General features: G+C 45.7%; 1 protein-coding gene across 2 annotated transcripts; it reads right to left on the bottom strand.

Annotated features, from left to right (window-relative positions):
* Positions 1–279: 279 nt before the first annotated feature.
* Positions 280–114,234, bottom strand: LOC143989684 (cytochrome P450 2F2-like). Of its 2 annotated transcripts, XM_077489952.1 has the most exons (9): positions 113,935–114,232; positions 83,058–83,220; positions 61,475–61,624; positions 53,783–53,943; positions 48,185–48,361; positions 40,563–40,710; positions 12,089–12,276; positions 6,756–6,897; positions 280–586 (listed from the first exon to the last, which is right to left on the bottom strand). In XM_077489952.1, the coding sequence occupies exons 1-9, from the start codon at positions 114,112–114,114 to the stop codon at positions 387–389; spliced, it is 1,509 nt and encodes a 502-aa protein (XP_077346078.1). In that variant the 5' UTR covers positions 114,115–114,232; the 3' UTR covers positions 280–386. The 2 variants fall into 2 exon arrangements, with proteins under 2 accessions (XP_077346078.1, XP_077346079.1); XM_077489953.1 differs by lacking the exon at positions 48,185–48,361 and having other exon boundaries at positions 113,935–114,234.
* Positions 114,235–121,896: the final 7,662 nt, after the last annotated feature.

Here is a 121,896-nt window from a genome sequence, read left to right as displayed (position 1 = left end):
GCTTAATCATATGATTAAGCACTACTGCTAGTGCGAAACGTCAGCTTTTTCTTTGTCTGCTGTGTTTGCTGAGTTTTTGATGTGATATTCCAATAAAGAAAGGTGTTTTTTCCGACGAGTGCGGCAGTCCAGAATCAATTTTTGTCTGTTGCTGTCGGCAATTGCCAGCACCTGTGGCTTCCGGGCCAAGAGAACAGTTCACATTCCGTATGTGTGCTCCTGGAGCGGTGGCACTTTTTCTTATCAACATTTTCTACTTATCAGAAGGACTACATACAATTTGCCACTCTTGTCCTACATTTTATTTTTTACCTAAACTTTTATAGCAATTTATATTATGTAACAACATAGACTGGGCATTCCAAGGTCTAAAATATAAGGATTATTCAAGCTCCTCCTTCTAATCTGCGAGAAACAAAGATGATCTTGTGAGCCGGAGGGATGTTTTCAGTGGCACTTTCTGTAGGGGAGATGTCGAGATCTTTGGGGTCCACTACGGATTTCAGGGTGAACTTTTGTAGGATAACGGTGAAGAAAAGGAAAAGCTGAATGCGCACCAGGCTCTCCGCAATGCAGGCTCTTTTTCCTACAATAAAGAAATCATACAAGATAAAGAGGCATAGCTAAGTACACAGATGAAATACCTAGAAGGGACCCACACTCACCGGACACTTTATAAGGTACACCTGTTCAATTGCTTGGTAACACAAATTGCTAATCAACCAATCACATGGTGGCAGCAACTCAATGCATCTAGGCATCTATACGTGGTGAAGACAACTTGCTGAAGTTCAAACATCGGAATGGAGAAGAATGGACGTGGCATTAGTTGGTGCCGGGGGGGCGGGGGGGGGCTGGTCTGAGTATTTCTGGGATTTTCACACACAACCATCTTGCGGGTTTACAGAGAATGGTGGGAAAAAGAGAAAATATCCAGGGAACGGCAGTCATGTGGAGGAAAATGCCTTGTTGAGGTCAGAGGAAAATTGGCAGACTGGTTCCATATGATAGAAAGGCAACAGTAACTCAAATAACCACTCGTTTCATCCAAGGTATGCAGAATACCATCTCTGAATGCACAACACATCCAACCTTGAATCAGATGGGCTACGGCAGCAAAAGACCACAACAGGGTGCCACTCTTGTCAGCTAAGAACAGGAAACCGAGGCTACAGTTCTCACAGGATCACCAAAATTGGACAATAGAAGATTGGAGAAACGTTGGATGGAAAGTCTGGATTTCAACTGCAACATTCAGATGGTCGGTCAGAATTTGGTGTAAACAACATGAAAGCATGGATCCATCCTGTCTTGTATCACTGGTTCAGGCTGGTGGTGGGGGTGTAATGGTGTGGGGAATGGGCACTCTTTGGGCCCCTTAGTAACAATTGAGCAATTTGCAGCCAAAGGACCAGACCACTTTTTGCGATTCGCCACTGCGTCGCTTTAACTGACAATTGCGTGGTCGTGCGACGTGAGTCCCAAACAAAATTGGTGTCCTTTTTTCCCCACAAATAGAGCTTTCTTTTGGTGGTGTTTGATCACCTCTGCGGTTTTTATTTTTTGCGCTATAAACAAAAATAGAGCTATAATAAATATCCCCAAAAAATATATAAAAAAGCATTTTTTTTCCTCAGTTTAGGCCGATACGTATTCTTCTACATATTTTTGGTAAAAAAAAATTGCAAGTAATGGCGGCGATCAGCGATTTTTATTGTGACTGCGACATTATGGCGGACACATCGGACATTTTTGACACATTTTTGGGACCATTGTCATTTATACAGCAATCAGTGCTATTTAAATGCACTGATTCCTGTGTAAATGACACTGGCAGTGAAGGAGTTAACCACTAGGGGGCGAGGAGTGGTTATGTGTGACGTTGTGTGTTTTTTTTTTATTGTAGGGGGGCGTGGCCTGGCATGTGACATCACTGATCGTCTTTCCCTATAACAGGGAACAGACGATCGGTGACAGGCACAGTAGGAAGCACGAGGAGAGGTTTGATTACACAGACCTCTCCTTGTTCTTCAGCTCTGTGACCCGATTGCAGGATACCAGTGGCGATGGGGTCCGCGGGTCCTGAGGCCACAGTGCTCAGGACCGGGTCTCGAGCGTGCCACTGGCGGTGGGCTCGCGACCCACGGCTGGGCACTTAAAGAGCAACGTACCTGTACGTGCTTGTGCCCAGCCGTGCCATTCTGCTGACATAAATGTGCAGGAGGCGGTCCTTAAGCGGTTAATCACCATGGCCTACCTGAGTATTGTTGCTGACCATGTCTATCCCTTTATGACTACAGTGTACCCATCTTCTGATGGCCACTTCCAGCAGGATAATGCACCATGTTAACAAAGCTCCAATCATCTCAGCACTGGACAATGAGGTCACTGTCCTCCAAATGCCTCCACACACACCAGATCTCATCCAATAGAGCACCTTTGGAATGTGGTGGGATGAGAGATTGACATCATGGATGTGCAGCCGACAAATCTGCAGCAACTGCATGATGCTATCATGTCACTATGGAGCAAAATCTCAGAGAAATGTTTCCAACAACTATGCCACCAAGAATGAAGGCAAAAGGGCGTCCAACCCACTACTAGCAAGGTGGGCCTAATAAAGGAGGTCCAACCCGCTACTAGCAAGGTGGGCTAATAAAGGGGGTCCAACCCACTACTAGCAAGGTGGGCCTAATAAAGGGGGTCCAACTCGCTACTAGCAAGGTGGGCTAATAAAGGTGGGCTAATAAAGGGGGCCCAACCTGCTACTAGCAAGATGGGCCTAATAAAGGAGGTCCAACCCGCTACTAGCAAGGTGGCCTAATAAAGGAGGTCCAACCCACTACTAGCAAGGTGGCCTTATAAAGGAGGTCCAACCCACTACTAGAAAGGTGGCCTAATAAAGGGGGTCCAACCCACTACTAGAAAGGTGGCCTAATAAAGGGGGTCCAACCTGCTACTAGCAAGTCGGCCTAATAAAGGAGGTCCAACCCACTACTAGCAAGGTGGCCTAATAAAGGAGGTCCAACCCACTAATAGTAAGGTGGCCTAATAAAGGAGGTCCAACCCACTACTAGCAAGGTGGCCTTATAAAGGAGGTCCAACCCACTACTAGAAAGGTGGCCTAATAAAGGGGGTCCAACCCACTACTAGAAAGGTGGCCTAATAAAGGGGGTCCAACCTGCTACTAGCAAGTCGGCCTAATAAAGGAGGTCCAACCCACTACTAGCAAGGTGGCCTAATAAAGGAGGTCCAACCCACTAATAGCAAGGTGGGCCTAATAAAGGGGGTCCAACCCGCTACTATCAAGGTGTACCTAATAAAGTGGCTGGTGAGTGTATATTCCAATAAAAAAGGATCATAATATTGTCAAAAATAAATGTGATATGTGTACCGACATCATGAATCCAAATAAAATGGAAAAAATGAAAATGAACCAAGACACACGTCTTATTTAGTAACACAGCACAACATTTGTATTCCGTTTAACCACTTGCTTACTGGGCACTTAAACACCCTTCCTGCCCAGACCAATTTTCAGCTTTCAGTGCTCTCACACTTTGAATGACAATTACTCAGTCATGCGACACTGTACCCAAATTAATTTTTTGTCCTTTTTTTCCCATAAATAGAGCTTTCTTTTGGTGGTATTTGATCACCTCTGGGGTTTTTATTTTTTGCGATATAAATGAAAAAAGACCAAAAATTTAGAAGAAAAACTTATATTTCTTTGTTTCTGTGACAAAATTATGCAAATTATTACTTTTTCTTCATACATTTTGGCCACAATTTGTACTTCTACATGTCTTTGGTAAAAATAACCCAAATTAGTGGATATTATTTGGTCTTTGTGAAACTTAGACAGTCTACAAGCTGTGGTGCGAATCGCACAAAATTGATCACATCTCATGTACTGGTGGCCTATCTCACTTCTTGTGACCCGAACAAGCCAGAAAAGTACAAATACCCCCCAAATGACCCCTTTTTGGAAAGTAGACATTCCAGGGTATTTAGTAAGAGGCATGATAAGCTTTTTAATGTTGTAATTTTTTTCCTACAATTCTTTGAAAAATTAAGATTTTTCATTTTTTTAATTTTTTTCCACAAAATTGTCATTGTAATAGGTTATTTCTCTCCCGTGGCATGTGTATACCACAAATGACACCCCCAAAAAATTCTGCTACTCCTCCTGAGTATAACGATACCACATGTGTGGGACTTTTTCACAGCCTGGCCACATAGAGAGGCCCAACATGCAGGGAGCGCCATCAGGTGTTCTAGGAGCATAAATTACACATCTAACTTGTTGACTACCTATTACACTTTTGAAGGCCCTGGAGCACCAGGACAATGACACGTGGCACTGATGACAGATGGCACTGATACGTGGCAATGATGGCACTTATATGTGGCACTGATGACACGTGGCACTGATGACAGATGGCACTAATATGTGGCACTGATGATAGATGGCACTTATACGTGGCACTTATACGTGGCACTGATGACACCTGGCACTAATACGTGGCACTGATGACAGATGGCACTAATACGTGGCACTGATACGTGGCACCGATGACAGATGGCACTAATACGTGGCACCGATGACGCGTGACACTGATGACAGATGGCACTGATAAGTGGCATTGATGACACGTGACACTGACAACAGATGGCACGTGACACTGACAGGTGGCACTGATGACAAATGGCACTGATACGTGGCACTGATGACAGATGGCACTAATATGTGGCACTGATGACAGATGGCACGTGGCACTGATGACAGATGGCACTGGGGACAAATGGCACTGACAACAGGTGGCACTGGGGACAAATGGCACTGACAACAGGTGGCACTGGGGACAGATGGCACTAACAGGTGGCACTGGAGTGGATGGCACTGGGGTGGATGGCACTGGGGTGGATGGCACTGGGGTGGATGGCACTGGGGGAGGATGGCACTGGGGGAGGATGGCACTGGGGTGGATGGCACTGGGGTGGATGGCACTGGGGGAGCATGGCACTGGGGGAGCATGGCACTGGGGGAGGATGGCACTGGGGCGGATGGCACTTTTTAAATTTTTTTAAATTTTTTTCACACTTACGGCGCTTCATCTCTCCCCTCTCACACGCTGTCTGTGTGAGGAGGGAGAGCAGCACTGCGAGATGATCTCATATATGAGATCATCTCACATTGGACACGCCGATCGCGCTGTAAATGGCCGCTGTGATTGGCCGTTTACAGCGATCTGTGTTTGCCTGTCTCCAGGGGACATGGCAAACACAGAACTTCCCTGATGCGCGCCTGCGGCGGCGCGCATTGCGGAAGTAAACATCAGGAAGTCCAGGGACGGCCTCCCGGACAAAAGCGCCTGCTCTACGGCCTTCATTCGGCTATAGGGCAGGCGCGAGGAGGTTAAAGATGGCTGCAATCGTGATCTCTGCCTTTTTGGCAAATAGTTGTTGTTATTGTTCAGTCGTTTAGTTGTGTCTGACTTTTCGCAACCTCATTGACCATAGTGCGCCAGGATTTTCTGTCCTCCACTGTCTCCTGGAGGTTAACTTCATGTTCATTGTTTCGATGATGCTATCTATCCATCTTGTTTTCTGTTGTCCTCTTCTCCTCTTTCCTTCTATGTTTCCTAGCATCACGGTCTTTTCCAATGAGTCCTCTCTTTACATTAGGCGGCCAAAAAATTTGAGTTTCAGCTTTAGGATCTGTCCTTCCAGTAAATATTCAGGGCTGATTTCCTTCAGGATTGATTGATTTGATCTTCTTGCCATCCAAGGGACTTTCATAAGTCTTCTCTCTCATAGTTCTAAAGCATAAATTTTTCGGCATTCAGCCTTCCTTATGGTCCAATTTTCACATCCATAGGTTGGACTTGATGGACTTGTGTCTTTTTCGACCTCACCTACTATGTAACTATGTAACTACTAGGCATACCATAGCTTTGACTATACGGAACTTTGTTGGTAGGGTGATGCCTCTGCTTTTTATAATGTTGTCTAGGTTTGACATTGCTTTCCTCCCAAGAAGCAAGCATCTCTTAATTTCATGGCTACAGTCACCGTCTGCCGTGATCTTGGAGCATAGGAAGGTACAATCTGTCAATTCTGTTTGCCGAGGAGTGATGGGACTGGTTGCCATGATCTTAATTTTCTTAATGTTCGATTTCAGGCCAGCTTTTGTTCACTCCTCTTTCACCTTCATTAAGAGACTGGTAAAACGTTCTTCTTCACTTCTTTTGAGGAATACAAGACTTCAAAAACCATACTACAGCTATTCCTCTAATCAAATGATTTATACCACACTTTCTCAACCTTTTCAACACAGAGGAACCCTTGAAATAACCTTTCGGTCTCAGGGAACCCTTGTTAAAAATGGCTATATCTACAATTCATGTTACATTGGTGTGATGGTCAATAGAAGAATGCTGTGGTCACATCTATGGTCTTGGGGAAGAATTTCCCCCTTATAGATAGCTTAAAAGATCATTGGTGTCACTGGGAACTTATCTGAGAGACAAAAATTTGTCACTGCTCAAGGAACCCCTAGCAACCATTGGAGGAACCCTAGAATTTCATGGAAACCTGGTTGAGAAACCCTGATTTATACACTAGCATAAAAACTACCCTTCCCCCCTCCTTATTTCTCGAAAAGCTAGGATGTCTAGAAGACAAAGCCATAATTTGGAGTAAATCTGGGACACACAAAATTCCTAAATACGCATTCTACAGCACTTTATTACCTGCAGCAAATGGTAGAAATGCCTTATTTTTCAGAAATTTCCCATTTTCATCCAAGAAATGCTTTATGTTGAATTCTCCGGGAGTTTCAAAATGTGTGGGATCCCGTAATGCCGTGGTCAACATGGGAAGCACATTGGTGCCCTGTAAATGAATGAAACAGGTATGTGACAGTGAGATGATAATACTAAATGTTTCTGTCAAACTTAATTTTAATGACAGTATACAGCGAGTATACAGATCTTCATGCATATAAAAGTTACAAGTGACTGCACATTTTCAGACAACACATGTCCTTCATCAAGCTTCATGTATACTACTAAATCTTTTACCCACATGTATAGCTCCATACACATACAGAGCATATGAGTTCACCCAGGTGTAGCCTTTCACCAATCTACTTGTTAGCCCTTCAATTAACCCATTCCATTATTATTACTATTATTAACTATAGGAATGGAATGGGTTAATTGAAGGGCTAACAAGTTGATTGGTGAAGGGATATACCTGTGTGAACTCTTATGCTCTGTATGTGTACGGAGCTATAAATGTGGGTAAAAGATTAAGTAGTATACATGCAGCTTGATAAAGGACATGTGTTGTCCGAAACTGAAAAAAAATCTAAAGAAAATACGGCACACTCTGAATATGACTAGTAAACAAACTCATATAGTGTTGAGTGGGAATAAACATAGAGTATAAATAGTATTAATGACCACAATGGGCTTTTACAGTCAGTAATGTCCATAAAGTATAAGGTAAAATAATAACAAAAATGAATTAAATGAATTAAAAAGAAACTGTCCATAGGAGGCTGCCAGTTCCGAGTAGAAATGTAAAAAGTGCTCTGAAAAAGACAAATAGAAGAGGAATGGCACCTTCTAAGTGGAGTAAAATGGTAAATTTAATACAATTTTAAAAATCAATACACTCACAAAAGTGGTTCATAGATGGGCATTGTAATAATTTCAGCATCCGCTAGTTGCCGTCAGAGAGGAGAGGCCATCAGCTGTAAATCCGGCAGAGGAATGGACGATGTGGTTGGACCCAGGCCCGGAAACACCGCTGGATACAATGTTTTTCCGGTGGTCGTGGAGCGCAAACACTAGGCACCAGCGCTGGCGGGGATCAGCGTCACTTCCGGGCGTCACTTCCAGCCACATGGGAAGCGGAGGGGTTGTTGGAATGGATGAATTTATCCTCCCACAACCCTATCGTTAGGGTTGTCGTAACTAGGGGCAAAATTTTCCCCCATCGCCGCGCCTTTGGTTTGGATATAGAACTGGCCGTTAAACTCAAAATAGTTGTGTGTGAGGCAGAATTCATGTATCTTCAACAGGAATTCTACCTGACGTGGATTTAGCTGGGAATCAGAGTCAGGGTAATGATTTACCGCGTGTAGACCCACTGTGTGGGGGATGGAGGTATAGAGCGATACTACATCAAGTGATAGCCAACGGTATGCTGGTTCCCAAGTGTAATTTTGTAGCGTCTCATGTAGATGTATGCTGTCTTTGATATATGAGGGAAGATTCCTAACAAGGAGTTGAAGAAAAAGATCCAAGTAGATGGAGAAATAACTGTTGATGCTCTCCATGGCAGCCACAATTGGTCTGCCTGGAGGGTTGAGGGGATCCTTGTGCACCTTGGGTGATAAAAGGTGATAAAAGTAGGGTCTCTTATAAAAGTCATGTATTAAAAAAGATGCCTCGGATTTGGTGATGATGCCATCTTTTTTTTAATATATTTTGCCGTTGTTTTCTTAATATATTTTATATTATTGATTATTTATTATTATTTGTATTTTTCCTTTCTTGTATTTTATGTATCCCAATACTCTTTTCCCCATCGCTCTATACTCATCATTACCATTAGCGTTGTCGTTTTCTATATAGAGCCCTTCTTGTTACTTCCTGTTTCTTATGCTGCTATGGTAACGATCACGTGACCTAGGGGGTATAAAAAGACTTGCTCTAAAATGGCCGCCATAAAGCTTGAAGAAGGGACACGCATGTCCCGAATGTGAGCTCCTCCCTGCTAACCCGGAAGTGATGCTGATCCCTGCCAGCACTGGTGCCTAGTGTTTGCGCTCCACGACCACCAGAAACATCGTATCCAGCGGTGTTTCCTGGCCTGGGACCATTCACATCATCCATTCCTCTGCCGGATTTACAGCTGATGGCCTCTCCTCTCTGACGGCGACTAGCGGATGCTGAAATTATTACAATGCCCATCTATGAACCACTTTTGTGAGTGTATTGATTTTTAACATTTTATTAAATTTACTGTTTTACTGCACTTAGAAGGCGCCGTTCCTCTTCTAGTTGTCCGAAACTGTGCAGTCACTTTTACATGAAAATTAAAGTAAAGGAATTCAACTTAAAGCAGGAGTCCGCCGGGAGTTCCGCCGTTTTTTTTTTAAAAGCCAGCAGCTACAAATACAGCAGCTGCTGACTTTTAAAATAAGGACACTTACCCGCCCAGCGCGCCCGCGATGTCGGCACCCGAAGCCGATCTCTCGATCGTCTCTCGGGTGCTGCTGCTGCCATCTTGGGTATGGGAATCAGGAAGTGGAGCCTTTCGGCTTCATTTCCCGGTTCCCTACTGCGCATGCGCAAGTCGCGCTGCGCAATAAGGATGGACCCGCTGCCTCTGGGATCAGTGTGTTTCCCAGCAGGCAGCGGGGGACGTAGATGTACGCCCCTTTCCGCAGAGAGCTATCCCGGAAGTGGGTGCAGTTACCTGGATTATCCAGGTAACTGCACCCCCCTCCCCCCTGAAAGGTGCCAATTGTGGCGCTGGAGGGGGGGGGGGGATTCCAATGAGCGGAAGGTCCACTTTAGGGTGGACCTCCGCTTTAAACTGAGATTGCATCTCAATTTTTTTGAGATATATATACACACACACACAGTATCTCATAAAAGTGAGTACACCCCTCACATTTTTGTAAATATTTTATTGTATCTTCATGTGACAACACTGAAGAATTGACACTTTGCTACAATGTAAAGTAGTGAGTGTACAGCTTGTATAACAGTGTAAATTTGCCGTCCCCTCAAAATAACTCAACACACAGCCATTAATGTCTAAACCGTTGGCAACATAAGTGAGTACACCCCTAAGTGAAAATGTCTAAATTGGGCCCAACGTGTCAATATTTTGTGTGGCCATCATTATTTTCCAGCACTGCCTTAACCGTCTTGGGCATGGAGATCACCAGAGCTTCACAGGTTGCCACCGGAGTCCTCTTCCAAACCTCCATGACGACATCACAGTGCTGGCAGATATTAGAGACCTTGCGCTCCTCCACCTTCCGTTTGAGGATGTCCCACAAATGCTCAAAAGGGTTTAGATCTGGAGACATGCTTGGCCAGTCCATCACCTTTACCCTCAGCTTCATTAGCAAGGCAGTGGTCATCTGGGAGGTGTGTTTGGGGTCATTATCATGTTGGAATACTGCCCTGCGGCCCAGTCTACGAAGGGAGGGGATCATGCTCTGCAGAATTATGTCACAGTACTTGTTGCCATTCATGGTTCCCTCAATGATCTGTAGCTCCCCAGTGCCGGCAGCATTCATGCAGCCCCAGACCATGACACTCCCACCACCATGTCTGACTGTAGGCAAGACACACTTGTCTTTGTACTCCTCACCTGGTTGCCGCCACACACGCTTGACACCATCTGAACCAAATACATTTATCCTGGTCTCATCAGACCACAGGACATGGTTCCAGTAATCCATCTCCTTAGTCTGCTTGTCTTCAGTAAACATCATCTTTAGAAGAGGCTTCCTTCTGGGATGACAGCCATGCAGACAAATTTGAGGTAGTGTATGGCGTATGGTCTGAGCACTGACAGGTTGACCACCCACCCTTTGAACCTCTGCAGCAATGCTGGCAGCACTCATACGTCTATTTCACAAAGACAACCTCTTTGTGAAGTGGCACTCAACTTCTTTGGTCGACCATGGCAAGGCCTGTTCTGAGTGGAACCTGTCTTGTTAAACAGCTGTATGGCCACCGTGCTGCAGCTCAATTTTTAGGATATTGTCAATTTTCTTATAGCCTAGACCAATGATGGCGAACCTTGGCACCCCAGATGTTTTGGAACTACATTTCCAATATTGCTCTTGCACTCTGCAGTGTAGTTGAGCATCATGGAAAATGTAGTTACAAAACATCTGGGGTGCCAAGGTTCATCATCACTGGCCTAGACCATCTTTATGTAGAGCAACAGATCCTCAGAGAGTTCTTTGCCATGAGGTGCCATGTTGAACTTCCAGTGACCAGTATGAAAGAGTGAGAGCGATAACACCAAATTTAACACACCTGCTCCCCATTCACACCTGAGACCTTTTAACACTAATGAGTCACATGACACCGGGGAGGGAAAATGGCTAATTGGGCCTAATTTGGACATTTTCACTTAGGGGGGAACTCACTTTTGTTGCCAGCGGTTTAGACATTAATGGCTGTGTTGAGTTATTTTGAGGGGACAGCAAATTTACACTGTTATACAAGCTGTACACTCACTACTTTACATTGTAGCAAAGTTTCATTTCTTCAGTGTTGTCACATGAAAAGATAGAAGAAAATATTTACAAAAATGTGAGGGGTGTACTCACTTTTGTGTGATACTGTATATATAGATTTATACGTATATTCTCCGTGCACGCAGGGCTGCTGATTGAAAGACTAGGTCCGACGGGATCAGTCCGTCAGACAATCCGATCGTGTGTGGGCTAGTATGACCATTTTTTATAAAAAAAAATCAGACGGACCTAGAAATAGAACATGTTTCAAATCTATCCGATGGACTCAAGTCCGACGGACTAAAAATCGGGAAAACCGTTTGTCTGTGTGCTAGTCCGACAGACCAAATACAACGCAAGGGAAGCTATTGGCTACTGGCTATTGCACTTCCTTGTTTAGTCCCATCTTACATCATCAAGTTCAAAATGAACGGACTTTCGAACGGACTTAGTCCATTCGTTTGTGGCCAAGTCCATTCATTCAGAAAATCTGTCGGACCTCCGCCGAAAGTCAGTCGGGAAGACCATCGGTCTGTCGAAAAGTCGGGTCGTGTGTACGTGGCATTACAATAGCGAATACTCATTTGTTGTTGCCACACAACTGGGTGGGCTTCGGGCGCAGTGCCACAAACAGAGATAAAATCCTGACAGAAATTGTACCTCTGCCCTACTGTTTCCAAAACTAAAATAAATGTCTGGAAATACGTTTTGCCAGTGTTGTTGAAAACCCCCTAAGGATATTCATATCCAGAAATTTAGAGATACATTATTTATAAGCAGTCCTCATTGATAACTTTCACTTACCTTAGGAATGTAATAACCATGGAACGTAATATCTCTGTCGGTAGCTCTGGGAAACCCCATTGGAAAGATGTCACTGTACCTCTGGATCTCATGAACAAGAGCGTTCATGTATGGCATCCGTCTCCGATCCTCTGCTCTAGGTTCTCGGGTTTGGCCAATCACTTGGTCGATTTCTTTATAAAGCTTATCTATAAAGTATCCAGAGAAGAACAGTACTGATTTGTCCTTTTTCTTTTCAAATAGTTTTTATTAAGGCACAAGTGTAATCAAGATGATACATCACATTACAATGTTCGAGTACAAGTCAAATAATACAAATGCATAGTACAGATTACAGTTTAACCACTTCAGCCCCGGAATGATTTGACCCCTTACTGACCAGGCCATTTTTTGTGATTCAGCACTGCGTTGCTTTAACTGACAATTGCGCAGTCATGCGACATTGAACCCAAACAAATTTGATGTCCTTTTATCAATGCTCATCAGTTTTTCATCGGTGCTCATCAGTTTTTCATCCATTTTTCATCAGTTTTCATCCACTTTTCATCTGTGCTCATCAGTTTTTCATGAGTGCTCATCAGTTTTTTTATCCATTTTTCATCAGTTTTTCATCCATTTTTAATCAGTTTATCATCCGTTTTTCATCATTGCTCATCAATTTTTCATCGATGCTCATCGGTTTTTCATCAGTGCTCATCAATTTTTTTATCCATTTTTCATCAGTTTTTCATTCATTTTTCATGGATGCTCATCAGTTTTTCATCAGTGATCATCAGTTTTTCATCAGTTTTTTAATCAGTTTTTTATCCATTTTTCATCACATTTTCATCCATTTTTCATCAGTTTTTCATCCATTTTTCATCTTTTTTATTTCAGTGCTCATCAGTTTTTCATCCATTTTTCATCAGTTTTCATCCATTTTTCCTCGGTGCTCATCAGTTTTTCATCCATTTTTCATCAGTGCTCATCAGTTTTTCATCCATTTTTCATCAGTGCTCATCAGTTTTTCATCCATTTTTCATCTTTTTTATTTCAGTGCTCATCAGTTTTTCATCCATTTTTCATCAGTTTTCATCCATTTTTCCTCGGTGCTCATCAGTTTTTCATCAGATTTTCATCCATTTTTCATCAGTGCTCATCAGTTTTTCATCCATTTTTCATGTATGGCATCCATCTCCGATCCTCTGCTCTAGGTTCTTGGGCTTGGCCAATCACTTGGTCGATTTCTTTATAAAGCTTATCTATAAAGTATCCAGAGAAGAATCGACAGAGCGATCCCCGCTGAGCAAGTGGATATCCATGGGGCGGATCATCACGGATCCGCCCCGTGTGAAAGAGGCCTTATCCATTTTTCATCAGTTTTTCATCCATTTTTCGGCCTCTTTCACACAGCCGATCCGTTCAGGTCCACCTGTCAGTTTTTTAGGCGGACCTGAACGGATGCTCCGTAGACCTCTATGGAGCGTCGGATGTCAGCAGTGACATGTCCGCTGACATCTGACCCGCTCCGATCCGAAAAAGTGTGACAGAGGAAAAACCTACTTTTCCATCCGTCTGAGGATTGGATCGAGTGAAGACGGACTCTGCGGTCCGTCTTCATCCGATCCCCCATAGGGGAGAGCGGCGCTCTGACGTGTCCATCCCTGCACAGTGTGCAGAAAATGGACCTGTCATCTTCCTGCTCAGCGGGGATCGACGGAGCCCGTGTGAAGGAGCCCTTCCTCAGTGCTCATCAGTTTTTCATTAGTGCTCATCAGTTTTTCATCCATTTTTTATCAGTGTTCATCAGTTTCCACAGTCAGTGATTATTTGGAGAGCCCTGTCATCTGCTGGTGTTGGTCCACTGTGTTTTATCAAGTCCAAAGTCAGCGCAGCCCTCTACCGGGAAATTCTAGAGCACTTCATGCTTCCCTCTGCTGACCAGCTTTATGGAGATGCTGATTTCATTCTCCAGCAGGACTTGGCACCTGCCCACACTGCAAAAAGTACCAATACCCGGTTTAATGATCATGGTATCATTGTGCTTGATTGGCCAGCAAACTTGTCTGACCTAAACCCCATAGAGAATCTGTGCGTCATTGTCAGGAGGAAGATAAGAGACATCAGACCCAACAATGCAGATGAGCTGAAGGCCGCTATCAAAGCAACCTGGGCTTCCATAAAACCTCAGCAGTGCCACAAGCTGATCGCCTCCATGCCAAGCCGCATTGATGCAGTAATTCATGCAAAAGGAGTCCCGACCAACTATTGAGTGCATACTATACTGTACATGGATAGACTTTTCACCAAGCCAACATTTCTGTATTAAAAAACAGAAAATTGTACCATACTTACCGTAATTTTCTTTTCCTGGTGCCTATCCATGGCAGCATACCTGTGACAAGCTCCGCCTTGGCTCCTCCCTCAGGACTAGTGAATATTATAAAAGAAATCGTTAGCACAGCCCCAGCATTCTCCGTAATATAGAATACCGAGGGTGGGATTGTATGCTGCCATGGATAGGCACCAGGAAAAGAAAATTACGGTAAGTATGGTACAATTTTCTGTTTTCCTGGTGCCTCCATGGCAGCATACCTGTGACAAATAACTAGCTAAAGATGGGTGGGATGATGCTTAGAAGTTTATTTTAAAGAAATTATTATTTATAAGAAGCAAAAGCTGATGTGACTGCCTATATGCCAAACTCCACTGATGAGAGAGCCCCTGGGTCCACCCTGTAATGTTTCGGAACGTATGTTGGGACGACCAAGTCGCTGCCCTACAAATAGTTTCAATTGACACATTCGCTCTTACCACCCAAGAGGCAGAAACCGCTCTGGTGGAGTGCGCCCTGACCGCCGAAGGGGGTTCCAGCCCATTTGTCTTGTACCCCTTGTGGATGAGTATAACGATCCATGAGTCAATCGTTCTTGCTGATGCCTCCTTGCCTTTGTTTTTTTTTTTTGTTTGTTTTTTTTTTTTTTTTTTTTGTTTTGTTTTCTTTTTTTTTTTTTATCCCAGGGAATTATAAACAGCCTGATGGATCCCCTGCAGATAGCATCTCAAAGTGGAGGCAATGTCCAGCTCATGAAAAGAGCCAGAGTCCTGTTCAGAAAATGTTGGGAGTGCCCAAGGTTCCGACATGTTCAAGGATGATGCAACCTTGGGAATAAATCCTCGCACTGTTCTGAGTTCTACTCTGACCGGATAGAATATCATGTGAATTTGATCTGTTCCTAAAGCTTGGGGCTTTGAAACCCGTCTGCCAGAGGTTATAGCTATCAGGAAGGCTAGCTTCAAGGTTAGATTCCAGAGTGATGCTGACTCCGAAGGGGCAGAAAGGTGGATTGGCTAAGGACGATAAGGATGATAGCAAGGTCCCAAGTGGGAAAGGATTGTTTTGTTGGCGGTCGGATCTTTTTGACAGCTTTGAAGAATTGGATTATTAAAGGATCCTCGGCCCATCTTCTACTGGTTGCTGCTGAAATCGCTGATACCTGTACCTTTAGTGTACCTCTTACAAGGCCTAGGTCTAGGCCTGCCTGCAAAAACTCAGGAATTTGAGAGGATGATGGGGAACCTGGATCACAGCTTCTGCCAAGCATGAAGGCCCTGAACTTGTTCCCCACTTTATCGTATATGCCGTTTGTGGGTGGTTTTCTTGCCTTGAGCAAGGTTGTGATCACTTTATTGGAACACCCTAGGGATTGGAACCTTTCTCTTTCAGCTGCCAGATGTGAAGGTCCAGCCTGCGGGGGCCTGGATGGGTATGACATCCTTGCGACAGGAGAAGAGGTATTATTGTAACCTTGACTGGAGGCCGGGTACTCAGATACATTGCTGTGGGGAATTGGCCGGTACGGTATGACCGCTATCACCGTCGTGGTTTCCGTCATAAGTCTTGACAAGAATCTTGGAATGAGAGGCCGTGGAGGGAAGGCATAGGCCCGGTTGCATGCCCAGGGGGCTGAGAGGGCATCTATTGTCTCCGCCTGGGGGTGAGGAAGCCTTGAAACGAACCTTGGGAGTTTGGTATTGAATGCTGTTGCAAATAGGCCTAGCTCAAGGGGACCCCACTAGTTCACTATCCAGTCAAAATCTCCGGGTGTAGAGACCATTCGTTGGCATCAATGAACCTGTGGAAAAGGCTGTTGGCCCTCGAGTTGAGATGACCGGGCAGATAGACTGCCCTCAGGTCCTTTAGATTCCTTTCTGCACAGAGAATTATGGGTTCCACCTCCTTCAGGAGGGACCTGCTGTGTGTCCGCCTTTGCCGGTGTACATAAGATACTGCAGCCCTGTTGTTCATTTGGAGGAGAACTGGTTTCCCTGTAATCTTGAACTCTAGGGATAGAAATGCGAGGTAGGCCATTCTTGACCTCCAGGACATTTGACACCAAGCCTGCTGTATGGAAGGACCGTCTTCCCTGCACTGAAATCTGATTGCAGTGTGCTCCCCAACCTGCTGCACTGGCATCGGTAGTAATTGTGATCCAGTCGACATGCCCTAATGGGCGCGGAATCAGAAGTGTCTGTTTCTTCATCCACCAACGTAGACTCCTGAGCATCAAGGTCGTCAAGTGTATGGTTTGGGATAGATACCGTCTGTTCCACAGTCTCAAGAACTCCAGCTGGAAATGTCTCAAATGCTAATGGGCCCAGGGGACCATAGGGATACATGACGACATCTGGCCTATCAGGCCCAAACAGTTTGAGACTGTCAGGTAGGATCTCGTACTCACTTTCTTCATTTGTTGAATAATGGATGTCACCTTCTGAGGTGGGGGAGCCACTGTTCTGTTCCTTTTATTGAACAGCGCACCCAAATAAACCATCTCCTAGGTTGGAGAAAGGTGACTTTTCTCCTGGTTTATCTTCCATCCGAATTCTGCTAGAGTTGTCAAAAGAATGTTCCTGTGTTCCCCTAACTGGGCTGGATCCTCCGCCAGGAGTAGAGTGTCGTCCAAGTAATGGCATACCTGAAGCCCCAATTCCCTCAGAGGGGTTATGATGGCAATCAGGGTCTTTGTGAAGACTGTTGGCGACGTGCTGAAGCCAAATGGATCTCAGATACTTCTGGAACTGGAGTATGGGTATACGCAGGTAAGCGTCCTGCAAGCCTATTGACAATAACCAGTCCCCTGGTTGGACTACATGAATAATCATCTGTAGTTACTCCAGTTTGAATTTTTCTAGGAAGATAAAGGGGTTTAGTCTCTTTAGGCCTATCACAGGTCTCCACCCTCCATTTCTCTTGGGGACTAGAATACAGGAGTAACAACCCGAAAAACTCTCTGATGGAGGCACTGGGACTACTGCTTGCTGTTCTTGCAAGGAGAGAAGAAATCGCTGTAGTGCCTCCGCTCTTTTTTTTTTTTTTTTTTTTTTTTTTTATTATTTGGAGGGAACCTTGACACCCTTTTCGGGGAGAAGAAGTCCTTGGGAGATTTGTCTAGGGACAACCAGAAATGGCTGTATTTGACTGTGGAGACTACCCAAGGATCCCTGCACTTTTGTTCCCAGATCTTTGAGAAGTGTTTTAACCTGGCCCCCATAGCTTGGGCTGGCCTGGCGTCCAAAGGATTTAGTGGAATCCTGTGGGGTAGGCACTGGTCTCTGCCTTCAGGTCTTGAGGAACGTAGACTGTGTGCTTTTCCAAGAGCATTGCCCTTGCGGAGCAACGAATTGAATCAATGGCGGCTTCACCAATAAAGTCTGCTGAGAGCTTCAGCTCATCCAAGGCCTTGATTACATCCTCCTTTGGGATTTCCTGTTGGCCTGCCGAATCTATATTATTAATCCAGACACGTAGTGCATTTGACACTGATGTCAGAGCTATCACAGATTTACAGGCGTTGCCTGCCATCTGGTAAGCCTTTTTGGATCCAGATCCATCCTCCTGTCCAGTGGGACCTTAAAGAAGATGAGTCTTCCAGGGGCAACGTGACATTCTTTGCCAACCTTACCACTGCTGCATCGACCACTGGAGAACCCTCCAGCATTGCGGAACTAGCCTCAGAGAGGGTATAACGTTCCCAACTGATTAATGGAGAATCTTTTCTCTGTCTTTTTCCACTCTTCTTCAATCACATCCCTGATCTCGTCCATGAGAGGGAAAAAGGATATCTGGCATTTGAGAAAGGGGAAGTACGATTTAGACTTTTAACCTCTGTGTTGGTCTCTTCCCAGCCGATCTCTTGTTTAACTGCCTGTACAGAAAGCTGTACCATGGCGAAAGCAAAGCCAGAGGCATCTAGGTCATCAGATGATTCCACTGAGATGGCATTCTCTTCCTGATGTTTTTAGAGGAAGATGCAAGGGTCGGACAAGAAATTCCACTTGTGGACGGCCCGGGAATGGGAGCCTCAGCCGTTTGCTCCTGAGGAGGAGATGCTGGCTGCGTCGGCATTGTAGCTACCAATTCCGCAGTGGAATCATTTACTGCTTTCTTAAGTAGGTCCGCCACTTGGAGACTTTCAGATTCTCTGTCCGCTGCATAGTCCCTGATGCAATTTCGACAGATCAGTTTGTCTGGAAGTGGGGTAGCCCCACAGGGCTGACATCTTGGAGATCTAGGTCTCGGGGAGCATAAATGACGGCGCTTTTGGGCCGATGCTTTCCCCTGGATGACCTGCTGTGACGAGAGTCATCATCGTCTCCATGTTGCCTTGAGGTCTTCTTAGACGTCTTCTGGTATACAGGACTGAAATACATAAAAGTACCAGCCACAGTGCACTCTTTTATCCATTTTTTGAAAAAGTGTATCGACTTACCTGGACGTAGGTCCTTACCTCAGGTGTAGAGTAGGATCTTGTGCGTGCGGCAAATGGCTCATACTAGACGGATTAGCAGAAGCAGCAGCTAAGAAAATAGTTTTAGAGAAGAAAGATCAACCCACCACGTCTTGACTTGGTAAAAGTGAAATTACCTCTATAAATAATGGGTTCTCTACCTTTGTCTTTTTTTTTTTTTTTTTAACCCAGATGAACATCTATTTAAATAATTTTTATTAATTTTGTTTATATAATAATTTAATATATTTATCTTAAATTATTTAATTAATCGCGCCCCTTTTTTTTTTTTTTTTACATTTATTTATTTATTTATTTATTTTAGCTAAAAGGAATGGGTATTTGCTCCCTGGAGCTCTCAGACGCAGTACTCCCTGCGGCCACAGGCGTCCCACTGAGGCCGACAGGGAGATAAATAGTGAAACAGGAGAGGCAGGGCACGCCTCTATCCTGTCCTTAATGTTTTAATGGCATAGTTGTCACCATGCCCTTATCCAAAATGGCCGCGGCGGCCCCCGGGAACTACTGCGCATGCGCCGACCGGCGGAACGGAAACCCGGAAGCCTCGCACCGCCGGCGCATGCGCAGAGCACCGCGGGGAACGCCGAGGGGGCGAATAAAGTGCCGGGGCTGACCGCGCGCGGCTCCTACGGAGCTAACAATGGCAGGGGCTAGGAGAGGGGTTTTTCCTCTAAAAGAAGCAACGAAAAATAAAAGAAAAAATGAGAGGTCAAAAGAAAGACAGAAATGGAAAGTTGAGGAGGGGAAGATAGAGAGGGAAGAAGAAAGAGAAAAGACGAAGGGGAGAAAGAGAAAAGCCAAAGATGTAAAACCTAAAAGGGGAAGGAAAGAAGGAGGGAAAAAAAGAAATGTAGAAATAGCTGCTGCCTCTGTTACCATGAACGAGCTGGTGCCTGATCAACTTGCAGATAAAGCTCTTACTTAAGAGACAAACTGCTTGTCCCAAAAGATCCTACAGAAGGGACTTCCAACCTTATAAGCGCGTTTAGCTGCCCAAGAGAAGGAACTGCGTCCGGGAGAGGCTTGAACCCGGACGGAAGCTGCCGAATGCAGAAGGTAAGGACGCCGACCAGGATTCACTGCCATGAGGTATGAGGAAAAAAAGGAGAATGCTGGGGCTGTGCTAACGATTTCTTTTATAATATTCACTAGTCCTGAGGGAGGAGCCAAGGCGGAGCTTGTCACAGGTATGCTGCCATGGAGGCACCAGGAAATCCTTTTTTTTATTGGTCTTGCATAATATTCAAATTAAATGGGATACTGAATTTGGGGTGTCACTAGCTGTAAGCCATAATCATCAAAATTAAAAGAAAGAAATATATCACTCTGTGTGTAACACATCTGTATAAAATATAGGACTTTCACTTTTTGAATTGAATTACTGAAATAAACTTTTTGATGATATTCTAATTTTATGAGATGAAGCTGTACCTTCCATATCTGAAACAATTATGTCTCTTAATCATCAATGCGATATGGAACGAAGATTTGCCCTAAAAAAACGTCACTTAGACTAAATTTGTCCAATCTTGGCCTAGATAGTTACAGAACCCCAGTTGTACAGTGTCCTTCTTATGGTTCACTTATAACTACAGAATACTCTGTTATATATTTAACATGGCTGGTATGTGTGGTTCCTTTCCACTCTCCTTCCCCTTCTCCTCCCCCTCCCATATCCCTCTTTCCTACATTGTTTCTGTCATTGAGTTCACGCTCCAGATACCAAACTGACATAAGTGCCTTTGTCTCACAAACTACTGTGTTCAATTTTTCTTCCTAGGGGCGTGGTTTGGCGCATGGAGAGATAGGACTTATAACTGAATGGCTCCCGCTCCTGTCTTTCTCTCATCACACAGCACCGCGGACAGAACTAATAAAAAAAAAAAGAACTCCCCCTGACTTACCCTATGAGCCGGAGAGGGTGCAGCAATACCCCCCACACGCCGGGGACCCAAAATCCGGGAGAAATAGGCAGTTATTTCCCTACGAAAGGGACTGGACTCCAGGATCATGCTGGCCTCCAAGATGGCGGTGACCCGCTCAGCGGCTGCACAGGCGGCACAAGCAGCATCACAGCATGCCCTTCTCACTCTCCCCGGTCCTCAGACCCGGATCCCATTCACCCCAGAAGCCCCTCTCCTTCCCCCCACAGCCCTGGGGAAAGCTGAGATATGGAGGCTTATATTAAAGCCCTCCCCACAAAGCAGGACATAGAATCCTACATCAGCAGGCTGAAGAGGTCCTACAGGAGAGGGATTAGTGACCTCCGCAAAGATATAGGCCACCGCATGGAGGACATTGAAAATACTCTGGAGGAGTCGGTCACCAGAATCTCAGAGCATAATAGTATTCTGCAAGAGCACACAAACCAAATCCAACAATTATTCTACGGTGTGGACGACCAAGAGAACAAAAGCCGTCGCAAAAACAGTCACATACGCGGATGTGGAAAATAAGGATCTTGCAGTGGCGGCTGCCGCCATGTTTAACCAACTATTGAACAAACCCAAATTTGACAGACTCCAGAGGTCACTAGGGCCCCGCAAACCAAATCCTGCTTTTCCCAGAGATGTCATATGCAGAATATATTTTTTCTTTTTTTTAAAGTTTAAACTTTTTTATTTTATTTGCTTTATATTCAAGTTTACAAATATTGCCACATAGTAATCACATACATTAATTCCCCTTACAAACAAATTACCCTTGTCCCCCCATCCCATCCTCCCTCCCCCTATCAACCCTCTCCCCCTCCCATTCCCTCCGCCAATAATATTCCATTCACAATTTATACAAAAGAAAAAAGAAAAATAACATCAAACTTAAACAAATTACTCATTCCCTTCTCCCATCCCCCTCCCCACCTCTCATTCATACCCACCTTCATCCATCACTCTCGTAACTTACTCACCCTTTACACACCCCACTTTCCCCATATTTTCACAAACTTCCCATAATTACCTCTTTTCCTATATATGTATTCCACCTTTTTTATGTTATCTTTCACCCTTTCCATCCATTCCTTTACTGTAGGCGCTTCCCTCCTCTGCCATTTACACGCAATTAATTTCCTCCCCTGAAAAAGGCATCTAATGACTGCTGTATGGATATCCCTTCGTACCTCCTCTTCTTCTATCAATCCCATTATACATATTTTAGCTTCTACTTCTAGTGATAACCCAAACACTTTATTAATTTCCCCTATTATTCATACCCAATATCTATATAATTTTGGGCATCGCCAAATCATATGTATTAAATCTCCTCTTCGGTCCCCACATCTTTGGCATTCTGCATCCTGTCTACACCCAAATCTATACAATTTAAGAGGAGTGTAATATACCCTATGGATTAAATACATTTGAGATATGCTATTTGATGGAGATAAAGAAACTTTCGCCCCCAATGCCAGAGCCTTTTCCCACTGTTCTACCGATATTGGGCCCACCTCTCTTTCCCATTTTGCTTTTTTTTCCTCCTCTATTACCCCTTCTTGTTCTGTTCCCTTTAGGTACCTATAGATCTCTGAAATACCTCCTTTCGATATATTATGACTTATAATTCTCCTGAGTGCAGGCATTTTACTCCATTCCAACTTCCTGTTTCTGAATTGTGCCTCTAGCGCATGTTTGATTTGTATATAATTAAGGAGGTAATAAACCGGTAACCCATATTCATCCCTTAGTTCCTGAAATGTTTTCAATCTCCCGTCCTTATATAATTGTACTAAGAAATGTATGCCGCTCCGATCCCATTCTACTAATCTCCCCATTTTCTTAATTTCCCCTAGATTTTTATTTTCCCATATTGGTGAGAATTCTGTATATCCTCTATACCCCAATATTACTTTTACCTCCTCCCAACACTTTACCATCAGTTGGACTGTGGGGCAGTTGGTCCTAAATGAGTCGGCTTCCACGGCTTCCGCGACCGTGTTATGTGGAGTATCCCTCCCCAGGGGTCCAGCCCCGCTTCCTGTCACTGCCACCAGGTTACCTCCCCTCATATACTGTAATTGGGCAGCCAGAAAGTAGTATCTCATATTAGGTAGTGCCATCCCACCCATTTCCCTTGGTCTCTGTAGTACTTGTAAGCTAATTCTTGCCACATTGTTCTTCCATATCACCTCTCTAAACAAACTTTCCATTTTTTTAAACCAATATTTTGGAATCCAAACCGGTGAGTTTTGTATAACATATAATATTTGAGGCATCCACACCATCTTAATTAAGTTGCACCTGCCAGCTACTGACAAGGGGAGGTTCTTCCATATTCTAGTTTTACGTTTTAATTTTGACATAAGTGGGACTAAGTTTCCTGCTATATACTGCCTTGGGTCTGCCGTCATATTCACTCCCAAGTACTTCATTTGTTTAACTATTTCTATTTGGGATACCTGTACTGACAGTGGAATTTCGAGGGGATCCACTGGTAGAAGGGCAGATTTTTCCCAGTTAATTTCAAGTCCGGAGAAATACCCAAATTCTTTTATCAGGGTCATTGCCGCCACTAGTGAAGGCCCCGTGTCCGCTAATAACAGCAATACATCGTCTGCATACAAGGCAACCTTTTCCTCCTCATTCCCTCTTTTAAACCCCCGAATATCCTTCGCCTCTCTCAAGGCTATTGCCAGAGGCTCCATCGAGAGGGTGAAAAGCAGGGGCGACAAAGGGCACCCCTGTCTTGTCCCCCTCTCCAAACGGAACTCCTCTGAACATTCCCCATTTATTCTCACTTTCGCCCTAGGGCCTGTATACAATACTCTTATCCATTGCATAAATCTCGGGCCGAATTGAAATTCCGCCAACACCCTCCTTAAATAATGCCACTCCTCACTATCGAAGGCTTTTTTTGCATCTAAGGACATAACTGCTCTATTCCCTTTATTTTCTGAAGGAATCTGAATGTTTAAATAAGTGCGTCTCACATTCATATTTGTGGACCGCCCTGGGATAAACCCAGTTTGGTCCTGATGTATTAGTTTTGATATTATGTTTTTTACCCTTGTTGCAAGTACTTTTGCCAAAATTTTTACATCTGAACACAATAACGATATAGGTCTATATGATGCGGTCTCCAATTGGTTTTTCCCTTCTTTTGCTAGGACCACCACTGTGGCCTCCATCATTGATTGCGGCAGCTGTCCCGCTTCAAAAGCACCATTGAACACCTGTAGGAGAGCCGGTAAAAGTATCTCCCCAAATTTTTTATAAATCTCTATCGGCAGTCCATCCGGACCTGGTGCTTTCTGATTTGTCATTTCTGCTGTTACTTTTTGCAGCTCCTCCAGGGTCAATGGTGCTTCCAAACCCTCCCTATCTTCCTCCGACAACCTAGGTAATGTTATTTTCCCAAAAAATTCCTGCATCTCCCCCTCTACTTCAGAGTTTGAAACTTTATATAGTTCCTCATAATATTTTCTAAACTCTTCCACTATTTCAGGTGTTGACTTCCTCATACCTCCCTCCCTGTCCAATATCGCCGGTATAATTGGGGACGAGCTATTTGATTTAGCAATCATTGACAATACCCTCCCCACTTGTTCCCCTTCGCAAAAGAAGGACTGCCTCTGAAACTGCCTTTTCCTCTCTTCTTTCTCCCATATAAGTCTTTTATATTCTACCTGATTTTTCTCCCATTCCTTGGAACTTTCTTCTGAGGGGGCCCTTATATACCTCTCTTCTGACCTCCTTATCCTTTCTTTTACTTCTGTTTCCTTTGCAGCCCCATTCTTCTTAATCTGCGATATCTTTTTTATTAGTTCCCCCCTTAAGAAGGCTTTCAAGGTATCCCACATTATTCCCAGGGACGTAGATCCCACATTTATACTCAAAAATTCTTTTAAGTTTCCTTTTACCTCTTCCATGTTATCCATTAGTTCTAACCAAAATGGGTTTATCTTCCATTCCCTTCTACTACATCCTCTCCCTATTGTCATTAAAAACGTTACCGGTGAATGATCCGAAATTCCCCTTGGCTCGTACTCCACTTTCTCCACCATCCCCAGCGCCTCTTCGTTACACAGCACCATATCGATCCTGGACAAGGTGGAGTACGTCTTAGAGTGACAAGAATACTGTCTTTTTAGGGGGTTCCACTTTCTCCATATATCCACAAAACCCGTTTCTTCACAGAATTGAAATAACAACCCATTGGGTCCCTCCCTACTACCGCCCTTCTGTGGGAACCTATCTATTTTTTGATCCATTATCATATTGAAGTCCCCTGCTATTATGACTGGGATTCCGGGCTTATCCTTTATAAACTTCAGCAGTTCATGTAATATTTCTGCATTAAATGGTGGTGGGATATACACAGTTGCAATCACACATACTCTATCTTCTATACCACAAAAAAGGAACACATATCTCCCTTTAACATCTACGATGCTCTGCCTGCAAGTTAGACCCGACCCAGGGTCTATTAAGACACTCACTCCCCTTGAGTAGGAAGTGTATGTAGAGTGATATTGAATCCTATATTTTCTGTGTCTTAGCACACTGATTGTATCACGGTCCAGGTGGGTCTCCTGTAAACAGAGCATCCCATAATTACCCATATTCCCCATGGAAAATAACGCACGTCTCTTCAGCTGTTCCTTCACCCCCCGTATATTCCAAGAACAAATTTTAACCTCTTTAGTGAAATTCCCTACCTTACTACTTACTCCCATATTTGAGACCTAAATCACAATATCGTACTTTTTATTCTCCATTCTACGTGCTTTCTCTGTGTTTTCACACGTGCTCTCCCCCTTGCTTAATTCTTTTTTCCCAGTGCTCCAAGATTTTAATCCCACACATATTTTGTATCTCATATTTACCATATTTCTTATACACATTTTACACACATTTTATATAAATTGAGCAATATTATTTCCTTGTGCCACTCTTAATTTCATTTTCTTGTGCCCTTTTACCTGACCAACATATTCAATACAATTTCACCCATCAACTCTGTACTTAAATAGATATATTTTTTTCCTTGTGCAATTAATAATCCTTTACCATGCCTACCTATATCCTTTCGTATCCTTTCAACCTCCTTTCTCTCACTATCATTCATCCATTCATACTCCCCATCCCTTTTTTCTTTCCCCTCCCCAACCCTCCCATGCCCCACTTGGGGCCCTTCTAAGGGGCTTCCAACATGACCGTTTTTACCTCCCAGGGTGATATATCCTCCCCACCTGCTCACCCTATCCACCCACTCCCATAACTCTTATTTCTATAACGAACAATAATCCAAATTTCTGCCAAAAAAAAAAAAAAAAAAAAAAGGGGGAAGGGGGGAAGGAGAGAGGGAAGGAGACAAACTAAGCAATATGGGGACGTTCCCTCTAAGTCCAGAAAAAAAAAAGAAAAAAATTGTCCATTTTCTTTCTGTTTTCATACTACAGCGTTTCCCTTTGTTGCAGCAGACATTTATTTTCCTCCAACCACGACTTAACTTCTTCTGGACTATTAAAAAATATGTTTTCCCCAAATGCTGATACCCTCAACTTTACCGGATAAAGCAATGCATAGTTCACTTTAAGACTCTGCAATTTCTTTTTGCACTCTATGAACTTAGCTCTCTGTCCTTGCAACTCTAGGGAAAAATCCGGATACAATGAAATCTTTATCCCATTATATTCAAAGTTACGCAGTTCTCTTGCTCTTTGAAGGATAGCAACTTTATCTCTATAGGACAGCAATTGGATGATTATGGGTCTAGGATAACTTCTTCCTTCCACCATCCTAAACGGAATTCTATACGCCCTTTCAATTGCAAAAAATCTTGATAGCTTCTCACTCCCTACTTTATCCTTTATCCATATTTCCATGAATTCAACAAGATTATTGCCTTCACTTTTCTCCGGGACACCTAAAACTCTGATATTTTTCCTGCGTATAATATTTTCCATATTATCCATTTTAGCCATACACAAATTTAACTGGCCCTTCATCATTTGCATCTCCTGTTTCAACGGGAGTACTTCATCCTCCACCTGGCTGACTCTCTCCTCCATATCTGATATACGGGCCGCAGTTTTCTGTACTTCATTTTTAAGATTTATCCCATCTTCTCTTATCTGCTTTAATTGGTCTGATACATCGTCCAATGATAATTTACATGTATTCACCGCAGAAAGAATTTCTTTTAGTGATGGTTCTTTACCTTTTGCCCAAATTTCTCCTTCTGTACTTATCTCAGTGTCCCATCCAGTCCCCCTCTCCAAGGAGAGATTACTCACGGACGCTTGTGCTTCCGATATTCCACCCATTACACCCGTAGTGTCCGAACGGACTGCCGCACATATTACTTTGTTTAAACTTGTCGGCTCTATTTCGGTCGTCAAACCCTGGCTTTTCCTTCCGACCGTTTGCACGGCTGCAGTACTCTGCGGCCGCCCCTCTCCGGTTTGCACGTTCTTTCTAGGTGTTTGGTTTGGGGTCTGGTTAGGCGTATGAGCATATTGCTCCAGTTTAGAAGCGGCGGCAGCAGCAGCAACGCCTGTCCGCCCGGTCGAGTGGCCAGCCTTATCTTTGGAACTACGTAGTGTTTGTGATCCATTATGTGTGGTCGCCTCCTCCACCCCCCTTTTCCTAGTCATACCTTCGGGTTTTACGTCTCTTCTACCGGGGGGGAGGTATCGCTCAATCCCTCCCTTCGCTTTGCGTCCCTCTCTCACAGGGATTCTTACGTGGGGATCGATGTACCTCTATGGGAGAGCTTCCTATGGCGACCTCCACATATCTCCACTGTCGCGCCGTTCGAACAACTGAGTGTACCGTTGATCTCGCTTTCGTGGCGTCACGGCTTCACAGCGTCCCCTCGTTTTCGGCTCCACAACGCTCGGCTTCTCCTTCCCTCCTCCTCCTCCACACTACCTTGGCAGCATTAGTCTCTGGAGCGAGCGGTAGGTCTGAGCCCACCGCGACCTCTCACCCTGACATCCGGTCACGCCCCAGCCCTCAGAATATATTTTTTCAATGTCAAAACAGACATCATGCAAGCAGCCCACTCTCAGGAAACCATCATGTTCAATGATTCCCCTGTCATGCTATTAACTGATTTGTCTAGACAGACCCTACTTATGCAGAAAGCCCTGAAACCAGTCACCGAGGCTTTACAAGCTAAGCAGATCAAGTATAGATGGGGATTCCCGTTCCAACTCTCCGCATCCCACAATGGCAAATTGGCTATCTTCTATACCCTCGGTGACCTTGCTAACTTTTTGGGGACCTTTGAACTGCCACAAATACAGGTCCTGCTCACACGCTTCCAAGTCTCTGGCTGGATGAAACCTTACACACCCAACCGGCCGGAGGGGGTTCTGTCCTATTCTACTTAGTTTTTTGACCTGGAACCCAGTAGAGGCAAGTGACCCCCTTTGTTGGTCATTCCTCCCAGAATCCAGGAACTGGATGGACGTGACAGCACATGCAACTATCCTAATGGCTAAGTTACAATGTTAACACATGTTATAAGATATAAATGTTAAATGTATTATAGTTGTTTAGGTATGTGTTGTCCTTGAACATTCAATCTTTTGACTAATTTTTTATATCCTCAATGGATATAACCTGGCATTACCTGTTTTTATATGTTTAGTTATGCTTTGGATGGGGGTGGGACACCCCAAGTCAGATTCACCATGTTCCCCACGGTAGGGTTTGCAGAGTCTTTACTGCCTCTGTATTTAGAGTTTACTCTAGTTCTACATTGTAGTGCCCATTAACTTTACCCCAAAATGAACACTAGAGGGAGCAGCCCTCCCACTGATAGAAGCAGAAGTTTAGACGTACACGACCAGAAAAATCACCACCCTGCTCCCTACGATACCCTCCCCAAGATGACATTGCACTAGAATAGCACATGGCTCAGCTAAAACTGCTACCAACCCGGTGCATGTATCCTTTCCCATTACTTCACCCTCTCTCAACCTTCAAACAAAATTCCATGGTTTTGTTTTCGGAAAGTCCGATCGCGTGTACGGGGCATAGGATAGGATAGGACCATGTTGAGATCTGGTTCTCAAATTTTCCGACAACAAAATCTGTTGTCGGAAATTCGGATCGTGTGTACACAATTCCGACACACAAAGTGCCACGCATGCTCGGTATCAAGCAGAAGAGCAGCACTGGCTATTGAACTTAATTTTTCTCAGCTCATCATACGTGTTATACACCACCGCATTCTTGACGTTCGGAATTTCCGACCAACTTTGTGTAACCGTGTGGATGCAAGACAAGTTTGTGCCAACATACATCGGAAAACATCCCATGGATTTTGTTGTTGGAAAATCCTATTGTGTGTACAGCGTATTAGAGTTTAAGATATCCTCGCTGAATTGCAGAGGATATAATACCCCTAAAAAATGCAGACAAATACTACACTTCCACAAGGCTAAAACACAGATACTTTTGCTTCATGAAACCCATTTTTGCTCTGATACAATTCCGCTTCTACCTGACAAACACTGGAACGAAGGGCGTCTCGTGGCCTTCCACAGTTCTTTTACCCCAGCAGTGCTCGATGCAGATATAGATCCTAAGGGGCGCTTTTTTGTTTTTGAAAGTGCAATACCAGCAGATGATTTTCACAACTGATAATGTTTATCTTCCTAACCAGGAGCAGCTCCACTTCCTTTCCTCTGTGACAGCCCGCCTGAAAGTCTTTAGGACCCACAATTTAATCCTAGGAGGTAATTTCAACGTCCCCCTCGTCCCGAGACTGGATTCCTCCACTGGCAAGTCACACATTGCCCCCACCACTCTATCTAAAGTATGCTCCACCCTAGTGGACCTTTCCCTGGTAGACACATGGAGACTACTACACCCCTCTGAGAGAGACTCCACATACTATTCCCCAGCACACAAGTCCTATAGTAGGATAGACTACCGTATATACTCGAGTATAAGCCGAGATTTTCAGCCTCTTTTTTGAGGCTGAAAGTGCCCCCCTCGGCTTATACTCGAGTCATCGCTGTCTGCCCGCTCGATCAGCGTGTCGAGCAGACAGACAGCGGCCATTCTATTCAAAAGCCGCGCCTCCGGCTCCGCCTTCGCCTGTGATAGGCGGAACACTGAATTTCCCAGCAGCCTGTGTTCCGCCTATCACGGACATCGTATCATCCTCGTACTACGGACGAGGATGATACGACGTCTGTGATAGGCGGAACACAGGCTGCTGGGAAATTCAGTGTTCCGCCTATCACAGGCGAAGGCGGCGGCGCAGCTTTTGAACTTTACAATGGCCGCCGACGAAGAGGGCACAGGACGGCACGGCACGGGACGGGACGGGACGGGGGCAAGGCAAGGCACGACACGGGACGGATGCAAGGAGGCAAGGCACGGCACGGGACGGAGGCAAGGAGGCAAGGCACGGGACGGAGGCTCGGGACAAAGGTAGGCTGGACACACACACACACACACACACACACACACACACACACACACACACACACACATGGATGGAGACACACACAGGGATGGATGGATGGATGGATGGAGACACACACACACAGGGATGGATGGATGGATGGATGGAGACACACACACACAGGGATGGATGGATGGATGGACACACACACACACAGGGATGGATGGACGGACACACAGGGATGGACGGACACACAGGGATGGACGGACACACAGGGATGGACGGACACACAGGGATGGACGGACACACACACAGGGATGGACAGGCATGTCTCACCCTCGGCTTATACACGAGTCAATAAGTTTGCCAGTTTTTTTGGGGGTAAATTGGGGGCCTCGGCTTATATTCGGGTCGGCCTATACTCGAGTATATACGGTACATTTTTCTCTCACAAACCCTACTGGACCTCAACCCCACTAGCAACATTGGTCTGAAACTATGGTCAGACCACGCTCCAATGCACATTACTCTTGGTAGACTACCCCAACGCACATGTAGATACACCTAGAGATTAAACGACAATCTACTCACCGACACTGTGTGCACTAGTGCGGTGTCTAAAGCCATCACAGACTTTGTCCAATCCCACGCTAGAGACAAGACCTCTGCCATGAATAAATGGTAAACCCTGAAGTGTGTGCTATGGGGGATCTTTATTCAACATGGCTCTAGATTGAAATGAGCTTGCACGGAAGACATAACTCACCTCTTCACTCTAATTACCTCTCTCGAAGCAATGCACAAGCACACACTAGACCCCAAGACATTAGTTGAAATGTTAAATGCAAGTCGAGATCTTTTACACCTCATCACAGAACGATCACTGACCGCACGAAATAAAGGGCACCATATCCACTATTCCCAGGGCGAATAAATGTGGGAAACATCTAGCCCAGGTCATACACCCCAGACAACACAGACAAAATATATCTCACATTTTCTCCCCAACCAATCAAAAACTGCATAAGAACTCGGAGATTGTCTCCGAATTCAAGGAATACTACTCCTCTCTTTGCAACCTTCCTCCACCCCAGGCACAGAGTTCTCTATCCATTCCTGTCACCTCAGACTTACAACTATACATACAGGACATAGCCCTGCCCAGGATTACCCCATCTGAAGTAGACAGCCTCAAACAACCTATCACCTCCTCAGACTTCCTGACCTTGATTAAAGGACTTAAGATTGGCAAAAGCCAAGGCCCGGACAGGTATACCCCCTGGTTCTATAAAACATTCACTGACCAGCTGGCACCAATTATGGTGCAAGCATTTGAGGAGGTGGATGAGAATCACCCACTCTCACCACAACTTCTCAGGCCCAGATAGTGGTATTGCCCAAACCTGGAAAAGACTATCCACAATGCAGCACTTACAGGCCCATATCTCTATTGAACGTTGATCTTAAACTCTTTTCAAAAATCATAGCAACCTGCCTAGCCCCCCTACTCCCATCCCTTGTTCACAGTGACCAGGTTGGTTTCATTTCGGGCTGGGAAGCTAGGGATAACACCAAAAAAACTTTGCATCTCATATCTTACGCTCAACGCCAGAATATCCCCATATGCCTCCTGGTGTGCAATGCAGAGAAAGCATTCGATAGAGTAAGTTGGCCCTTTCTATGAGCATCCCTACAACAGATAGGCCTAGGCCCAAAACTATTTAACAAGATAATGTCCCTATATACCAACCCCCTCCGCGAAAGTAGCAGCCAATGGGGAGTCCTCAGAGGCCTTTTAGATCAGGAACAGCGCAAGACAGGGGTGCCAGTTGTCCCCATTACTGTTTACTCTTACTGTCGAACATCTAGCTCAATCCATTTGTAGTAATGACACCCACCCCCTCAGCACACCGCAAGCTATCCCTATATGCAGACGACCTGCTTCTTTATGTCATGCAACCGCACATTAGTATCCCCGATTTACTGCAAGAGATTGACCGCTTCGGAGCACACAGCAATTTCAAATTAAATATTACCAAACCGGAAGCTCTGAATATTTCCCTCACCCGGACAACCATATCCCTAATGCAGCGAAAATTTCCATTTCACTGGCAATACTTAGGGACAGAGATCCCCAGGACTCTCACAACATATATGCCTTGAATTACAGTTCCTTGATGACTAAATTTTGGCGCTATCTATAATCTTGCCATCACCAAAAACTCTTGTGGTTTGGCTGAATGAATGTCCTTGAGATGGATATTCTCCCTAAATTATTATATCTATTTCAAACCCTTCCCATCCTTCTTCCCAATGCCTTTTTTCGTATGCTTCGCTCCCTAGTGGTCAAGTTCATCTGGCAACACCACCTCTCGAGACTTACAGTAAACATAAAATACTGTGTGCCCCCAAAATTAGAGCAGGCATTGGTCTCCCATGGTCATTGAGCAAGACATGGCACAAGTAGATCTTCAGGCTTTCTTATGGGGATATAATGCTAAATTATATCCCCTCTGATACTGGCAGAGCTCTTCACATGGTACAGCAAACAAACCACCTACACACTGTCCACAGACCCTAGCCCGTTATCCCCCCTATTTGATAATTCAGCACTCCTGGCCTACAACACTCGGGGACAATGTGGTTCCTATATGAGAGTGCAGTGGCCCACCGCAAGAAAGTTTGTCCACCCCACCACAGGCCAATTCTGACCGCAACCAGACCTACAAACCCCCAACTCAATTAACTTGCTCTCCATGTTGTCCTTGTCACAACATAGCAAGAAACTTCACCGTTCAGGACAGGTCCACAGACCACTCACGACATTTGAGGACATGTGTAGTCTCTCTCAGACCCCCAAACACCCTCTCTCTTTGATATATAAAGACATACAGTCCTATACCTACAACACACTCCCTAACTTCATGAAAAGGTGGTCCAGTGATCTGGGCGCGGAGATACCCCCGGAACAATGGTATACTATACTTCATTCACACTTACACACAAATCATCTATCGCTGGGTTCTCACAAGAGAAAAAGTACAAACTGCTATCTCGGTGGTACAGGGATCCAGTCCCGGTGAATAAAATGTAACACTCCAGATGTTTGCTGGCGCTGTAACAGAGGAAAAGGCTCTTACCTCCACTTGTGGTGGCAGTGTGACCAAGTTTGCCCTTTCTGGGCAAGATTTTTTACATATATAATAATTTTATACAATGTCTTTCTCATGCCCTCTTCTACGGTGGCTCACACACACAATAGTCAGTAAGGTTGAATAAAGACACCAGTCCATCCAGTTCAACCTGAGTGTCTACAATTGTCCCTATCCCTGTACATTGCACACTCACATCAGTCCCTACCCTCAAGGTGGTTATTTTATTGATTCTACCAGGCCCCATTAAATCACACAAAAAAAACCTCCTCAGATTCTTTTTATCTGCAGCCCACCATGCCATATCGCAACACTGGAAAACAGAAACCATCCCCCCCCCCCATTAACAGATGGATAGCCATCCTCAACGACACTATGCTCATGTAAGAGCTACAGGCAAAGATGGGGGACACATGGGATAAACACAAACAGCTATGGTACCTATGGCTTCACCACTCATCCTCAGACCTCCTCCTCAATAGTGATGGACGAACGTTTCGCCCGGCGGTCGTTTCGCGGCGAATTTCCGACTTTCGCCGTCCGCGGGTTCGAACGCCTTTTTCCGTCGTTCGCCCCGGCGGACTTACGTGTTTAATGTATACAAGAACTTTAACCTTTCGTGACACGTTTATCATGTGTTACAGGACAACCAATTGAGACATGACAGCTCATGGACACTTGGACATTCCCCCTAACCTATAAATACACCCGATCCGGTGGCCATTTTACATTCTTTCTTCTGTCACTGTAGGGAAAGGATCCTGTGTGGAGTAGGGACAGAGAAAACGCTAGCTATTTGGTACACAAAAGTTCTTTTCAGGACTGGTATAGGTGTTAGGTCAGCAGCCTGAGTTTCTTTTGTCAGTTTAGATAAAGGGACAGAGCGCTGTATGCTGCTATTTTAGGGACAGCTCAGCCAGATTAGTCTTTCTTCATCATCATCATCATCATCATCATTAGCTGTTACTATCAGGTCCACAAAAGAGCTATTCCAGCTAATCGTTCCAGCCTACTCTTTTTTGCCAATTTGTATAGGGACAGGCAGGAAGCAGTGTGTCAGGCAGTGAGGATAATTTTAAAGACTTGCTGTTACTATTAGTTCCACAAAGGTTCTTTTCAGGACTGGTATCAGTGGTACGGTAATAGGCTTGTACACGTATAATATTCTTTCTTCCAAATATAGAAAGAATATTATACTTGACTGCTGCCCTTCTGCTGCAGTCTGCTAATCATTCACAACTCACTTGTTCCACAAAGCTCTTTATCAGGACTGGTAACTTGGTCTGTCTAGGGTGCTACGGTACATAGGCTTGGGTGCGGTACAGTCTGCTGTTCTGTAAGGACCGCTATCGGTCCACAATACATAGGGTTGCCGTGCACTACTGCTGACCGCTGCCCTATACTGCAGCAGTCCTTCAGCGGTATAGGGACTGACGCACAGTCTGCTAAACACTAATACACAACCTGCTTGGTCCACAAAAGTTCTTATAAGGACTGGTAACTTGGTATAGGGTGCTACGGTACATAGGCCTGAGTGCGTTACAGTCTGCTGTTCTGTAAGGACCGCTATCGGTCCACAATACATAGGGTTGACGTGCACTACTGCTGACCGCTGCCCTATACTGCAGCAGTCCTTCAGCGGTATAGGGACTGACGCACAGTCTGCTAAACACTAACACACAACCTGCTTGGTCCACAAAAGTTTTTATAAGGACTGGTAACTTGGTATAGGGTGCTACGGTACATAGGCCTGAGTGCAGTACAGTCTGCTGTTCTGTAAGGACTGCTATCGGTCCACAATACATAGGGTTGCCGTGCACTACTGCTGACCGCTGCCCTATACTGCAGCAGTCCTTCAGCGGTATAGGGACTGACGCACAGTCTGCTAAACACTAATACACAACCTGCTTGGTCCACAAAAGTTCTTATAAGGACTGGTAACTTGGTATAGGGTGCTACGGTACATAGGCCTGAGTGCGTTACAGTCTGCTGTTCTGTAAGGACCGCTATCGGTCCACAATACATAGGGTTGACGTGCACTACTGTTGACCGCTGCCCTATACTGCAGCAGTCCTTCAGCGGTATAGGGACTGACGCACAGTCTGCTAAACACTAATACACAACCTGCTTGGTCCACAAAAGTTCTTATAAGGACTGGTAACTTGGTATAGGGTGCTACGGTACATAGGCCTGAGTGCGTTACAGTCTGCTGTTCTGTAAGGACCGCTATCGGTCCACAATACATAGGGTTGACGTGCACTACTGCTGACCGCTGCCCTATACTGCAGCAGTCCTTCAGCGGTATAGGGACTGACGCACAGTCTGCTAAACACTAACACACAACCTGCTTGGTCCACAAAAGTTTTTATAAGGACTGGTAACTTGGTATAGGGTGCTACGGTACATAGGCCTGAGTGCAGTACAGTCTGCTGTTCTGTAAGGACTGCTATCGGTCCACAATACATAGGGTTGACGTGCACTACTGCTGACCGCTGCCCTATACTGCAGCAGTCCTTCAGCGGTATAGGGACTGACGCACAGTCTGCTAAACACTAACACACAACCTGCTTGGTCCACAAAAGTTTTTATAAGGACTGGTAACTTGATATAGGGTGCTACGGTACATAGGCCTGAGTGCAGTACAGTCTGCTGTTCTGTAAGGACCGCTATCGGTCCACAATACATAGGGTTGCCGTGCACTACTGCTGACCGCTGCCCTATACTGCAGCAGTCCTTCATTGGTATAGGGACTGACGTACAGTCTGCTAATCACTAACACACAACCTGCTTGGTCCACAAAAGTTCTTATAAGGACTGGTAACTTGGTATAGGGTGCTACGGTACATAGGCCTGAGTGCGTTACAGTCTGCTGTTCTGTAAGGACCGCTATCGGTCCACAATACATAGGGTTGCCGTGCACTACTGCTGACCGCTGCCCTATACTGCAGCAGTCCTTCAGCGGTATAGGGACTGACGCACAGTCTGCTAAACACTAACACACAACCTGCTTGGTCCACAAAAGTTTTTATAAGGACTGGTAACTTGGTATAGGGTGCTACGGTACATAGGCCTGAGTGCAGTACAGTCTGCTGTTCTGTAAGGACCGCTATCGGTCCACAATACATAGGGTTGACGTGCACTACTGCTGACCGCTGCCCTATACTGCAGCAGTCCTTCAGCGGTATAGGGACTAAGAGTTTTGTCACAGGGTGATTTAAAAAATGACAGGCAGAGGAAGAGGCAGGCCCTTCCGCAGGGGTGGTAGGGGTAGGGCAGGAGCAACAGCCTTGAGCCAAAGTGGGAAGTTGCAGAAGGTGCGTTCAATTACTTTAAAGGACGCACCAGACTTGGTTGAGTGGCTCACTCAGCCTTATTCTTCTGCACCCTCCTCATCCTCTCGATCTGCACCCTCTTCTTCACTCTCTGCTATGTGCACCCCCAAAGACACTACCACCAACAACACCACCACCACCACATACCTTCCGCTTGAGTGCAAATGGGGGCCTTCATGCTCCAGTGTTTTAATAGGGACCCCCGTATAAAAAGCATGAGGGTCAAGGACCAGTACTGGGTGGCAACGTACTTAGATCCCCGGTACAAACACAAAATGGCGGAAATGTTACCGCCGTCGCAGAGGGCTGTCAGAATGCAGCACTTCCAGGCCTTGCTTCGAGAAATGCTGCATTCTGCTTTTGCGTGCGCTGGCAGAGGAGCAATTCCCACTCCCAGAGAAGGATTTGCGGGTACCAATCCAACAGCGCCTGCAAGAAGAGGCCGGTTTGAAGATGTGTTGGTGACTTCGGATATGAGGTCATTCTTTCAGCCGACCCATCGACAGGTGTCATCCGGATCCAGCATCAGGGAACGCCTAGACCGTCAGGTGTCCGACTACATTGGGTTAACGGCCGATGTGGACGCTCTGAGGAGTGATGAACCCCTAGACTACTGGGTGGGCAGGCTTGACCTCTGGCCAGAGCTTGCCCAATTTGCAATCGAACTGTTGGCTTGCCCCTCATCCAGTGTCCTGTCCGAAAGGACGTTCAGCGCAGCAGGGGGGATTGTGACCGATAAGCGTACTCGCCTAGCTCACGACAGTGTTAACTACCTCACATTTCTAAAAATGAATGAGGCATGGATCTCGGAGGAATTCAACACATGTGATCAGTAGACCATGTATATGTCTATAAACAATTTTTGGAATCAAGCACACAGACCTTCTTAATTCATTTGGCTCACTTCCCTGACCCAAAAAAGCACACCGTACTATATGCCCCTACCCTCCTCTTTGAAGAGGTTGAGCGGTGTCATATTTCTACTGGGGCTGCTTATTATGAGGGGTTCCCACCATCCCTGTGCTGTGCTGACTTCCTCCTGGGGGTTCTTATTATGAGGGGCTCCCACCATCCCTGTGCTGTGCTGACTTCCTCCTGGGGGTTCTTATTATGAGGGGATCACACCATCCCTGTGCTGTGCTGACTTCCTCCTGGGGCTGCTTACGGTGCTGCTGTCAGCGCTGTATGTCACGGAGCTGCTGTCAGCGCTGTATGTCACGGAGCTGCTGTCAGCGCTGTATGTCACGGAGCTGCTGTCAGCGCTGTATGTCACGGAGCTGCTGTCAGCGCTGTATGTCACGGAGCTGCTGTCAGCGCTGTATGTCACGGAGCTGCTGTCAGCGCTGTATGTCACGGAGCTGCTGTCAGCGCTGTATGTCACGGAGCTGCTGTCAGCGCTGTATGTCACGGAGCTGCTGTCAGCGCTGTATGTCACGGAGCTGCTGTCAGCGCTGTATGTCACGGAGCTGCTGTCAGCGCTGTATGTCACGGAGCTGCTGTCAGCGCTGTATGTCACGGAGCTGCTGTCAGCGCTGTATGTCACGGAGCTGCTGTCAGTGCTGTATGTCACGGAGCTGCTGTCAGCGCTGTATGTCACGGAGCTGCTGTCAGCGCTGTATGTCACGGAGCTGCTGTCAGCGCTGTATGTCACGGTGCTGCTGTCAGCGCTGTATGTCACGGAGCTGCTGTCAGCGCTGTATGTCACGGAGCTGCTGTCAGCGCTGTATGTCACGGAGCTGCTGTCAGCGCTGTATGTCACGGAGCTGCTGTCAGCGCTGTATGTCACGGTGCTGATGTCAGTGCTCTGTATTACGGTGCTGCTGTCAGTGCTCTGTATCTCCTGCACCCTCTTGTTTGCCTACCCTGGTCCCTGACCTTCCCTCTCCTCCATTGCCTTCATTAGCTCCATAGTCCTGAATTGTCAGAACAATTTCCCAAATAAAAAAAAAATGCTTGTAGTTATCGATCCCAAATTCACCTCATACATGTATTATGCTATTGTCCAGGTGGTGGGACTACGTGCTACCCCCTAATAATTACCCCGTGGCCGCAAATTCGACCTAAAGGTTTGCGAAATTCGCCTCCCATTGAAGTCAATGGAGCCCGCGGCGAACGGTCGTTTTCGCGAACGTTTGTGTCCGTTCACGTTTCGCGTTCGCGAAACGTCCCGTCGGAAGTTCGTCCATCACTACTCCTCAACAGAATTTCTGCCTGAGGAATAGGTACAATAATGCACAGAGATATGGGGTACGACTTTGCTTATCCCCATGTTGGGGACCAACGAAACACTAGAATCACCAATGAAGGTGGTCATGATACCCTTCCAAGGCTTAATGTATGGGAAATCAGGATGTTTCTAGACATACACTGCTGGGTTTCCCCTCCCCGTTCTCCCCCGCTCCCCTTTCTCCCCCCTCCCCGTTCTCCCCCCTCCCCCGTTCTCCCCCCTTCCCCCGTTTTCACCCTTTTTTTGCTCCTACTTCTATACCCCCTCTCATCTGACAGTCAGCTAATATGTTATATAATATATGCCGTGCCCTAAGTAAAATAGGCACTGTGTTGTATGGTATTGTGATACTAAGAATTGTTTTAAGCATTCATGTACATGTTCTACAATGTTTTGTATGTTGGGCAGTATGTATGAACCAAACCGCTTCACCCCCTCCCACTTTTTTCTTCATTCTGTATTGTATTCCCCCTTTTGTTCCTGTTATTTTTTCCTTTTTAAAATCAATAAAAACTATATTCAACCTTCATTTTTCTTCCTAATATTATGCAAAATCGCATAGGTACTACGGTATGGCTGTGCTACTTAACTAGCAGTGAACCTGTTTGTTTGTTGTTACTGTTTTCTCCCTTATTCTAAAAATTTCAATAAAGACTATTTGAAATAAAAAAAATAAAAAAATGTATTGATAGAAAGTATTTCAACATGCCACATACAGTAACTAAAATAAGCAGAAAGCATCTATCAACTTTGGACAACACCTCAGTTGCTAAGAACAGCTAGTGGATGCAAGCCAAATGACAACTTTGTCATGGGGGACCCCATAACACTAAGCCCTTGTACACACGGTCGGAGATTCAGACGGAATGTGTCCTATCGGACCGTTTTGTCGGATAATCCGACTGTGTGTGGTATGCATCGGACTGTTTCCGTCGGAAAATCCGTCGGACCCAATTTTCCAACTTGTTGGAATATTTTCCGACAAACTGGTCCGATCGGATATACTCCGATCATGTGTAGAGAATTCCGATCGGACAAAGTGCCACGCATGCTCAGATCAAATTCCTACATCAAAGCTCTTGGCTACTAGCCTGAACATAGTCCCGTCGTAACTAAATAACGTCATCACGTTCTGAACGATCGGATTTTCCGACAACTTCGTCCGACCGTGTGTATGCAACAGTTTCGGGCAAAATCCGTCAGACAAAATCCAACGGATTTGGTTGTTGGAATCTCCGATCGTGTGTATAAGGGCTTACATGTTGGCATGTTGCATGTGGCATGTTGAAATATCTCAACCTTGTTTCAGCGAACAGTCCGCTCGTGTGTAGGCTTGTTCATCAAACAAAGTTGCGCGCATGCTCAGAAAGGATTTTCACGCCGAAAGTTATAATGCAGTGTATAGGACGTCGTATTTTTCGTCCCGTCGTACGTGCCGTTCACGTCATCGCGCACGGTTTCAGCAAACTGTTCGTTCGTCGTGTGTGGCCATGTCCGTCCATGCTAATTTTGAACGGACTGTTTGCCGAAACTGTTTGACGGACAAAGTTGGGCGAACAGTCCGCGCGTGTGTACGCGGCCTTATTACTATGATGGCAGGTATTGTACCTTGTAGCTCGGGATGCTTCATCAGTATTAAGTATCCAAAATGTACCGTTCCTGCAGTACTTTCTGTTCCTCCTAAGAACATATCAAAGACTGACGCTTGCAGGTTGCTTACAGTAAATGGTGTTTTTACACCGGCATTATTTTCCTCCTGTAAAGGAAAATAGAGAGCGGGGAATGGAGAGAAAGTGATGGAGAGTTTTACCACTAGAATGTTTACATATTGTGCCGCCATTTATAAATTCGTACAATGCTAGGTCAGATCATGTACTTATGGAGCCCGCTAATATGTTGTCTGTGTCATGTGTTCATGGAAGTAGATGAAACCACAACTTGAATGGCATTAGTTTGTTTATTCAACAATTTTTCTGTACTATTTTTTATCCTTTATTGCAGTGGCAGCCACTCCACAAGGGGAGAAGGGGCGCCACCCCCCTAATCCATGTGCCCGCCCCCTAATCTACATGCAGGGCGCTGGACGCATGGATTTCAATCGTTTTTTGTTTTTTTGAAGCATGTGATGAAGCCTGAGGCTCTAATTGGCTTCACAAAAGTGTGGGATCTGGGCGCAGTGCTCTGATGAATACTGCACAAATACCCCATGAATGAAGGGCACCATGGTGGTGATGCCACCCAATGATGCTTACTGCCATTCAAACCAGAAAAAAAGGAAAGAAAAATCGCGCTACAGTAATGCAATATTCCTATGTACAATTACCAGAAAGATTAAAATGAAAAGAACATTCAATTCACAAGAAGGCTCAAGTTCTATTATATACCAAAAATATAATGAAAAATCTAATAAAACAGAAGAACCGCTCTCTTCCCAAAAACCCAACATGAATGGTCATAAACCTTCCCCTTGGGTCTAATATCTCAACCAAGGAGCTGTGTCAAATAATCATAGCATACAGAATGAAACAAAATTAGTAAAACTCAGACCCATTCAACTTTGTGATAAAGTGCAAATTTCAATAACCTGCTGTGATAGACATGTTCTACCGTAAATTTAAATTATAGATAATTTACATATAAAGTGAAATGAAAAAACCTGTGAAAAAAAAAAAAAACACTAAAGCCGCGTACACACGGGCGGACTGTCTGCCCAACTTAGTCCGCCGAAACACATTTCAGCGGACAGTCCGCTCGTGTGTGGGCTTCAGCGGACTTTTTCAGCGGACAGTCTGGCGGACTAAGTATTTCGGAATGTTGGAAATACTGTCCGTCGGACTCGCATTTCAGCGGACAGTCCGCCCGTGTGTGTGCCAGTCCGCCGTACTTTTGAAATGAGCGGACTTTTCCCGCCCGGAGAAAAGTCCGCTCATTTCGAGCGGGTATCCAGGTAGGCGGGGCCCGCGACGGAGACGTCGCGGGCCCCGCCGCCTGGTATGGACTTAAAGGGGAACCCCAACGCCGAAAAAAATCGGCGTGGGGGCCCCCCCCAAGTCCACAACAGACCCTTGTCCGAGCACGCTACCCGGCCGGCCAGGAGAGCGCCCCCCCTCCTGAGCCGTACCAGGCCGCGTGCCCTCAACATGGGGGGGGTACAATGTACCCCTACCCATTCACCTGTGGAAAAAAGTACAAAAAAAACACAACACAGGGTTAAAATATTTTATTGCACAGCTCCGGGGGTCTTCCGTCTTCGGGGGTCTTCTCGCCGGACTCCTCCGCTATCTTCTTGTAGCTCTTTTGCTAGCGGAGGAGTCCGGCTTTCTTCCGCGCCGCCGGCCTCTTCTCCCGACTTCGGGGGTCTTGTCCCCCTCTTCGGTTCTTCTGCCGGGCCACTGCGCCTTCTTATAGCTCTTTTACAGGCGGTGGCCCGGTCTTCTGTCGCCGCCGTCGCCTTCCGTTCTTCTTCTTCTTCTTCTTCTTCTTCTTCTTCTCCAGGAGATGTTGCCTCGACGATCTCTCCGGCCGGAATGCCAGAGCCGCGCTGCGCGGCCACTTATATAGTGACAATGGGGTGGTGTCACATGGCTTTATGTCACATGGGTTGGTCACATGGGTTGATGTCACATGGGGACTATGACATCGTAAGGGGGCGGGGTCACCATGTGACACCAACCCATGTGACATAAAGCCATGTGACACCGCCCCATTGTCCCTATATAAGTGGCCGCGCAGTGGGTCCCTGGCATTCCGGCCGGAGAGATCGTCGAGGCAACATCTCCTGGAGAAGAAGAAGAAGAAGAACTGAAGGCGAGGGCGGCGACAGAAGACCGGGCCACCGCCTGTAAAAGAGCTATAAGAAGGCGCGGTGGCCCGGCAGAAGAACCGAAGAGGGGGACAAGACCCCCGAAGTCGGGAGAAGAGGCCGGCGGCGCGGAAGAAAGCCAGACTCCTCCGCTAGCAAAAGAGCTACAAGAAGATAGCGGAGGAGTCCGGCGAGAAGACCACCGAAGACGGAAGACCCCCGGAGCTGTGCAATAAAATATTTTAACCCTGTGTTGTGTTTTTTTTGTACTTTTTTCCACAGGTGAATGGGTAGGGGTACATTGTACCCCATACTCATTCACATAGGGTGGGGGGCCGGTATCCGGGGGCCCCCTTATTAAAGGGGGCTCCCAGATTCCGATAAGCCCCCCGCCCGCAGACCCCGACAACCAATGGCCAGGGTTGTCGGGAAGAGGCCCTTGTCCTCATCAACATGGGGACAGGGTGCTTTGGGGTGGGGGGGCCGCGCGGCCCCCCCTTCCCCAAGGCACCCCCCCATGTTGAGGGCACGCGGCCTGGTACGGCTCAGGAGGGGGGGGCGCTCACTCGCCCCCCTTTCCTGGCCGGCCGGGTAGCGTGCTCGGACAAGGGTCTGTTGTGGACTTGGGGGGGACCCCCACGCCGATTTTTTTCGGCGTTGGGGTTGCCCTTTAAGTCCATTCCAGGCGGCGGGGTCAGTGACGTCTCCTTCGCGGGCCCCGCCTACCTGGACTCGAAATGAGCGGACTTTCCTCCGCGTGTGTGGGCGAGTCCGTTCATTTCAAAAGTAGGGCGGATAGTATGGCGGACTTAGTCCGCCGTATTAGTCCACTCAAAAAGTGCCGTGTGTGGGCAAGTCCCGTTCATTCGAAAGTATGACGGACTGTCCGTCGGATTGTCTGACGGACTTAGTTGGCCAGGGAGTCCGCCCGTGTGTACGCGGCTTTATGAAAAAAACACAAATAATCGAATAATTCATATACAATAGTCCTCAAAAGAGTCCATCTGTGAAAAAATCCAAAGTTGCAAAACACTGCGTGACGATTGGGTGATCAAAGAAAATATTTCTTTACTTCATATCCCTGTTTGTGAAGCGTGCAAAATTTCACCACCACCAAAAACCAAGATGGCTCCTTACCAGATACTGTGAATTGAATTGCATATAAAAAGCAAGGGAGACTGTGCACACTCCTCAATCCTTCAATAACAGCGGATCTTTCAAACTGCGGTTCAAAATTATAGATCCCAATTCATGTTTAGCCAATGGTCCACCATAAGAAAGGAAAAAAAAATGCTCTAATAGTGTAAAATCACTTATTTAATAAAGATTTTTTTTTTTAAATCACACTTACAAACATGCGGCAAGGTATGGCTATTCAAGTAGGTAGCGCCGGCTGTACGCACACCTCCACACGCCTATCCTTCTCCAAATTGTACAGATAAAAGTTTTCAAGGCAATATCAGCGTGTCACACCGCCCTACGCGTTTCGTGATATTTCACGTCGTCTCGGGGCACCCGTGCTTTTTATATGCAATTCAATTCACAGTATCTGGTAAGGAGCCATCTTGGTTTTTAGGTGGTGGTGAAATTTTGCACGCTTCACAAACAGGGATATGAAGTAAAGAACTATTTTCTTTGATCACCTAATCGTCACGCGGTGTTTTGCAGGTGGACTCTTTTGAGGATTATTGTATATGAATTATTAGTTTATTTGTGTTTTTTCATAAGTGTTTTTTTTTTTCACAGGTTTTTTCATTCAAACCAGAAGACTGAAGCAAAAAAGTAATACTGTGGGGGAATACCTCAGACTAAAGGCAGAGCTGTTTTGTATATGTTACCTGACTGGTTATTATGAAATGAACTGCCAATATCACTATATGCAGTGGGGAAAATGATTTGATCCCTTGCAGATTTTGTAAGTTTGCCACTTACAAAGAAATGAAGTGTCTATATTTTTTATCATGATACATCATAAAACACATGATTACAAATGTTAGCCCTTGTACACACGGTCGGAGATTCCGACGGAATGTGTCCTATCGGACCGTTTTGTCGGATAATCCAACTGTGTGTGGTCTTCATCGGACTGTTTCCGTCGGAGTATCCGACGGACCAAGTTTTCCAACTTGTCGGTAAAATTTTCCGACAACATGATCCGATCGGACCTTGTCCGATCATGTGTAGAGAATTCCGATCGGACAAAGTGCCACGCATGCTCAGATCAAATTCCTAGACCAAAGCTATTGGCTACTAGCCTGAACGTAGTCCCGTCATAACGAAATAACGTCATCACGTTCTGAACGATCGGATTTTTCGACAACTTTCTCCGACCGTGTGTATGCAACAGTTTCGGACAAAATCCGACGGAGTTGGTTGTCGGAATGTCCGACCGTGTGTACAAGGGCTTAAATTTGCAGTTCAGTGAGTAAAATAAGTATTTGGTCCTCTAGCAAAACTAGGCTTAGTACTTGGTTGAGAAACCCTTGTTGGCAAGCACAGGTTTCTTGTAGTTGATGACCACATCTCAGGAGGGATTTTGGTCCACTCTTCTTTACAGATCTTCTTGGCTGTCACTTGGCAACTCAAAGTTTCATCTCCCTCTGTAAATTTTCTATAGGATTAAGGTCTGGAGACTGGCTTTCGTTGTTTTGGTCATTGTCATGCTGGAAGACCCATCCATGACCCATCTTCGGTGTTCTGGCTGAGGGAAGAAGGTTCTCAGCCAAGATTTTACAATACATGGCCCCCGTCCATTGGCCCCTCAATGTGGCAAAGTCTGCCCGTAACCTTTAGCTGACAAATAGCGCCAAAGCATCATGTTTCCACCTCCATGCTTGACTGTAGGGATGATGTTCTTAGGGTCATGGCCATCATTTTTCTTCCTCCAAACACAGTGAGTCAAGTTAATGCCAAAGAACTCAATTTTGGTTTCATCTGATGACAGCACTTTCTCCCAATCCTTCTCTGAATCATTTAGATGTTCAATGGCAAACTTCAGTCCTGTGTCTTCGTGAGGAGTGGGACCTTGCGGGCGCTGCAGGATTTCAATCCATGGTGGCGTATTGTGTTATCAATGCTTGGTTTGGTGACCTGGGGGTCCTATTATTATTATTGTTATTATACACGATTTATATAGCGCCAACAGTTTACGCAGTGCTTTACAATGTATAGGGGGGACAACACAATTACAGTACAGTTCAATACAAAAGGTACGGGAGGGCCCTGCCCGTAGAGCTTACATTCTAAAGGGAGGGGATGGTACAAAAGTTAATAGCTGCAGAAAATGATTTGACGGGGGGTGGCTTGGGGACAGTTAGGTGGGTGTGGGATAGGCTTCCCTGAATAAATGAATTTTCAGGGGAATAAATGAATTTTTAGCTGCTACTAACAAAGCAAAGAATATTGTCAGGCATTAAAAAGGGAATTAATTCCAGAGATAAAAAGATAATTCTCCCGCTCTACAACACTCCGGTCCGGCCGCACCAGGAGTATGCTGTCCAGTTCTGGTCACCAGTCCTCAGGAAGGATGTACTGGAAATGGACTGAGTACAAAGAAGGGCAACAAAGCTAATAAAGTGTCTGGAGGATATTAGTTATGAGGAAAGGTTGTGAGCTCTGAACTTATTCTCTCTGGAGAAGAGACACTTGAGAGGGGATATGATTTCATTATATAAATACTGTACTGGTGACCCCACAATAGGGATAAAACTTTTTCGCAGAAGGGAGTTTAACAAGACACGTGGCCACTCATTAAAATTAGAAGAAAAGAGGTTTAACCTTAAACTACGTAGAGGGTTATTTACTGTATGAGCGGCAAGGATGTGGAATTCCCTTCCACAGGCGGTGGTCTCAGCTAGGGGCATCAATAGTTTCAAGGAACTATTAGATAAGCACCTGAACGACCACAACATACAGGGATATACAATGTAATACCGACATATAATCACACACATAGGTTGGACTTGATGAACTTGTGTCTTTTTTCAACCTCACCTACTATAACTATGTAACTATGACTGTGGTCCCAACTGCCCTAAGATCATTCACAAGCTCCTCCTGTGTAGTTCTGGGCTGATCCCTCACTTTTCTCATGATCATCCTCACTCCATGAGGCTAAATCTAGGATGGCGCTCCAGACCAAGGACGATTTATGGTTATTTTCTATTTCTTCCGTTTCCCAATTATCGCTCCAACAGTTGTCTCCTTCTCACCAAGTATCTTGCTGATGGTCTTGTAGCCCATTTCAGCCTTGTGCAGGTCTACAATTTTGTCCCTGATGTCCTTTGACAGCTCTTTGAATGGAAGAGAGAGATTCTGTGGATAGGTGTCTTTTATACACATAACGAGTTGTCGTTAGGAGCACCTTCTTACATTGAGAGGACTCATCTGTGTACCACATGTGCACCTACTGTAGCCAGTCTGTGGGAGACAGAATTATTGTTGGTTGGTAGGGGATCAAATACTTATTTAACTCAATGAACTGCAACTCAGTTTATTACATTTGTATCGTGTTTTTTTCTGGATTTTTGGTTGATATTCCATCTCTATCATATAAAATACACCTATGATAAAAATTATAGACCCTTCATTTCTTTGTAAGTGGGCAAATTTACGCAATCTGCAGGGGAGAAAACCATTATTTTCCCCACGGTATAAAGCAGCACTGAGCCCTTGTACACACGGTCGGAGAATCTGTCGGAATGTGTCCTATCGGACCGTGTTGTAGGATAATCCGCATACAGTAACTAAAATAAGCAGAAAGCATCTATCAACTTTGGACAACACCTCAGTTGCTAAGAACAGCTAGTGGATGCAAGCCAAATGACAACTTTGTCATGGGGGACCCCATAACACTAAGCCCTTGTACACACGGTCGGAGATTCAGACGGAATGTGTCCTATCGGACCGTTTTGCCGGATAATCTGACTGTGTGTGGTCTGCATCGGACTGTTTCCGTCGGAATATCCGACCAAATTTTCAAACTTGCTGGAAATATTTTCCGACAAACTGGTCCGATAGGACATACTCCGATCATGTGTAGAGAATTCCGATCGGACAAAGTGCCACGCATGCTCAGATCAAATTCGTACATCAAAGCTATTGGCTACTAGCCTGAACGTAGTCCCATCGTAAGGAAATTACGTCATCACGTTCTGAAAGATCGGATTTTTCGACAACTTTGTCCGACCGTGTGTATGCAACAGTTTCGGACAAAATCCGACGGACAAAATCCGACGGACAAAATCCGACGGATTTGGTTGTTTCAAAATGTCCGACCGTGTGTACAAGGGCTAAGAATGAGCCAAACAGCTAAATGCTGCCTTTGTTTGGCATTCCATCTTCATTTGTGATGGGCTGCCCCTCTTCACTGAGCTAGGTCACACCAAAATCTGGGCTGGTGAATTTATCCGTCAAGACGTTGTCTGACCTGTCTCATCCTGATGAGAAAACAATCAATATAATCTCGAGGACAGGCCGGATCCAGAGTATCCTGGTGAAGTCTGATGCTCTTCATCATTTCATCTTGAAGGGGCTCAAGAAGGGTAAAAATGTTTCTGTGTGGTCCTGGTAAAAAACTCATAATTGTTGGAAAAAAATCATACAGCTGTTGAGAGAGTTAGAAACACAAGTCAGTTAACTAGCAGAACACAAATTATACAAATCATACAATCATACAAAATTAAGATATAGCTAATGACAAAAGTTTTGTTTTTTGTTTTGGATGAAATGTGGAATGGTTCTAAAGCTAGCCTTGGATGAATGGAAATGCAGTGGATCCAGTGGGACCTGACCGAATTTCCATCCATCTATGGCCGACCCCGCTCGACAGAAGTCCATCTAACAATCAACTTCTGTAGAACGGGAATGTTGAAAAAGGTTTTTCAATCAGTGGCTGCAGACAATCGATGTATTCTGACATTGGAGGAGTTCTGCTGTCGGAATATAATGGCATGGAGTTCATCCATCCACCTGGGGGAATCCATTTGTTTTTTTCCAGTCCACTGGCTGGACAAACATAAAAAGATAATTCTATCGGCAGCCTAACTCCTTTCTCTTTCTGAGTCCTTTTCGGGAGATTTCTTTTCACTTTCTCTCCCAGAGCAAGGAAATGAGAAAAAAAATCTCCCCAACTTAACGGCTGTCACTTGAACAAATGTCACCATTGCAAGATTTCCCACTTCTCTTGCCTCATTGACCTTGACATTTTGAATTTCTTGTCACTTTCTGTCTCAGTGACAGTGGTCACAAGAAAATTAAAAAAAGGTGAAAGACAAGTAAGATAAGCTGAAATCAGCTATGCTGCTGTAGGGGGAAACAGTTAGTAACTGAGAAGAACTGTGTATTGAACAGTATGCAGTGAGAGAGATAACTTTGTTGAGCTTGTGGGCCCGTCCAGGTCAGGTGTCAATCCTTAGTTGGTAGCTTTTTGTCCTCTGGCTGAGGTGTGATTATGAACATCTACGTTGCTGCAAAGGTGGGACTTTATCCTTGGGAGGCTCTAAGATGATACCCCAGTCATGAAGAGGAAGCATGCCTTTCTGGAGATCGCTGAAGGCATGTGTAGTACCATTCTTGGTAATGAGGAGAGTCTCAGGGTAGCGCCACTTATACAAAATTTTATGATTGTGGAAGCCTTTGGTGATAAGGTCCAGATTCCTTCTGAGTTGTATTTGGAAAGGTCCGGGAAGAACTGCACTCCATCATATGGTCGGGGCAGCAGTGTTTTGATCCTGGCTTCTGACATCAATTTTTCTTTGATGTGGAAAAAAATGCACCCGCATGAACACGTTTTTCTGTACAGACGCTGCTAGGTAGGGAGGTTTTGCTATTCTGTGGATCCTATCAATAATGATATCTCTGGGAGATGCATCAGGTAGGTTGGTGTGTATGAGGTTTTTGGCATACTTAAGTAGGTCAGTCGGCTAGATAGATTTGGGGACCCCCGCAACTTGACGTTATTACCTCTTGAGCGGTCTTCTAAATCGGCCAGCTTGGCCCGGACCTATTCTTGTTCTTCTTTTACCTCCTCATAGGTATCAATTAGATCATTTACCGTTGTGCATTCCGTCATGCTTGTTTCAATGGTAGTGACTCTATGTCTCATAGAACGCATGTCTGTGAAGTATTTGTGAAACAGGGATGAGAGGACTGTCTCTGTTAAAAGGGACTGTTAAAAAGGACTGTTAAAAGATAAGCATATCTTTTAAGGTGGTGTCAATTACCAGCTGCCCTGTGATGGGGAAAGATGCCATGGAGGTATTCAAGGCCTGGTTGGATTGTAGATTGTAAAGGCCTGGGCCTTGATTAGAGCCTGAGGTGGCTGCGGAAATGGTGCATCCATCCGCATCCGGGCCCTGGCAGGGCTGCTTGTTAGGGGATCTGTACTTGGGTCTTCTGTGGGGAATATAGGTAACGCTGAGATGTCCATTTCTCCCTGGATATCATTGGGAAAGTCTGTGCATGCCTCTTGCGGTGCGTCCGGGCCACCGCCATCTTGGTTAACACTGACCTTGTCCTCCGGAGTGAACATGAAATTTGTCAAATTCTTGGGTTTGTAATCGCCCATCCGTTTATGGGACATTGTTGGCGAGGATGTTCTGCTGCTTTGGGGTGAGTATGGTAATGGATTGCTGCCTCTAACGGGACTTATTCGCTCCAGTGTTCTCCTCACTGATGAGCTGTAGAGCTAAGCGTCCATCTTCAGTGCTGGCAAGCCACGCCCCCAAAACGTTTTTCATAGTTTGTTATAAAATTTTGAAAACAGGTAATTTCTCTCCTTTACTGGTGGGCACTGATGAGGCTGCACCGATGGGCACAGATGAGGCTGCACTGATGGGCACAGATGAGGAGGCACTGATGAGGTGGCACTGATGAGGCAGCACTGATGGGCACTGATGAGACTGCAGTGATGGACACTGATGAGGCTGCACTGATGGGCACTGATGAAGAGGCTCTGATGGGCAATGATAGATGGCACTGACAGGCACTGAGGGGACTGATGTCCCTCTAACGCAGGGATGTCCAAACTTTTTTCAAAGAGGGCCAGATTTGATGAACTGAACATGCGCGAGGGCCGACCATTTTGCCTGACATTCTTTGAACCATTAAAATTCGGTCTAAGTGTGTTCGTCCAAGTGCTAATACACTGCCCAACAAGAATTCTCTTGCCTTTGTGGCTGTGTGTGATGAAGAGATGAACTCAAGTGTATTATTTGGATACACCGTATTTATTGGCTTATAACACACACAGGAGGATGTCCATGTTTGCCCTCCCGGCATTTTATGCCACCTTTTGGCTATAGCATGGGTGCCAAGTAGATAAGGTAAAAAAATGTTTAGGCATTAATTTTACAACCACTTTAAGAGCAGCAGTCTTAAGTCTAAAGGAGATGGTTGTTTAGGCTTCAGGACTACTTCTGCACCCAGCGCCAGGACAAGGTCATCTAGAGCCCAGGGAAAACATGTCAAATTGCACCCCCCCAAAATGTATGTTCATCAAGTGTTACCAAACCACCCCCCAAGAGTACTAATATGCATGCTCACTCCTTAAACATAAATTCCCCCTCCTCCCAGTACAAATCCCCCCAGTATAAATCGTTACCCTCTTCCCCCCAGATAAAATCTTCTCTCTCCCTATATGTCCCCATCACAACCCCCTCCAAAAAAAAATCCCATTCCTAGCACAAATCTTTTACCCCTCAAATTTCACCTCCAAGCACAAATCCTCTCCCCCAGTCCAAATCCCCTCCTTCCAGCACAAATCCCCTCCCCCAATCTCAGAGCTGAGTTATGGGGGATGTAGCCCACAAGGGTGTGATGCTTAATCAGGAAAAAACTGAATGGGGTTACAAATCCTGTTATGACTGTATGCCTGGATTGCAGGGGGATAGAGCATGGGAAAGCCTGCACTGCTGGAACACAGTTTGAGGTATAATAGAGGAGAGAGGTGCTGTGTGTGTATAGAGGACAGGTTGGACTGGCATAGAGCCCGCAGGACTACTTCTGCACCCAGTGCCAGGACAAGGTCATCTAGAGCCCAGGGCAAACATGTCAAATTGCTCCCCCCCAAAATGTGTGAGTATTATTTCGGTGTGAAACATGTCAGCGGCTGTGCAGTTAGTCTGTTTACCAGCTGTCAGGAAGGGCATGCCAGCACCCAAGATGGCTGCCGAAGAAGACGACCTGTTACCTCTTCATGTCAGGAAGGGCATGCCAGCACCCAAGATGGCTGCAGAAGAAGATGACCTATTACCTCTGCCCCTGTCAGGATGCCATTGGTGTGTACGCACCATGTGACAGCTTTTGCCGTCCAAACAGGCTATTTAAACTCAGCCAGTTCCCAGGCTCAGTGCTGTCTGCTCTACAGCGTTCCCTGTGTAACCTGCAATTAGCTACCTGACTTCTGTTCCTGTTGTGACCCGGCTTGCTTCCTGACGTTCCTGTTTCCTGCCTGCATCCGACCCCGGCTTGTCCCCCACTCCGCACCTGCCTGCTCCTTCTGCTACTCCGCTGCCAGCCTGTTGACGACCCGGCCTGTAATCTGATTCTGCTTCAGCCCCTGTTCCTGACGTGCCCGTTGTGTATGACCCAGCCTGCCTGTACTTGCCTTCTCTTCAGCCTTGAGGGTGCCACCATCCCTTCTGCTGCATCTGCACTCCTGCCTGTGGGGACCAGTTGTCTACTTGTTCCAGCTACCCGCCTACCACTGCTCTGGGATTTCTACAGACACCTCTACAGCCCGGCCGAGTGCTCCGAGCCAGCTCCAGGTTCAGCGATCCCACCAGGCACTCGTGCGACTCTGCATCTCGGTGCTTCCTGTCAGCTCTATCAGGGGCCCCAAGTCAGAGTTGTAAGAGAGGCCGTCCTCTGCATATCAGGCTCCATCACCAGGTACGTGACACCAGCCTAGATGCTATGATTTTAATTACATTTTTGAAATAAAGTTGAATAATTCGGAGTGCGGCTATCCAGCTACATCTTTTCTACTTTAGCACATATCTTTTACCCCTCAAATTTCCCCTCCAATCGCAAATCCTCCCCACTACAAATCCCTCCGTTCCAACACAAATTCCCCTCACCCCAAACCCCCATCTTAGCACACATCTCCCCCTCCTATCATACATAACCCCCAATCATCCCTACAAGCACAAATCTCCCCCCCCCCCCTGAAAAAAAAAATTCCCCTCTACCATATTACTTTTATAGCACAAATCCTCAAAAATCCCCCCTCCTAGCACAAATTTTCTTCCCCCCCATCCCAACACAAATCCCCCCAAATCACCACTCCTAGCACACCTCCCTAAATCTGCCCCCTAGAACAATTCTTGTCCCCTGCTGCCCCCCATATTCCCCTTCTCAACATTAATTCACTCTCCTCCAATCTCCTTGTGTCCCCCCCCACCTCACATGATACCACAGTGCCCATGGCAGCCTCCCCTCCTGCCCACCCCTTGTCCTGGCCCTGGCTGCACCTATCTAGAGAGCGCTGTTGCTGTGGTGACTGCTGTATGTGAGTGTCATGGACTGTGTATCCAGGAGAGGAGGAATCCACCAGACTGTGGGAGGAGGACCATGTACCTGTGGGAGGAGGACCATGTACCTGTGGGAGGAGGACCATGTACCTGTGGGAGGAGGACCATGTACCTGTGGGAGGAGGACCATGTACCTGTGGGAGGAGGACTATGTACTGCGGTTTGTGAGAGACTGTTTCACCATTAGATTTTCACAGACAATTCAGAAATATTGTTCACCATAATCCTTAGAATTTCACCCAGACCTGCTATTTGAATGGAATCCTGGACATAATAAATAGGTTTCATTACAGTCAGAATAGTAGCATTTCAGAATAGTCAGAATTCCATTCTTCAGGAAAAAAATTCCATCCTGCTCCTTTGCAATTTGACCCCAGTAATAATTAGAAAATTGAAAGAATATTCTGATAATGAAATGTTTGAACACAATTCTACTTGAGTATTGCCAGGATATACCATTGCCCATATCTCTGGACATAAAGTCATTTCCTCACCTGGCCCCAGATTGATGAAAGGATTTGGAAAGCGTCACTTGACTTCTGTAGGATTTCCATCCACTTCTTGTTATTGTAGTCATAGCGAGTTCCCATTAATATATTAGCAAGGATATTGGAGGAGGCACAGATCAAGGTGGTGCTGGGTTCAAATGGCTCCTCTAAATACATGAAAGCACAACGATATCGTGAAAAAAAAAGATCAGCGCTAGTTATAATTGGAGATGCTAGCAAATGAGAAAAAACACACCACCCTCTAGTGAAATATTAAAACAAAAATTGCACCGCTAATTAATCAACATACAAAACAACTGATAATCAGCAACATTCAGTTAAAAGAAAAGACAATCATGAATGTCCATATAACAATACGTGTTAACGACCTCCTTAAGTGAAAGCGTGGTAGAAATGGCCACTCACCAGACACAAATCAACATCTCGCATGGAAATCATACTGGAGGGGCCTAAGTGGATCTTCAGAGGGAGCCCACTGTCTCTGATCAGTGATTTTTGTCTCATTTCCTCCCATATAGTAAAATTCTAAAGAAAAAGCTCATAGTGTACGTAGCAAAGTCCCGGGGCCCCTAAAGCCCAATGGTGATCTCCAGAGTTAGGGACAGCTGACATCCTTCTGTGTGGAGTGGGTTACAAGGCATGGTGGGTGTAATGCAAGATGAACAGGTGGGCACCAGAAACTTTTTGAATGCAAAGAGATTTTTTGTCTCTTAAACAGAACTGTTGGAGAAAGGATTAGGGCCAGGACACCCTTAAGTAGATGCAATATTAATTGGCAAACTCCGAAACCTCTATAGGTAGACAGCTATACAGGTAAAGGCCTCCAGCCGGACACCACTTCTGTATAGGTAGGACTGCTGGCAACAATCTTGTACAGTAGCTGTTAGTAATGGTAAAGGTATTCAACTTTCGGCAACACTAACAGTTCTCTTTACCCCACACTCACTCACTGTGGGTCTTCACTCAACAAACTCCCAGTCTCTCTGACTAGACTTCAGATCCACTAATCACCGGATCCCCATGAGCTCTTTCACTGTAGCACTCATTATCTTCCTCAAGCATCCCCCCCGCTTCACTGCTGGGTCCCTGGCTTGGCACTCGCAGATACTCCTCAAGCTTTACCCCTGTAGACACGTTAGGTCCTGGCTTGGCCCTCCACAAGCGTCACCTCTGCTGTCCCGCTGGGTCCCACTTGTTCACCGTCCCCAGTTGGTGAGAAGTCTGCTCTGGTACCGGCCTCAGCTTACTCACAATGGTCTCCAGTAGTAAGGTGGATGGTCTCTTTGTGGTGACAGATTCCCCTCTACCTCCAACCATTTTTTTTTTTATACTATTACTCTTTTTGTCTCTCTGTGTGCTCTAATATCAGGTCCTGTGGTTCACCGCAGCTCCAGATAACCTTACCCTTATTGGGAAACAATGCAGATATTATCACAATATTTATCTAACACCCAAAACCAGTGATTGTTATATGTAGTTACTATAACTCTTCCCCCCCCCCTCCCCACCCTACTCTCCTAACACCCCCTCCCCCCTTCCCCCACCCTCTCCTATCTCTCCACCCCCCCTTTTTCTTTTTCCTTCCCGTCCTTTCCCCCCCTTCCCCCTCCCTTCCCCCCCCTCTTCCCCCTCCCTCTCTCTCTTTCCCCTTACCTCTTCCCTTTCCCCTCCTCCTCTTATCTCCTTTCCTCTTCTCCCACAAATTTTTCCTACTCCTCTCCCTTCCCACCACTCCCCTTCCCTATCCCCTTCCCTATCCCCTAATCATACTTATCCTATGTTGATGATGTTTAAAAGTTTTCTATGCAAGTTTTGGGGTCCACATGTTGTTCTTCCCCCGCGTTTTCATTGTTATCTGAGCCTATTGTTACACTTTTTTTAAGTGCCTTTCCCGTTAGCGGTGGAGAGCAGTCACTGCTCCCCCCCCCCCCTGCAGTGCACCCACTCTTCGATCCGTTCTGACCGCAGAGTCTGTGCACCTCTTTGTTGGGCGTTTTGTTCTGCGCTTTTTGCTCCTACATATACATGGTTTGGCTTACACAACGCTCCTTACACCTTTCCCCTCCATTCTCATCCTACTTCTTTTTCTCTTCTATACCTCTCCCTTGCTCTTCTGGTCGGTCGGCCCACGCAGCCCATGCATCTCATTATAATTCTCCCTCTCTTCCACACACATGACCCCTCTAAACATACTTTCCCTTAATGTTAAGGGACTTAACTCTCCTAATAAAAGAGTTAAGGCATTCCAAACCTTTGCATCCCTGAAAGCCAGCATTGTCACCCTCCAGGAAACCCACTTCGCAGTAAAACATACTCCTAAGTACTCCTAAGTACTTCAGCTCTCGTTATCCACCACCTCAGCCACCTCTAAACACAGAGGAGTGCTTCTGGCCTTCCACCACACACTCCCCTTCACTCCCACAACAGAGTTAAGACACCCGGAGGGCCGCTATATTGTCCTAGTAGGCCTGCTACAGGATGTGGAAACCACGATAGTGTCCTACTATGCCCCCAATAGCAACCCAAACCCCTTTTTCTCTCACCTCCTGCAAGTTATTAAACTACACTGCAAAGGCACACTTTTTATGTGTGGCGACTCTAACCTCACACTTCTTCCACATCTAGACAAATCCCCCTTATTCGCCACAACATCATACCCTCTCAGTCTAATTCCGCAAACAATGCAAAAAAGCTTCTCTCGTTGACACCTGGAGAGAATGCAATCCTGTAAAGAAAAATTTTACATTCTATTCCTTCCCACATAAATCCTTTTCTAGGATTGACCACATATTTGTACCAGTAGCATCCTTCCCGATAGTCATACAATCCACGATCTGCTCGATCACCTGGTCTGACCATTGCGCAGTTATCACAGCGGTTTCCTCACTGATTCCTCAATCCAAGGATAAAACCTGGTGTATGAATGAGTCACACCTAACCAACCAATCTTACTGTTTTGATATCCAACTAGCCCTTAAGGAATATTTGCAACACAACTCCACCCCCAAAATCTCCCCGATTCTCCTTTGGGAAGCGCACAAGCCTGTTATCAGAGGCAAATGTATCTCGGTCACTACCCACCTTAAAAAAGACATGCAACTGAAGATGCAACAATTGGAATCAGCTCACCACCAACAATTCCTCCAATTTCAAGTCTCCCCCACTGAATCAAATAGGGTGACCCTGTAAAAAAACGAAATTTAACTAGATCTCCTATTAGCTGAGTCAGCAGAAAAAGCCATACGCAGATCCAACCATACAATCTACACAAAGGCCAATAAACCTGATACATTTATGGCCCTGCACCTTCCGCGACCGGATAAGATTCACAAGCCTATCAGACTCAAGTTGGCTAACGACATCCACACCAGCAACCCTGTTAGGGTGCTCTCTGAATTTCGTAAGAGACTGGCTGCCTTATATGAAACCAAAACTGAGTTTCCATTACAACACGCTGAAATGCTGTTTCTTGACTTGCCAATACCTAATCTGTCTGAGTCAAACAAAGAGTCCATGGAGAGTCCAATCACGGTCGCGGAGGTCCCAGACACCATAAAATCCCTCAAACCCAACAAACGTCCTGGCCCAGATGGCCTCCCCAGCACCTATTATAAGAAATTTGCAGATATTTTAGCCCCTCTCCTTGTTAGATCCTTCCAAGCCCTCTTATGCCGCATACACACGAGCGAATTGTCTGGCGTACTTAGTCCGGCAAACAATCCGGCGGACTTTCTACCGAACGGACTTGGCCTCACATGGACACACAAAGTCCGGCGTTTGCTAGCGCGATGACGTACAGCACGTACGACGGGACTAGAAAAAGGAAGTTCAATAGCCAGTAGCCAATAGCTTTCTTTTTCGTACTTGCTTCTGAGCATGCGTCATTCTTAGTCCACTGGACTAGCACACTGACGAACGTATTGTCCGCTGAACACCAAGTCCGGCGGAAAGATTGGAGTGCAAAACTACTTTCTAAGTCCGCCGGACTTTACGCTGGAAAAGTCAGCTGAAGCCCACACGCGATCGAATTGTCCGCTGAAATGCGTTTCGGCGGACTAAGTACGCCGGACAATTTGATTGTGTGTACGTGGCATTACACCAACAAACCTTTGGCAGGGACACATTGACAGCCATAATCTCTATGATACCCAAACGCAATACAGACGATACCCTTTGGTCCAATTTTAGGCCCATCTCTCTACTTAACGTAGACGTAAAAATGTTTGCTAAAATCCTAGCACTGCTACTCAATCCAATTATAGGTAGACTGATTCACAAGGACCAAGTGGGGTTCATTCCCAAACGTCAGGCCAGTGATAACATCCGACGTATCATCCTCCTTCAACATGTGGCTAGATCACATAAGATACCCATGCATCTACTATCGCTTGATATTAGAAAAGCGTTTGATACTCTCTCCTGGTCCTATTTAAATTTCATCTTGAAACGTTGGGGCTTTGATCCCCACTTTCTCCAATGGATCAGTACCCTGTACACCAACCCTCGGGCTTTTGTGATATACTCGGGATTCCACTCCGAGTGCTTCCCAATACAGAGAGGAACTAGACAGGGCTGCCCCCTATCACCGTTGGTATTTGCCCTAGCGATTGAACCTCTAGCCGCACTGATCCGAACAAACACAAATATCTGTGGCCTGGAGATAGCATCAACAACACATAAATTATGCTCATTTGCCGATGCAGCCCTTCTGTTTATCAGTTTCCCGAACCTAATCCAACTCCTAGATAAATTCGCCCTGATTACAGGCCTTGAAGTTAACCAAGCGAAGTCTAAGGCCCGCAATGTGTCCCTGCCAAATTCCACACTAGACCAGCTTCAAGGTAATTTCCCGTTGCAGTGGTCCGCTTCCTCCCTACCCTATTTAGGAATAAAACTCACCAGCAGACCAGCAGACCTCTTTCATGCAAACTACCTCCCTATGCTGAACCACCTTTCATCCCTCTATGCATTTCATGGATAGGACGTATTGCAGCCGTCAAAATGACACTGCTTCCCAAACTCCTCTATTTATACAGAGTCCTCCCGATGGCGGTCCCCCCTTACTTCCACCGTATCATTCAAAACCAAGTGTTCAAATATATATGGAGTACTACGAGGCCCAGTGTCTCAAAACTCATTCTGCTCCACAGCAAATTGACTGGAGGCTTGGGGGTACCTAATTTCTTAAGGTATTATCAAGTGGCCCAATTAGCACAAATGACACTATACCACGCTAAAGATGAAATACCTATCTGGGTAAGCCTGGAAGCAATAGAGATTCACCCCATGCTTATATCCAATCTATTATGATTACCGACCTCCGCACCCTATACCGGCCCTATATCTTACCCCATAACTCTTCATTCACTAAGACTCCGGGATAGACTACGGACCCCATTTAAACAAATTTCTCCTCACTCCCCACTTCTGTCCTTTTTGGGTCACCCACTCTTTTACCCGGCCTTCTCCGAGCCATTATCATTTGAAGCATGGGCGTGTAGGGGCCTGAGTCGCATATGTGATCTAGTGTCTGGTAATTCCATTAAGACATTTCCTTCCCTCCAATCACTGGCACAACTCCCACATAGGGAGTGCTTCCGCTCCAAATATCCCACTTTTTGCAAACGGTCATAGGCTCTAAGTCTGACCTGGACTTTTTAACAATATTTGAGGGAGTGTGCGACTCGGACCCTCATGCCCCAGGCATCATATCCCGCCTCTAGTCTCATCTCACCTCCCTCCCAACCGCACTTCCACTCTATACACAACAATGGACCAAAGATCTTTCCATAGAACTGGATACGGATGACTGGGCTACTATTTCGTCCAACACTAAAATATCCTCTCAGAACATTGTCCCTCTCAAAGCTAGTTATAAAGTCCTTATGAGATGGTATCTGGACCCAGCCAGGATTGCCAAATTCTTACCATCATATTCACCAAATTGTTTCCAGAATTGTGGGGAAAGAGACACCCATATGCACATATGGTGGACCTGCCCAATAGTAAAATGCTTCTGGGCGACAATATTCCGAATGATCTCTAAACTGACTCGGGAAACCCTTGTCCTAGATCCGTCTCCAGCCCTCCTGAAAAGGTTCCCAAATGATTTCACCAAAGTGCAACAACGTCTCCTCCTACAACTCGCCACTGCAGTCAAGCAAACTATTGCTAAGGCGTGGAAAAGCCCAAACCTAAACATAATTGAAGTTAAAAATAGGGTCACCCAAGTGATGATTCATAGTAAAATTGAAGCTACTATCCTAGATAAAATCCCCCGTCACCTAAAAATCTGGTAACCATGGATTAATCATTTCTTACCACAAGACTTCGATAAACACTTAATGGTGCCGTGATCCCCATAATTTTCCCAAGGTTCTGGAACATAGACCAACAGATGCTCCGCGTGTTCCGTCTGACCTCTCTCCCTCTCTTCCTTCTCTCCTTCTTACTGTTGGTTCTCCCATCTGCCCCCTTACTGCTTCTTTTTCTCCCACTCACTCCTTTTCCTGCTTTTAATAAACCCCTTGGTGGCATGTATGAATACTATATACTGTTTGACTAACTTGATCTCTCCGACATCATGGAGTACCGCCCCTCTTTTGCACTTATCAGCATTTTGGGCCTTAGCCTATTGTTGTCAATACCAATGAAGCAAGCAATACCTTAAGTGAGCTCATGTGAATTGTTACTAGTTAACACTTTTCTGATACATCCATGTATACCTTCTGTACAAAAGCGTACTCTGTTCTTAATTATCGTCACACGCTAAACTGATGCCGTTTCTGTATACAACTTAATTGTTACCAATATAAATTATTTGAAAAGAAAAAAGAGAATTTTCCCAACCCTCACTCAGCAGCAGAAGAAAACCTCCGTTGCAACGGAATTTGGATCCGAAATTCGTCAACGAAATTTCATATTTCGTATTCAAATCGGAAGCATAGAAATTCGTATTTCGGTTGCTTCCGAATGTACGAATTTTCGGAAATTCGTACAAATTTTCGATTCACATGAAACAAACCGCACATGTCTAGTTTTTATCCCAGCCATAGTCTAGTGGGGAAAAGAGCAGACTGTAGCATATGAACTTGTAGGTGTTGGTATGCAAGCAGTGAAGACTTTGCAATGATTTACCTGGCAACAAATGTAAATATACAACTATTTCTGTGTAGTTTGGTGCTATAGCTGGTCAGCAAACATGCCTGTGCCAGACTATGGAGAATTACAACTAGAACACAGATGTGGGAAATGTCTATATGTAAATACCTGACCAACCAGAGTTTGGAAAAACCCTCTATTCCAGAGTTTCACAACCAGGGTTCCTGCAGAGGTATGCTAGGGGTTCCTTGTCCAAGTCATGCCTCTCTGATAAGTTCCCACTGACATCAATGCTCTTTTTAGCTATCCGTAAGGGGTAATCCTTCCCAATGACCACAACTGCAAGAAACATTCTTCCCACTACCCATCACACTAATGTATCAGTTGTAGATATAGTCGTTTATAGCAAAGGTACCCTGAGACCAGAAAGTTATTTCAAGGGTTCCTTTGTGTTGAAAAGGTTTGGAAAGGCTGCTCTATGCCAATAAAAACATTTAAAAATAAAAAACTGTTGTCATATCTAGATATATAGAAAATGGAAAAGTGAAGGAGGAAGGAAAAGTGATGTATACTCACCATTTAAGCTTCTGAAGTGCTCCACAATATGATGTGCTTCCTCCAGAATTGGGTCCTCTAAACTTTTCTTGCCCATTCCAAAACCCTTAAGAGTCTGGACGGAAAACTGTCTCAACTGTCTCCATGTATCTCCATTAGTAAATGATAAGCCTAAACAACAATAAGCATATAATACTAATAAAAATGTGTTAGGGACATCGTCAGTACAAAGTGGTCCTGTGATAAAAGAAATATATTAACTTCTGCTCGCCTCCATTTGAAAATGCTAATTTTCTCAGAGTGAGAGCACTAATTCCAGGACCATGGATCATGGTAAACTCTAAACTGATAACTTGTAAAAGCTTTTAAATTACCGTATTTATCGGCGTATAACAAGCACCCCAAGTTTAGGGGGGAATTTAAAAGAAAAAACTTTTAGGAGGGAAGTTTAAGGAAAAAAACTTACATTTAAATGCCCATCAATGCAGCCTTCCATTGCAGCCTTGTCAGTCATTTGCAGCCTTGTCAGTCATTTACAGCCTTCCATTGCAGCCTTGTCAGTCACTTGCAGCCTTGCATTTAGCCTCGTTAGTCATTTGCAGTCTTGCCATTAGTCTCGTCAGTCATTTTCAGTCTTTTCTGTGGCTTTGTAATTTAAAAATGGCACCGCCGAGATACAGAGCGGATGTCCTGTGTATCTCGGTGGCGCTCGGTAGTTCTCGTCGGCTTTCAGCTATTTTCGGCCTATTTTCGGCTATTTTAGGCCACAGTCGGCCGTTCTCAGCGGCTTTCAGCTTTCCGAAAGCCGCCGAATGGCCGAGTGCGGCCAAAAATAGCCGAGTGCGGCCGAAAATAGCCAAGAACGGCCGAAGATAGCTGGGAACGGCCGAGTGCGCCGAAAATACCCCCGAAGCCGCAGAGAGCAGCATGTTAAAAATTGTGGGGGATTGGCGTATAACACGCACCCCCACTTTCCCCCTGATTTTAGGAGGAAAAAAGCGTGTGTTATACGCCGATAAATACCTACCGTATTAAGTACCACAGTCTTTTTTTTTTGCAATTTCATGGATGCACGCGATATTAAGTCTTGACATGTTTGGTATCTATTTATTCAACAGAACCCCACCTTCTATATTTCATTAAAAAGTGGATAATATATATATATATATATATATATATATATATATATATATATATATATATATACAGTATATGTGTGTATATATATGTTTGTGGGCACTAAAAGTAATATTATACATTTTTTCTCGAAAAAATATGCATTTGATAAACCGCTGAGCAAAGATCGTGCAACCAAAAAAATTGCTACTGAAACCATTTTATTCTACAGGTCTTCTGCTTTCAGAAAATATATAATATTTGGGAGTTCTAAGTAATTTACTAGCAACAGAAAACAAAGTAAAAGTGACAGTCCCACCCTACCTATATACAGTGTATTACACCATACTGTAAATGTGCAGTCATTATTATGATGTATAGTGGCTGCAAACAAACAAATGTGTTCCCACAAGTCATAAATCACTGTGCATACAACGTGTATATTACATCCACATGCAAAAATAAATAATAGTGTCTTGTACCGCTTAAGATAAAGTTCAATAAACAAATAAATTCCATCTCTGTTATTTGTCATATTTATGACTTCATATTCATTCTTGACCACCTCATGTGCAAAAAAACATGTATCCGGATAAGCAATCCAGAGATTATAGTGAATACCTCCACCTTAATTTAGGGTGGCACAGTGGTGTAGTGGTTATCACTTTCACCTAGCAGCAAGAAGGGTTGCTGGTTCAAATCCCAACCACGACACTACCTGCCTGGAGTTTGCATGTTCTCCCTGTGCCTGTGTGGGTTTCCTCCGGGTACTCTGGTTTCCTCCCACACTCCAAAGACATGCAGGTAGGTTAATTGGCTTCTGTCCAAAATTGGCCCTAGTATATAAATGGGGACCTTGGATTGTGGGATCCTTGAGGGTAGGGACTGATGTGAGTGTGCAATGTACAGTGATGGGGACAATTGTAGACACTCAGGATGCACTGGTGTCTTTATTCAACCTTACTAACTATGTAAATTTATCCTCATGCGCTCACCTCATTTATGGATTCATGTTCAGGTCAGAAGCACTTTCCCCTTTTAGGGTCACTTTACCGTTTGGAAACAAAATTGATCTTCGATCTAAAAATGTATACCCTTTATGGTCTCAATATAGAATGAGATATTATTGCCTTTATTGATAATAGTTGAAGCACCCTTGGATTTCTACCTTAGCAGTTTTGCGATACTGCTTTCCATGTTTTTTCATCAAATTTTGACCAATTGTTGCCTGCTATAGAAGTTTATTTTTTCCTGCATTATATGTATGTATGTTGTTTTTCATGGAGAGGGGATTGGGTTATTTTTTTAAGATAAACATGTAGTAATAAGATTTTTTAAGAAACATTTTGGAATGATTTATAGGTGGAACTAAAACATCCATAAAAAGTGCTTATTATAATACATTTCAGCATTTAGGGGTTATTTTTCATGGGATTAGACCTGTGATGACACATTTTCGGGTGTGGAGATGTGAAAGTTCGGGAAAATGGACTTTAATGGCACATATAAAATTACCAAAATGTGTTTATTAGTGTACATGACAATATCACAATACATATAATACGCTTGGCATAAAAATAGGACTTAATGTGGTTCCCCTGGTGAAAGAACCAGATAATACTTCCTGTGTGACAATGTTGAAAATATGTCCACACATGGATATCCTCTCAATTTGGATTCCAATTGCCCACTTGTAGAATAAAAACACCTGTGCTCTATATGTTTCACGACCCGAGCCGTCGCTTCTTCAGGAGCTTAAAGGGATTGTAAAGCTTTGTTTTTTATTTTCTAAATGGGTTCCTTTAAGCTAGTGCATTGTTGGTTCACTTACCTTTTCCTTCGATTTCCCTTCTAAATGTTTTTTTACTTTGTCTGAATTTCTTACTTCCTGTTTCTTCTCAGTAAAGTTCACACCATCTTCCAAGCGGTGTTTAGTCAGCCAGAACAGCTTACTGAACCGATTTCTGAGGAGGAACAGGAAGTGAGAAATTCAGACAAAGAAAACAAAGAACAAAAACATTTAGAAGGGAAATCGAAGGAAAAGGTTAGTGAACCAACAATGCACTAGCTTAAAGAAACCTATTTAGAAAATAAAAAACAGACCTTTACAACCCCTTTAAATATTTATATTTAGAAAAATAAATATTAGTAACAATACACCATACAAAAAAAAAAAAAATATATATATAATATATATATATATTTATGGTCGAAGCCCTATGGCCGATACGGATATGAACCAATATACTTTACCATAGGATTAACAACATGAAATGGACCTGAAGTGTGCCCTGGTCTGATGGTCGGTATACCAAAATAAGGGGGCATACCCTTAGATTAGAAATTAATATTTTGTGAAGAGAAATGACTTTGAGAAATGCCCTGAAAAGGGGATGGGAGGGTGGGTGCCGCGCACCGGAAACCGACAAAGACCACAGGCGAGCGGGCTGGTTAAATACCCTCCGGGCTCCTCCCATAAATTCAGGCCACCATACTGGCCTTCCTACTTATGGTCGAAGCCCTATGGCCGATACGGATATGAACCAATATACTTTACCATAGGATTAACAACATGAAATGGACCTGAAGTGTGCCCTGGTCTGATGGTCGGTATACCAAAATAAGGGGGCAAAAACATTCAGGTAGGGGTGTAGTTTTATTCGTTTTAGCTTAATTAGATGAGCGAGTTTGGTGAATGCTTGTGCCACTTCCGCACGAGGATTGGGGATGTACTGGGCGAGGTAGGCAGGGTTCCAACTGCTTAGTCTCTCAATGACGTGACTTGGGACCCAGGCCAACATGCTGCCAAGGGTGCTCAAATACTAAAGAGTGACCACGTTATGGACTGGGGTCGAGGTGTAGGCTGCGTAGAAGGACCTAACCGAGAGCGGTCCTGACCTAGCTTCATCAACAAGATCAACCTCGGCCCAGTTGTCGGTGGTGAACGCCATGGCCTGTCCTGTCTTGACATGACCCCAGAGTCGAGAGGCTGTCATGACCGGGTATAGCTTGAAGAGGGAGGAAGTCCAGGTAAACCCGGGGTTTAGGAGTATCCCTGATGCCATGGTTCTGTAAGCCAGTGGTGGCCAAAAATTGCAGTGAAGCCTGTGGAGGCTGCGGCATCCGTCACTACCAGGGGTGACAGGGCATCGTAGATGGTATAAACATCGCTATACCAATCCATGCAGTAAGGAACCTTCCGACATAGATAGGACTGCTAATGCTACGGCATCTAAATTAAGGATCTAAGCGGGGTCCTGCGTCCGTGAGAGGGAGACCAGGAGGCGTGACATAAAGATTGACCCTGGGGAATGGCCCGTATTGTAGATTTTGACCATTCGTCAGGTGGTGTCTGTGTAGAACTTGGCTGCCAGTGCTACTAACGAAAAACTGGGTAGGCCGTGAAAACCACCAAGGGCCCGGTAGATGGCCGCTTGGACGACGAGACTGGGGAATGTGCAAGGATTTTATGTGTCCCTAAAGATGGCAGACGTGATGGGCGAGTGTATGCCGTTGGCTATGGGCTGATGCCTCTAGATGCCTCGTAGTGGGGATCTTACTGTATGGGCCGTAAAGACAGATGGCTCTCCGAGTCCTGTAATGATAAGAAATGCTGAACGCTGGCTAGGTATAGCCTGACTGTGTAACAAGAAGAAGCCAGTTGCGTGTGTCAACACGATCCCGGTGCAGGACGGAAGTTGAACTCAACTGTCCTAAGGGAGAGATGACAGACAGGGAACGGTGAATGGCTTGTAAGAAAAGCCACAGAAGACAAGTGGCCAATTAAGTGCTGCTGAAAACAACGTGTAGCCAGTTTGTGGGCCACTGAGAATGTGCTAGCAAAAGAATGATTGCAAGAAGTTATGCTAAGTCGTGAGCCTTGGCACGATTGCAAAAGTTGTGTTTAAACATGTGCTTGCGACAATGGCACGGGAGTTTGTCACTGGAGATGTGTTCGTAGTGACTCTGAGAAATTCGTGTTGCCGCATGTGCTTTGCGAAGACTGCAGGAGTTGTGCTTGAACGTGTGTTTGGATGCGTGCTTGCAACGATTGCAAGATGTAATGCCAAGATGCGTGCTTGCAACGATTGCAAGATGTTATGCTAGGACGCGTGCCTGCCTCGATTGCAAGGAGTTACACCAGGATACGTGCTTGCCATGATTGTAAGAAGTTATGCCAGGATGCGTGCCTGCAATGATTGCTTAGCTGTTATGCCAAGATGCGTGCTTGCAACGATTGCAAGATGTAATGCTAGGATGCGTGCCTGCAACGACTGCAAGGAGTTCCCCAGGATGCGTGCTTGCCATAGTTGTAAGGAGTCACGCCAGGATAGGTTCATTGCAGCGATTGCAAAGAGTTATGCCAGGATGTGAGCCTGCAACGATTGTAAGGAGTTATGCCAGGATGCGTGCCTGCAACGATAGCAAGGAGTTATGGTAGGATACATGGGTAGCCAGGTTGAAAAAGACAGAAGTCCATCCAGTCCAACCACAAATCAAATAAACAAAGTATCGCACAACCCAACATACCCAATTCTACACCCACAGCTGATCCAGAGGAAGGCAAAAAACCCCAGCAGAGCATGGCCCAATTTGCTACGGCAGGGGAAAAAATTCCTTCCTGATCCCTCGAGAGGCAATCGGATTTTTCCCTGGATCAACTTTACCTATAAACATAAGTACCCCGTTATATAATGTACATTTAGGAAAGTATCCAGGCTTTCCTAAAGCAATCTATTGAGCTAGTCAGAACTGCCTGCTAGCATTGATTGCAATAAGCTTGTGCCTGGACATCTGCTTGCAATGATTGCAAGAGTTCTATGCTTGAATGAGTGTTTGCAATGATTGCAAGAGGTCCATGCTTGAATGCGTGTTTGCCATGATTGCAAGAGGTCTATGCTCGAATGCGTGCTTGCAACGATTGCAAGAAGTCTATGCTCGAATGCGTGTTTGCAACGATTGCAAGAAGTCTATGCTTGTATGCGTGCTTGCAACGATTGCAAGAAGTCTATGCTAGGATGCGTGCTTGCAATGATTGCAAGAAGTCTATACTTGGATGCGTGCTTGCAACGATTGCAAGAAGTCTATGCTTGGATGCGTGCTTGCAACGATTGCAAGAAGTCTATGCTTGGATACGTGCTTGCAACGATTGCAAGAAGTCTATGCTTGGATGCGTGTTTGCAACGATTGCACGAAGTCTATGCTTGGATGCGTGCTTGCAACGATTGCACGAAGTCTATGCTTGGATGCGTGTTTGCAACGATTGCAAGACGTCCATGCTTGAACGCGCGCTTGCAACGACTACAAGAAGTCTGTGCCTGGAACATGTTTGCAATGATTGCAGGGAGCGTATGCTTGGGTGCGTGCTAGCAGTGATTTGCAAGAAGTTGTTTCTTGGATGTGTATGGAATGAATCCGATATGAATTGGTCGAACAAACCGAATCTTATATGAGCCGATCGCATGAAATTAATCTGACAAAATCCGTTTTAGAGTGTATGAATTTAATCTAATGTATAAGAGACTGTGGAGAGTACGGGATGAACCCGGTGCGAATCAATTTGCCGCTGGGGCAACTGGAATTGAAACGGGTTGTAGCGTGTATGAAAATGAAACTGACACGAATCTTTGTATCTATATGTAACAATCCTGATAGGAACCGATCGTAAGATGTATGAAAGGAAACCAAGATGCATTGGATTGTGCGACTATCAGGGGGAGTAGTAGTGAGGTGAAGGTTTTAACGAATGAATCGAGACCCTTGGCTGAAATTCGAAACACGAAGGATCGATCTATAGTGAGTGTCGGACTTGGAGGAATGACAGGCAACATGCGAACGATACCTGTAATGCTGACATGACGGGTGCAACCAATGTATTGTTGGTATGAGTGGATTAGACTCAAGTGACAAGAGTGCGCAGTGAATGAGTGAAATGTTTGCTGTGACATAGGCTGATTGCGATAACCGACGTTTCAGACGAAAAGTGATGAGATGAACTGTGGAGCATGTAACGAAATGCGACCGAGCCAATTCGGAACAAAACAATTGGAGCACACCGGAACAAATCGGTGCCTCACGGATGCGACTGACTCGAATCGGGGCACGGTATATGACGGTCAAATTAATGAAATATGTGTTTATGACAGAGGCATAAGTCGATCGTGCCGCGACTGCGACTGATGAGGAACCGGACCCTGGAGTATGCACTGAAATTAGGTTAAAGCACCGGGGCACACCGTAACGAATCGGTGCATAACGTATGCAACCGGATTCGAAACGGAGTGCGGTACGTGGCGGCGAAATTATTTTGATTGCCATGACAGAGGCACGAATCAATCATGCCGCTGTTGCGACTGACCGTTAACCATGTACGCTCTGGAGCATGTACTGAAATGTGGCTGAAATACCTGGGACGCACCGAGACGAATTAGCGCACGATGCGACTGGATTCGTATCGGAAGCGTGATACGTAACAGTGAACCGATTTCCCATGACAGAGACATGAATCAGCGAACCGAAACCTGCAACCAACAATGAATCATGACTCTGGAGCATGTACTGAAATGAGGCCGTAACAACTGGGGCACATCGGAACGAATCGGTGCATCATAGATGCGACTAGATTCGAATCAGAGCGCGGTAGGTGACAGTGAAATGAGTGACAAAAGTTTGCCATGACAGAGGCCCGAACCGGTCGTGCCGCGATTGCGACTGACAACGAACGGGACTCTGGAGCATGTACTGAAATGAGGCCGAAAAATACCTGGGGCCGTCCGGACGAATCGATGCACGGGGATGCGACCGGATTCGAACTGAACGTACTATGTGACAATGAAATGTTTCCCATGATAGAGCTACGAATCGGAGAGGACGCAACCTGCGACCGTCAACGACCGGGCTCTAGAGCATGTACCGAAATGAGGCCAACGCAACTGGGACACGTCGATCGAACCTGCGCGTTTTGAGAAAAGCGACTGGTTTCGATTCGAACGTAATAGGTGAGGTGAAATGACTCCCATGACAGAGACCCGGGTCGTTTTAACGACGAGCGGGCTCTGGAGCATGTACCGAAATGAGGCCGAGCAAGTAGGGGCACACCAGAACGAAACGGCGCATTTAGCGGATGCGACTGGTTTCGAATCGGAGCGCCGTGCGTGACAGAAATGAGTGAAATGATGAAATGACCTACGTGAGCCAGCTATGGCAGAGGAACGAGTCGTTGTGCCGTGAGACACGACTGGCAACGATTTTGACTGTGGAACACGGTAACGAGACTATATAACAAGTACTAAAACAGTGCAGTTTTTCCTACCAGCAATATCTACCGAAATGACACCCGTGAAATGAAGGGCGCTGCGAAATTGGAGCGTATTGAGTGATAACAACCGGTATCATAACGAACGATTCGATATTTCAGGTTTTAACGACACTAAAAATAGTACAGGAAGGTCAATCGAGACCCTTACCTGCGGCAGTCGAGCTGGCGACGTTGTACAGAGCCGGCGACGTTGTACAAACGAACGGGAAAGAAAACCACGAGAGAGACGTTTTGTCCAGATGGAAACGAAACACGAGCCGTCGGCCTAGTGACGTAGTGCCGCGCACCGGAAACCGACAAAGACCACAGGCGAGCGGGCTGGTTAAATACCCTCCGGGCTCCTCCCATAAATTCAGGCCACCATACTGGCCTTCCTACATATATATATATATATATATATATATATATATATATATATATATATATATATATTTTTTTTATATATATATATATCAAGGTAAAGGTGAATATAGCTACAGAGGCACATTCACTGTATATGGAAAATGTATCTAAAACTCACTTGCGCCATGGATATCAGAAGGCAAAACACCCCAGATCAGCCACCAGGGCCTCTACAAACAAGAAGCAGCCAGAATTAGCACATTGGTAAGGGTGTGGGGACATACAAGGTAACTGAAAAAAATATAAAAAGGAATATATAATTAGGGTAAATAACTCAGAGCGTGGTGGTATGTGGATATATGCTTGAATTGCCCCTCCCAACACTCACATATGAAAGGCACTTTGATTGATAATTATCACAGATGCTTATAGTGGACTTATTTAAGGCCTTCCATGCCTATAGAAGGACAGAAAAAAGGGGGAGAGCAAGTTCCCCAATTAAGTTCAATTACCAACATCAGAAGTATAAAAAGCCAATAAAAAAATTAAAATAAAAATAAAATATAAATATAAAAGTAAACAAATATCCCAAAAAATAATAAAGATAAAAATAAAAAGCATTTATGTAGGGAAAACAATCCGCCAGTTTAAACAATGGATCTACGGTCACATATACTAATCACAATATGCCAAAATTATCACCCAGTTAACCGACACCTGCGTTTATACCACAAATTTAACACTGCCTTTGTGCAATTTTTAATACTAGAAGTGGTACCTCAGGACCCACGTGGCGGCAACTGGGACAAACAAATTCTCCAAAAAGAGACTCTATGGATCAAGCATCTGGAAGCTACCAAATCACCAGGAATCAATGAGGTTTTATCCTATAGACCATTTATTTAAATGGAGACTGGTAATGTTCCAGCTACCTGCACTCAGCTCCAGGTCTTTGGCATACAACCTATATTGTTGGGAGGGCCAATTCAAGCATATATCCACATACCACCACACTCTGAGCTATTTACCCTTATATATATATTGTTTTTTATATTTTTTTCCGTTAGCTTGTTTGTCCCCACACCCTGACCAATGTGCTAATTGTGGCTGCTTCTTGTTGGTGGAGGCGCTGGTGGCTGATCTGGGGTGTTTTGCCTTCTGATATCCATGGCGCAAGTGAGTTTTAGATTTTGTACATTTTCCATATACAGTGAATGTGCCTCTGTAACTATATTTACCTTTACCTTGATAATTTTTTTTTTTTTACTAAAAATATTTTTCTAAATAGAAATATTCAAGCTCCTGAGGAAGCGATGGCTCGGGTCGGAAGCGGCAGCTCGGGTCGTGAAACATGTAGAGCACAGGTGTTTTTATTCTACAAGTGGAACCCAGTATGGAGAGGATATCCATGTGTGGACATATTTTCAACATTCTCACACGGGAAGTATTATCCGGTTCTTTCACCAGGGGCACCACATTGTCACAATCCGCAACCTACCTGTACCAACCGCAGGGGTCCTTGCATGAGCAGCATGTCAGTCCTTGGCACTCTTGTTGGTGGCCTGTGTCCTGTGGCACCCCGTGTGACTATATTAAGGCCTCTAGCACATAGCTGATGACATCCTCATATCAAGATGGCAGCACCAAAGTGCTTTCTGTTATAGACAGCAATTGCATCCCTTCCACCATACCCTCCGGAGGTCACTTCCTGTTTAATCACTATAAAACTGAGAGGTTCCAGAGAGAGTGCTAAGTTGTTTTAGAGCTGCCCACACTGTGTACCTGTTCCTTGCCATGTGATATTTTGTTACCTGACTTTTGCTACGTTTATTGACTCTTTGCTGCCTGCCCTGGCCTTCTGCTACATTTGAGTAGTGGACTTTCCTGTTTGTACCATGTTTTTGGAAGCTGTGCTGGATTCCCCTCCTGAGTATCCTTATCCAAGGTGTGTAGCCCTGCTATTGGGCTCCCCATACCCAAACACTGACACACATTGATTCCTATTTTTATGTCAAATGTATTATTTGTATTGTGATATTGTCATATATGCACACCAATAAACAAATTTTGTTAATTTTGTGCCTTTAAAGTCCATTTTTCCAAACTTTCACATCTCCATATCTTGTGGGACTTAGCATATTTATATTTTGAGTGTCCTATTGCTACCTACAGGAACCACAAACCATATTTTCACATTTTCAGGTGTTATACACTTCTTAACCACTAGGGGCCTTCATATAGCCCAACTATGGTTAATATTTTTTTTCTTTTATTTAATTTAATTGTTTTTTTTGTTTGTTTTTTTAGCTGAAGATTACATTTTTACGATGGTACTCCATTTACTCCAATTTTTAGTTTTTTTTATATTAAAATTAAATTTTATCAGATGTGGTGGTGAGCGGGGTTTCCCAAGCAGCTGCCCAATCCATTAACCACGATTGTAAACACAGCCTCATGGAGTCTCTAGGTAACTGTCTATTTGCATAATTTGTGATCTTTCAATTCAGGAGCCTGGTGACGGATTTACGCCCTAATCCCCTGTCACGTCTGATGAAACGCATTGGGAGGAGACAGCACATATGTCACCACGCATGCACGCTGATTATCACCCATCTTTGATTTGGGAATCACAGAAATTGTTTGTATACAGTGCTGTTTTACCCTTTGCATTTTCGTAAGTGCAATTTTAATTAATAAATCTATTTATTTATTGGTACTGCACTATGGGAAGCGTGCTTATTTCTGATGATGCCCAGTGGGAGGGGCAAAACGTGTCAAGCTAAGGAGAATCTGTGAAGGCTGTTTGGATGCCAAGGCGTCACTTTCTGCACAATTTTAAGATTTTGATGCAAGTGTAATGATTTTAAACCTTTTTATTTAAATCTCGCAGTATTACACTATATGTCCCCTTTCCTTCATTGGTCCAAACTTTGTTACAATGGCTGCTGAACGTGCAAAGTGTGTAGGACCCTGTCCTACACACTGACCTACACTGTGGAGGAAAGGAGATTCTATTCCCTGAAGGCACGATACACCGACCTACTCGGTGGACGGGAGACACCATCTTGATACACAGGCCTATATATCATCTTCATCTGGTGAGTGGGGACCCAGGAGGGGAGCACAGGAAGTCACCAGAAATATACTCCAATGTGTCACCAACCCTGTATCTCACATCTGATGAACTTTATTAATTGCACTTTATCTGCACTATTTTGGCACAGGAAGTCACCAGAAATATATCCCAATGTGTCACTAATCTGATGAACTTCATTGATTGCACTTTATCTGTACTATATTGTCACTGAGCACTTTATTTTGTCATTCATGATATTATGTTACACATGTTGATGTTTGTACACATGCATATTAGTAGTTCATAGGTGCAGCGCTGAGTTTAAATTCTTTTGTCACGTGTTATGAATGTAGTGTTATCATAGCAAGAATTATAGATATTGTGTGAAACTTTATTATGGGGTGGCTTATCTGTATGCTGGTAGTATAGATAACCAACCCCAGTCCTTCAGACTATTTACGACAGGGCATTTGCGACATGATTCCATTAACCATTTGCCACACGTTGTTACATCCATGGACATCCTCAGGTTTCAGTGGTTATACTGTGATGAGGCATTGCACCTACAGGCATCATCCGAGTATCATTCTTTTCAGCCGGCGATTCTGAGTAGGGCAGAAGTGATCTGAGTGGCTAATTCACTTAATCACTTCCCTTTAAGATCACTTCTGCAGGTGGCGGAAGGGGGCTCCACCCCCCTCCTGCGACATCCGCTGCGTCTTCCAGGCTCTCTGGTGCCATTGAGGAGCCTGGGAGCAATGCGGCCGGTGACAATGGCTGCCCTGTATAGAGAGAGAGGACCTTCTTTCTTTGCAAGCCTGGAAACCGGGAGCGAAAAGTAGCTAGCTACTTCCGGTTCTGCCCCTTTGTTTACCTGACCACTGGCGGCCAGGAGAGCAGCCGCTCAGAACGATCTGTGTTTGATTGACTGCATCAGAGGCAAGAGTCTAATGGGTCTCTCCATAAAGAGGACCTGTCACAAGGGATATTGTTTATGCCCTGTCATAGCAATAAAGTTAGTACAAAAAAAAGTGTAAAAAAAAAAAAATTTGTATAAAATATTTTTTTTTTTAAAGTGCTTACATGCAAATGTGAACGAATACTTTACTGCCGCATGCTTATGTAAATGGTGATCGCACCACACATGAGGTATTGTCATGAATGTCATAGCGAGAGCAAAAATTCTAGCATCAGACATCCTTTGTAACTCTAAACGGGTAACCTGTAAAGACGTTTAAAGCTTTTCCTATGCAGAATTTTAAGCTCCGTAATTTGCCGCCATTCCACAGGCAGATGCAATTTTGAAGCGCGGCATGTTAGGTATTTATTTACTCAACGTAGCATAATCTTTCACCTTATGCAAAAAATAAAAAATTGGGCTAACTCTACTGTTTGTTTTTTTTTTTAGTTCATGGAATGTTTTTTCTTCACAAAAAATTGCGTTTGGAAAAAAAAACTGCACAAATACCGTGTGACATACAAAATTGCAATGACTGCCATTTTATTCTTTAGGGCAGGGATATGCAATTAGTGGACCTCCAGCTGTTGCAGAACTACAAGTCCCATCATGCCTATGCGTCTGGGTGTCATGCTTGTGGCTGTCAGAGTCTTGCTATGTCTCATGGGACTTGTAGTTCTGCAACAGCTGGAGGTCCGCTAATTGCATATCCCTGCTTTAGAAAAAAAATATATATAATGGGTTATCCAACTTGGGTCTGGTTTCTGACAATTGAGCTGTAAACTAGAATTGTTTTATTTTCAAGGGTTTTTCAGTCTAGTTAGTGGGTTTACATTTGGTTTTAAATTTAAATATAAATAATTTGGTCACTGACTTGCGTATTTTGGAGGGCACTGCATTCAGTATGACTTTCTAACCCCCCCCCCCCCCAGTTTGGAATTCATGAGACCTCATTATCTCTCCATTAAGGATGGTCCCGATGTTTGAGTAGAACGTACGACTACCAGACCCTTACCCGAGCATGCAGCCTGGCAGGTCAGGAACGTGGAGGGGACGAGCGAGCACCCCCCCCCCCACCTGAACCATACCAGACAATGCCCTCAACATTGGGGGTAGTTGCTTTTGGGCAGGGGGGGCTCGGCCCCCACGCCCCCCTGCCCCAAAGCACCTTGTTCCCATGTTGATGGGGACAATGGCCTCTTCCTGAAAACCCTAGGCTGTGGTTGTTGGTAGGCTGTGGTTGTTGGGGCCTATGAGCTGGGGACTTATCAGAATCTGGAAGCTCCATTGTACAGGGGGGCATCTAGATCCCGTCCCCCCACCTATGGGAATGAATATCGGGTACATCGTACCCCTGCTCATTCACCAAAAAGTGTTAAAAAGTAAAAATGACAAGAAACAGTTTTTGACAAAACCTTTATTAAAAAAATAAAAAAATTGTGTGCCTCAATGCCGTCAATCACGCTGCCCGCTGGCTTGAAAAATATGGAAAAAAATGCTTTCTCTGGTGGTAGGCTCGCCGCCGTATGCCCACTCTGCACTTTGACCGTTCTTATATAGGCAAGGGGTGGGGCCACCCGTCTACATTACTCTATGGCATCGCCCCATCTAAATCAAGTGAGAAGGGCCTGGTATGCATGGAGGGGACTCCACGCTGTTTTTTTTAATCTGTATTGTCGGGAGCCGGCAATACATTGTAGCCGCAAGCAAGTTTAAATGGCATTTTTTTCCTTTACAAATGTCAGTTTTGCTGCAGCATGTTCTATACATCATACAGATGCACCACTTTACAGGCAGACCAAAGGGACCCCCCAGGCACGATATTTAAAATAATTTATCATTACTGTTTTACTTTAAGCAATATTAAAATCACTGCTTTTTTAAACATTTTTTTTGCATTGATACATGTCCCCCAGGGCAATCCTTAGGCCCCCATATCCTTTTTATGGCCAATAACTTGCATATAAGCCTTTAAAATTTGGATTTTTCATGTTTGTGTCCCATAGACTTTAATAGGGTTTGCATGTTCGGTAGAACTTTTTCCCTGTTCGAGATGTTCTGGTGAGAACCGAACAGGGGGTGTTTGGCTCATCCCTACTCTCCATCTGAAATTTATACACACGGACATAGTGGGAATTCTCTTTAACCAGTTGCCTACCTTTGGCGTCTCATAAATCTCCTACTCTGTACACAAGGCGTCTCCTGTATGTCCTGCAGTTTCTTATCTCCTCTACTCCCTTTAGTGCACAGCCATGTGAGACCTGGTGTCTGTAGAAATCCAAGTCACAATCCATTCAGAAGTCTTCCTCATTGAATGATCACTCTGACAAGTCAATCACAGTGAGCATTCAGTTTAACATTTGTAAGGAAAAAACAAAAGTAACACACTAAGCAGTCTTATCTTCTATCCCTGACAGACAGATCTGTGAGTGAGAGAGATGCAGTTAAAGCCTTGTACTCACAATCAGATTTTCCGCAGACAAAGTGTCCGGCTTTTGTCTGAAGGGTGTATGCCTGGATTTTGTCTTGCATACAAACGTTACACAAATGTCGGCCAACAAACACGATCGTAGAGATGTACTAGACGTACTATGAGCTGATAAAGAGGAAGTTCAAGTGTCAGGCACCACCCTTTATGCTCTTTCTGCTAATTTTTCATAATCGTGACCAATTATGTCATATGCCTTTGCTGCGGGAGCTCCAGGAGAATAAGCCAGGTGATTTTTCTAAATTATCCCTGGATGACAGACCCCTGCTTTCACCAACTCTTGGCACTGTTGACTCCCTATATTAAGAAGCAGGACACATGTATGAGGCTTTTGTTTAATTTTTTGGTTGAATAATAATGATTTGATTTGTAATGTTTTCTATATGTTTGGTTGCATAGAATGCACTTTTTGGTTAAGTTCTATTGGCAGATAGCATGTCTGATTTTATTTGTTTTCTTTTTTTTTAATGCACAATAAAAAAAATTGTGGAGAATAATACTTGGCTATGTGTTTTACTTCAAATGACAGTTTGGGAGTAGGCAGTTAAATTTTAAAAAATGCACTGTAAAATTAACAAGGGACACCAACATAGTTGTATCTTTGATCTTAAAAAATACAGGATAATGGTGTTGTGGTAATTTGCCCAAATAAAAATAATAAGCATAATAATAATATTCTTGATATCACTAGAAAAATAAAGCCTTTGAAAATACGTTTGGCAGAACTCCATCAGTATCACCAGCAAAGCAGCTTCATTATTATCCCATTAAAGAAGAAAATTGTGCGCTGCATTTGGAGATTTCATAATTTGCCGCACCAAAGACCGACCGCGTCTGGCTCGTCTTTGCTTCCGAGCACGCGTGTTTGTACTTTTGTGTGACGGACTTGTGTACACACGCTCGGAAAAACCGACAACCGACATTTGTCCGCCGAAAATTTACTAGCCTGCCATCCAACATTTGTTGGCGGAAAGTTGGCCAACAATTGTCTGATGGAGCGTACTAGTGGTTGGATTTTAGGCAAACAGTCTGGCATCACACAATTCCCGGACGAAAATCCGATCGTGTGTATGAGGCTTAACACAGAGGAATGTTTATTGTGTGCACATGGAGTTAGTTAACTCTTAATTAACCAGGACATGCTCTTATTTTACTACTTAACCCATTCATTTCAGTAGATCACCCTGTATAAGAAGCACTATTCAACCGTTTCATCCCCTGTCCCATGTTTCTATTTTAAATTATTTGTTGGAAAAAAAATATATAAAGGCCATATATACATTCTTATCTTTAAGGATTTACTGTTAAATAATATGTGGTTTAGGATATATCGGTTTTATTTGAAATCAGTAAGAACTCTAACCGCTTAACCACTTCAGCTCCGGACCAATAAACACCTTAAGGACCAGAGGTCTTTTTGCAATTTCGCACTGCGCTGCTTTAACTGGTAATTGCGCGGTCATGCAATATTGCACCCAAACGAAATTTGCGTCCTTTTCTTCCCACAAATAGAGCTTTCTTTTGATGGTATTTGATTGCCTCTGCGATTTTTTTTTTTTGCGATATAAATGGAAAAAGAGCGAAAATTTTGAAAAAAAAAGATATTTTCTTCTTTTTGTTATAAGAAAAATCGAATAAACTAAATTTTAGTCATACATTGAGGGCAAAATTTATTCAGCCACATGTCTTTAGTAAAAAAAATGTCAATAAGCGTATATTTTTTGGTTTGCGCAAAAGTTATAGCGTCTACAAACTAGAGTACATTTTCTGGAATTTACACAGCTTTTAATTTATGACTGCCGATCTCATTTCTTGAGGTGCTAAAATGGCAGGGCAGTACAAATCCCCCCCAAATGACCCCATTTTGGAAAGTAGACACCCCAAGGAAATTGCTGATGGGTATGTTGAGCCCATTGAATATTTATTTTTTTTGTCCTAAGGGATTGAATAATGACAAAAAAAAAATAAAAAAATTTTTTTTACAAAAAGTTGTCACTAAATGATATATTGCTCACACATGCCATGGTTATATGTGGAATTGCACCCCAAAATATATTCCGCTACTTCTCCCGAGTATGGAGATACCACGTGTGTGGGACTTTTTGGGAGTCTAGTCGCGCACGGCACCCCGAAAACCAATCACCACCTTCAGGATTTCTAAGGGTGCAAATTTTTGATTTAACTCCTCACTACCTATCACAGTTTCGAAGGCCATAAAATGCCAAAATAGCACAAAACCCCCCAAAATGACCCCATTTTGGAAAGTAGACACCCCAAGCTATTTACTGAGAGGCATGTTGAGTCCATGGAATATTTTATATTTTGCCACAAGTTGCGGGAATATTACAAACTTTTTTTTTTTTGCACCAAGTTGTCACTAAATGATATATTGCTCACACATGCTATGGGCATATGTGAAATGACACCCCAAAATACATTCTGCTGCTTCTCCCGAGTACGGGGATACCACATGTGTGGGACTTTTTGGGAGTCTAGTCGCGCACGGCACCCCGAAAACCAATCACCACCTTCAGGATTTCTAAGGGTGCAAATTTTTGATTTAACTCCTCACTACCTATCACAGTTTCGAAGGCCATAAAATGCCAAAATAGCACAAAACCCCCCCAAATGACCCCATTTTGGAAAGTAGACACCCCAAGCTATTTACTGAGAGGCATGTTGAGTCCATGGAATATTTTATATTTTGCCAAAAGTTGCGGGAATATTACAACTTTTTTTTTTTTTTGCACAAAGTTGTCACTAAATGATATATTGCTCACACATGCTATGGGCAGAAGTCAAATTACACCCCAAAATAAATTCTGCTGCTTCTCCCGAGTACGGGGATACCACATGTGGGGGACTTTTTGGGAGCCTAGCCACGTACGGGACCCCGAAAACCAAGCACTGCCTTCCGGATTTGAATATAAAATGCTATAAAAAACAAACTAACCAGAGTCACCCGTAACACTTATACGGTGATCAGTGGTGAAAGGGTTAACTAGGGGCAATCAGGGGTTTCAAATTTTTATTAGGTAGTATATGGGGGTCCCTGGCGCTATATAAAAACCTGACGGGGAACCTAAATAACTAACTGGCTAACCAGCGTCACCAGTGACACTTATACTGTGATCGCTGGTGAAAGGGGGTGAAAGGGTTAACTAGCAGCAATCAGGGGGTTAAAACCATTATTGGGTAGTATATCGGGGTACCTAGCGCTATAAAAACCTGGCGGTGAACCTAAAAAAATAACTAGCTACCTAGCGACACTAGCGACACTGATGCAGCGTTCAGAAAAATTATCGCTTAGTGACACTGGCAAAAGGGGGTGAAAGGGTTAACTAGCGGCAATCAGGGGGTTAAAACCATTATTGGGTAGTATATCGGGGTACCTAGCGATATAAAAACCTGGCGGTGAACCTAAAAAAATAACTAGCTACCTAGCGACACATGCAGCGATCAGAAAAACGATCGCTTAGTGACACTGGCAAAAGGGGGTGAAAGGGTTAACTAGCGGCAATCAGGGGGTTAAAAACATTATTGGGTAGTATATCGGGGTACCTAGCGATATAAAAACCTGGCGGTGAACCTAAAAAAATAACTAGCTACCTAGCGACACTAGCGACACATGCAGCGATCAGAAAAATGATCGCTTAGTGACACTGGCAAAAGGGGGTGAAAGGGTTAACTCTAGGGGCAATCAGGGGGTTAAATCTTTATTGGGGGGTGATAGGGGGCTACCCTGGACCTAACACTAACTGTCCTGACAGTTTTTACTGTCACAACTGACACTGAATGCATTGATCAGTAAAGAAATGATCAATGCAATCAGTGACACTGTGACTGGGGGGGGGAGGGGGGGCGGGGGGGGGGATCGGGGGGCGATCGGGGGGGGGATCGAGGGGGGTTTGTGTGCCTGTGTGTACCTACATGTCAGTGTAGTGTTGGTGCACACTTACTTTTACTCTTCTCCTCGTAGTCCGGTCAAAAAGACCGCCCCGAGGAGAATGACATCACTTCCTCCTTCCTGTGTAAACAATACACAGGGGAGGAAGCTTCTCATTGGCCAGGAGCGATCCAGAGGGGGTGGCCGAAAACCAACGGCCATCCCCTCATCACGGAGCGCTCCTGGACCGAATCGGACCGCCGTAAACAGCGGGAGGGGGTCCGATCGGACCCCCCACCCGCTGGAAGGCAATCACGTAGATGTACGTGATTGTGCCTGCCTGTGCCATTGTGCTGACGTACAATGGCAATACGGCGGTCCTCAAGTGGTTAAGGACCACCCCACCTACATTTACTGCGGCAGGGCGAACCTTAAGTGCAAAATCACGTACCTGTACTTGATATTTTTCATGGGCTCTGGGGTGCGTACGCCCAACGGAGCCCCCTTCTCCCACTGTGATTGGACACAGTGGTAACCAATCAGCAGATCACCGTTCTGTGAAAGGGGGAGATGGAGATCTTGTGTTTCTGCTAAGCAACCACCCCCCCCCCCCCCACAAAGTTAGCAAGCACTCCCAGGGAACACATTTTTAGCCTTTGATCGCCCCTGATCTTAACCCCTTCCCTGCCAGTGTTATTAGTACAGTGACAGTGCATACAGTATTGTAGCACTGATCACTGTATTAATGTGACTAGTCCCCAAAAAGAGTCACAATGTCACACTCCTGCTAAAAATCGCTGATTGCTGCCATTGCTAGTAAAAAAAAAAAAAAGTAAATAGAAAGTCCATAAATCTATCCCATAATTTGTAGACGCTATAACTTTTGCGCAAACCAATCAATGTACGCTTATTGGGGATTTTTTTTTTTTTTACCAAAAAACATCTAGTAAGATACATATTGGCCTAAATTGGTGAAGGAATTAGGTTTTTTACATTTTTTATTGTATGTTTTATAGCAAAAAGTTTTCAAATTTGTTTTTGTTTGGTTTTTTTGTTTATAGCGCAAAAAATAAAAACCGCAGAGGTGATCAAATACCAACAAAAGAAAGCTTTATTTGTGGGGGAATAAATACATCAATTTTATTTGTGTGCAGCATTACACGACCGCGCAATGGTCAGTTAAAGCGACGCAGTGCCGTATCGCAAAAATGAAATGTATGCAAAAAAAAAAAAAAAAACTTTAACCCCTTAACCCCCGGAAGGATTTCCACCCATTAATGACCAGGCTATTTTTTGCGATATGCCACTTTGTTACTTTAACTGACAATTGCGTGGGCGTGCGGCATTGTAACCAAATAAAATGGATGTACTCTCCCCCCCCCCCCCCCCCCCCCACACACAAATAGAGCTTTCTTTTGGTGGTATTTGATTTGGGCTATGAACAAAAAAAGACTGACAATATAAAAAAAAGAACAATATTTTTTACTTTTTGCTATAATACAAATGCAAAGAAATATACAAAAAAAACAAATGTATTCATCAGTTTAGGCCGATGTGTATTCTTCTGCATATTTTTGGTAACAAAAAAAATCCCAATAAGCGTATATTGATTGGTCTGAACAAAAATTAGAGCGTCTACAAAATAGGGGATAGAGTTATGGCTTTTTTTTTTTTTTTTTTTTTTACTAGTAATGGCGGCGAGCAGTGATTTTTAGCAGAACTGCGACATTGTGGCAGACAAATCTGACTTTTGGGGACCAGTCACACTAATATAGTGATCAGTGCTAAAAATATGCACTGTTATTGTACCAATGGCAGGGAAGGGGTTAACATCAGGGGCGATTAAAGGGGTTGAATGTGTTCCCTCACATCAGAAGATTGCAGAATCCACTAATGCTGCGTACACACGACCAGACTTTTCGACAGCAAAGGTCCGATGGAACGAATCCGTCGGACAATTCACTCATGTGTGGGCTCTATTGGACCTTTGCTGTCCAAAATTCGGACGGACTTTAGAAATAGAACATGTTTCAAATTTTTCTGCCGGACCCAGTTCCTATGGAAAAATCAGATCGTCTGTACGCTAGTCCAACGGACGAAAACCGACGCTAGGGCAGCTATTGGCTACTGGCTATGAACTTCCTTATTCTAGTCCGGTTGTACGTCATCACGTTTGAATCCGTCGGACTTTGGTGTGATTGTGTGTGGCTAAGTCCGTAGTTTGGAAAGTCCGTCGGAACTCCGCAGAAAGTCCGTCGAAACTCCGCAGAAAGTCCGTCGGAACTCCGCAGAAAGTCCGTCGGGAAGACCGTCGGACCCAGTCCACCAAAAAGTCCGGTCGTGTGTACGTGGCATAAGAGAGCTCCTATACAAAACTTTCCCATTTACTCAGAAGGTATTTTTGAAGTGTTGCTTCTCACCTTGAAACTTGAAAAGACATTCAGAAAAGGGTACAGATCCTCGATTGAGGAAAGTATCACCAGAATCGGTGAACACTTCCTTTATGGCTTGATACCCGGTAACAACGACAGTAGGCCTTGAACCAATGTAAACAGTGCAGATGGGACCATACATTTTGGATATCTGTAGATGAAGAATAAACATTTTCATTTGATCGATTACTTAGGGATGTACATTTTGTATTCTGCTCCTTATTAACCACGTCCCGCCCTGGCCTATAGCAAAACGACGACCAGGTGGGGGATGAGTTATCCTGAGTGGGAGTCATATGACGTCAAGCAGGATAAGCCGCTGGTGGCGATCGCACACCTCCCAACATTTTGAGATGGGAATGAGGGACACCTACCAGCAAATGTATATGGGCATAGGACATGCCCCTGCCATGCCCTCTTAAAGGGGAAATAAAAAAAAAAGGTTAATTAAATCCACAAGGGTTATTGTTAGCACTAATATTCCTTTATATTGGCTTTTATTAAAAAATGCAGCAATTTAGAATTTGGATGAAAGGTTTAGCGCTGGGAAACACTTTTTGAAAGATAAAAAAAGTGCATTTTATATACAACTATATGGATCAGACCAAAATGAGGGACAAATGAGGAGGACAGAGGGACATTGCTCCAAATCAGGGACAGTCCCTCCAAATCAGGGACAGTCCCTCCAAATCAGGGACAGTCCCTCCAAATCAGGGACAGTTGGGAGCTATGGCGATCGGTTGTGCGGTGAGTCGCTCTGACACACCACATCTCTGATCTTGGTAAAGAGCCAATGACGTAGGCTCTTTACCATGTGACCAGATGTTTCCAATCACACCTGGTCACATGGTGCAGTTTATCGGCTTTTACTCTATTCACATTGACAAGGCGCAGTAGAGGAGAGACGATCATGTGCCCCTCTGACGGGGGGGGTCTGTACTGATAATTAATCAGCACATCGATTATCAATGCAGACCCATCAAGGATGCCCACAAGTTCCCATCAGGGATACCAACCCGTGCCCACCAGTGATTTAAATCAGTGCCCACCAGGGATGCCAATCAATGCCCATCAGTAATGCCTGTCGGTGCTTCCTCATAAGTGCTGCCTATCAGTGCCCATCATTGCTGCCTATCAGTGCCCATCATTGCAACCCATCAGTGCTGCCTATCCATGCTCATCAGTGCCCATCATTGCTCATCAGGGCCCATCATTGCTCATCAGTGCCCACCAGTTCCGCCTATCAGTGCCCATCAGTGCTGCATATCAGTGCTGCCTCATAGGTTCCCATCAGTGCTGTCTCATCAGTGCCCATCAGTGCTGCATATCAGTGCTGCCTCATCAGTGCCCATCAGTGCTGTCTCATCAGTTCCCATCAGTGCTGTATATCAGTGCTGTCTCAACAGTTCCCATCAGTACTATCTCATCAGTGCCCATCTGTGTTATCTCATCAGTGCTGTCTCATCAGTGGCCATCAGTGCTGTATATCAGTGCTGTCTCATCAGTGCCCATCAGTGCTGCATATCAGTGTTGTCTCATCAGTTTTGATCAGTGCTGTCTCATCAGTGCCCATCAGTGCTGCATATCAGTTCTGTCTCATCAGTGCTGTCTCATCAGTGAAGGGGAAAATGACTTATTTTCAAAATTGTATAACAGAAACAAAGAAAAACTTTTCTTCTTTTTGCAATTTTTGGTCTTTTTTTATTTGTTTTGCAAAAAATAAACCCCACAGTGGTGAATAAATACACCAGAAGAAAGTTCTATCCCTGTGGAAAAAAATCTAAAAATGTCACATGGGTACAGTGTTGTAGGACCGTGCAATTGTCATTCAAAGTGTGAGAGCGCTGAAAGATGAAAATTGGTCTGGGCGGGAAGGGGGTGAAAGTGTCCGGTATTGAAGGGGTTAAATAAGGTCCTCTATCAATTAAACGTCTATTTATTTTGAATGGTTATTAAAGTGTATCCCTAGGCAAAAAAAATCTCAATCTGTAGGCTGTGCTGTACATTCCATATTCCACACTGTCCCATACTGTACACTGTGTTGTAAAGTAATTTATTAGGCAGCTCTGGGGGTCTTCTTCCGTCTTCGACCACGCCCCATACCTATATAAGTCGCCGTGCACATTGCAAAAGACATTACAGCGGAAGAGAGCCTTGTGTCAACATATGAAGAAGAAAGAAGAGGGAAGAGAGAAGAGGGAAGAAGGATGGAGAAGACCGGGCTCCTCTGCTAGTAAAAGAGCTGGAAGAAGATAGCGGAGGAGCCAGAAGAAGAACCGGAGAGCGGAGACGACGCCGGAGAGCAGGAGAAGAGGCCAGACACCGGGAGAAGAGGCCGAACAGAGCGGAAAAGTCGGAAGAAGACCCCCAAAGTCAGAAGACCACCCCAGGAGCTGATTAATAAATGACTTTAAAAACCTGTGTTGTGTGTTTTTTTTATTGACACTTTTTCCCCCCAGGTGAATGGGTAGGGGTACGATGTACCCCATACTCATTCACATAGGGTGGGGGGCCGGAATCTGGGGGCCCCCTTATTAAAGGGGGTACCCGGATTCCGATAAGCCCCCCACCCGCAGACGCCAACAACCAACGGCCAGGGTTGTCGGGAAGAGGCGCTTGTCCTCATCAACATTGGGACAAGGTGCCTTGGGGTGGAGGGGCCGCAGGGCACCCCCCTTCCCCAAAGAACCCACCCCCCATGTTGAGAGCATGCGGTCTGGTACAGTTCAGGAGGGGGGCGCTCACTCTTCCCCACTCCCTTTCCTGACCAGCCGGGCTGCGTGCTCGGATAAGGGTCTGGTATGGATTTTGGGGGGACCCTCATGCCGTTTTTTCGGCGTAGGGGGGTTCCCCTTAAAATCCATACCAGACCTAAGGGCCTGGTATGCTCCTGGAGGGGGAACCCATGCCGGGTTTTTATTTAAGATTTGGTGTGGAGTTCCCCTCGAGAGCTGATTATTCTCTGATTGGCCACAGCTAAAGTCGCCTGGCCTGGGGCAACTTAAAGTCGTGTTGTAAATTGCCCAGAGTCGTGTTGAAGTTGCTCCAAGTCGCGCTGTTATTCATACTCAAGACGTGTCCAAGTTGCCTCCAAAAGTCATGCTGGAAGTCGTGTTGCCCCTGTGTGAATGGACTCTCAGGGCTGGGCTCAGCCCTTCCTTCTCTGAGCTGGCTGCTCAGCTGTCGGTTAATTTCCAGCTCCTATCTCTCCACAGTGACTCACCTGTTGATGATATTCTGCTCGTCAGTCCTGCCTACTTAAACTGTCCAGTCCAGATAATCTCTGCCTTCTCCTTGGTCACATCTCTAGAGACACTCTCCTGTGTTCCTCTTAAAAGACTTGCTTGGCTGACATTCCTTCTGGCTCCAGATCATGCTTGCTGTTCTACTATGCTGTTCTCTGGCTCCCTGATGTTTTGGCTTGTCTGACTATCTGTTTCGGTTCCTGAACTCTGGCTATGTTTTGACTATGTTTACTCTGTTTGCCTTTTTATTATTATTATTATTATTATTATTAAGCAAGTGTGATTTAACTGTACTTCTGATTCATGGTTTCTGACAGTCAGAGACTGCAGACATAATACAGGAGATGGTCAGAGACTGCAGACATGATACAGGAGATGATCAGAGACTGCAGACATGATACAGGAGATGGTCAGAGACTGCAGACATGATACAGGAGATGGTCAGAGACTGCAGACATGATACAGGAGATGGTCAGAGACTGCAGACATAATACAGGAGATGGTCAGAGACTGCAGACATGATACAGGAGATGGTCAGAGACTGCAGACATAATACAGGAGATGGTCAGAGACTGCAGACATGATGCAGGAGATGGTCAGAGACTGCAGACATGATACAGGAGATGGTCAGAGACTGCAGACATGATACAGGAAATGGTCAGAGACTGCAGACATGATACAGGAGATGGTCAGAGACTGCAGACATGATACAGGAGATGGTCAGAGACTGCAGACATGATACAGGAGATGGTCAGAGACTGCGGAAATGATACAAGAGATCAATGCAGCCTCCCTAGTGCCCATCAAATGCAGCCTACCAGTGCCCACCAATTGCAGACTTATCAGTGCTCACCAATTGCACCCTCCAATTGCAGACATATCAGTGCCCAGCAATTGTAGCCTACCAATGCCCACCAATTGTAGCTTACCAATGCCCACCAATTGTAGCCTACCAGTGCCCATCAATTGCAGACTTATCAGAGCCCACCAATTGCAGACTTATCAGAGCCCACCAATTGCAGACTTATCAGAGCCCACCAATTGCAGACTTATTAGAGCCCACCAATTGCAGACTTATCAGTGCCTACCAATTGCAGACTTATCCATGCCCACCAATTGCACACTTATCAGTAACCCACCAATTGTAGCCCACTAATGCACACCAATTGCACCCTATCAGTGTCTCCAGATGGATCACACAGAGCAGCGATCTCCTGCTGTCATGGAGCTTGGCTCCTATGTCACACTGATTGAACTTCATGGCATTAGATCAGTGTGCCGTCTATCACAGGAGCCCAATCTAGAAGGCGGGACTTTGTTACAGCGCCGCCGGGCATTTCAGAATGTTCCGTGCGGTGTGTGTGACCAGGGCTGGTGCAAGGATTTTTGTCTACACAGGCAAAGGTGTATTTTGGTGCCCCCCCTCCCCCACTGTCCTCCCACCACACCCTCCCTTCCACAATGAAATTTCCTTTCTTTACATCAAAGTCCCCAACATTTCCACCTTACAATCAAGGTTCTCATAGCCCCTCTTATATCAGAGTCAGCAGAGTTCACAGATCGCAGCAAAGGGCCAATCACAGCGGCCCTTTCCCATGTGATCAGCTGTGTCCAATCACCGACATCAGTACCCATCAATGCCGCCTTATCAATCCCACCTATCAGTGCCCACCAGTGCAGTCTGTCAGAGCACATCAGTGAAGGGGTTTGCAAAATTTTATAATAGAAACAAAGAAAAACTTTTTTTTTAAACATTCAGTTTTTTTACTTTGTTTTGCAAAAAATAACCCCCCAAGATGATCAAATACCACCAAAAGAAAGCTCTGTTTGTGGGGAAAAAAATGATAAAAATGTCATTTGGGTCCAGTGTTGCAATTGTCCCTCAAAGTGTGAGAGCGCTGATGTGTGAAAATTGGCCGGGGCTTGAAGCGGGGTGTAAGTGCCCGGTATTGAAGGGGTTAATACATGTACCTTCCAAAGTGCTAGCACAATAAGTAATATACATAAAACCTACATTTCATACAAAAAGTTCAATAAAATTGTGCAGATCCACTGCCTATACACGACCCCCTGAACGTACGACAGGACAGTTGTCTTCTGCTGGATATTTGCAGCCTCTATGCTCAAAGAGCAACACTGCAGGTAGAGGAGCTTTCCCCCGAGAGCGACCTTTCACCACCCCGTCTGCCAGGGGCACTGCTAGGTGGCAAAAGGACCAGGGTGGTGTAGGAGTTTTTGGCTGGGCGGTGTGGTTGTGTGGGGAGGGGGGGTAAGCTCACTTGCTGGTTGCTGCCTGGCTTACCAGTGCCCATCAATACTGACCACTAAACTCACCTGCCTGACGCACTGACCTACCTACCTCACATACATACACTGACCTACCTACAGTACCTCACATACATACACTGACCATTACACTGACCTACCTACCTGACATACATACACTGACCTACCTACAGTACCTCACATACATACACTGACCATTACACTGACCTACCTACCTGACATACATACACTGACCATTACACTAACCAACCTACAGTGGGGAAAAACAGTATTTAGTCAGCCACCAATTGTGCACGTTCTCCCACTTAAAAAGATGAGAGAGGCCTGTAATTGTCATCGTAGGTATACCTCAACTATGAGAGACAAAAGGTGGAAACAAATCCAGACAATCGCATTGTCTGTCTGATTTTTGAAAGAATTTATTTGCAAATTTTGGTGGAAAATAAGTATTTGGTCTCCTACAAACAAGCAAGATTTCTGGCTCTCACATACCTGTATCTTCTTCTATAAGAGGCTCCTCTCTCCTCCACTCATTACCTGTAATAATGGCACCTGTTTGAACTTGTTATCAGTATAAAAGACACCTGTCCACAACATCGAACAGTCACACTCCAAACTCCACTATGGTGAAGACCAAAGAGCTGTTGAAGGACACCAGAAACAAAAAATTGTAGACGTGCACCAGGCTGGGAAGACTGAATCTGCAATAGGCAAGCAGCTTGGTGTGAAGAAATCAACCATGGGAGCAATAATTAGAAAATGGAAGACATACAAGACCACTGATGATCTCCCTTGATCTGGGGCTCCACGCAAGATCTCACCCCGTGGGGTCAAAATGATCACAAGAACGGTGAGCAAAAATCCCAGAACCACACGGGGGGACCTAGTGAATGACCAGCAGAGAGCTGGGACCAACGTAACAAAGGCTACCATCAGTAACACACTACGCCGCCAGGGACTCAGATCCTGCAGTGCCAGATGTGTACCCCTGCTTAAGCCAGTACATGTCTGGGCCCGTCTGAGGTTTGCTAGAGAGCATTTGGATGATCCAGAAGAGGATTGGGAGAATGTCATATGGTCAGATGAAACCAAAGTTGAACTGTTTGGTAGAAACACAACTTGACGTGTTTGGAGGAGAGAGAATGCTGAGTTGCAAACAAAGAACACCATACCTACTGTGAAGCATGGGGGTGGCAACATCATGCTTTGGGGCTGTTTCTCTGCAAAGTGAACAGGATGACTGAACCATGTACATGAAAGAATGAATGGAGCCATGTATTGTGAGATTTTGAGTGCAAACCTCCTCCCATCAGCAAGGGCATTGAAGATGAAACGTGGCTGGGTCTTTCAGCATGACAATGATCCCAAACACACCGCCCGGGCAATGAAGGAGTGGCTTTGTAAGAAGCATTTCAAGGTCCTGGAGTGGCCTAGCCAGTCTCCAGATCTCAACCCCATAGAAAACCTTTGGAGGGAGTTGAAGGTCCGTGTTGCCCAGCAACAGCCCCAAAACATCACTGCTCTAGAGGAGGTCTGCATGGAGGACATGGAGGCCAACACACCAGCAACAGTGTGTGACAACCTTGTGAAGACTTACAGAAAACGTTTGACCCCTGTCATTGCCAACAAAGGATATATAACAAAGTATTTGTCAGGGCTGGCTTAGCCCTTCCTCCTCTGGGCTGGCCACTCAGCTGTCTGCTAATTGCCAGCTATCTTCTCTCTCCACAGTTACCAGCTGTTTCCGATGATGCCCGTCTGGCCTGCCTATATAAAGTCTTCCAGCTCATTTCTCCTTTGCCTTCACGTTTGGTCACATCACTAGGAACCATCTCCTGCTGTTGTTTCAAGACTGGCTTGCTAACATCCCTCCTGGCTTCCATTCTGCTTGCAGTTGCTCTCCTTGGATCTCTGACGTCTGGACTGGCTGATTACCCGATCTGGTTTATGAACTTTGGACTGGCTGACTACTCGATCTGGCTACTGGACTCTGGCTATGCTTGACTACGCTTTTTTCTATTTACCTTTTTATTTTTATTATTAATAAACAAGTGTGATTTGATTGTACTTCTGTCTCAGTCTGATTTCATGGTTCCTGACAGTATTGAGATGAACTGTTGATATTGACCAAATACTTATTTTCCACCATAATTTGCAAATAAATTCTTTAAAAAATCAGACAATGTGATTGTCTGGATTTGTTTCCACATTTTGTCTCTCATAGTTGAGGTATACCTATGATGACAATTACAGGCCTCTCTCATCTTTTTAGTGGCTGACTAAATACTTTTTTGCCCCACTGTACCTGACATACATACACTGACGATTACACTGACCTACCTACCTGACATACATACACTGACCATTACACTGACCTACCTACCTAACATACACACATACACTGACCTACCTAACTGACATACATACACTGACCGACCTACCTGACATATATACACTAACCTACCTGACATGCACTGCTCTACCTGACATACATACACTGACCTACGTACATGACATACATACATACACTGACCTAATTACATCACATATATACACTGACCTACCTGACATACATACACTGACCTACCTACCTGTCATACATACACTGACCTACCTACCTGACATATCTACATACACCAACCTACCTTCCTGACATACATACATACACTGACCTACCTACCTGACATATTACCTACCTGACATACATACATACACCAACCTACCTACCTGACATAATACCTACCGGAAATACATACACTGACCTACAGTAGCTACGGCGGCACTCAGGATAAGATCGATCCCTGCTCGGTGCCACCGGTGGGGTGGGGGCGTGCCTGATCCCTGCTCCGGTACTAGGTATAGGTATTCCGCACACTGCTCCATCCGGTGTGGTACCAGGTACTCCCGGGTGAATGGGGGGGGTTAAGAGGTCACATTTTTTGGTAAGTAGATGGTATGTGCTTTGTCTTGGTGATGACTAGGGATGAGCTTGGTGTTCGAGTCGAACGCATGTTCGACTCGAACACCGGCTGTTCGCCCGTTCAGCGAAGCCAGAACTCTGTGGGCCATTCACGCCAAATTCGTGTGGCGCTCACGGCCCACAATGCACTGCGCCATTGCAGTCCATTGCTGGCTCATGATTGGCCAAGCATGCACTGTGACCCCCGCATGCTTGGCCAATCACAGCGCCGGCAGCGAGGAGAGCCATGATTGGCCACAGGCAGGATGCCTATGGCCAATTATAGCTCATGCTGTTTAATACACGCCCCACACATAAGGCCGCCGGCTGCAGGAGTTAGTGGGTGTTGTGTGCCTTCAGCGCAGTATACACCTGTATCTACCCTTCATTGCTGTTCTCTAATTGAGCCATCTGCAGGAGTTAGTTGGTGTTGTGTGCCTCCAGCGCAGTATACACCTGTAGCTACCTATATTGCTGTTCTCTAATTGAGCCATCTGCAGGAGTTAGTGGGTGTTGTGTGCTTCCAGCGCAGTATACACCTGTATCTACCTATATTGCTGTTCTCTAAATGAGCCATCTGCAGGAGTTAGTTGGGGTTGTCTGCCTCCAGCGCAGTGTACACCTGTATCTACCTATATTGCTGTTCTCTAATTGTGTCATCTGCCGCGGAGTTAGTGGGTGTCGTGTGCTTCCAGTGCAGTATACACCTGTATCTACCTATATTGCTGTTCTCTAATTTAAGCCATCTGCAGGAGTTAGCGGGTGTTGTGTGCTTCTAGCGCAGTATACACCTGTATCTACCTATATTGCTGTTCTCTAATTAAGCCATCTGCAGGAGTTAGTGGGTGTTTTGTGCCTCCAGCACAGCACAATATACACCTGTATCTACCCTTTATTGCTGGTGTTCTCTAATACAGCCATCTGCAGGAGTTAGTGGGTGTTGTGTGTCTCCAGCGCAGTATACACCTGTATCTACCTATATTGCTGTTCTCTAATTGAGCCATCTGCAGGAGTTAGTGGGTGTTGTGTGCCTCCAGCACAGCACAATATACATCTGTATCTACCCTTTATTGCTGGTGTTCTCTAATACAGCCATCTGCAAGAGTTAGTGGGTGTTGTGTGCCTCCAGCACAGCACAATATACACCTGTATCTACCCTTTATTGCTGGTTTTCTATAATAAAGGCAACTGCAGGAGTTAGTGGGTGTTGTGTGCCTCCAGCACAGCACAGTATACACCTGTATCTACCCTTTATTGCTGGTGTTCTCTCATACAGGCATCTGCAGTAGTTAGTGGGTGTTGTGTGCCTCCAGCCCAGTATACACCTGTATCTACCCTTTATTGCTGGTGTTCTACCGTACAGGCATCTGCAGGAGTTACTGGGTGTAAACACTACACTACCCAATTGCTGGTTTTCCCATCTCCCTGCAGGCCATTACCATGTCTAGAAGGCCAACAAAGAGAGGCAGACAGGCACGAGCCAATAAAAGAAGGCAAGCAGGCTCTGTGTCTAGAGACAACAGTGCTGCTCGTGGACGCGGTGCATCGTCATTAGCACGTGGCCATGGGACACGCTTGTCCTTATTTTCGGCAGCTGGACGTGTTGTGCTGCATCATGCCGAAGACTTGGTAGAGTGGATGACCAAGCCCTCTTCATTCTCCTCATCCTCTCTCACCCAGGCTCAGGGTACTAGCAAAGCAGCTGCCAACGCATCCTCTTCCCTCGTCTCAATGTCATCATCAGTCACTCCTTCCCTAGACCCACCATGTCCTCCTGAGGAGTCCCCCGAACTGTTTGAGCACAGTGTTGGGTACATGCTCCAGGAGGATGCCCAGTGTTTTGTAGGCTCTGATGATGATACTCAGCTAGAGGAAGGCAGTAGCGTGAGCGCAGAGAGAGGGGATGCTCAAGAAGGACAGCAATCTGGCAGTCATGTTCCACAAGCTGCAGCATACTGCCAGGTTTGCTCCAGTGATGAAGAGGGAGGGGATGATGAGGTCACTGTCAGAAACCATGAAACATACTGAGACAGATGTACAATCAAATCACACTTGTTTATTAATAAAAATAAAAAGGAAAATAGAAAAAAGCGTAGTCAAGTATAGCCAGAGTCCAGTAGCCAGATCAGGTAGTCAGCCAGTGCAAAGTTCATTAACCAGATCAGGTAATCAGCCAGGCCAGAAGTCAGTGATCCAAGGAGAGCAACTGCAAGCAGGAGAAGAAGCCAGGAGGGATGTTAGCAAGCCAGTCTTGAAACAAACAGCAGGAGATGGTTCCTTGTGATGTGACCAACGCAAAGGCAAAGGAAAGAGTGAGCTGGAAGGCTTTAAATAGGCAGGTCAGACGAGCATCAATCGGGAACAGCTGGTAACTGTGGAGAGAGAAGAGAGCTGGCCAGCCCAGAGGAGGAAGGGCTAAGCCAGCCCTGACAATAGCCCCCCTCAATGACCCCTCTCCCACGAGATTGTATGCCCCTCTCGGGTCAAGCTGTGTGAAAACCGTTGCTCCCTTGAGGCGGTCAAATAACTCTGTAATCAATGGAATCGGGTAGGCATTCTTAATCGTGACATGATTGAGACCCCTATAATCTATACAAGGTCTCAGTTCACCGCTCTTCTTTTTCACAAAGATGAAACCAGCACCAGCAGGAGACGAGGACTTGCGGATGAAACCTTGAGAAAGTGCATTAGCAACATACTCCTCCATGGCCTTATCCTCCAAGACCGACAAAGGGTAAACCCGGCCACGAGGAGGTATGACACCAGGTTGAAGGTCAATTGCGCAATCATAAGGCCGGTGTGGAGGCAAACTACCGGCTTGACCTTTATCAAAGACATCGCCAAAATCACGGTACTCTTTCGGCAGGGAGGTGAGTGAAGCGGTGCACAAGACCTTGGATACCTTCAGGAAGCATGTCTCACTGCATAGTGGTGACCAGGAGAGAACCTCAGCACGGAGCCAATCAAAAGAGGGGTTATGACCAAGGATAACCAATAACCAGCGGAAATCTGGGTGAGGAAATAACTTCGAATTGGGTTATCTCATGGTGAAGAGCCCCTAAGGCCGTGGACAACGGAACCGTCTCATAAGTCACATGGGCAGGCTGTAAAGGTCTCCCGTCAAGAGCCTCAATGGCAAGTGGAGTGTCACACAGCTGCAGCGGAATCGAGTGCTGCAAAACAAATGCAGCATCAATGAACAGGCCTGCAGCTTCAGAGTCGATTAGAGCCTGTATCTCGATGGACGACTTAGCCAAAGAAAGGGTGACCAAAACCAGGGGCTTATCCTTCTGGATAACTGGGGACGAAACAACGCCACCTAAGGTCTGTCCATGACAGGACCTCAAGGTTCGGGCGTTCCCTGCACGGGTAGGACAAGACTTCAAAAAATGACTTGCCTGGTCACAATAAAGGCACAATCTCAACCTCCTCCTAAAGGCTCTCTCATCCGCAGAGAGACGTGTGAAGCCCAGGTGCATGGGTTCATCTTCACTGACCAACTCGGTACCAGGAGGCATGGGAGGTGAGGGTGGCATGGGTGGGACTACAAAGCTCGGAGGCAAATGGAGGATACAGGAGGCTTCCACAAGTGCTCCTTAAGAGAAAGTCTTTCTCTGAGTCTGGAGTCAATGAGGATGGCAAACGACAAAGCTCTCCAGCTCAGTGGGTATATCTCGGGCTGCTATCTCATCCTTGATGGAATCCGAGAGACCATGAGAAAAAGCAGCCACGAGGGCCTCATTGTTCCAAGCAACCTCTGCTGCCAGAGTACAGAATTCAATGGCGTAGTCTGCAACAGTTCTCGTACTCTGCTTTAAAGGAGGCCACAAACTGAGGGTAACTCAAGACAACAGGTTTTTGCGTCTCCCATAGAGAGTTAGCCCAGGCCAAGGCTCTCTCAGAAAGCAAAGATATCACGAAACCTACTTTGCTTCTGTCCGTGGGAAACACCTGGGGCAGCATTTCGAAGTATATCTCAACCTGTTTGAGAAACCCTCTTTATTGAACTGGATCGCCCCCAAATCGCTGGGGAAGCGGAGCAGAACCAGACATACCTCTTATAGAGGTAATACTCCAGGCGGGTGCCTGCACAGAGACTGGTGCAGCAGCAAGGATGGCCTGTGACTCAGGTTATACCGGAGCAGCCACCGTGGGGGATTCCAGGTGAGCAGTGCAATTCGGGAGTGTTTGTAATGCCAAGGCAAACTGATCCATGCAGTGATCTTGCTCATCCAATCTGGAAAAAATATTACCAACAAGTGGATTGACTGTATCTTCTGAATTCATGGCCTTCGCGTACTGTCAGAAACCATGAGACAGACGTACAATCAAATCACACTTGTTTATTAATAAAAATAAAAAGGAAAATAGAAAAAAGCATAGTGAAGCATAGCCAGAGTCCAGTAGCCAGATCGGGTAGTCAGCCAGTCCAAAGTTCATTAACCAGATCGGGTAATAAGCCAGGCCAGAAGTCAGGGATCGAAGGAGAGCAACTGCAAGCAGAAGAAGAAGCCAGGAGGGATGTCAGCAAGCCAGTCTTGAAACAAACAGCAGGAGATGGTTCCTTGTGATGTGACCAACGTGAAGGCAAAGGAAAGAATGAGCTGGAAGGCTTTAAATAGGCAGGTCAGAAGAGCATCATCGGGAACAGCTGGTAACTGTGGAAAGAGAAGAGAGCTGGCAATTAGCCGACAGCTGAGCGGCCAGCCCAGAGGAGGAAGGGCTAAGCCAGCCCTGACAGTCACTGACTCCACGTGGGTGCCTGGTAGCAGAGAGGAGGAGGATGAGGAGGAGGCACATCTCCAATGAGGCAGGATGCACTCCGGGGGCCAGCTTAGGGGTAGCACACTGACCGAATCACACCGCAGAGCTCCGCCTTTTCCTAAAAGTTCTTTGGTGTGGGCCTTTTTTGAGACAAGTGCATCAGATCGCACCGCTGCTATTTGCAACATATGTCTCAAGCGTATCTCGCGTGGCCAAAACATCAGCCGTTTGGGCACCACATGCTTAACCAGACATGTTGACCTGCCATGCAGCTCATTGGCAAGCTTACCTCAAAGATTCCCACCAAAGAACAAAGCGGACCTCTCCTTGCTCCTCTTCAGCTGGGATCTCCAACCCCACTAGACCTTCAGTCTTCTCTGAAACCTGCACTGAGAGGTATGAAGGTGTAGAATTACGTGTGTCACAGCCAAGTGCTTGCGGGCACTCTGCTAGCAGTACACCCACGTCCGATTGTAGCAGGCAAATTTCCCTGCCTCAGCTGCTGGACCGTAGAAAGAAGTTCACTCCCATCCATCCACATGCCCAGCGGTTGAATGCTAGCTTGGCTAAATTGCTAGCACTTCAACTGCTGCCTTTTCAGTTGGTTGACTCTGCCCCCTTCCGTGAGTTTGTGCAATGTGCGGTTCCTCAGTGGAAGGTCCCCAAACGCCACTTTTTCTCGCAGAAGGCAATTCCGGCTCTCTACCAGCATGTGGAAGGCAATGTCCTTGCCTCGCTGGACAGGGCGGTAGGCGGTAAGTTGCATATTACGGCTGACTCATGGTCCAGCAGGCATGGACAGGGACGTTACCTGTCTTTCACGGCCCATTGGGTCACTCTTCTGGCAGCTGGGAAGGATGCAGGACAAGGTGCAGTAGTGTTGGAGGTTGTTCCGCCACCACGCCTCCAAAATGCTACTACTAGTTGTGACACACCTCTCTCCTCCCCCCCTCCTCTTCTTCTTCCTCCATGGCCTCTTCCAGTGCTCTGTCCTTGGAACCAGCGGTGCTCTGTAGGCGTTCAAGGGGCTACGCAAGTACACAGGCAAAACGATGCCATGCTGTGCTTGCGCTGGTTTGTTTGGGGGAGAGGAGCCACACTGGGGCAGATATTTTGTCAGCTGTGCAGGGGCAGACTGACAGGTGGTTGACGCCACACCAGCTTAAGCCAGGAATGGTGGTTTGCGACAATGGCACTAACCTCCTCTCCGCCCTCCGACAGGGACAACTGACCCATGTGCCCTGTGTGGCTCACGTCCTTAACCTGGTGGTGCAGCGGTTCTTGGGCAGGTACCTGGGCTTACAGGATGTCGTCAAGCAGGCCAGGAAAATCTGTGTGCATTTTCGCCAATCATTTAATACCAGTGCTCGGCTGGCTGAGCTCCAAAAGGAGTTGAACCTGCCCAAGAACCGCCTTATATGTGACATGCCCACCAGGTGGAACTCAACGTTGGCCATGCTGCAGCGGCTGCACATGCAGCAGAGGGCCATCAATGAGTACCTGTGCGACTACGGCACCAGGACAGGGTTAGGGGAGCTCGGTTTTTTCTCACCACGCCAGTGGGGCATGATCAGGGATGCATGCACTGTCCTGTCACTGTTTGAGGAGGCCACAAAGATGGTGAGCAGTGACAGTGCATGCATCAGTGACACTGTACCTCTTGTCCACCTGTTGGAGCATACGCTGCGTGGAATAATGGACAGGGCACTTGAGGCAGAACAGAGGCAGGAAGAGGAGGACTTCCTTGCCTCTCAAGGCCCCCTTTATCCAGACAGTGTTCCTGCTGTCCCACCCATCACACAGGAAGAGGACGAGGACGAGGAGGAGGATGATTGTGTCAGCATGGAGGTGGAGGCTGGCACTCAGCATCAGCAGCAGTAGTCTTGTAGGGATGAATTACAGTCCCAAGAAACCCATGGACTTGTATGTGGCTGGGAGGAGGTAGCTGCGGATCATGTTGTCTTTAGTGACCCAGAGGACTCTGGACCGAATGCCTCAGCTAACCTACGCTGCATGGCCTCCCTGATCCTGCAAAGCCTGCGGAAGGATCCTCGTATTCTTCGGATCAAGGAGAGGGTCCATTACTGGCTGGCCACTCTCCTTGATCCATGGTACAAGGGTAAGGTTGCGGACCTTATCTTGCTGTCGCAGAGGGAGCAGAGGATGAGACATCTCCGGGAGGCCTTGCAGAAAGGTCTGTGCAACGCGTTCCCAGAGACTGGGAGGTTACAAATTCCTGGTCCTGGACAACGTGTTGCTGAGGCTTCGGCCAGAAGGAGCGGTGGAGAAGGTGGCCATCTGACCGATGCATTCAGACAAGTTTTTAGTCCGCAGCCCCAAGGTATGATCGGTTCCAGCAACCATCGCCAGCGTCTGATTTACATGGTGCAGGAATACCTAGGGGCAAGGTCAGACTTGGACACTTTTCCCACCAAAAATCCTCTGGCTTACTGGGTCTTGAGGATGGATCACTGGCCAGAGCTTGCACAGTATGCAGTTGAGCTACTGGCCTGTCCTGCATACAGCGTTCTTTCGGGAACACACCTTCAGTGCTGCTGGTGGCTTTGTAACCGATCACAGGGTGCGTCTGTCCACCGACTCGGTTGATCGACTGACCTTCATAAAGATGAATCAGTTTTTTTTTAAATATCACATCCCTTCAAGACTGCATATGCTGATGCTGAGTGACTGTCTTGTTAAATTGACTGTCTATCCTCTTCCTCCTCCGCTGATATCTTGGAAGAACATTTTTGGTTCTGGGTGATGCCACCAGCCCAATTGTTCTGCCCCTGTTTAACAGGGGCGTGTAATTACAATTTTTGATGCAATGCTTTGCAGCAGGGCTCATTCCTGCACTCCAAATAGAGTATATGGGAGAGGTTGCAGTGTCGTGGCACCAGCACCAGTGCCTAAGGCCCAGTTTTTCAGCCCCTGTTTAACAGGGGCATGTAATTACAATTTTTGATGCAATGCTTTAAAGCAGGGCTAATTTCTGCACCCCCAACTAGAGTATATGGTAGAGGTTGCAGTGTTATGGCACCAGCAAGCTGTGCCTAAGGCCCAATTTTTCAGCCCCTGTTTAACTAATATTTCACAGCAGGGCCCGTTCCTGTGCCCACCGAGAGTAACTGTGAGGACTTATAGTGTTGTGGCACCAGCACCACAACCACCAAAGGCCCAATTTTTCTACCACTGTTCAACAATGGCATGTAATTACAATTCTTGATATAATCGTTCACAGCAGGGCGCTCCAGGGCCCACCAAGAGTCACTTTGAGGGCTTACAGTGTTGTGGCAACACCAACACCTTGTTCCGCCATTTCTGCAGAGTATATAGGGCAGGCCCCTACTTTCAAACATCCAACTTACAAACGTCTCCTACTTGCAAACGGAAGGAGACAACAGGAAGTGAGATGAAAAAAGATGGACGGCAAAACAAATTATACAGGGGTGATAACCCTTCCCTATGTTTTCCAAAAAGCTTAAAAATAGATTTTTTGACTGGAGCTACAGTTTAAAAATGTACCAGTTCAAAATTACAAACAGATTCTACTTAACACAACAAACCTACACAGTCCCTGTCTAGAGAAGCCCGGCGCCGAGAGGGTTAACAACCCATAGGCAGAGGGCTGTCATGACTGTGAAAAGGTGACAGTCATTGGCAGATAGGGGTTTTAAGTGTAAGGCCGCGTACACACGCGCGGACTGTTCGCCCAACCTTGTCCGCTGAACAGTGTTTGGGCGGACAGTCCGCTCGTGTGTGGGGCTTCAGCGGACAGTTTCAGCGGACAGTTGGACGAACAAGGTCTTACGGAAATTCCGAAAAACTGTCCGCTGAAACAAGGTTTCAGCGGACTGTTCGCTCGTGTGTAGGCTTGTTCGGCCAACTAAGTCTCGCGCATGCTCAGAAAGGATTTCCACGTCGGAAGGTTGCATTGCAGTGTATAGGACGTCGTATTTTTCATCCCGTCGTACGTGCCGTTCACGTCATCGCGCACGGTTTCAGCGGACTGTTCGTTCGTCGTGTGTGGCCATGTCCGTCCATGCTAAGTTTGAGCGGACTGTTTGCCGAAACTGTTGGACGGACAAAGTTGGGCGAACAGTCCGCGCGTGTGTACGCGGCCTTAGGGGAACAGGGATTGGCTAGGAGTTGAGGCAGGGAGGGGTTTAGCAGAGGAAAGTGTAAACCCCTCCCTCCCATAGGCAGCAGATCGCCAAGAAAGTTTCCTCCCTCCCTGGGAATGGTAGTAGTAGTGCAGGTTGTGTCTTTCTCTTTGTGTGTTGTGTGTCTGTTTTGTGTTTCAGGTCAAGATGGAAGTCGTGGCAGTGGCTGGTGTCTTGGTCTTTGCAGGTGAAGGAAAAGAGTTCGAAATGCAGAGTCAGGACCTGGCGGTGGTATGGGTCCTGAGGATGGTAACCCAGTTGACTAAGGTTAGTTGGAAAATGGAATGGGGATACTGCGGTAAGTGGGCGTCTTTGAGTCAGCATGTCAGCTTGAGGCCTAATAACCCACGGCAGAGGGACCGCAGTGTCTATATTTGGTTACAGATGGTTTTCTGATTGGTGGACCTGCAAAGACCAACACTAGGTGGAGCTGATAGTAGTCAGGAATGTGGTGTGTTATGTGTTTTCTATGTTATTTGTTTACGTTATTTAAAAGAGATATATATATTTTTGAGATTTTATATGGTTTTTGTTAATAATAATACAGTTAAAGGCTGCTACGGCCTATTTTACTCCAAAAAGTGGTATGGTCTTTATTTTAGAGGTGATAAGAAAGGGGAGTGTTTATAGGTTGTAGCATGACGCATATATGTTGTACATGAGTCATGTTTCACCGCCTGTATACTGCTGTTCTGAGTATATAGGGCCTGGGGGCCCCACGCCTTTCCTTTTTATAATATGGGTTCGGGGTTCCGCTTAATATCCGTACAAGACCCAAAGGGGCTGGTAATGGGCAGGGGGTGGCTACCCATGCCATTTTTCTCAATATTGCCGGAACCAGATATTACATTAAAACAGCAAGCAGTTTTAAATGACTTTTTTTCCGTTAAATGTCATTTTGTGCAGGGACTGTTCTAAACACGGGAAACACGTGGTACTTCACAGGCATACTATAGACACCCCCCAGGCATGATCTTTAAAGCAATCTTTCACTTTTTTTTTCACTTTAATCGTCATTAAAATCAGTGCTCCCGAAAAAACGACCGTTTTTAAAAACATTTTAGGCATTGACCCATGTCCCCTGGGGCAGGACCCGGGTCCCTAAACCCTTTTTAGGACAATATCTTGCATATTAGCCATTAAAATTAGCACTTTTTATTTCGAACGTTCGAGTCCCATAGACTTCAATGGGGTTCTAAAGTTCGCACAAATTTTCGGTCCGTTCGAAAGTTCTGGTGCGAACAGAACCAGGGGGGTATTCGGCTCATCCCTAGTGATGACACAATGAAGTTGGTGCAAACAGCTTGCAGTGGATCTGTACAAGTTTATGACGGCACAATTTTATTGAACTTGCTGTATGACATGTATGCTTTATGCATATTATTTATTGCACTATGACTTTGGAATGTAGCTGTATTTATTAGTCTTGATATCTATCACATGGCACTTTCTGCTCCTATTACACCACTGCTCTGATCTCAGGTCCCCCTGTCATGTTTTCAGTTGGACCCGATCAGACCCTCCATTCTCCTCTATGGAGTGCTGGGTGTAAATGGATATGTGTCAGTTTACATCCAATCTGATCCAATCCACCGAATGGAAGGGGATCCGTTCCCCTCTGTCTGGGCCGGATGGGATCAGAGGGCAGGTAAAAGAGAAGTAAAGAAAAGACAAGAGCACTTTTTGCGATTCGGCACTGCGTCGCTTTAACTGATAATTGCGCGGTCGTGCGACGTTGTACCCAAACAAAATTTATGTCCTTTTTTTCCCACAAATAGAGCTTTCTTTTGGTGGTATTTGATCACCTCTGCAGTTTTTATTTTTTGCGTTATAAACAAAAAAAGACCAACAATTTTGAAAAAAAGTTATTATTTTTTACTTTTTGCTATAATAAATATCCCCAAAAAATATTTAAAAAAACATTTTTTTCCTCAGTTTAGGCCGATACGTATTCTACATATTTTTGGTAAAAAAATTGCAATAAGCGATTATTGATTGGTTTGTACAAAAGTTATCGTATCTAGAAAGTAGGGGATAGATTTATGGACTTTTTATTATAAATTTTTTTTTCACTAGTAATGGCGGCGATCTGCGATTTTTATCAGGACTGCAATATTGCGGTGGACACATCGGACACTTTTGACACTATTTTGGGACCATTTTCTTTTATACAGCGATCAGTGCTATAAAAATGCACTGATTACTGCAGGGGTGCCCAACCACTGGCCCGTGGAGCCCTCTGATGTGGCCCGTCACATCTTGCTCTGAGGTGGCGAGTCGGCAAGCCCAGATTGCGGGTTCCCGATCCGCCATCTCCGAGCATCTCCGATACAGGAAGCAGAGCCGATGCTTCCTGTATAGAGCCGGCTCCTTCACAGGCGGAGTGATACCAAATGTACTGCGTCTGTGACAGGAAGCATCAGCTCTGCTCTCTACTGCAGCCACATGCTTCTGTCACAATTATGCTCAGAGATGCCGGGTCGGGACACAGGAAACCGCGATCTGGGACAGTAGCCAGCAGTAATCACCAGCAGTACCAGTCATCAGTACCAGTACCAGCCACCCGTACCAGTCATCAGTACCGGTACCAGCCATAAGTACCAGTACCAGCCATAAGTACCAGTACCAGCCATCAGTACCAGTACCAGCCATCAGAGCCAGTACCAGCCATCAGAACCAGTACCAGTCATCCGAACCAGTACCAGTCATCAGAACCAGTACCAGTCATCAGAACCAGTACCAGCCATCAGAACCAGTACCAACCAGCAGTACCAGTAATCAGTACCAGCATTACCAGTACCCAACAGTAGTACCAGTACCCACCAGCAGTACTAGCCAGCAGTACCAGTCAGCAGTACCCACCAGCAGTACCAGTACCAGGAAGCAGTACCCACCAACATTACCAGTACCAGCCAGCAGTACCAGTACCTACCAGCAGTCCCAGTACCCACCAGCAGTACCAGTACCAGCCAGCAGTACCAGTATCTACCAGCAGTGCCAGTACCCACCAGCAGTACCAGTACCAGCCAGCAGTACTAGTACCCACCAGCAGTACCATTCCCCACCAGCAGTACCAGTACCAGCCAGCAGGACCAGTACCCACTAGCAGTACCAGTCAGCAGTACCAGTACCCACCAGCAGTACCAGTCAGCAGTACCAGTACCCACCAGCAATACTAGTACCCACCAGAAGTAGCAGTCAGCAGTACCAGTACCCACCAGCAGTACCAGTACCAACTAGCAGTACTAGTACCCACCAGCAGTATCAGTCATCAGTACCAGTACCCACCAGCAGTACCAGTCAGCAATACCAGCACCCACCAGCAGTACCAGCCAGCAGTACCAGTCAGCAGTACCAGTACCCACCAGCAGTACCAGCCAGCAGTACCAGTACCCACCAGCAGTACCAGTGTCCACCAGCAGTACCAGTCAGCAGTACCAGTATCCACCAGCAGTACTATTACCCACCAGCAGTACCAGTCAGCAGTACCAGTACCCACCAGCAGTACCAGTACCCACCAGCAGTACCAGTCAGCAGTACCAGTACCAGCCAGCAGTACCAGTACCCACCAGCAGTAGTAGTACCCACCAGCAGTACCAGTCAGCAGTACCAGTCCCACCAGCAGTACTAGTACCCACCAGCAGTACCAGTCAGCAGTACCAGTACCCACAAGCAGTACCAGTACCAACCAGCAGTACTAGTAGCCACCAGCAGTACCAGTCAACAGTACCAGTACCCAACAGCAGTACCAGTACCAGCCAGCAGTATCAGTCAGCAGTACCAGTACCAGCCAGCAGTATCAGTCAGCAGTACCAGTACCCACCAGCAGTACCAGTCAGCAGTACCAGTGTCCACCAGCAGTACCAGTCAGCAGTACCAGTACCCACCAGCAGTACCAGCCAGCAGTACCAGTACCCACCAGCAGTACCAGTACCCACCAGCAGTACCAGTGTCCACCAGCAGTACCAGTCAGCAGTACCAGTATCCACCAGCAGTACAAGCCAGCAGTACCAGTACCCACCGGCAGTACTGTTACCCACCAGCAGTACCAGTCAGCAGTACCAGTACCCACCAGCAGTACCAGTACCCACCAGCAGTACCAGTCAGCAGTACCAGTACCAGCCAGCAGTACCAGTACCCACCAGCAGTAGTAGTACCCACCAGCAGTACCAGTCAGCAGTACCAGTCCCACCAGCAGTACTAGTACCCACCAGCAGTACCAGTCAGCAGTACCAGTACCCACAAGCAGTACCAGTACCAACCAGCAGTACTAGTAGCCACCAGCAGTCCAGTCAACAGTACCAGTACCCAACAGCAGTACCAGTACCAGCCAGCAGTATCAGTCAGCAGTACCAGTACCCACCAGCAGTACCAGTCAGCAGTACCAGTGTCCACCAGCAGTATCAGTCAGCAGTACCAGTGTCCACCAGCAGTACCAGTATCCACCAGCAGTACCAGTATCCACCAGCAGTACCAGTCAGCAGTACCAGTACCCAACAGCAGTACCAGTATCCACCAGCAGTACCAGTCAGCAGTACCAGTACCCAACAGCAGTACCAGCCCTGGAGGACAGCCAGCAACCAACTGCAGGAATCCTGGGGAAGAAGTGAAGATCAAGGTCAGTTGAGATGCAGGTAAACCGCTGTGCATCAGTGAAAGCAGCCTTAGGCCCCTTTCACACGATAAGTCTGACTGGGTCCGCCTGTCTGTTTTTCAAGTGGACTCAAACGGACCCTCCATTCACCTATATAGAGCAGATGTAAACGGACTTGTGTCTGTTTACACCCACCTATCTTACCTATCTTCTTGAAAGAAAGGGGGATCTGTCCCCTTCTGTCTGGGTGATTCGGAGGGCCCTCAGGGTAGAGTGGGCTTCTTCCATGTCTGCTCTACATATGCAGAGTGGACACAGACTTGCCATCCGCCCGCTACGCTCATTGTGGCCCACGACTGGTTTCCAAGTCGCTAAAGTAGCCTTCGCTCCTCAAAAGGTTGGGCACCCCTGGCTTACTGTATAAATGTCACTGGCAGGGAAGGGGTTAACAATAGGGGACGATCAAGGGGTTAACTGTGATTCTAACTGTAGGGGGAGGGGACTCACAAGGGGAGGAGATTGATCGGTGTTCCTCTGTACTGGGAACACACGATCGGTCTCTTCTCCCCTGACAGGACGTGGATCTGTTTGTTTACACTCACAGATCCACGTCCCGGCTCTGGTACTGGCAATTGTGGGTGCCCGGCGGACATTGCGGCCGCCAGGCACGAGCGCCCCCTAGACGGCCCGGGAAGCCCAGGACGTCATATGACGCCCGCCCAGGATGTGGGATCCCTCCTGCGGACGTCATTTGACAATAGCCGGGATGTGAAGTGGTTAATTATTACATCGCATGATGTATTTTGCACAGTGGTGTAGTGGTTAGCACTTTCACCTAGCAGCTAATAGAGTTGCTGGTTCAAATCCCGACCATGACACCATCTGCCTGGAGTTTGCATGTTCTCCCTGTGCCTGCGTGGGTTTCCTCCCACACTCCAAAGACATGCTGGTGGCAAAAAACACCCCCGAGGCAATTCAGTTTGCATAGCTAGCACTATACAAGTCACTCAATCATTCACGTGCCAATATGTTGTTTTAGCGCCACGCAATAAAGGACCAGTGTTCTGCTCGCTCTGCTCAACAGGGAATCAGTGGGCAGATCCCAAGATAAGCAAGTGGATAGGAAGCAGATTTTGCCCCTCTGTAATTTCACTTTTTCCCCTTGTTGTGTCCCTACGTTCCCACCTATTGTCCATGTGTTCACCCCGTGGCGTACATGTCAGCTGTCTGCACAAAGCCCCAAGTACAAGGTGTACCTTCCAAGTTCCACTGAGGCTGCAGGGATCCCTCTGTCTCTGCACTGATCCCACTCCTGTGCCCGCTGGTACCTCCCCCCCTGGTCTTACTTGGCCCCTCCCCCTCATCTCATGTGCCACCTAGGGTTGCCACTTTTTCTTCAAGTCAAACCCTTTAGCAGTGCACAGCAACTTTTATTTTTTAGCATACACTATAGGTTTGTATCAGAACTTGGACACCTTTGGGCGCTCCAAAGAAAATAGTAATGTGATGTGCATAGTGCCCACTTACCCATCTGTCAGGCCCTGTTCCAAACCACTTTCCTGTCTGAACGTTGTGTCCAGGTTTCAGGTGGAATGAAACCTGGACACATGATTTAAAACCCAGGCGAATCCCGGACAGGTGGCAACTTTAATGCCCCCCACTTCAGCGGCGATTGTCATCTTTGTGCTGGACTGGTGGGTGGGAACCGTTGTTAATTGAAGGGGCTGGAGCTTACGGTCTGGAGGGAGAGAAGAAGTGAGTGTTCGGAAAAAAAGTCCGTCTTATGCCTGTTACCTGGGAGGGAGGAAGAGTAGAAGGGGCTCATGTTCATATCACCCAGCAGGGGGGCTGTGCTTCCTCTCACGGTGCGCCCAGTTGTACCTGTGCTGAGCTAGATAAAGATGAGAGTGGGGGTCGGTGGCAGCGTAAATTTTCTTCAGGGCTTCAGGGACAGTCACCCCCCCTCCCCCCCGGCTTCAGATCCCTTCCCCCCTCCTGGTGCCCTAAGGCAGCTGCCTTACTAGAGACTGTGTGTGGCACACAGAGAGGAGGAGGGAGGGGAGCAGTCTGCCACTTTGTCACCTCCTCTCTGCGGCACCTGGGTGCGGTGCACACCGCGCACCCGCCCAGGATCGGCCCTGTCCCATTCTATACCCTGTGCTGTACATTCCTTTATTTATACTACCTCAGCTTGTAGTGTACTGCCTGTGCTGACTGATCTGCTACTATCTGGCCTTGATTTAGGCATATTTTATGTTACAATCAATGCCAAGTACTGTATTGTCACAGGTGACACGATCAGATATCAAAGAGAGATGTCACTGGGTGGCCCCATCCAATTTTTGCTATGGCATCCCATGATCTGTTGTTAGGCCCCTGATTCTAACCTAAACTTAAAAAAAAAAAATGGAATATACACACACTATTTTGAAAACTGTAGCATCAATGTATGTTCCATATTTATATGGTGCTGAGATATTATGTAGTATAAAGTATATATTTAATAAGTTCTACTAGTTCAACCTCAACATACATTTAAGCGTGTGCTGGGATTGCATTACACAGGTCCAGCACCTCCAGCACTGGCATGTATGTACTAGCAATAGGTGCTTGGGTATGCTGGAAAATCTATTGATTCTGGCTGATGGATCTATTTTTACTGCGGGGGGAGGGGGGGGTCTATGGTCTATTATAGCTAGCAGGTAATCTATTGTTGCAGAGGGGGTCTTTATAGGGGGTTTAATTGTTGTTGACTGCTGGGTGATCATTTGTTGCAGGGGTTCTATCATTGCTTGTGGGGGGGGGTCTATGTTTTTGGGGTGGGTCTAATGTTGCTGGGGGTCTACTCTTGAGGGGGTGGGGGTCTATTGTTGCTGGAGGTGGGGCATTTTGTACTTGAGGGGTATTTTGTTGCTGGCTTGCTTGCGGTTGCAAGGGGATCTATTGTTGCTGGTGGGGGATTTATTGTTTATGGGGGATCTACTGTTGAAGGGTGGGGAGTATATTGTTGCTGACCACTTTAAAGGGATTTATTGTCGCTAGGGGGGTGTACTTTGTATCCGGGAGTCTATTTTTGCTGGCTGCAAGTGATCTTTTTATTGCCATCATTGTTATCATTAACAAATGCCATACAAATTACTTGGCAGCACAGTTGATACTGTATTCCCTAAAAGGGGCAACTCTGGGTGGTGGATAGGGGGTAGAGACAAGGGATGGTGCTTGGACAGTGGCAGCTGGCAAATTTTGGGGGGCGCAAAACATTTTTGAAAAAAAAAATCAATTACAGCCACTGTGCCATCAAACGCTGCCACTGTGCCATCAATCGCAGCCACTGTGCCATCAAACGCAGCCACTGTGCCATAAAATGCTGCCACTGTGCCATCAATTGCAGCCACTGTGCCATCAAACGCAGCCACTGTGCCATAAAATGCTGCCACTGTGCCATCAATTGCAGACACTGTGCCATCAAAAGCTGCCACTGTGCCATCAATTGCCACCACTGTGCCCATCAATGGCAGCCACTGTGCCCATCAAACACTGCCACTGTACCCATCAAACACTGCCAGTGTGCCCACCAAATGCTACCAGTGTGCCCAACAAATGCCGCCAGTGCGCCTATCAAACGCCACCAGTGTGCCCATCAAATGCTACCAGTGTGCCCATCAAACGCTGCTAGTGTGCCAATTAAATGCTACCAGCATGCCCATTAAATGCTACCAGAATGCCTATCAAATGCTGCCAGTGTGCCCTTGAATGCTGCCAGTGTGACCCCCCCCGCCCATTCACAGTCTGCCCGGCATTTACCCTGTCTTGGTGGGGCAGCGGGCGACGAGCGGGGTCCTCCATGCATCTCCTGCCGTCCTCATCTCCTGTACTCTCCTTCTGATAGGTGACCAATAGCGGCGCCTGTCATTTCAGCCAATCAGGTGACAGGTAACATACCCAAGCACCTGATTGGCGGAGAGGCGGTTCAGTGTTAGGAAAGCGAATATTCATTCGCTTTCCTAACCCAGCTGAGTGAACTGTGCATGGTGCTCGCTGTTTACCTTTTTTGACGCCTATTAGAGCCTATGGCTCTAATCAGGTGCTCTAATCAGGTGCTTCAAAAAAATACCCCGCCTCTGTAATTCATGTGCCCTGTGCCCGAAAAGGGGCCCGGATGCCTGAATGGCAGTGGCAGCCATGGATAGATTCATGCCATGTATGAATCTATCCATTGAGCATAGAGGGGTGACTGGAGAGAGAGGGGGGGCGGCACTCGTGCGCCCTTATAAACGCACCGCCGCTGCGCTTGGAGGTTTGCAGGAGGCAGAGACAGGGAGTGACTAGAAGGAGGGGGAGTATTTATGGGGTAGAGCTGCATAATCAATCGCAATCTTAATCCAGTTTTTCCACGATTCAAGTAACAAGAGCATCCAGCAATGTTTATCAACAACATTGCTAAAACATTGTATCTTTCTGTTCATTTACAGATCAAAGGGATGAACTTCGCCCTGCAAATAAAGTTAGTTTAAAGCAAATTTGTCAAGTAAAAAAAATTTTTTTTTCTTTTTTTTTTTTATTAAATTTTTCTTTTGTTTAACCACTTGCTTACTGGGCACATAAACACCCCTCCTGCCCAGACCAATTTTCAGCTTTCGGTGCTCTCACACTTTGAATGACAATTACTCAGTCATGCAACACTGTACTCAAATGAATTTTTTGTCCTTTTTTTCCCACAAATAGAGCTTTCTTTTGGTGGTATTTGATCACCTCTGGGGTTTTTATTTTTTGCGCTATAAATGAAAAAAGACCGAAAATTTTGAAAAAAAAAAAAGCATATTTCTTTGTTTCTGTGACAAAATTATGCAAATTTATTAATTTTTCTTCATAAATTTTGGCCACAATTTATACTGCTACATATCGTTGGTAAAAATAACCCAAATTAGTGGATATTATTTGGTCTTTGTGAAAGTTAGAGAGTCTACAAACTGTGGTGCGAATCACACAAAATTGATCACATCTGATGTACTGGTGGCCTATCTCATTTCTTGCGACCCGAACAAGTCAGAAAAGTACAAATACCCCCCAAATGACCCCTTTTTGGAAAGTAGACATTCCAAGGTATTTAGTAAGAGGCATGGTGAGCTTTTTGATGTTGTCATTTTTTCCCCACAATTCTTTGCAAAATTGCGATTTTTTATTTTTTAAATATTTCTCCACAAAATTGTCATTGTAATAGGTTATTTCTCTCACATGGCATGTGTATACCACAAATGACACCCCCAAAAAAATTATGCTACTCCTCCTGAGTATTTCAATACCACATGTGTGGGACTTTTTCACAGCCTGGCCACATAGAGAGGCCCAACATGCAGGTAGCGCCATCATGTGTTCTAGGAGCATAAATTACACATCTAACTTGTTGACAACCTATTACACTTTTGAAGGCCCTGGAGCACCAGGACAATGACACGTGACACTGATGACAGATGGCACTGATACGTGGCACTGATGACACTTATACGTGGCACTGATGACACGTGGCACTGATGACAGATGGCACTAATATGTGGCACTGATCACAGATGGCACTTATACATGGCACTGATGACAGATGGCACTTATACGTGGCACTGATGACACGTGGCATTAATACGTGGCACTGATGACAGATGGCACTAATACGTGGCACTAATACGGGGCACCGATGACAGATGGTACTAATACGTGGCACAGATGACGCGTGACACTGATGACAGATGGCACTGATAAGTGGCATTGATGACACGTGACACTGACAACAGATGGCACGTGACACTGACAGGTGGCACTGATGACAAATGGCACTGATACGTGGCACTGATGAGAGATGGCACTAATATGTGGCACTGATGACACGTGGCACTGATGACAGATGGCACTTATACGTGGCACTGATGACAGATGGCACTGACAACAGGTGGCACTGGGGACAGATAGCACTAACAGGTGGCACTGGGGACAGATAGCACTAACAGGTGGCACTGGGGGCAGGTAGCACTGGGGAGGATGGCACTGGGAAGGATGGCACTGGGGCGGGTGGCACTGGAGGAGGATGGCACTGCGGCGGATGGCACTTTTTTTTACTTATTTTTTTTTATCAGTGCAGCCTATTAGTGCCCATAATTGCCGCCTCATCAGTAAAGGAGAAAAATTACTTATTTACAAATTTTACTGACAGAAACAAAGAAAAACTTTATTTTTTAACATTTCCGGCCTTTTTTTTTTTTTTTTAGTAAAGAAATAAAAATCCCAGCAGTGATGAAATACCACCAAAAGAAAGCTCTGTTTGTGTGAAGAAAATAATAATTGTCATTCAAAGTGTGAGAGCGCTGAAAGCTGGCCTGGGCAGGAAGGGGTTAAAAGTGCCCGGTAGATAAGTGGTTAGTGGTCATTTTTTTAAAAATTTCTTTACACATTACATTATTTGTTATGACATTTCTTTAAATTTGATTGAAGCAAAGAGTATTATGTCCTATTTTACTGCCATTTTTGTTTGACAACCTAATTTTCAGGGGTTGTAAATCTTAAAAATAAAAACATTCTTCAGAATTGTGAGATAATTTTGATCTTTAGTCTAAGCAAAAGAATCACGTTTCTAATTTATTTTCCAGAATGGTTCAGCTCTATCACAGTGAGAGTCCTCTCCTCCACCTCTGATCCTGTGTAAATTTATTTTTTGCCTCAGAACAGTAATGGGGTTCTGAGGGTTAATTACATAGGTTAAACTTTGACATCAGTTTGGCTGGGCTGTATTAGAAGTTCTGCTTGGTCAGGTCAGGTGTACAGTGAGGTACGCATGACAAGCTAGAACCAGGCCTGGTTGGACGGTTTGGGTATCAGCCTTCTCTGAACCAATCAGCGGGTGTGCCGGGCCTTGCTGAGGAGTCTGGGAAGGGCTACTTAAGGTGTTGAGGTCACGTGATTAGTGAGAGGAGTTCGAGAGGCCCGTGTGGTCTGGCCTTGGTTTCCAGGACCGGGGTAGCCCCGCGAGGGGTCCCGGTCACGGGGTGTTCGACATCCCGCAACATGGTTCCGCTGGTTACCCCCAATAGACCTGCCTGGTCTGGGGTAGGGATCCGTCCGTTCCCGAGTCTCGGAACCAGCTGGTCCAAGGCGCAGTAACTGAGGGAGGATTCAAGGTGTCCGGGTGTGCTCTCGGCTTGGAGGGGCACCGCAGCTCGTGAAGGTAAACTCAGGGGAGGACTCTTCGGAGGAGGGCCAACAAGTGGCATCCTGAGAAGTGCCTGATCACTGAGTTGGGAAGGACATTGACGAATCCACACTTTTTCCAGTACTGTCAAGGAGACAGAGAACGTTCCAGGTACTGAGGAAAACGGTTCCTGTTCACTTTCAAGTTATAACTTGTACATGGTTAAAGAATTTGACAAGTCTGAGTTAGCGCGCTCACTGCCATGATCTCTGGCTAGAGATCTGTTCAGCCCTGAAGTGCCCAGCTGCGAGTGACTACTCTCTGGGTGGAAAAAAGAGACTTTGTTGTATCTGCAGTTCAAGGTGCCTGAGTTCTCTACCCCTGCCTTCTGTTCCTATATGATACTGTGTTATTGGATGTTACCCTTGCAAAATAAAACCCTTTTAAAAAGGACTTTATTGGTGTAAGCGTCCAAGTTGTTGGGTACCAACCCTGGGAACCCTTAGCCCTTGTACACACGGTCTGAGAATCTGCCGGAATGTGTCCTATCGGACCGTGTCGTCGGATATTCCGACTGTGTGTGGTATGCATCAGACTGATTCCGTCCGAATCTCTGACCTAACATGTTGGAAATATTTCCCGACCAACTGGTTCGATCGGACATACTCCGATCATGTGTAGAGAATTCCGATCGGACAAAGTGTCACGCATGCTCAGATCAAATTCCTACATCAAAGCTATTGGCTACTAGCCTGAACGTAGTCCCATCGTAACGAAATTACGTCATCACGTTCTGAATGATCGGATTTTTCGACAACTTAGTCCGACCGTGTGTATGCAACAGTTTCGGACAAGATCCGACGGACAAAATCCGACGGACAAAATCCGACGGACAAAATCCGACGGATTTGGTTGTCGAAATCTCCGACCGTGTGTACAGGGGCTTAGACGTGGAAGAACAAGCCAAGCGGAGATGACTAGTAAACCCAATAAGTCAAGGCCGCCCTGCAAAGGGTTATGGCCATTACACTGTGAAGCCTAGAACCCCGGGAAAATCGAACGACAACCAGAATAATGCCGCGTACACACGATCGGAAATTCGGCCAGCAAAAAACTGATGAGAGCTTTTGGTCGGAAAATGTGTACGCTCCATCGGACGTTTGCTGGCCAAATTCCCGCCAGCAAAATATTGATAGCATGTTCTCTATTTTTCGGTCGGAAAAAGTTCCTATCCGACATAGCGTTCGTCTGTATGTAATTCCGACGCGCAAAAACTTACGCATGCTCATATTCAACTACGAGACGGAAGCTATTGGCTACTGGCTATTGAACTTCCTTTTTCTAGTCCCGTTGTACGGCACCGCATTCTCGACGGTCGGAATTTGGTGTGACCGTGTGCATGCAAGACAGCTTGAGCGAAATCCCGTCGGAAAAACCATCAGAGCTTTTTCTGACCCAAATTCCTATCGTGTGTACGCGGCATAAGAAACACAGATGTAAACAACAATGGAGCATGAGCTTGAACTGAGCTGCCTGTCCAAAGTACAGTAAATACAACTTTGTTGAGAAAAGACCATAAATTCCACGGTCACCTCTAAAAAATGCTCAGCACCAGAAGTTTTATAGATATTCATATGATATTTATATATACAGTATATATGATATTGATCTCACACTTACCTTTATCAAGCCTGGCAGTAATCCATCAGAGCACAGTTGCAGAAAGTTCCCCAGTATAGGTAGGGGGAATGGACCAGGGGGCATCTTACTTTTCCTCCATAAGAACTTCACATAAATCAGGAATATTATAAAAGATACAAGGCCCAACAAGATAGTCGTTATACTCTGAAATTCAGTCATGACTACTGTATTGATCGACAGTGATATGAGATTTAGCCTCTAACACGCCATACTTTCCTCCATACCCAGGAATCTGGGCATCTGGAGGCTTTGTTAGAACAGATATTTGGAAAGGTTCTTGGCACATCATTAATGCCTCCTGGTCATGTGGATCATATTGCACAATCATTGAGAGTCCAAGGTTTAATAAAAAAAAGAACAGCACACAATAACATATTAAAGGGAAAGCCAATGCCATGCACAATAAAAATAAGACCTATCAGCGACCCTGTGGATAGCACTGCGCTTGAGGTGGATGGCACTGCTGCGCTCGAGGTGGATGGCACTGCGCTGCTGGTAGTAGGCTGCTGCTCCACGCCAGAATGCCTTCTTTTCATGGGCACACGTGCCTCTTCCTCCGATACTGTAGCAGACCCACTGCTTGTAACGGGTTCATATGCCGAATCAGAATTGGACGGAGACTCAGAGAGCTCCCCGTTGCTCTCATCGCTCAGGCTAAGACATTGGTAGGCCTCCTTGCTGGTAAAATATTTTTCGCCATACTGGTGACTGTGTTGCAATACGTAAACTAGGAGAGATGTAGCTGCGCTGCTGATGAGGGTGCACTGCTGGGTGCTGATAGGGGTTCACTGCTGGGTGCTGGTGAGGGTGCACTGCTGGGTGCTGATGGGGGTGCACTGCTGGGTGCTGATGGGGGTGCACTGCTGGGTGCTGAAGTGGGTGCACTGCTGGGTGCTGAAGTGGGTGCACTGCTGGGTGCTGAAGGGGGTGCACTGCTGGGTGCTGAAGGGGGTGCACTGCTGGGTGCTGATGGGGGTGCATTGCTGGGTGCTAATGAGGGTGCACTGCTGGGTGCTAATGAGGGTGCACTGTTGGGTGTTAATGAGGGTGCACTGCTGGGTGCTGGTGAGGGTGCACTGCTGGGTGCTGGTGAGGGTGCACTGCTGGGTGCTAATGAGGGTGCACTGCTGGGTGCTAATGAGGGTGCACTGCTGGGTGCTAATGAGGGTGCACTGCTGGGTGCTGGTGAGGCTGCACTGCTGGGTGATGATGGGGGTGCACTGCTGGGTGCTGAAGAGACTGCACTGCTGGTGAGGGTGCACTGATGGGTGCTAATGAGGGTGCACTGATGGGTGCTAATGAGGGTGCACTAATGTGCATTAATGCAGCTGCACTGATTAGCTGGCACTGATAAGGATCCACTGATAGGGTGGGGCTGATGAGAACTCACTTATGGGCACTGATGTGCACTATTGGGCACTGTAGTGGCACTAATGAGCACTGTAGCGGCATTGATGAGCACTGTAGTTGAACTGATGGTATGGTAGTGGCACAGATTAGCACTGTAGTCTCACCGATTGGCACTGTAGTGGCCTGATGGTACTGTAGTGGCACTGATGACAGATGAGCACTGATGGGCACAGGTGGCACTGGTGTGACACAGATGTAGTGACACTGGTGTGGCTCTGTAGAGGCACTGATTATCATTGATGTGGCATAGGTGGCACAGAGGTGGCACTGATGTGGCACCAAGGTGGCACAGATGACACAGTGAAGCACTGATGTAGCACTGTTGGGCACTGCTGGGCACAGTAGTATAGCAAGAAACTCAGTTTCTCACTCAGCGTTGAACCCCTGGATGATCCCACTGTGTTTACATTGTGATCGCTCCGTCATTGGACAGAGTGACCACGTGGTAAAGGGCCGTTGTCATTGGCCCTTTACCACGATCCATGTTGCATGGATAGTCCCGTGTGTGTGCCCCAGGGGGCATGCGGGAGCACGAGTCTGGGAGGATGTCGATGTACGCCCTCACAGAGTTATCGAGCCGCACTGTAGCCATCATTGACTATAGTGCGGTCGGTAACTGGTTAATATCCTCAAGAAATTAGTTAAGGAAACAGGCAAGGACTAGGATGTAAAACCTCCCCTGGTCCTGATGACCTTAAGGACCCCACCACCTATTGTACCGCACTACAGATTAAAATTTAGTCAATGCCACCACAACATACCATTACATAGAGATCTATATATAAAATATGCTTTTAAAATATGCTTTTAATATAGAAAAAGCTGCCACTAGTGCTAAGACATACTGAAATCCTAAAACCACCAAGAAGGAGTATGAGATCAGGGACAAAGTCTATCTATACAACTTTGCGAGATACCACGTCAAGGAATGGAAATTCCTTCTGTCTTGGTCCATTTAACATTGTTGATAAAATTTTCTCATGTGGCATATAAGTTACATATTCTTCGTAAATGGTGAAATCGGTGAGAGATGGGTGCACATGAATCAATTACGTGCTTGTCATCCCAAATCACAATTACAGTTTGTCAAGGCACCATCTGCAAGAGAGGAGCTCGAAGAACTGGCATCCCTGCCAGTACTTTGCATGGCCACAGGAATTTGCACTGGCGCATAACAAATGCACACTGGTGAACGGGTGCATGCATGGATGCACGCTGGACCACGCAAGTGCCCTGGCACACAATCATGCACACCTCCAGCCTGTCAGTATCATATAGTTACATAGTAGGTGAGGTTGAAAAAAGACACAAGTCCATCAAGTCCAATCTATGTGTGTGATTATATGTCAGTATTACATTGTATATCCCTGTATGTTGTGGTCGTTCAGATGCTTATCTAATCATTTCTTGAAACTATCAATGCCCCCCACTGAGACCACCGCCTGTGGAAGGGAATTCCACATCCTTACCACTCTTACAGTAAAGAGACCCTCTACGTAGTTAAAGGTTAAACCTCTTTTCTTCTAATTTTAATGAGTGGGCACGAGTCTTGTTAAACTCCCTTCCGCAAAAAAGATTTCTCCTTATTGTGGGGTCACCAGTATGGTATTTGTATATTGTGGGGTCACCAGTCCGGTATTTGTATATTGAAATCATATCTCCTCTCAAGCGTCTTCTCCAGAGAGAATAAGTTCAGTGCTCACAACCTTTCCTCATAACTAATATCCTCCAGACACTTTATTAGCTTTGTTGCCCTTCTTTGTACTCGCTGTATTTCCAGTACATCCTTCCTGAGGACTGGTGCCCAGAACTGGACGGCATACTCCAGGTGCGGCGCGGACCAGAGTCTTATAGAGCGGGAGAATTATCGTTTTATCTCTGGAGTTGATCCCCTTTTTAATGCCAATATTCTGTTTGCTTTGTTAGCAGCAGCTTGGCATTGCCTGCCATTGCTGAGCCTAGGACCCCAGGTCCTTTTCCATCCTAGATTCCCCGCAGAGGTTCTCCCCCCAGTGTATAGATTGTTTTCCTATTTTTGCCACCCAAATGCATTATTTTAAAATTTTCTACATTAAACCTCATTTGCCGTGTAGTTGTCCACCCCATTAATTTGTTCAGATCTTTTTTCAAGGTCTCTACATCCTGTGGAGAAGTTATTGCCCTGCTTAGCTTAGTATCGTCCACAAATACAGAGATTGAACTGTTTACCCCATCCTCCAGGTCATTTATGAACAACATAAATAGGATTGGTATCTGCAGTTGCTGGTTGATCTTTGGTTCCTCCAGTGCGTTATTCCTGTGACTTCCTGTTACTGACTTGGCTTGTCATGAACCTGTCTCCTGGCTGCTTCCTGTCCTGACCTTGGCTTGATCTTGATCTTCCCTTCTACTGTGTTTGACCCCGGCTATCCTCCTGACCACATCTGCTCTAATACCTGGCACCTGACTTTGGCTTTGAACCAACTTCTATCCAGTCTCTGTGTTATCAAAGACCTGGCGCCACCTGCCTGCAGAATCCACTCCAGCACATCAGCTGTAGTCCTAAGTTCCCCTGCAAGCAGTCTAGCAGACAACCCGTGCTCCTTTGAGCCTGACCCCTCCTGTCTCGCCGAAACTTAGCCGCAAGGGAAGCCCTTTCCCCCATTGGCCTCCAGCACCAAGTAGGTGATACAGCTGTTGGAAGACTAACCTACATACTCCTCCGTGAAGTTTGAAAGAAATAATATTACATTTCTTGGGATTGTTATATTTAAAAGACCAAATCATTTTAGAGATCAACAACCTAATCAATCAGGTTTTAATAAACTAAGGATGGAATTTCTCAAACTATCTTCAAGGAGAGATTCATAAATTGAAGTTTGTCATCTACCAAGTCACAAGTGTCATTTCATGAGACGCTATAATACAAAGGACATGATAAGATATTCCTATAAACAGATTGCAATAGAGCTTTTTCCTAAATACTATTGGAATGCAGTGGAACCTTGGATTACGAGCATAATCTGTTCCAAGAGAATGCTTGTAATCCAAAGCACTCCCATATCAAAGCGAGTTTCACCATAGAAGTCAATGAAAACAAAGATAATTTGTTCTGCATTGACTTCTATTACATGCAATACCACATATGGCCAGAGGTGGGGGGGGGGGCGCCGGAGAGCCTCAGAAGTACTCAGGGACAGCTTGGCTAAAGTTTTAGAGACTCAAACACTTGGGAACAGAGTATTTCCGAGTGTGATGGACTAGGGTATATATGGACGCACAAGAGACAAAACAGACACCCCAAAGTCCATATTCATTTTTTTTTTTATTTCTAAGCAAAGAAAATGGAATTGCTATCATGCTATTCTATTTACAACCAGTAGATGGCAGAGAAGGCACATGAACAGAGTCTATATAAGACCACACACCATGTGACTGAAGTGAAACTGCTTCAACCATAAAGATGAGTGGGCATATCTTCTCCTGTTTGTGTAATTCTTTGCAGGTATGTACTTTAAATTGTTTGTAATCTGTGTTAAACTGTGATAGAAAGATTCCTAAACATCTTGAGCAGATGCAGGAAACGTTTCAGCAGATTTTATGCAATAGTTTTGCTTTAATTACCAGGTTTAGAACAGCATGTGTGAGGAACAGTGAAAAGGGCGCAAAATCATAAAACTACTGTACTAGTCAGAGCAAATGTCTATTGTAAGTACTAAACTGTTATACGTAGGAATAGTTAAACCTGGTTTATGAAAAGTTACATCAATTAGAAGCCACATGTTTAAAATGATATTAAATGGTTAAAAAACCTCTTGTATTGAAAAGGTTATGCATTGCTTCATACAGACATGCAATGTGCACCATCTTGTGGTCAAAAAAGAGAACTACTGAAAGTATATCTGCATTTAATGAATACAATGCAAGTATTATTTATTATGGCACAGCTAAAGCGTACAAGAGAGAGATAAAGATAATTATCTATAATGCTGAATAAAAGGAAAATATATGTTTATTAATATATAATAATATTCATTGTTGTAACTATGTTTTAAAGTATTTGAGGCAAAATCTGTAATATATGTAGCGCCGGTACTCCTGAAGAGTACGCGCTATGTTTGTAAATTTCGTTTTTCCTAAGACTATAGTTGTGGTTTTGGCATCAGTTTGGCTGGACTGTACTATGTTCTGCCTGGTCATGGGTGTAGGTGTCACCTTTGACAGACATTAGAACGCAGTCTGGTTGGACACATTGGGTACCAATCTCTCTCTCTGAGCCAATCAGTGGGTGCGTTGTCTCGCTGTGCATTCTGGGAGAGGGTACTTAAGATGCTGAAGTCACGTGGTTCTGGGTTCCGGTCCAGAAGTATGTTCTGACTCCATGGTCCTGGTCCTCCTGACCAGCCCCCAGGAGCCATCCATTTCCGAGTCTCGGGACTGGCTAGTCCGAGGTGCAGTAACTGGAAGGAGGATTCTAAGGTGTTCTGGTGCCGTCTCGGGTTTGGAGAGGCCCAGCAACTCGAAACGCAACCAGGAGAGGACTCTTTGGAAGAGGGCCAAACACGAGGCTGGCTGCTCGGCAGGAGCCTGGAAGCTGAGCTGTAAGGACACAAATTAAATCCGCAATTCTCACGGTATAGCTGGACCGGCTGCAAGATACTGGTGCCATAAGAAAGTTCCTAATTTCACCCTTCGGTTACAACTAAGTTCCTGTGAGAGTCCCTGCCGAGTCCCACTAGGGTTACTATACAGATCTGGGAGATGGCTAGAAAGAGAAGCACGGAATAAGGACTAAAAGTACTAAGGAGTGCTGGGCATGACAGGGTGACTGAGGGACTCACAGGGTTAACATTTGTAGGTGGAGCTGAGGAAAAGTTAGTGAGAAGAAGTTTTTGGTAAAAGGGGAGGAGCCATATAAAAGGGAGGGGAGGAGCTCAAGGGATTATTCGGAGCCCAGTGAGACACAGAGGAGGCAGTTTTTCCCGCCCTCCCACCCTAATGTTATGTGTTGATATTGGTGTGCCGTTGTTGCTGTTTTTTTCTTCTTTTGCAGGTTTCGTCGGTTGTCACGACAGCTGGAGGATCTTCCCAGTGTGAGCGGTGTGTTCTGGTGGTTTCTGATGGTAGACGTTTAATCAGAAGTGATCTGAGGGTGTGGGGGGCTCATCGAAAGATCGGCCCCTCTGGGTATTCCTGAATGGTAGATGGAATACGGTTATGTTCACTGGCGGAAGTTGTCTCCGACCGGTCACAGGTGGAGGCCTTTGGGGAAAGTTGGTCAGGTGTACCGCAGTGAGTTGGTATTGGTTTAAGTGGGGTCACCGTCAGAGATCACCAGAATGGGCATTTAATGTTGTTTAAGGTTAATAAAGTTATTTATATATATTTATATATTTATATATTTTCATATATACAAGTTATTGGAGTGAGTTTTAAGTTATGTTTAATAAAGGCTGTTGTGGCCAGTTTACTCCAACTTATGGTGTGGTCTCGTTTCTAATGGGGGGAAGGTATTGGTAAAAGGTAAAATAGAAGGGGAACATTCAGGCTACACTAGTCAAGCGTTTTCTGGCCCCCAATCAGTGGTCCCCCTACTGTCCATTATGGGGGAATCCGTGCCTCCCCCATTTTAGGACAATCCCTGATCCACAGCTCTGGGCCAGATACGGCATTAAGCTGCTGAGGGATATTGTCTCCGATGGGACCCTTGCTCAGTTTCGGGAACTTGCAGGCAGGCATGGTATGCCAGCGGGGATGCTCTTTAGGTACTATCAGCTGAGGCACATCTTCCATGCACAGTTCCCAGAGCCGCCTGACCTCAGGACTGATGTACTTGAAGAGTTGCTAGCTCAGGAATCCCTAGACAAGCCCCTCTCTGCATTATACCTGACATTGCTCAGTAAGGAGTCACCCAGGATAGATGCACTATGGGATAAGTGGAGGACGGACATCCCAACTTTGGACAGGGAAACTTGGGAGGAATATTTTGACAGGGGCTCCCTACTGGTGATTTCCCCTAGGGACAAATTAATTCAAACCAAATGTATGCATAGGGTGCACTTTACGCCTCAGAGACTGCACAGAATTTACCCACAGAGGTCTCCAAACCGAGATGCCAGTCTCTTGAGGGTTCCTATATTCATATGTTCTGGGCATGTCCTAGGCTCTCTCGTTATTGGTCTGCCGTTGTGGAATGCAGCAACGAGTATCTTCAGCTGGACATGCCCTTAACAACGGAGTTGGCACTGTTGGCTATACAAGAGGATGAACAGAGGCCTCGGTACACTAAATTACTAATCTCGCTGTTACTTTTCTATGCCAAAAAAGAGATTTTGCTCAAATGGACTTCCCCCTTGCCTCCCACGCTGAGGTCATGGGAAAAGTTGATCAATGAAATGTTGCCAATGTAAAAATTGACATACATGAGTAGAGGCTGTCCTCAGAAATTTGCGAAGGTGTGGCAGCCGCGGACCGACCCTATGTGAATGCCTACATGTGGTACTCCTACACACCTTGCTCCTGTAATAATGTGGCTGAAAAATGGATGTACTC

Source organism: Lithobates pipiens, unplaced genomic scaffold (genome assembly GCF_037356315.1).
Source record: "Lithobates pipiens isolate NorthernLeopardFrog02 unplaced genomic scaffold, aLitPip1_a1.2 Scaffold_18, whole genome shotgun sequence".
Lineage (NCBI taxonomy): Eukaryota > Metazoa > Chordata > Amphibia > Anura > Ranidae > Lithobates > Lithobates pipiens.
Note: the sequence above shows the minus strand (reverse complement) of the source record. Positions and strands in the feature narration are given on the sequence as shown.

Excerpts from the sequence above, each read along its gene's own strand:
- LOC143989684 (XM_077489952.1), bottom strand. The coding sequence starts at position 114,114 with ATGACTGAATTTCAGAGTATAACGACTATCTTGTTGGGCCTTGTATCT. Across the intron at positions 61,625-83,057 it reads ATGTCTTTTCAAGTTTCAAG|GCTTATCATTTACTAATGGA; the intron begins GTGAGAAGCAAC and ends ATTGTTGTTTAG. Across the intron at positions 40,711-48,184 it reads TTCTCATCAGGATGAGACAG|GAGGAAAATAATGCCGGTGT; the intron begins GTCAGACAACGT and ends TTTCCTTTACAG.